Raw genomic sequence first — 144,179 nt, forward strand, 5'->3', positions numbered from 1 at the left:
AATTATCTTGCCCAACGTTCCAATCCTCACTTAGTCCTTTGTACTCCCTTCCTTATAAGGCCCTAATTTTTAAACCATCCGTCCTTCTCAATTTCGGCATAAATAAAGGTACAATTGAGGCAAACATTGTTTTTAATGAGATATTGAATTCAAAATGGGAGGGTTGGTTACCAATGTTTTGCGATGCCTCTAAATTATCAGATGACGCGTGCGTGGGTTCGGCTGTTTGGATTCCTAATTCACGCATCATACTTTCTTTTAAATCTCCTCCCTGTACCTCTGTATTTACAGGAGAATCTATAGCAATACTTGAAGCTGTTCGATTTGCCCAATCGCATAAATTAGATAAATCTATAATTTTTCCGACTCTTTAAGTAGTCTTCAGGCCATAATGTCCAATCCATTCCGCTCCAAATCTAAATTCCTATTACCTTGAAAATAAGACAGACATTGTTTGAGTGTGCTCTACATAACCTTAAAATAGTACTGGCCTGGATTCCGGGTCATGAAGGGATTCATGGCAATGAAACTGTGGACTCCTGTGCAAAATTTGCGACTCAGAGTGGTTCCTTGGAATACTACAATTACTTCAGCCAAGACTTATGTCTTTTGTCCCTTACTCGACTAACTCGCACATGGAATGAGCAGTGGCGGGTATCTAAATCGGTGAAGGGAAAATACTATGGAGACATTGTTCCAGATATCCCAGTCAAACCATGGTTTTTCAAGTTCCGTCAATTGGACAAAACTGCTATTTCCACTATCTGTCGTCTTCGTTTCGGCCATGCATGCACCCCGATTCATCTGGCAAAATTAAGGGTTAGAGACCATTCACTTTGTGAATGTGGCTTGGAGGAAGGAAGCGCCGATCATTTATTCTTTAATTGTCCCAAATTACGATATCCCTATATAATATTCTTCCTGATAACGTCTCCCGCCCCACTAGTTTCAAGTGTATCCTCTCCTTAGTAGACTCTCCCTTTGTTAGACAGCTATGTAAATTTATAGAAATTAACAAAATAAAGTTATAACATAGGTAACTGTCTAAGTCTAAAGTCCTTTCTAACTTTTTAGTCATAAGTGCCAAATGTTTCTGTACGTTTAGTTATATCTAATGCATGTGGTGTTATTTATTTATTGGTTTGAAATCATATTTATATGCGTGATGTCTACTTATCATATACATGTTGTTGTAGATCACTAACATTTGGGAAAACATCAATTCAATACGCTACGAGGGAAAAAAAAGAGAGTCAACTGTCACTCAAAAACTGTCTTAACGTAGTGGTTATATTCTCTATGGAACTGTCAAATCCCCTTCGTTTATCTTCTCCCATTAACAAAAGTCTTCATCATAAAGACATTCAACTTTAATACCCAGATTAATACCTCAGTAATCTGCAGTCTGAAACAACGTGACATTGGCGGAATAGCTTCATAATCAAGCTCGTCGCCAGTAATCAAAGAAGAAGAAGAAGAAGAACATCCCCCTCCCCCTCCCCCCTCCCCCACCTACCCATTTCCGCGCGGGCGATCCCGCAGTTGTGTAGTTTATCTATTGTAATTAGTTAAATTATAACATTATAATTTGATATGTGATAAGTGTACAAATAAATATTAATTTATTTTATAGACACAAATAATAATTATTACAGTCTGAAGCAATAAAATTATTTAATGATATTTTAATAAAATTTATTTAACTAGATAATGCATTACAATAAAACTTTCTCTCAATGTATTAAGTACCTTCTTTTCTATTATTTGCGTCCTTTTCCCAACAAGCATACCATAACGTGAAGAATACAATTTTTAGAAACATTTTTATCTTGTTACGTACACACACACGTTTTTTTTAATGATTGCGATAATTTTTTACCTCATGGTTCGATTTGAATTATCCTTTTTGCGTTGAATTTCGTATAGCTTCGGAATGGTCTTATTTTAATTTCATAGGTATAGGACCTTGAATTTCGAACATGCACAGCACTACTACAAATCAAATATAATTTTGATGATTCTTTTTGTATTGGGCTTAAAATACCCCATAGCTAGTACCAAATTAAAAAAAAATGTTTGACATTGAACATCATAGATGCAGTGATTCATGGAGTTGCTTAATTTATTGTTTTTTTTTTAATTGTTCTTATGAGAATTAATTAAACATAGATAAAAGATAAATGTGCTTAGTGGTTTAGAAAAAAATCACTGAATACAATTATGACATATCTATTCACAATTAAAACACCTGTAATAGCGAAATATTATTAACTAATAAGTACTTACATAGAGCACACAGAAAAAAAGGTACCTAACCTAGAAATTATTACAAAAAAGCTCACCTTTGGCTAGTTGTGCTTTAGCTGAACGTAAAGTTTGAAACAAAGTTGTGCCACTGATGATGCATTCACTGGTTTGGAAAAGAATATGGACATCATCAGACAAAGTTCCATAAGTTCCAGTGTGGCAGGATATTTTCATCACAGGCTTTTCATCAAATTTCTCCAGCAACAATAAATGACCAGTATTTGTATAAAATCCGACATTTCCATTTTGAAATCCAACTATTATACAAAACCAGTCTGGGCCATTCTGTAACATAATATTTTATCTTTAATCTCTTTATTCTAGCAAAACAAAACAATGATATAGGTGGACCCCCTCATGTCTAGCATGCAGGCCTTATTTGAACCAAAAGAACAATGAGTTATGGTGTGAATAGTAAATATTTTTTTTACTTATTCTAACACCCAAAACATCCCTTTTTGTGTCTATCTAAGAGGTGGTGTAAAAACAAAAGTAACAATTTACAGCAAACCCCTTTTTTATATACTTGTGTACATACCTGAGATGATTGCTGCGAAGGACAAATAGGTAAAGCCAAGACAACAGTGACATCATAAGGCAAAGTACCACTCCATGATATCAAAAATGTGTTGCTTTCATTAGAACTTATCCACTGTGAAGACAATAAACAAAGACGATCCCTGTAGGCCACTGCCAGCAAGTTTCCACATGAAGAAAGTGACACACAACATTGTGATAGCCAATTTTTATCTGAAAAGTTGATCTCAAATAAGAATACACGAGTTTTAATACATACATACCAACCCTGTTTAGTATAATACTACACCGTTATAATTATGATGCAGATCCAAAATTTTTACAATGGCATAGAATTATTTAGGGTTTCTCAGACAGATGCTAAATTATAATTATATTTTCATTTTTAATTTTATATGTACATTTAGTTAAGCACCTTTACTTGCATTATTAGACACATAATAAAAATTCACTGTAATGACATTGTTTCCAAATAAAAAAAAATGTTGAATAATATCTTAAATCAAATAGACTGAATTGGGGGTGGCCATGGGGCAAGGGAGATTTAGTCCCCCCACCAGAAGTAGGAAGTTTTTTTTTATTAAACAGGATGGGAAGATGAGTAGTGTTTTTTCCGAGTGATAATAAAAAAAAACCTTCATCTACTGGCTTCCAACACAGTTCTGCCTCCGAGAATTTCTTGTTGGTAAAAAAAAATTACCTTTAACAACTACTACTCAATACAAATTGAAATAGCAATCTTTAATTACGAAAAGTACCAAATTAAATTTCATATCACAAAGATATGATAACTTTCTTATGAATTTGCAAATATTTAAAAAAAGAATGTATTTTGCTAGTGCCCCAGGAGCCATAATCTAATTGGGAAGCTTGAGGCTATCCCTCTTGGTTGTCTGGCAGTTGTAGATTTCTTAAAATTTGTGTTTAATATAAGTACCAACCATAAATATATAGAGATTTTGAATAAATTAAACCACATACTTGTTTTAATGTCTGTTAATATTGTGCTAAAAAACATCTGTGCACAACAAATATTTCCACCAAAAACCCCATTTTTACATTTCTGATCATTTTGTATTTTAGTATGAATATAGCGTGAGTGTAGTGTGTATTTCTGTCTGAAAGTATGATGTAGACACTGCAACAAATTCTTATACAGGGTGTCCCAGAAAGCAGTGTCAAGCAGAGGCCCAGAAATAGAGCACCCTTTGGGATATCCAAATCACCCCAATGTATGTTCCGCGATTTTTCATAGTTTTCGAGTTATGAATATTGTTCTGAATTTTAGAGAATTTTCGATTTGAACGTTTAAATGTTTTCTTTTTAAAAAAGTAGAAGACTTTTCAAGATTTTTTAATGCAACAAAATTTTCATTAGTTGTACTTTATTGCTAAAAACAATCAGCTTCATAACTTTAGTAAAAACTATGAAAATGTTGGTGTAAAGTGAAAAATTTACATTCTATGAATTATAACTTAAATTTTCTTCTTTAAATTAAAAAACTAAACAGGTGACTTTGTGGTTCTAAGGTAGGTCAAAAACTTCTCCAGACTCTCGACTTACATATTCATTAAAAAAAACATAGTCCTTCATGGGGACTATTTTAGCTAAAATCAGCCTTAAAAGACAGCAAGGTGGAAAATTCTTTAAATTTGATAGCAATAATTCGGTATCTTATCCCTTCGGCCCATTGTAATCGTAAGTAAAAGAGTTACACCTACATTTACAAACTTTAAACCACCAGAACGAATTATGCAAAATTAATTGAACTTAAACACAAGAATATGCCAAATGTTAAACTTATAGCATTCTTGCAGTTATTTTCGGTTAGTTTACAAACTAATTAGGATTGATGAAAAGTCAAAAAAAATAATTGTAATCTAATGGCAAATTTTATGAATTTTCCACCTTGCTGTCTTTTAAGGCTGATTTTAGCCAAAATAGCCCCCATGAAGGACTATGTTTTTTTAATGAATATGTAAGTCGAAAGTCTGGAGAAGTTTTTGACCTACCTTAGAACCACGAAGGCACCTATTTAGTTTTTTAATTTAAAGAAGAAAATTTAAGTTATAATTCATAGAACGTAAGTTTTTCACTTTACACAACCATTTTCATAATTTTTATCAAAGTTACGAAGCTGATTGTTTTTAGCAATAAAGTACAACTAATGAAAATTTAGTTGCATTAAAAAAATCTCAAATAAATCTTCTACTTTTTTAAAAAGAAAACATTTAATCGAAAATTCTCAAAATTTTAGAAAAATATTCATAACTCGAAAACTATGAAAAATCACGGTACACATATATGGGGGTGATTCGGATACCCCAAAGGGTGCTCTATCTCTGGGCCTTGGCTTGACACTACTTTCTGGGACACCCTGTATAGTAGTAGTAGTGGCATTAGGATATCATTATCATCAGCCGTAGGATGTCCACTGCTGAACTTGGAGCTTTCCCAAAGATTTCCAGATTGACCTATTGGAAGCGGGCTGGCATCCAGCGACCTCCTGCAACTTTTATGAGGTCATCTGTCCACCTTGTAGGTGAATGTCCAACGCTGCGCTTGCCAGCTTGCATTAGGGTGTGTAATTTTTTTTTTTATATTTATTTTGTTTGATTCTTACTCTTTTTGAATTTTACATCCCTAGGTTGAATAACTTATTGTAAAGTATTATTTTAAAAAAAATGAGTAAGTATGTGGTTTCATTTCGTAACGCAATATCAAAACGACCCTGTATAGGTACAAGCTTAGGGCGATACTATGAAATTGCATCCATTAGAAACTCGCCGTGGCGCGCCAAGGGAAGTTACCGTATCATCTATAAATACTGATACAAAATAAATATAATTTTGACGCTGGACATTAGATTACTTACCTAATTTAGTCCTTACCTTCTTTGTCTGGAATGAATAGCGACCTTCCTAGACTTGATATGTCTCCACAGTCTGCAATCTGTTCAACTTGGCACGACATTTTGAATCAGTTTTTTCATTTATAACCACAAATACTATGCAAAAAATAAACCACAAATAGTTTTTTAACACTTCTGTGGCTCAGTCTTTAAATGGACCACTATCCTAAATTTATTAAACATACATAACAAATAAGTACCTACAAATCAAAGAGAATTATAAAATATATGGGGACCAATCATTTGTAGATTATAGATCAATTTTTTTTTCAGTTTTCACCAATAAATAATAATAATAATAATAATAATAATAAATCTTTATTTCACCAAAAATATTAATTGAACAAACACAACTAAAGCAATACAATACAGATTACAGATCATGAAATACTTTCTTTTATCTAAGTTTCTAACTTTCCACATATTATAATTCTCTAGTTTTCACATTGAAAACAACAGAGATAAAAAAGCTATTGAGCTATTGAGCCTATTGACAAAGAAGCTGTTGACAAATCACTGACGTCTATTATACCATTGACTTTTTTTTTTTAATTTGTTTTTCCCTTTTTTTTTTTGGTATAATTTACTCCTTAAGGAGAAGGCAAAGGCTCTCAGCCATACAGCCTAGTCTGTCTTCTTTTATACTCCTTCTTTATTACAATTTAAAGGCCGGTGCCATATCTGTAATATTCTTGAATTATAAGACGAAAGTCATGTTTGCAACGTTCCCAATTATAAGGCTGAAGCCATGTCTGAAATATTCTCAATTATAGGGCCGAAGCCATATCTGATATAGTCACAATTCTAAGGCCGAGGCCATGTCTGAAATAGTCTCAATTATAAGGCCGAAGCCATGTCTGTATCCTCAAGTATATGATCTGTCTATATCTATTTATCATGTAGAAATCTCCATATTATATGTACATCATGTCAAAATAAGAGTTCACAAAATTCTTCACTTAATTAATTTGTACAAAAATCAAATTTCTCCAATAGTGGACCAAATAAAGTTGCATAAAGAGAGATAACATTGCCGATTCTTCAAAATCGTTTGCAAAGAGCGCGGGATACTCTCGGCATTTCCATAAATACGTAAAAATTCTTCAATCAACAAAAGTCGTTGATCAGCAAAGTCGCTGCATTCAAAAAATATATGATCCAAAGACTGAATTAGGCCACAATTACAATATGTACAATATGGTGATGGTAAAATGTTCATTCTATGAAGATGCTCATTAAATCGTCCATGACCGATTCGCAGACGACATATTGTTGTATAAAAACGCCTATTAACAAAGTTACCTTTATAAAATCGGGGAGTCATAATATTTGGATTGATAGACCTATACCACTGCCCCTTTCGTTGAAGACTGTCTTCCCAATGATGCTTCCATAAGTCTTGAATTTCCTTCTTAATTAATACTAAACAGTCTGATATTGGAATTTTTATGTTTCTGTATGGTACCACGTACGAAGTGTTTGTGATAAGCCTGGCCAAATAATCAACTCTATCATTGCCAATAACGCCAACATGAGATGGTGTCCAGAAAAGGACAATGTCTATTTTACCTTGCATAGTTAGTTTATAATACTTTTTGCGAATATCGTAAATGATAAAATGAGTACCAGATGAGTACATAGGATTTGTTAAAGCCAGTAACACACTCATACAATCAGTAATTATAATCCATTTTTCAATTCTAAATTTGATTGTACTTTGTTTTCTATATAATCCAAAGCAGCAACAATAGCATATGCCTCCGCAGTATATATACTCGTGACGTCAGGAAGTCTCAATCCATATCCAATTCTGTTTGGCAAATCGTAGATAGCCATAGAGACTTTATCTTGAGTCTTCGCTCCATCTGTATATACTTGTATGTGTTCTTGCCACTCAGAAATTCTGTTGTATACATCATGCTTATTGCCCAATTCATTATCAATGACAATTTTAATATTATTGAACTTTTCACAATATTTTTTATTGAAATTAAAATAATAATAATAAAAAGTTTACAATAATAATGTAATAAATAATAATAATTTCAGGTAATGAACCTTCAAATGGGACCATATCGGAACTGTGATACTTTCCTATTACGGTATTATTAAGATCAGCTAATACAAAGGTCGTCGGACTAACTAACTTCGAGACAACATAAGGCCCATCTCGTTTAGGGAGAAACTTTGAAGAAGTGCCTTTGTCCTTTATACCCAATCGATGAGTTGCGATCAAAACCAAATCACCTACACTATACTTTGGAGCGGGACGACGATCAGCATCCGCAACTACTTTTCGCTGATCTTGTCGACGCTCAACTCGCTCTCGAATCTCACACAAACTGCCAATGAAAGAACGTAAAGAAGGGGTTGCCTGTGGAACAAAATTTTCTTTATCCATGATAGTGCGGAGGTCATGCCGCACATCAAACGGTGTACGCATCTCCCTAGCAAAAGTTAAATAAGCGGGAGTCTTGCCGGTGGTGCAGCAAACGGCACTATTTAGTGCAAAACGGACTTGGGCTAAGTGTTTAGGCCAATTATGGTGCTCCGTCTTGACCAACATGGCTAATTGAACTTTTAAATCCCTGTTCTTCCTTTCGACAGGATTTGCTTCAGGATGGTACACAGGAATCAACTCTTGCTTGATACCAAGCACAAACATACATTTCTGCATTACAGCTGAGATGAATTGAGGCCCGTTGTCGGATATAACCCGTCGCGGTAATCCGTAACGAAGGAAATATTCCTCGATAAGGACCTGTGAACAATTTTCGGCTGTAGCATCTTTAAGAGCAAACAACTCGACCCACCTAGTCGCAACATCCTCTACTAGGAGAATCAAACGTTCTCCTAAATATCCTGATGGTAAGGGACCAAACAGATCTACTGCAAGAACTTCCGACCGTTGCTATAGCACTGGAGTCTGCAAAAGCCCTGAAGGTTTCTGGTTTGTTGCTTTATAACGTTGACAGTCTATAAAATTTTTCAAATAACCAGCAACAAACCGGCGCATACCTGGGAAAAAATAACGTTCACGTAAACGGTTAAGTGTTCTTGTGACTCGTTGATGCCCAGCAGTAGGGGAATCATGGAATTCTTTAAGGATTTCTTCTCTCTTGGATACTGGCACCACCAGTTGAATCTCTTCAGAGTCACCATCAGGATCGTAACGGTACAAAATACCTTGTGACATCATATAACCACGTTCCAACCAACGATTAGAAGCGAGCTCGTCATCAGCTTCCAAATCACGAATGATCTTCAAGACGTCAGGGTCTTCTAATTGTGCAGTCCGAAGATCCGCAGCTGAAACATGAGGAAGGTCTAATGTGATAGAGCACATACTGGTAGAGACATCATCACAAACAGGTCTGCTTAAGGTCTCGGCTAAGACATTTACTTTACCCGGAGCGTATTCAATACGAAGGTCGTAGGATTGAAGTTTGAGGGCTCATCTAATTAGGCGACCACTTGGTGTTTTAAGTGTGAGCAGCCATCGTAGAGGCTGATGATCGCTTTTAACTATGCAGGTGTGTCCATCAATATAACCTCTAAACTTATCCACTGCCCACACAACAGCAAGAGCTTCACGCTCAGTGATGGTATAGTTTCTTTCGGCTGACGTTAGAAGGCGACTAGCATATTCTATGGGCCTCTCATCATTACCATCTCCTTGGAGTAAAGATGCTCCAATTGCATAGTTGCTAGCATCTGTTCGCAAAAGAAATGGTTGGGTATAATCAGCCTGAATTAATATGGGTGCTTCGCATAATTTACATTTGAGAGCATCAAAGGCGAGCTGTTGAGCTTCATCCCATCTCCACGGCTCATTCTTGCGGGTAAGTTTGGTCAGTGGCTCAGCTACCATGGCAAAATCATGAATAAATTTTCTAAACCATGAACAGGTTTGCAAAAATGATTTCAACTGCTTAATGTTGTTTGGGGGTGACCTCTGCTGGATGGCGTCAATTTTCGAAAGGTCGGGGCGAATACCTTGAGGCGTAATAATGTGACCGAGGTAACTCACCTTTTGGCGAGCAAAGAAACATTTTTCTCGGTTTGCGCATAGGCCGAAATGACGCAATCTATCGAATACCTTCTGAAGGTCACGAAGATGTTGTTCAAAGCTACCTTGAGTAATGATCATCAAATCATCCAGATATGCCAGAAGTGTAACATTCTGTAAAGATGCTCCGGAACGAAAACGGTCGATTAACCAGTGGAACGTTGATGGAGCATTTTTTAACCCGAAAGGCATACGCTTAAAACGGTATGTCCCGAACGGTGTGACAAACGCAGTCTTATCTTGATCTTCAGGGGCAACTCACTTGCCAATAACCAGCCTTAAGGTCGATGGTCGACATAAAGCAATCGCGTTTGGTCATCAGAAGAAGTTCGTCAATGAGAGGAATTGGGTAACAGTCCGTCTTGGTGATCGCGTTAAGACGCCGATAGTCAATGCAAAACCTGACTCCTCCGTTCTTCTTTGGTACGAGGCACGAGCACAGCAGGTGAGGTCCAAGCAGACTCGCATTCTTCAATAATGCCATCGTTGAGCATCTTATCCAACTCTGTCTTCATCAACTCTTTCTTAGCGGGGGTGAGTCGATACGGCGGCACCGATATCGGCGGATGATCGCCAATATCAATGTGATGCTCGGCGTATGGTGTAGGGGCTCCCCCTGCTTGAAAGATATCTTGGTTCTGCAGCAGTAGGTCGCTGAGCTGTAATCGTTGTTCAGGACTAAGCATTATACCCTCATCTGCGCGCAGAATATCGGCAGTGGAAACCGTTGTGCATGACTTAGAAGCTTCGTACTCTAATGGATAAGAAAGTACATCACCTGAAAATTTCCAAGTCGACGTAGCAAAATCTATCACAAGACCTGCGGCATTAATAAAATCTATGCCAAGAAGCGTTTCACTGCATAAAGTGTTAGGGAATATTATAAATTCCGTTAAAATTGGCTGATTTTGTTTAATTTTAACTTCAAGGTTCGTTACAAGTACCTGGCGCATTTGTGCAGAACCATCAGCTAACCTAATTCGTCTATTGACTTCCTTACAAGGATAATTCCTTTTCTTAAGTAGACTGTAAAGTGAAGAACCGGCTACACAGCCTTTGGCACCCGTGTCTAATAAAGCTATACCTCTAGTATCCAGAATTTCTATACCTAGTATCGGCCTACGATGACTATGATTTTCACTGTTCTGAGGATAGTCACTTTTAAAAGAGTCAACAGCAGACAACGAATCTACCCGTGGGTGTGACATGGTCACCCTATCCAAACTCGGAGGCGACATAGATGGTAGCGCATGGACACTTGTAACTTGAACACATGTACTATCTGCCTCGGGCGTCCCACTAAAATTAGAAGTAAAAGATGTTCACATACCTGGAACTATGGCAGGAACGTCATTAACTCGAAATGGACGAGAAGTGATGGTAGGAAGCTCACCAACTCCTAACGGTGCAGACGAGATGACGGGAAGCTTGCCAGCACCAGCATGTGAAGCTATTGTAAAGCGTCCACTATCCGCCGAATTCATGGTCACCATACATGGTCTCTCGACTTCCACTGCCGGTGATCCTGGATCCTGGAAATAAGAACTTACACAACCATAAACGTCTGGAGATGTGGTCACCCTAGTTCTGCATTGTACACCTGAATCATTACTTGAAACCATTTGTTGGCAAAACAAACCATCTTCCATATTACCTACATGTTCGTCCGAAAACATGGTCACTTTAGCACTATTATCCAACACACAATAAGATGACAATGTACTTTTGGTCAAAACACACCGATCGGGCACAAAGTCACAGGGCATATCGTTATTGAAATCGCGCGGAATGACACAAGGAAACGATTTTTGTGAACATTGCGACTTAGGTAATTTAGACATCCTAGACCTAGGCGCGGACGCATTATATGCATACGGCGTATTGAAATACTCTTTAGGCATTACACATTTAAAATCACCGGGCATAAAGCTTTGTGTATTCTTATATTTTACGTAAAATAATTCCGGAATAACAGCTTTAAAATCGGTAGGTAAATATGTATCACTCATAACTGATTGTTTAGAAATGATTATGTTCCCTTTATAATAATTATTGGAAGGGGAAACTAAACATCCATTTGTAACGGCAAATTGAGTATTTTGTATATTAGCGGCTGGCGGCGACGGCGTGGGACCAGCAGTCCCATATGCTGCGTCTGCATGTTTATGAGAGCGTGGACTGGGCCGAGGGCGTTCCTCCTGAGGGATTTCGGCGACAGCTTCCTCTATCTCTCTTGCCCTTTTTAAAAGGGTATTAAATGAGCTGAACTCTTCTTGCCGAAGGCGTTTCCGTATCCTTATATGAAGCAAACCATAAACCATATCCAGCTCCACTTTTTCGTTAATATCGTCTTGTGGAAGTCGTGCTAACAGAGATCGAGCCTTCGCAATAAATATCTCGGTTTTCTCGTTGTCTTGTGGCCGGCTAAATAGCTCGCGATATATGCGATGAGGCGGCCGCGTATCTCCGAAGGCGCTGCGTAGGCCTTGTACCGCGGCAATCCACGTAGTAATTGACGACTTGACGCCTTGCCACCACGTAGCGGCGTCATTAGTCAGCAACATGGACAGGCCTCTGACGGCATTCACCTCACTAATGTCGGCGGCACATTCCTTAAAGGCCTCGACGGCATCGAGAAAAGTGTCGACCGACTCGCTGGGGGCGCCGCCGAATCGGACGGTACACGCTGAAAAGTTTCCCGGTGCCGGTATAATGACAGTTGGGGTCGATGCAAGTACCGAACTTGATGGTTCTCGTTGCTGAGTTCGCTTCATGTGGTCGAATAAGCGCTCGAGCGTTTCGGCTTGCGAGCGTTGAAGTGATGCAATCATAGCGGCGACATCGTCACAGGAAAAACTTCGTTGCGGTGATGGACTCGCGGCTGCGGCGGCTTCATCGGCGTCCACGAAATCCGATTGACGTCGCGATTGGCGTCGCGTTCGCGGCATTTTAATATGACGAATTTAACACGAATATTCACGGCCCAAAGTTGGGCAGCCAGTTTCACAATATTTTTTATTGAAATTAAAATAATAATTTCAATAATTATTGAAATTATTATTAATATAATCGGCGGGAATCTCCGTCGCGTATATCGTCGACGGAGATTCCCGCCGCTTCCGCCTTGTGCAGGCGCGGCGCTAGCGAGCTCGGGGCTCGCAGCAACGGCGTGTGGTTGGTTGGTTTGGGCGTTATTTTGACCGGATGTTATAAACTTACTTTCATAATCACCATCATAGCAAGGTAAAGTATCATTGTGATAAATATTATAAACGGTAGTAACATTTAGTATTTTATCTAAGTTATCGGTAAGATAAGTGCCGGAATTTTTTCTAAGTTTAGAGAGTAAAGTATTATTGGAAATAGTTACCATTTTAAAGATGAATTTGTACAACAACATTAGAATGCGAATTCTCATAGGAGGTAAATTGCATTCAATTTGCATAGAGTTAATAGGAGATGTATTCATGGCACCGAGAATTAAACGCATATTTTTATTTTGTATTTTCTCAATTTTATCGATCAGTCTCATAGAGGAAGCATAACAAAAGAATGCGTATTCAAAATGGCTTCTAACTAACGATTTATAAAGCATTAAAAGAGTCTTTGGATCTGCTCCCCATTTAGAGCCAACTAAGGATCTGAGAATATTTGTAGCTTTCATAGCCCTTACTATTAAGCAATCGACGTACTTTAACCAACTTAAATTTTGATGGAAAAGAACTCCTAAGAATTTCACATTTGTTTCAATAGGAATTTTAATGTTGTGATATAAAACAGAAAATACAGAAATTTTAAGGCTTTTTTTAGAAAATATTACTATTTTGCTTTTATATGGATTGATTTCTAAGCCCAAAAAATTGAAATAACGGTGAAGATTTTGAAGAACCAGGTTTAATTTAGTTTTAGTTTGTACCAAGTCATCATCGCTGCAGTATATGGCTAAATCGTCAGCAAATTGCAGATTTACAACGCTCGATCCCAAAACTATATTTAATCGATGTATATATAATATATACAACAGGGGGCTTAAAATACCTCCCTGACACACACCTTTAAATGAAAGTCTAGGTCCATAAAATTTATTATTATATTTAACAAAAACTTCTCTACCCGAGAGGAAATTGTAAATCCAATGAACCATTTTATCTGGAATACCCAAATTTAATAGAGATGTAGACAACAAACTTATATTGACATTATTAAAAGCACCCACAACATCTAGAAAAATGCATGCCAGATGTTTGTTTTCATTAAAAGCAGAGTTGACGTCAGTATAAAAGTGAGCAAGGCTTTCCCGGGCAGACATCCCGCGACGAAAACCAAATTGATTGTTGGGTAAAAGGCGGTTATGTTCGATATAAAATTCAAGACGAAGTTTTAGAAGCTGTTCGAAAATTTTCCCAACACATGAGGTTAATGCTATTGGTCGATATGAATCCGGACTATTGGGAGATTTATCAGGCTTGAGTATTGGAACCAAACAATCCATTTTCCACTCTTTCGGAATAAGAGAGGCGCACCATAAAGAATTTAAGATTTTTAGAAAAATTAATTTATTACGTGACGAGAGATTTTTGATCATTTTATATGAAATATTGTCTAATCCGCACGCTGTATCTCTCCGAGATTTTATGGCTGTATTTAATTCTTCTAAAGTAAATGGATCAACGAGATAGGAGTTATTGATATTTAAACGAGCAGTCCCAGAATGAAAATCATGATGGGGTTCAACGAAGTCTGGAGAATATTTCCTTAAAAATCGTTAATCCATAAGCTATCTGATGTAGTCGACATGGAAGATGATGAGAAAGTTTTATTAAATTTACGCATAGTTTGCCAAATTTTAGAAATAGGAGTTACTCGAGATAAATTTAAACAAAATTCTTGCCAACTATTATTCCTCTCTCGTTTTATTACAAATTTTTTTCGAGCTTGTAATTTTTTGAATTCCATAAAATTTTCAAGTGTAGGATTGTATTTGAACCTTATATAAGCATCTTTACTATTTTTGACGGCCAACGCACAACTCTCATTCCACCAAGGTACTGTCTGATGCCGAATGTTCTTAATAGAATTAGTTTGATATAATTTATTGCTACTCTGTGGAATTTATTGCTCAATAGCTGTCATAATAATGTTATAGAATTTATTATATAACTCAAGTGGTTCAGATGATAAAAAATCAGAATTGTCTAGCATTTTATTAACTAAAACAGAGAAAGTTTCCCAGTTGATCATACGAAGATTATATTTCCGAAAGTATTTCATGTTTGCAGATTCACTAAAGGCAGGAGGAAAACTATTGTTCAACAGAAGTTTAGTCATTGTTGGCAAATGATAGCTGCCTAAAGGATCATCATGAACCCACCATTCAGAATTAAGTGCCAATGAAGGACTAATAAATGAAAGATCCAGTGCATTAGGTCGCCAAGTGTTAGTGCCAATCGTAGTAACATGTCCATCATTTAATAACACTAAATCACAATCATCGAGGGAATCGAGAATGTCTCTGCCTCGTGCATCAGTTGAAGAACAACCCCACAAGACATGATGTGCATTAAAATCCCCTGATATAAAGGCCGGTTTCGGAATACTGTTAATTAAGTTGATAAATTTAGATTTCGTAAATGTAGGGGTGCAATTAGTAGGACAATAAAAGCTAGCGATTGAAAGCGGCTTATTATTTATTGTTATTTTTATTACAACGTTTTGTAGCGAATCATCACAATAAGTCTCTATATTCTCATAATAAATACTGTTGTGAATCACTATAGCAACACCATTATGATGATTGCCACAGTCATTTCGCACAATAGAATAGCCTTTTATATTGCAACGATGATGAGGTTTGAGCCAAGTCTCAGATATAATGGCTATATGAATTGAATGATCAAAAAGAAATTGGGTAAAAATATGCCGATTACACAAAAGACTTTGAGCATTCCACTGTACTATATTTAACTGATTGTGGGTGAATTTGAAGAAGAAATATTTTTAGCTTTGAATGTTTCATTAACTATATCAAGCACACTTTTAGAGCAAATGGGTGTATCTTTAGTTTTACTTAAGGTCACAATTTTAACTATTGACTCAACTAAAATGTTTAATGCTTTATTGTCTGAGTTAATAATGGTGAGAAAGTCAATATCGCGTTTTTTTTGTTTGAGAGGAGGAAAATTTTTTTCATCAAAAATGTCTGCAAAGGATTTGGGCATGTATTTATTTTTGTTCTCTTCTATTTTCTTTTTCTTTATAGGGCATACACCAGAAATGCTGATGTGGTTGCCCTGGCAATGTACACATAAAGCTTCTTGCATTGTTTTGTTACATGTTTTATAATTGTGGCTTTCACTGCATATGGAGCAACGTTCAGAATTTTTGCAAAATTTAGATAAATGGCCATACCTCAAGCACCGGTAGCATTGTTTGACTGGAGGCACATACTTTGTGATGTCATGTCTTCACCCTGCTAAATCGACATGGTCCGGAAGAACAGAAGCTGCAAATGTGATTGCTACAGTTTGGGTTGGCTGTTGAATAAAACCATTGTCAGTGTTAGTTTTGCGCAAAATTCTTCGGACACAGATGATTTTTTTATAGGTAGACAACATTGTAAAAATTTTCTTATTTGTTAATTTTATTGGTACATTTCTTATAATGCCTTTAACTTCTGTTGAATAGGCAGGAATACTGGCTTTAAAATATATATAATATATATAATATAATATTCTTTTAGGAAAGTTTGGTTATTTAAAAATGCATTGGCAAGACCAGGCTTTTCAAAATAAACACCAATTTTAAATTTATTTAAACTTCTCAGATATTTAACTCCTTTGTTAAATCTTTTTAAGCAAGTAGATAATGAAAGCAGATCCCTGGATCCAATGGAACGTTGATTATCTGCAGATTCTCACGAATACTACAAACTCTGCAGCTGCAGCATCTTCAGGATATCTCCTTGTATAGTCTGTGACATAATATGGTGCATATTTTACAACCTCTAATTGCTCCTCTTCACACTCTGAGGATGAAGAATCACCTGAGGTTTCCTCAGGCTTATCTTCAACAGTATCCCCTAAGCTATCTTTTTCCGCTTCTTCGTTCGACCCTTCCCCATTGCAAGAAAAGAATTAAATATTTATTTAGCTAATATCTTATCAGTAGTTTTATTTACTTTTACTAAATTATTAGGATTTCGTTATATTTTAATATAAAAATTTTAAAATATATTTTAAGCCCGCCTAATCACTTGAAGGTTCCCGCGCTTTTTTTCTTGTTTTTCCCTTTATTTTTGGGAAGGCAAAGGGTTCTAGCCCATACAGCCTCGTCATTAATAGTGCTTTCTATGAGATCCAGTACGATAAGGCCTAAGCCAAGTCTTCATATTATTTCCTTGTTTAAATTAACAACAAAAATATTACACAACCTATAGCCACTTTTGAAAAGCACGCGCTGAAGTATAACGTAACTAAATTGTGTGGGTGCGTTTGTGACATTGTTTTGTGGTTAGCAAGTTGGAACATTTGACATTTTATTTGCTTTTTTAATTCGGCATCATAAAGAGGACCAAAGGTAACCGTTTGATTATTTAAAAGTGTACGCAAGCCGACCTTAACAACATAATATTTGTCTCGTTCTTTTCAACGGTTTTGGCCTATTTGAAAAAGTGGGATAAGTATATGAGGGTAATTTAGATTCCTTCTATGCTTGTTCTTGTTCTGAGCTTCTATGCTTGTCATTGTTCTGAGGGTAACCATTTGATAATTTTAAAGTGTACGCAAGCCGACCTTAGCAACATAATTTTTGTCTCGTTCTTTTCAACGGATTTGGCCTATTTGAAAAAATAGGATAGGTATATGAGGGTAATTTAGATTCGTTCTATGCTCGTTCTTGTTCTAAGGTTTAAACATAACTTTTTGTTTAATTTTACCTGAAAAAAATACCAGAATCATTTATCAAATTTTTAAACGTATCAAACCATATAGTGAAGTAGTAAGTAGTAACTCACTGACAAAAGATTCTAATAAAATAGTTCTATGTGTAGGGGAGCGATGGCGTCTATTCCTCAGAACAAGAACAAGCATTCAAATAAAATATATTTGTTCCGTCGCTACTAGGGCATGGCAACACTGGTTCTAATACAAAAGACAAGAGCCGTAATTTATAAATAAAAAAAAAAAAAAATACAAAAGACAAAAGTGCAGAGCAAAGAGAATTATAATATATATGGAAATAGAGAGCCTACTCGTTGGGTTTTTGTGCCAATCGACATTACGGCTGCTTCATACTTGTGAGGTAGAGGGCGTTCGCGATTTTCGTTGCGTTTCACGATTCAGGTTTATTGTGTTTTATTATTTTGCAAACGGTTTTAAAAGTGCAGAAGACGGCAATCCAAGTATTAAAATACTTAGAAGCAGATCTGTATTTACTATGCCGTCGTAGTATAATATTTCTGACATCTTATTTACAGTGTACTTCTATCATTATCAATACATAATAATTCGATAGTAATAAGATCTAAGAATAAGATCGTTAATCAGACAAACATCATATTGAAAATATTATTTTTATTTTATTTTTTTGCTATAACATTTTGTGTACAAAATGCTTATAGTAAGTACTAATGATATTCACATTCCATATTAGATTTACAAAGTATTACACCTCTATTAAGCTATGTAAGCGCTGATAATTTGATCTTAGTTATTAATTATATTCAATGGAAAAGTAAACGATACTACTTTAAAATAAACTGTAATACACTGTAAAATTCCGAAATACTAAATAATAAAATATACTTAAAATTATTTTATGTCTAAAAATACATACTGTGACGAATAATAATTAACATTGATATTTATAATATGCTAAAACATTCTCAATTGTCAAACTATATTTTTATAACAATTGATTTAACTTTTATAAAAAATATATGAATTCTTTTGTATTTCGATAATCATTTTAATGTATCATCAAATAAATATCAAGTATCAATGTTCAAATAAAAGAGAATTTATAATTTTTTATAAAAATTGCCTAATAATATACGATTCAATATAGAAATACATAAAAATTTACAAATCTAGAACAGCAATTAACTCTGAAACATACTAGCTAGCCATATTATTTATCTTTGTCTTCATCAAAAAGGAAATTCGGATTCTAGCATTATCTTTCTACACAAACAAGTGAAACTAATATTAACAAGAACAAACTTATTCTAAGCCAAACAAAATAATTTCACAAATAAGTCACGCTACTTTTAAAAATTGAAAATGTAAAATCATGGATATTTCGGCCTTTAAAATTTAATATGACGAAATTTTAAAGGCCGAAATATCCATGATTATTAATTATTTTTACATTTTTCTTTCAACTGCGAGAACTAATCACTAACTAGACGTGAATTTAAATTCTTTACTTGCCAATACTTGTTTAGTTACCCAGATTAAAGCCGAAACAAAATGTATGAAAATGGACCTTGAGCTACCACCTTAATATTTTACCATTTAATAACAATCATCAGATATTGTGGCAACTCGTTTGAAATTGTGTCAGACGACTTGCCACAATCTCTGTCATTGTGTCAGTCAATTTTTTATCGTATTTCGTTCGGAATTTTCAGTAATGCATATTTTTTTTAATTAATTAAAATAGCCTCTGACATTTGTTTTTATGTTTTTACTTATCTAATTTAATTACGTACATAATTATTTTATAAATAGGGATAAAAGGCATGATTAGTGTTTTGAAAACTTATTCTCCAGTGTCATCTAACTGAAAGTATCTTACAACAAAATTAATTTGAGGTTAGACCAAAAACAAATAGAGTGACTGTTTGAGAGTGACATACCCAGTGTTGCCAGAAGGTTACATTTCTTACATTTTTCGTTACTTTTGACCCCCTCGCGTAACATGTAAGTAATTTTTATATTTAAGGCAATTTTCGTAACTTTTGAGAACAACGAGATTTGTAATATAAATTATTTATTGTAAACAGTTTACGAACGCATTTCTATTCAACGCATCCAAATTGAACGCACCTAAAACTGGCGGGTCTAAGAAGTATTTCACTCCATATCACACTTAGGATGGCTCGCCATGACAAAATGAAACGTATCTTGCATTCACTAAAACTTGATTTTGCTTGAGTGTGCGCGCGCACATTTTCTACTTCGCGAGTCCCCGCAGTTTCGTAGCTACAGAAATGCTTGCCAAAAACGCGTAAATAACAAAAAAAACAATAATGTAACTTTTGCAGCAAAAATGTAACATTTCAAGAAACGAAACGTAACTTACGACTCAAGGGCCCTGGCAACACTGGACATACCCCTGGTGCAGAGCTTTGGTGCAGAGCGACTCGAGTCAGGTGTTCAAAGTTTATACGAGAAAAAATATCTGTGTTAATCACAGAATTTCATTCATATTTCAGTATTGTGATTAATTTTACGATGGCACCCAAAGCTGGTGGTGATTCGGCAAAAGCTATTTCTGGAGTTTACAAAGATAAAAGTAAACCAACGGATATTCGTCTCAGTAATATAAATGCCGCAAAAGGTAAAAACATCTGAAATTTGTTATTAAAATTTTGGTGATATTTTAATTTTAAATAATTTGATATCTAGTTCAGTCGAAGAAGTACATGAGGAAAAATCGACGTATGTACTTTTTTATTGCAATAACGTAATATTTTACATAAAAAGTACATTTCGGCAACCATACTACACAATAATACATAGATACTGTAATAAATTTTACATTATATGAAACTTGGTGACTAATATGAGTAAAGCTAATTTGTTCAGATGCAAAAGAATATTTTTTGGGATAATTCAAGGGTGACTATTAGACGTTTTGAATTATAACAAGAATTTTTAAGTACTTAATAAAATCCTGGCTTTGCTCCTCAAAATATAATCAAAGTTGAGGTCACTGCTTAACTTAATTTATTCTGAATTTACAACCAGAAATTGATGACACTGTTTGAACTTAGAATTTAGTTTTCTTTAATCTAGAAATGCTATTTCCTACCCTAAAGTAGTAAAAAGTAACGATATATGTTTGCGTTCTTTTATATGCAAAATGTACATACACTGTAATTAATTACAATAAAAAAAAATATTACCAACACATTTATACTCATGAATAACTATAAAAATAAATATACTGATTAGTTGCTATTTTTAATGACTATTATTATTACTTTTTCAGCTGTATCAGATGCTATTCGTACTAGCTTAGGACCACGGGGAATGGATAAAATGGTAATATACTATTAAGGATAATCATTGACTAGTTAAATTTCAAATATGGCCATCTCCATACCTGTTTGATATTGGGATTTAATGTTAATAAATAACTTGAAGTCCAGTCAAATGCAAAAGAAATGAACTAATGAAAAAATTCAAATCACCTTTAAATACTTGTGTCTGTATCAACAATTGTTGTTTCTTCACTAAATAAATTTCATAGGGTTTACTTTATTTTATATAAGTATAAAGCATATTTTGAGTGAAATTAATGTGTAGAAGCCTTTTAAAGTTTTGAAAATTGTTGAGCTACTTTTGTAGCTGACTGTACATAAAGTTAATCTGAAAATTCAAACATATCTATATCTATATCTTTGCTTTAATAGTACAAAAGTCCACTGCTAGTTTTTAATTTAGAACAAACTTGACTTGTAAATAAATTTATTATTATTAGTTTCTCATTTATTTTTAGATTCAAGCAGCAAATGGAGAAGTAACAATAACAAATGATGGTGCTACTATTTTAAAACAAATGAGTGTTATTCATCCAGCTGCTAAAATGGTAAGCAAGTTATGACCTAAATGATTACAAACTGGTTCAAAGCCTAACAAATGCAAAATTACTACAGTGGGCCCATGGTAATGCGGCTCTGTCTAATATATTGTGACAAACTAAGACAGATATCTTTGTCAATACGCAATCATGTAGTACACAAACATATATTTTATTTCTTGGATTACAAGATCTTGTTTCATTTCAATTGTGATTTAATTATTTATTATTTCTAAAGAGTTTTAGACCTAATAAACAGTAGCCCTAGAATATCTTGGCTATGCAGTATTAGTCTATAGACAAACTTACCATAACAGTTGCATTATAAGTTACTTTATCAAATTGTTATGATTTGTCCTATTTCATACATTTCTCTTTTGGCATATTCTAAACCAGAAATTAAATGTCTATAAGTGCATGCATGTTTGTTATGGTCCTTAGTTCCTATGTTTTTTTATATTCTTGCTGGAAAAAAAAGTTATATAACACAATGATTTAATATTAGTTCTTACACCTGTACCATAATGTATAAGAAAGAAACAAGCAAATGTATTAATAATTGTGGTAGATATTTTTGGATTAATTCCTTGCTTGTTCCAACATGTCACCTAGATCATAAATAGTAGTTCAATTCAAAACTCTTGTAGGCTTTAAACATAGTCTGTTTCGATTTGTAGAAAGAAAATATTAGGAAGTTCGTGTATAAGCCTGGTTTTCTTTGTATTAATATGTTATTGTTAAAATGCTCTTTAAAATGGTGGTCCATGGGATAATTTCTATGGCATTTATTTGAAGTGGGTATAATTTACTTTCAACAAATAGAGATATGACACCTAAAACCATAACAAGCCAAAACATGATGTATGGAAATTACAAGCAGTGTAATGGAGTTTCTTATTCATATTTTATAGCACAAATGAAAATATTCTGATAATTTTTTAAAAGTTAATAACAATTTGGTGAATTGACACAGACTTAGGCGATAAGGAAGTTTATCAATTTTGGATTTTTAGCGGCACATTTGCTGCAGCCAAAGTTTTATCTAGACAAGTAAATGATTTAAGTTGAAGGCATTGTAAATTGGATGTATACATCTAGTATAGAACTTTAATCATAATTATTTGTAAATAAATGCCATAGCGTTATAAATAATAATTTATTTTAATATACCTATTAATTTAATTTCTTAATTTTTAGTTAGTGGAACTGTCTAGAGCTCAAGATATTGAAGCTGGAGATGGTACCACCTCAGTTGTAGTCATTGCTGGTGCACTACTTGATGCTGCTGAAAAGCTCTTGCAAAAGGGTATACACCCTACTGTGATTTCAGATGGCTTCCAAAAAGCATTGCAAATGGCTCTACAGGTTAGTTAAAACTACTTAGTTTTATCCTCAGAAGATATTTTATGATGATGAGGGAGCTGAGGGACCTATTTAGTGTTTGATTTTGGTCCGCATAAAGTCTTTTTGCATATTGTATGTATTAATTTGTAATAAAATCTGGCTATATTATTTGTATCTGGATGGTGTTGATGGCATTAAAATGATACATATCAAAAAAGGAAATGAATTAGTAAAATGTCCTTTACTAATGTCAAAATAAGTGAATCTAGTAAAAAAATTCGATACATTTTAAAAAAATTCTATAAAATTGAATCAATTCAGTGCATACCAAGAAAAAAAAAATACATTTTGGACCTAATGCAGTGTCAGTAAGAGTAGCACAAAGTTGGTATTGGCATTTTCAATTGGGGAGTTTTGAAGTTACATATAAATATCAATAAAACTGTTTTTTAGAGATTTTTATCATTTTTTTGCATATACTTTTATGAATGACATGCAAGCATGAACTCTGGTTTGTTTAAAAATGTCTCAATTAAAAATCTATATATAAAAATATGAATCCCCATTTCCCTTTGTCACGCCATCACGCGTGAACAGCTGGACCGATTTCACAATTATTTTTTTGTTGTTGTATTTGTTATTGTCAGGAGAAGGTTCTTATGAAAGAAAAAAAAATCAAAAAATTGCGCGGAAAATTAGAAAATTTAAGAAAACTTATTAATTTAACATAACTGTCAGTGGTTTGAAATAATTGTCAGCGATGGACAGAATGCGCGCGTGCATACATACTTAAGACAGAACAACGTCTGTGGGCCCAGCTAGTATATAATAATATTGTATATGATTAAAAGATGACTAACTCTAGTGTGAATGTCTTGAATTTTCAGGTTGTAGAAAATATGTCAACTCCAGTAGATTTAACTAATGAAGATACACTGTTAAAAGCAGCAGCAACTTCATTGAATTCAAAAGTTGTCTCACAGCACTCTACCATTTTAGCCCCAATTGCTGTTCAAGCTATCCGTGCTGGTGAGTACTTGTTCATTTATTGTACACTAGCTTTTGCCCGCGGCTCCGCCCGCGTTATAAAGTTTATCAGGCTAAAGTTTTCCGTTATGAAAGTAGTAGTTTCCTGGGACCCTATGTTCTTCCCTGGGTCTCAAACTGTCTCCATACCAAATTTCATCTTAATACGTTGGATAGTTTTTGAGTTCAACACGTTCGGGCAGACAGATGTAGCGGGGGACTTTGTTTTATAATATATTTTTTAGAACTTTTTAAGAGGAACAATCCCGTCATACATCATTGTTGCATAACTTTAACCGTTTACGCAGCGCACGCAACGGAAGCTCTCAAAACTAAAAAATTGTCCCCGTTTTTGCAACATGTTTCATTACTGCTCCGCTCCTTTTGGTCATAGCGTGATAATATATAACTTAGAGCACTCCACAAACGAAGGGCTATTCAACACAAAAAAAAATTTCAGTTCGAATCGGTAGTTCCTGAGATTAGCCATTACTGCTCCGCTCCTATTGGGTATAGCCTGATGATATATAGCCTATAGCACTCCACGAATAAAGGGCTATCCAACGCAAAAATAATTTTTCCGTTTGGACCGGTAGTTCCTGAGATTAGCCATTACTGCTCCGCTCCTATTGGTCATAGCGTGATGATATATAGCCTATAGCACTTCACGAACAAAGGGCTATCCAACGCAAAAATATTTTTTCAGTTTGGACCGGTAGTTCCCGAGATTAGCCATTACTGCTCCGCTCCTATTGGGTATAGCGTGATGATATATAACCTATAGCACTCCACGAACAAAGGGCTATCCAACGCAAAAAGATTTTTTCAGTTTGGACCGGTAGTTCCTGAGATTAGCCATTACTGCTCCGCTCCTATTGGGTATAGCGTGATGATATATAGCCTATAGCACTCCACGAACAAAAGGCTATCCAACGCAAAAAGAATTTTTCAGTTTGGACCGGTAGTTCCTGAGATTAGCACGTTCAAACAAACTCTTCAGCTTTATATAATAGTATTCACACATGGGACTCAGTGAAGCCACAGTGCGACAAAAAACAACCATTTGACTTCTGGTACAATATGAGAGGGCAACAAGCCTTTGCATAATCTTTAAAATGATATTTGTAATCACTGCCTCTGGAGTCTGGGCCATGAGATGAATGCCTGGTAGTATCTAATCATTATGTTTGAATTGTTGTTTTCAGTAATGGAGCCCATTGTTGGAGGAGTTGGCGCGCGAGTCGATCTTCGTGACGTAAAGGTGATAGAAAGGATTGGTGGCACAGTAGAGGACACTGAGCTTGTGCAGGGCCTGGTTATCCCACACCGCGCTGCCAACGTCAATGGCCCCCACCGAGTTGAAAAGGCGAAGGTTGGCCTTATCCAGTTCTGCATTTCACCTCCTAAAACTGATGTAAGTAAACTATATAAACCTTATGGTTTAATCACACACTACTCTATATAGCATCATTTGAACATTTTTTGTTACATAACATGTCGAAGAAAGAATTTTGTTGGTATTTATGTTGTGTTTGATAAGTAGGCTTTTGTTGTATTCAAGTTATTTTTATTTATACAGCTTTATTAAATTACTCATTCATTCAGTAATATCATTAATAATCTCTTTAAGCGCGATATTTTTTATAAAACTACCATGAACATGTTTTAATTGTGTAGTTGTAAGGAATATGACCAATAATTATAATTGCAGATGGATCACAATGTTATTGTATCTGACTATGCTGCTATGGATCGTGTATTGAAAGAAGAACGACAATACATTCTTAATATTGTCAAACAAATTAAGAAAGCTGGATGTAATGTACTATTAGTTCAGAAGTCCATTCTAAGGTAAAAGTACTCCTGTGTCTCAATTAAGAAATTCATATGAAATAATTAAATAGTGATCGACTTTTCGTAATCTTACACATGCCTTTAATAATTATCATTCTTCAATAGGAGGTTTTGTCACTGGTGGTAGGTCTCTCATATGTGTGAGTCTGCTTGGGTAGTTACCACCTCAATGTCTACTTCTGCCGCCAAGCAGCAGTGTGTAGTCACTTTTGTGTTCCAGTTTGAAGGACATTGTAACCAGTGTAACTACTAGAAATAATGAGACTTAACATCTTACGTCTCAGGATTGCGAGCGCAGTGGAATACCAAACAATACTTTGTAATTCAAGGTGTTGGATGGTGTTTCTACTGTTTATGGGCGGTCGTATCGCTTACCATCAGGCGAACGGCAAGCTCGTTTCGTCATTCAAAGCAATGAAAAAAATATGTCGCAACACGGTTCTTTGACCATCTTGCACAATACCGGTTTTTCTGGCACCTGCCTAAAGTAATATCAATATCCCCTGAGGTTTTTAAGGATCCAGTCTGGGCAAACTGTTAAAAAAAAAATATATTATGTTATTAATGTAAATGCCAGTTTATGATTTTTTTTTATATGAGTGACGTAAACAAAGCAACCAGTGTTTGTATTTGGATCATTTTAGCACCAAGCTGGATTGTGTCCTGATTAACATAAATGTTTATCCAGTAATATGCTCCCTTGAGAAATTATGGAATTTTTAAATCAAACTCTTTAAATAGATGGCGCTGGTGTCGCACATAATTCCAGATTCAAAAAATCACAGACTGCCGTTTATCCCTAAAGTTCACAGTGACACTTTTACGTTTTCTTTTACAGAGATGCCCTTAGTGATTTGGCTGTTCACTTCCTTGATAAAATCAAGTGTATGGTTATTAAAGATATTGAACGTGAGGATATAGAATTTGTGTGCAAAACGCTGGGATGCCGGCCAATAGCTTCTTTGGATCATTTCACTGCTGAGAATTTAGTCAATGTCGACCTCGTCGAAGAAGTCAACGAATCTGGCGGAAAATATGTTAAGGTTTGTTTTTTCCGTTACACTTCCTGTACATCTATATGCCTGATGGAATGTTTACCTGTATGCTGAAATGCCGTAATAAGCCTACTATGCGTCTGGTGCAAGTTTTTATAACTGCCCATATGCATAGTACAAAAGTCTGCACCGCTGGCACTGTGTGTGTACAGTTGACAGGGATCCCCGGGGGCGGGCGCACGGTGTCGGTGGTGGTGCGCGGGTCGAGCGGCGCGGTGGTGGCGGAGGCGGCGCGCTCGCTGCACGACGCGCTGTGCGCGGTGCGGTGCGTGGCGCGCCGGCCGGCGCTGGTGGCGGGCGGCGGCGCACCCGAGGCGGCGGCCGCTGCGGCGCTCGCGCGCGCCTCCATTGCAGCGCCTGGCGCCGACCACTACTGCCTGAGGGCCTATGCAGACGCACTAGAAGTGGTGCCCTCCACGTTGGCTGAAAACGCAGGTATATTGGGTTTTACTTGGTATGCCGGTGTGGGGTATACAGGGGTTAGGGACACGATCCAATGCTCGCTCGGATGATGCTATACTCCCGAGTGTCAAAAGTGGGCTGTAAAACCGGGGAAACCAACATAACCGTTCTACTCGCCCCGCAAGTGATGATAGCGATAACGCGTTTTAGCCCGCGAAAATAGAGGAAATATGTTGCCGCGCATTTCAAGGTATATTTATTACAAGAATGTACAATATACATATGAAATTGGCGTTTTGTATGCGCGGAATACAAAGTCGATATTTTTTTGTAAAATATAATTAATTAGTCCAAGTATGCACCATTGTTATCTATGCACTTTTGCCATCTCATAGGGAGTTGATCGCTTTACCAAAAAAAACATGGAGGCGAGAATCAATAAACTCTTTGAAGGCAGTATGGCCTGCTACACCTGAGTTGAAGTTTTTTCCTTGTAGAAAGTTATCCAAATTTAAAAAAAAGTGGTAATCTGTTGGAGAAAGGTCCAGAGAGTAAAGTGGATGTCGCAGACATTAAAATTGCAGCTCCTCTTGTTTAGCGGCCGTCTGTTGTGCAGTGTGTGCTCTACCACACTAGCGTTGTCCTGAAGCAGTAGTGGCCTAGAGCGATTGTCCAGGCTCGATTTTTAGCAGCTAGTTCTTCCATCATGGTTTGCAGTTGCTGACAATAGATATCTGCGGTAATCGTTTGGCCAGATTTTAAAACAGTTTTATCACTCACCCCGAAGCTTGCAGCTAACTCTGAAGTGGTTTACGATGGATCCGCTTCCACGATAGACTATAATTCCTCATTATCCACATTTGTCTCCGGCAGTCCACAGGACTTGTTCTGAAGGTCGAAACTTCCGGAAAGAAGTCGTTGGAACCAAAAACATTCCGTGTTTTCTTTTGCGACACAAGCTCCATACACGTTAATCCTTCGGGCTGTTTCTGCAGCACAGGTGCCACGTGTAACTCTTTCTCGTAAATATAGCGAAATTTCATTTTTATCCATTGTGTGATATGAAAGACGCCAAAGAAAAAACTAATCAGGAAAAAACTAATAAATGACTGTTCGAAACTCAAATGTACAATCTGCAACAGAAGTCGTTGAGCATAATTTGTTTCCAGTATTTTCTAATCATTATCATTTACCATAAGTAACTGATTATATAAAATACAAAACAACTTGTCATAATTAAACTACAAAAGAAGGTGAACGCAGTCAAATCATTAATTGCTAAACATTATTAGCGACAATTTTTTATGATCTGTAATAAATACAAATGTGGCTGAAATTAGCAATTTTTTTATTTTATATACAAGCTTTTTTTCCTATTCATTAAATTGAACCCATTAAGCTTCAAGACACCGATCTCGCGAAGCAGAGCGCACCGCGTTTTCTCTATCAAAACATTGCCGAATAAATACAACATTCCATATTATCAATTAAATTGTTATTTTATAACATACTAGCATTGGCTCGTTGCTCCGCCGACGTGAAAAAGTTTTTCAGGGACAAAAGTCCTGCTTTATATTTTCCCGAGATAGAAAGTAGCCTATCGCGCTAGAGAGTAATGTAGCTTCCTATAAGTGAAATATTTTCAAAATCCGTTTAGTATTTCCTGAGTTTAGCGTATTCAAACAAACAAACTCTTCAGGTTTAAATATTAGTATATATTTCAGTTAATAACCAGAATTATATATTTTTTACGTATGGACAAAACATCAAAATATTTAAGAATAATGTTTGAAAGTAATATTATAACAATAAAAGTAATAAGATAGTCACATTTTAAACATCCACTTTTAGTGAGAGCACTGGCCGGTTTAAGAAACAAATGTGTAAATTCAAAATTATTCTGGCAGGAGATTCTCCTTAAGGGATTCAACGTAAACGTCAGTTTCTTATTCATACTTTTTTAAGCCCATCCTATACTTTGATATCCATATGCTAGGAAGTAAAAAAAAACTAGTCCGCCATCCTGGGCCGTCCGTCATATTGGATTTAGAAGGACGTCACTTAGTTAACCATGCATTGTCATTCAAACTAAATGTATATGCAATATTTTATCCCAATCGGTTGAGAAAAAATAGCCTACAAAATCATTTGCAAGATTTGACCCAAACATATTATGTATACATGCATACGCACATACATGCATACATACGCAGATGCATAAATACATACAAACTTTGCGACGTAAATAAAAGCTTGAAATAAATAAAATGATGTACAGTGTAGACTTTTATGTTGTATTCCATAATGAGATTCATCAACATCAAATGCACTGTCAAGTTATAAAACTAATAAGTAAAATGTTTAGCGACTTGTGTTTTGTAACATTGAAATGATAACCTTAATTTGTACTCATCCTTGGTAAGTGATCTATGGTTCGTTTCAATGTTCAGGTGTTTTGTAAATTAGTATCTGTTCATCGACTTTTGTTGTTGACCGTACCTACCAGTTAAGTGCATTTATAAATTTGAATTTGTAATTCTTAACCAAAGAGAAGATATTTCAGACCAAAGTGGCTAGTACGATAAAACGACAATTTCATTTATGTAAGGACCTAACATTATTTTATTTGGATCTAAATTGCATTCGTGAATTTTAAATTTCAAGACACTGTAATGCATTCGCACCATTTGTCATTTTACTATAATTTTGATTTTAGTAAAACTCCAAATCCTAGTGTCTATTCATAATATACGCATATATACTAACCCCCTTATTCATAGACGTTTTTTATCTAATGAGTAAAGCTGTGATAACAAGTCTGTTTCTCAGTGCTGACGGCATGGCAGTCTTCTCAGTGCGTAGACATAGGGCCGTTGTGATTGGCTAATATTGAGATACAACAATAATATCCAATCACAACGGCCCTATGTCTGTTTCTCAGTGACGTTGGGCACTGAGAAACAAGCTTGTTATCACAGCTTTACTTCGTCCTTAGATAAAAAACGTTTATGAATAAGGGGGTAAGCCTCTTCTTCATAGACGTTATTTATCTAAGGAGCATTGCTGTGATAACAAGTCTGTTTCTCAGCTTTGTTTATGTGACAGCCAACTAGTTCAAGTTGTATCCCAATATTAGCCAATCACAATGGCCCTATGTCTGTCTACGCACTGCGAAGGTTGCCATGCCGTCAACACTGAGAAACAGACTTGTTATGACAGCAATGCTCCGTCTTTAGATAAATAACGTCTATCTAAGGGGTTAAGATTTTATGCCCCCCTTATTATTGTTTCGCCACGTCTAAGGTTTGTATTGCTATCGGTTAGGTCTGAACCCGATTGAGACGGTGACGGAGTTACGCGCGGCGCACGCGCGCGGTGCCGAGTCCGACGAAGGCTCGAGCGCGGGCGTCAACGTGCGTCGCGGCCGCGTTACCGACATGCGCGCTGAGCACGTGCTACAGCCGCTGCACGTCACCGCCTCCGCTCTGGCGCTCTCCACCGAGACTGTGCGGGCTATACTTAAGATTGATGACATTGTAAGTACATAATGATTTTTTATATTTATGCGAACGACTTCCCGTGACTATGAAAGTTGTAAAGTATTCACAACGTCGGGAATAAAAGATTTTAAATAAAAGTTAGTAATATCAATATTATGACTACATTTTAATTTTTAACTGCATGGCAAAGTGACCCCACCTCACTTGATTGTAAGTAGAGTATGGTCTAGACAGACTGTCGACAGATGAAAAATGATTACTCCTCACTAATCAACACAAGTATGCCGGCTGTTTGCAACCTGATATATACAGCCTGCTCCCAGAATGCAACATACATGGTTGACTATGGTGGGTTTTCCACCTTGTGGTCAGTGACCATTATCTGAATGTATACCAATAACCACATATTCTGATGTTTCAAACTAAATTGATACACAGGTTCCATATTGATATTAACTGCCCTTGGCAATATAATAATATGCACTTAAAATATGTCTCTGAATTAAGATTCCATTTATCAACATGTCTGTGTGAGTACACCTTAATAATGTAATACAAGGTGTGCATAGAATTTTAGCAAATAACTTTATGCATGGAAATTATGGGCTGTATTAATAGATACAACTCAGTTTTGCTCTAAAGTGCGATATCAGATGGAATGATGTAAGTCGACATCTTAAGAGTCCCTATTTAATAAACCCATATTACCTTCAGCTCCATTAACATTTTACGTAAGAATATGTCACGGATTTTAACAGCAAAATTTTGTTTATGTAACATCGCCGATTTGATTGAGGACTAGCTCTTAAATGAGAGTCTGGTTTATTGAATAGTTCAATACATTAATGTCTACTTGAGATTTTACTCAAAGATAAGATTGATTTATTAATATAGACCTATATTTTCATTAATTTTCTGGGTTGAGTATTAGTCTAGTTACTGTATTGAGTTTATTAAACCACTTTATGCTAACACTAATAAATAATACATGAAAAAAGTATAGTATGTATTCATGAATTTTTCTTTTCACAGGTAAACACAATGAATTAGAGATGAAATTCAACCAAGCATTGAACTAATACATTGATATGCTTTACTAATTTTATTGATATCTCAAGAAAGAGATGTGGAATGTGGACACATCTTAGCTTCAATTGAAATTTAATATGTATTACAATACCAAAAAATAATCTTTGTTGGATTTTAAATACCAGTGAATTTCAGTTCTAATATTATGCGGTATTTAAATGTAGACAATAGGATGTTTTACTTTGTTAGTATTATTTCAGCATTATTGTTTACCAAATAATAAACTTCTGACAACCGAAAATATTTTTAGTCGCAATAATGTAAACTGTTCACTGTATTTAACTGCTTTAAGGCCTGATTCACAGCTACTGAACTGCTATTTGTCACATATAAGCCGATCAAATAAAGTCGGTCTCTATTCTATGCCTTTAATTAATGATAATAAAATGAATACCTATGTACTGTTTTAATTACTTACTTGTTTTTGTTGTTTAACCCAAATAGGATCGGGGCTGTCAAAAATTGCTAAAGTATAATAGATTTTATTTCATTTTCATTAAGTCGCTCTCACTTATCAGTTGAGTGATTGATAGGATACTTGTCAAATAAAATATACTTGAAACTTGTGAAACAGGTCCTTAGTATCTTATGCAACTGAGTAATGTCAATACCTACACTTAGCTTATTATGATACTAAATTGTATGTTGCCTGTACTTTTATATTTTGTAGTATATACAAAATTATTGGTCTAGGTATTTAAAATTTAATTAAATGAACTAATACATTTTACCTTGGCGACAGTAGTTTTTTTTTTTTGCGCCCATAGTGGCGACCACTCTACGGACGCCAAGACTGCGTGGATGCTTGCGGTAAGTATAGAATCTGTGGACACTAAATGCGCATTAGCAAAATAAGCTTTTCCAAAAAGTGTTGTCAGATGGAGGTTGATTCAAGTCGCCGACATTTTAAAGTTGCCTAAAGTCGCTAAATCATGCGAGCAGGTGAGGAATACAAAAAAGGCACAATATTTCATTTATCGATTTTTTAAACAAGTTATTTCCTATAAAGTGTAATACCCTAAAAGTTATAAACTACTACCTTTAAGGTGGTAGCTCAATTTAATATGACGAAATTTTAAAGGCAGAAATATCCATGATTATTAATTATTTTTACATTTTTCTTTCAACTGCGAGAACTAATCACTAACTAGACGTGAATTTAAATTCTTTACTTGCCAATACTTCTTTAGTTACCCAGATTAAAGCCGAAACAAAATGTATGAAAATGGACCTTGAGCTACCACCTTAATCTCTTTACAAAAGGGATTATAACGCGAAACTTTCGAGATAGCCTAAATAACAATATTATTTCGAACTATACGTATTTTGTGCGTATATTGATTAATCGAACTATAATATGTATGGAAGTTGTTTTATTAACGCGCTTCTAAGATTTCTTCTGAATGGGATTATACGATCGAATTGTGCATCGTTGCACGTCACCGCGTCGTCTTCTTATCCGCAATATGGATCGCCTCAACCTGCCATTTAATGGTAGGCCACCATTCGGCCCCACAGGTGCACAACCCGTGCGATCACTTACATAACACCCACGTCGGAAGCCCCTCGCGCACCGAAGAATGCTCTGTGTCAATGGCAGCATGAGAGCTACCTTCCACGCTGCCGTCCATCCCAGGAATCACCACACACTAACGGCGGACGGCTCATGCCGCCCGCGACCCCCCTCCCCCCCCCTTTACGACAGGCCGGGGATATCATGGAAAATTTCTCCATACGCCCCCCATCTATAGCGCGGGCGTTAAGTCGTGGCTATACCTACATACGCTTTGTTACCGCGATTATATAGGTAATATTTATTAATGCCATTTGACCTAAATTTAATCTTAGTGCGGCCCCGTCGTTTTATATTGCACCAAAATTATTAATCTATACTATTATATAAAGCTGAAGAGTTTGTTTGTTTGTTTGAACGCGCTAATCTCAGGAACTACCGGTCCAAACTGAAAAATTCTTTTTGCGTTGGATAGCCCTATGTTCGTGGAGTGCTATAGGCTATATATCATCACGCTATACCCAATAGGAGCGGAGCAGTAATGCCTAATCTCAGGAACTACCGGTCCGAACTGAAAAATTCTTTTGCGTTGGATAGCCCTTTGTTCGTGGAGTGCTATAGGCTATATATCATCACGCTATACCCAATAGGAGCGGAGCAGTAATGGCTAATCTCAGGAACTACCGGTCCAAGCTGAAAAATTCTTTTTGCGTTGGATAGCCTTTTGTTCGTGGAGTGCTATAGGCTATATATCATCACTCTATACCCAATAGGAGCAGAGCAGTAATGGCTAATCTCAGGAACTACCGGTTCGAACTAAAAAATTCATTTTGTATTGGATAGCCCTTTGTTCGTGAAGTGCTATAGGCTATATATCATCACGCTATGACTAATAGGAGCAGAGCAGTAATGGCTAATCTCAGAAACTAGGAGTTTCAACTGAATAATTCTTTTGTGTTGGACAGCCCTTTGTTCCTGGAATGCTATAGGCTATATATATCGTCACGCTATGACCAATAGGAGCGGAGCAGTAATGAAACATGATGCAAAAACGGGGACAATTTATTAGTTTTGAGAGCTTCTGTTGCGTGCGCTGCGTAAACGGTTAAAGTTATGCAACAATAATGTATGACGGGATTGTTCCTCTTAAAAAGTTCTACAAAAATATATCATAAAACAAAGTCCCCCACTGCATCGGTCTTCCCGAACGTGTTCAACTCAAAAACTACCCAACGTATTAGGATAAAATTTGGTATGGAGACAGTTTGAGACCCTGGGAGGAACATAGGCTCCCGGGAAAATATATAGCGTGACTTTTATAACGGAAAACTTTAGCCCGAAAAACTATAACGCGGGCGGAGCCGCGGGCAAAAGCTAGTAAATCAATAAAAAGTTAATTAAAATCAGCGTGTTTTATTTGTCATCTCTAGGTTAAATTTACTCGTTATTATAAGTTTTAAAATATTTATTAGTTACGTGGGAAGTTATTACTAAAATATTTCATTAAAGTATTTAAGTAACAATCACACTCGCAGTGATTGGATCAGTACTCCGTACCCGTGTAAACTGTTTTTTTGTTGGGCCCCACAGCCAGCACCGGAAAATTAACCTGCGAATGGGATATTGCATTCCCCGGCTTAGCGCCTGCAGGAATCTGGAGGAAAGTTGAGAGGGGATATTTGGGACAGGAAGTGGGAGAAAGGTGAAGAAACCCTCTTAGGAAGGGAGGAGGAGAGAGTGGCAGGAAATAAGAGCCCACATAGGCCTCAATGTGAATTGGCAATCATGAAGTATACTCACTTACCTGTGTGCTTAGGACCGCGACAAATGTCCCTCCGTTCATGTGCGTGCATCCGGTATGGAGACCGAGAGCACAAGAATTGTCACGGGGTGGGGGGGGGGGTCTGTTAGGCAGTAGGCACTTGGGAATTCCGAAATTCCGCATCCGTGCTGTGAAGCTCCAAAAAAAAAAATTGTATCCGTAATTTTTTGTATAAAATTCTCCATATATGTAGGTATGTTAAGATGAAATAGTGTTCAATGAATTTTTATTACTTTAAATATATTCCACAAAAATTAAAACTGTCTAAAAAAATCAGTTATCATAGTGAGTTTGTTATATTCTAGGAAAAGTGGGTAGATTCGTACGCGGGTCACAATTAAGCAGTGGTTGTCTGTTCGCTTAGATCTTTTAAAATATTCAACGTATTTTAATGCAGTTTTTAATTTAAATTGCGACGTTTTTGTCACTTGCGCGGTATAACACTATCCCCGATGATAGACAAATCACGAGAGCGTAACGATACGATTGAAAAAATGCTCTACTTCAATTCTATTATTTACTTATTCGAAATTTTCGGTTTCCGTATTATATTTTATTATTAGTACAAGATTATATTACCGTATTCATCATAGACAATATAAACAGAAATAAAATACTTAAAAAAAGTCCAACAACTAATTGCAATAAGCATATAAGAATATGAGTAAGCCTATATCTTTATATTGGGCATAGGTAAGTGTATGTAGCTATAGGGGCCGTCTCCACGAACGAGAGAATCGCGGCGAAGGTAATAACCTGACTGACTTATAAACTGACTAGAGAAAGACAAAATCTGTATAAATACAGATAAATCTGTGTACTTGGTAGCACTATGAGAGTTTGAGTGATGAGTACCACCCCCGCCCCTCGGCGCGTTAGTAAAGGCTAAAGCGCGGTATTGATTTCGCGGTCAAACTATAGTTGATTTTTTGAAAATCATACTACATAATATTCAGTATCCATGCATATTTTAATATCAGGGTTAAAATGAAAAAAAAAAAATGACTACTTCATCATATAATCATATAATAATTAAATATTTTCAAGCCATAACAACAACAAAAAAAATAAAAAAGAATATCAAGACCCCAAACACTTTAAACATAAGAGCTCTGTTCCCAGTCACATTCTGGAAATATTTCATTATTTCTCTGTGACCTGCCTCAACATTCATTTCAGCTTCTTGTATATTAGCATCAATCCTGCCAATAGCTTCATCTTGTTCTTTTACCATGTGTGCCAGCTGTTGGAATATACCTCCTAACTCCACAATGGTACTCTCAATGTTGTGCATTGTTTCTGCTCTCTGCTGCACATACAAATCACTATCATCTCTTAGTGCTACTTGTTGGGCTTGCAAGCTAGATGTTTCACCCATATCTATGCTCACTTCATCTTGTAACAAACTAGGCATCTCCTTAATTACAGGAGTCACTCTAGAGAATTGTTCACGTCTGTTATTTTGATGTTTCAAATTTTCGGATCTTACTTCCAGTACCTAAATAAATACAGTACAATACAAAAAGTTATACATTTCTTATAATTGTTATACTAGAAACATCAAATGGAATTATATACATGAACTAGGTTCCGCTAACAGTTTCAACCGCGTCTAACAGGGGTCCCAGAATGAAAGTCTAATTGTTGGAGTCATGCGTATTATTAGAACAATATAATGGTTTTAATGAGCAATTTCCGATTAGCAGCATATGTGTTTACTTTTTTAGAAATAGGCATGCTAACTTCGAGTTTGGTCAAAAATCAGCCATAACAGTTGATTTTTAATTATACTGGAAATCTGACTTAAACTCAGCCAAGCAAATACACAAATGCTGCTATGTAGCAATTGCTCATTCATAGCATACTTTTGTGCTGTTATGTGTATGTGAATCTGTACCTAATCAGTCAGTTAGTCACTGTAAGCCAGCCTATACGACCATAATATAAACATAGACAACTAATTCAAAGGACATTTCTTATGTTTTAATGACCTACTAACCCATATAATATATGAAGGTAAGTATATTTTAGGTTGCATTTTTAATAATATTTTAATTGTTTAAAAGATATGCTTATATGTGCCAACTAACTGTTGTGTGAGGGAATAATATGGTATAAATACAATAAATAAATTGTGTATAACATGTGTTACATCAATCTTGAATTAGAATTTTAGACAATCTTTATCTTAGATTACTAAACACGCTATCTGTGTTTTTTCCCATTCCCTGTAAGGAAAACTCTTGAACAAAAAAATTATTGATTTCTCGAAGTTTGTTATTAAAGTTTACACTATATTTATGATATCCTTACATATTATAAAACCCAGTCCCCCACCGCATCTGTCTGTCTGAACACAATGAAGAAAAAAAATCAAACCAATTTCAATGAAATGTGGTATGTAGATACTATTTCACCCGGCTGAAGTCGGGAGTGTAAGGTGTAGTATATAATAATTATAGGTATATACATTTTGTTAGAAAAAATAGCATTTGAAAATATATTTAGAAATTACTTTTGAAATATTGATATAATAATAATTTATTAGGAAAATACCAATAATGAACAATGTAATATTTCATCACTTGTGCCCAGAAACAGATTTGATTGCGACAAAGAAAACATTACCTTACATGGAAAGAGTTAAAACAAGCATATATGCTTATCCAGGACATGATCCCTGTGGATTTTATCTAAATTTGTTAAGCAATATCTGCATTTACTTCTTATAAAGATAACCAGCAACTTTCATATTCATAATATTAGTAATATATAATTACCTGTTTGAATTGATTGCTCATAGAGGCAAGTCTTGACTGTAAAGCAAGCACCACACTAGAGGAATGACTGTGCATACTTCGGCGCCCTCTAGGCATCTCACCCAACCTGGCAATTTGTTGGTTTAGAGAATTGAGATCACCTTTAATTATATATGTCAATTCTTGTATTTCTGTAGGTCGGTCATCAAATAAAGATTTCTTTTTTGCCACTGAAAAATAAAGAAAATTGTACACAAGTGGTAGAGCTAAAAAGATTACAGCTATATAATTCATTTTGATACTTGAAAATGCATTTACAAAACCAAAAAGACATGCCACATACCATTAATACCAATCATTAATACTAACATTGTGGTTTATTATATTTTTTCCAAGGAAATATTTGGCCCACTAGTTTATTGCATATTTTATACATCAACCAGTGGGCCTGGAAGACCTTTATGACAGACCACATTTTATGTGGACTACCATTCATCATTTTGGTTTGAATTGGTTTGGTGTAGTAAGAGATTAGCCTGTTAAGATTTTCATACAACAATATGTATTACTCTCCTTTATAATATATTCAACACATTCAATAAAAAAAATATAAAGCTATCACTAAACTTGTATTATCCAATAATTTATAACATACTTACACAAGGCTAACTTTTCTAATTTTGCATATGTGCTGGTGATATTTTTGCTGATAACTTTTGCACTACTCATGAACTGAGAATATGTTTCAAGTATCACTGCTTTTCGTTCATCTCTGACAGTGGGTCTAGCAAGCGTTCGACCTTGAAGACTTCGCACAGTCGATATAAACTCATTAGTCCTGTCTCTTGCAGCCATGACGGGTTCAAATACAAAATCCTCAAGAATTTTAAATACGATGTCGTCTTCTTGACCTTCTAATTGAAAGTACTGAGTAGTAGTTGTCGATGTTGGTGCAATTTGGTAAAATTTTGGTTCCGTATGCGAAAGCCCTTTTTTGTCTAGCTTACTGTAAGAGTTCAATTCACTTTCTAAAGGCCTTTCAGTCACACCTCCAATAATTCGCCTCCGAGGTAGCATCGCATTATAATCTAATTTTTTAAAATTATGAAATTAAAACTTCCAGCTCACAACACGACACTCATAAACAGTGTTGCCAGATGATTGTTGCCAAAGAGCATTAGCCACCACAGACTAAGACAAAGGTAATATACTACGTAAGAAGAGGCGGCACTTAGTACATTGATTTTGAACTCACGCACGCATACATGAGCTCAGTTTAGGTAAGATTTTCTACCAACGTTATGCATAAAAAATGACACAAGGCTGCCAACTTACTATCTATTGGCTTCTCTCTAGGGATGTTACTTATTCGATCGATAATTTTATATCGATAAAAATTTATGACGATATATCTTCACAGGTATGTATAAATTATAATTTAATTTCGAATTTTAAAAGTAAAAAGTCTACAATTTTAAATAATTCTCTTAAATTAATAACAAATTATTAGTACAAAATACACACTAGTTTTACAATAGGTAGGTATGCAACGTCCCGAACAACCCTTATTTATCCAACGTCCTGAAGCGTCCGGTCTGGAGTCTGGACTAAGACGCTAACTTTGTATTGTCGGTCTCCATTCACAGAATAAGCCACAAGGTGTACTTATGTAGTATGTACACATTTTCTAATGTGTAACAATTAAAGTTATCTATATTTCAATTAATTATGACAGCAGATATCGAGACTATTTATTCAATACCATTTAATAATATGACTATAGTAATTATTAATTAATAAAAATAAATACTTAACCAATGATTTTATACATAATATGTTAGTGCGGTTTATTTCAATAAACTATTTCGATCAGTAGCATAGTTAGTGCTGAAGATAACCGGAAATATATCTAAGTAATCAATAAAATCTATGGCTCACAAAAATATTAAAGAATACCCACTAATTGTCAGCCGTGAGATAAGCGAAAATAACGTAACGTATAGCCTACAAACTAGTCTAATGTAGTTTTAATGTCACAATGTTGTGCACGCTGTCTTTAGTTGGGTTACTATTACTTTTTTTATAATTACCTTATAGTCCAGTCATTTGGTGAAAAAAAGAGGGTTACCTGGAAATTTTACCGGGAGTTTTGAAAATTGGTCAATTTATAGATTTCGGTATGCTCTTTTTTCGAATTTCAACTTTGCCACCTCGCACCCCCGCCGCTCGCGCCGCCATATTGAAAAAATGGCGCCTAAAAACGGTTTTTTGGGAATATCTCCTTTCCGACGCATTTTACGAAAAAAAATATTTATGTACAAAATAAAACTAGAAAAAATTTCCTACAATTTATGTATGTATAATTTTTTTCATAAAATTAATAGTTTTTGGCGTACGAGCGACACAAAGTACATTTCAATACACTGACGAAATATTGACAACGTCAATTATATTATTTATGTGTGTAACATATACGTAAAATTAGGCAGTATGGTCGAAAGACTATAGCCTATCCTCTGGATGAATAAAAAAAATTATACATGTCACAAGTGACATTTTGAATAACATTTTTTGAAAAAGCGCGGGAAACCTTTGAATTTGGCGGGTGTCTTTTTCATCTTAAATTGAAAATAATTATTTTTATTCAGAAATTTAGTCAGTTAAGTTGTAAATTGTATATAATTTTTCATTATTTATTTAATTGTAGTGTAGTGTATATAGAAAACAACTATTGGTAAGTGTATATTTTATTAATATTTAGTTGGGTGTTGGGATGGACGAGCCCCCAGATCCTGGGGGTGATGTTCCCCAACCATCACATTTTGTAAGAATAGAAACTGCTTCAAGCATAGACACAGATTGTTCAATTTCCAATACAAATAAAAGAAAGCGCATACGATTAAATTAGGTGTGCAAAACATGTAATAAAAAAAAACGCAAAAATGCAATGGCTGTAGATTCAGGTAGAAGTGGATGTCGTTGTGAAGACAGTGACGAAAAAGTCACTGAAAATCCATCACCCCTTATAGCACCGCATACACAAGTTCTTCCATCTCAGGCCTCCCAGTTACCTCCCAATATATCTGATAGTATTAGAAAAGAATATACTGCATTGGATGCTTCACCATTTATTATTCATGTTGCTAGGTCTATTACAGGAGAGGTAACACAGGATCTTAATTTGCATCCAATATGCTTTGGCAGATTTTTGTATAAAAACCAGGTGCCAAACATAGTACGAGGCAGTTTGAAGCGTATCGGTCGGAACAAAATTTCAATGGCATTCACAAGTCACTCAGCTGCAAATTCTTTCTTAAAACATCATGCCTTATTGGAAAAAGGTTATGAAGCTTTTATTCCATCTTTTAATGTTACCAGGATGGGGCTCGTAAGAGGTGTACCGGTGTACATGTCTGTAGAAGAAATAAAAGAAAATATTAGGGTTCCATTAGGTTGTGGTGACATAATAAAAGTAAGACGCTTAAATTTTAAAACAATAGTGGATGGCTCTGCTACTTGGAAACCATCCCAGACTATAGTGCTTACTTTTGATGGTCAGGTCCTTCCCACAAGAGTATTTATGTGTTTTAATTCCCTCAAAGTAGAACTATACATTTATCCGTCAATTCAATGCTACAATTGTTGCCGGTATGGACACACTAAAGATACATGCAGATCTAAACCAAGGTGCTATAAATGTGGACAAGGGCATACTGGTACATCTTGTGATTGCGACCAAGATAATAGTTATTGTTGTCTTTGTGGCGGCCCCCATATTGCAATTAGCAAGGTTTGTCCAGAAGCCAGTAGGCAGACAAATATAAAAAAGTATATGGCCCAAAATTGCGTTTCATACTCAGAAGCATCAAAGATACATCCTCCGGTGACAAAATCATATGCTGACACATTAAAGTTTACACCCCCATCTTCTTTTGTAGCCAACAGCCAAGATATCAAAACTCCAGCCACTCAACCATTGCACAGTAACTCTTATAAAAACTGTTTTTCTGAAGCCCCGTTCTCCGCCTAAATCGATACAAGGTTATGATCGTGCAGCCCACCAAGCTCTTGTGGGTGATTTCAACTCTCCCACTTATGCTGATGGGTGTGCACTTCCTAAAACTGGTACCCTGCCAGAACCACAATCGGTGGCTGATATTATTATAGCTTTAGTTTCATCACTGTCACAAACAATTTTACCGTCCAACGTTGCCCCTTTATTGAAAATAATAACTGACATATTTAACAATGGCTCACTTAGGCAAAGTACTACAATGGAACCGCAGAAGCGTAGTGAAGAACAAATCTGATTTAATTTATCTTATTAACAAATTTAACCCTTGTGTTATAGCTCTATGTGAGACGTGGTTAAAACCGGAATTTTGTTTTAAAATTCCTGGTTATTCCTGTCTCAGGGAAGATAGAGCCGATGGGTATGGCGGTGTTGTCATACTCATCAAAAAGTCCCTTAATTTTTCCCATTTTGACTTACCATCTCACCATAATGATTTTTCCATAATAGCATCCATTGTTAATAATATTTGTTTTGTATCTATTTATATCCCGCGTCCGTGTCCTTCTATATTTAGAGAAATAAACAACATTATTTCTATTTTACCTAAACCATTTTCAATGTTAGGAGATTTTAATTCTCATCATGAGTCATGGGGTTGTTCTACAACTAAAACTTGTGGAAGAGACCTTGTTGATATTATCGATTCTCATAATCTTTGTATTATAAACTCAGGTTCTCCTACCCGCCGTACCAACCCTGATGAAGGTCAAAGTGCCGTAGATTTAGCCATTAGTTCACCGAGCCTAGCTTCTTCTCTTACTTGGGAAACTCTCTCTTATTCTTATGGGAGCGATCACCTACCAATTCTGATTAGCTTTCCTCATAGCAAAAGCCTTCTGTTTCGCGGTCACCACGTTTAAAATATATATTAAAAGATGTAGATTGGAATGAATATAAAAACGACTTGATAAAAAAAATTCAAATCTTCCTGACATAGAAAATAATAACGAAACAGTGTGTTCTGTGGCTCTCGCTAAAGTAATGACGGAGGTTGCGGATGACATATTTCCCATTAAAAGCACCAAGAACAGTAGAATTCCTTCTCCACCATGGTGGGACCGAGAGTGTACAGAAGCTGCAAAGAAAAGGAAAGAAGCCGAAAGGGCTTACTGCCAAAATATGACTTCCGATAATTTTGATTACTACATACTGATTTCTAAACAGACGAAAAATTTATTTCAAAAGAAAAAATCTGAAGGTTGGAAATCATTTTGTCATTCTATTTCCCCAGATACTCGTCCATCTATGGTTTGGCGAAATATTCGAAGATTTTGATCAGCCTTTAGTGATAATTCCGTCTGTTCACTCTCGCCTTCCCTAACAGAAGATATTTTAGATCATTTGGCTCCTCCTACTGTTCCACAACAACTTTGTCCATCCGCAGTCCTGAAAATAGATGATGACTTAAACTCCCCATTTTAACTATCAGAGCTCAAAGGTGTTTTAACTAGCGTCAAAGATTCTTCCCCAGGTGAAGATGGTATTCCCTACTTTTTTTTTTGTAATCTTAGTGAAACAGCATTACTTTATTTTTTAAACATTGTTAATTCTATTATGATAACTGGTAACATACCTGCCTCATGGCGATCACAAATTGTATTACCTATTCTGAAACCTGGTAAAATTGCGTGCCAGGCCTCATCTTATTGTCCAATAGTTTTATCCTCCGTACTGTTAAAACTCGCTGAACATATGGTTAAAAACGATTGGAATGGTATATCGAGGGTAACCGCCTTCTGTCAGATAGCCAATATGGATTCCGAAAAGGCAAAAGCACGATAGATAGTATTAGTATTTTTGTGTCCGATATCCGCCTAGCTTTTTCTGAGAGCAAATCAGTGGTTGCCACATTTTTAGATATTAATTCAGCATACGACAATGTCGTTCCCTCCATTCTAAGCAAAAATGCATGATCTTAACATCCCCGGTATGCTATCTAATTTTATTACAAATTTAATAAGAGAACGATGTATTCATATTTGTCCAGATGATGCTACCAAATTATCTAGAACCGTATGTAGGGGTCTACCCTAGGGGTCAGTGCTAAGTTCCTTACTATACAATATTTACACATATGACCTGGAATCAGCTTTAAATAGTTCCGTTAAAATCCTACAATATGCAGATGACCTCCTTCTTTATACATCAGAAAAAATTACTTTTTTTTTTTTTTTTTTTTTTTTTTCTATTTTAATGGCTACAAGCACTGGGTTGCTGTGCTACGCCAATGACAACAAAGTTAAGGAAACGATTTTTTATACATATACAAACGTTACAAAGAGTATAAAGAATTTAGAATACAAGTCAGTTAAGCTGAAAAAATAAAATAAATTATTGTAAAGACTCTTTGATTGTAAAGTATATAATAAATGTGAAAGTAACTACTTGATACTTGAAATGAAATTATAGTTTTATGTCATTTTCTACAATGAAAGAAGATATAGCTTTGTAAATATCAATATTAAATACGAGTAAATTAGAAATACAAGTGGGAAGAGGAATATTATGGGATATGAGACGATTTATGAATGAAGAACGATCATAACGTGGACAAGAGAAGAAAATGTGATTAAGGTCTCCGACCTCCTCACCACATTCACAAGCACTACTGCCAATAATATGAAGCCTGGCAAGGTGAGCTGGCGAGCATACATGTCCCAAGCGCATTCTTATAATACAACTAGTAGATCGCTTACCAAGCTTCAATTTGCAAAACCACGGCTTATTAGGTATGCTTAGTTGAACATTTGCATAAAATTTTCCTTTCAACTGTCTGGTTTCTTCCCAATACTTGTCCCAAGATTCTCTCAGAGAAGTTGAGGGAAGCGTAGCCAGATCGCTACAGTAATTTATGTATGGATATACATCCCCATCCATAGTCGCTTCGTTAGCTAAACGGTCAGCTTTTATATTCCCACTTATACCTGAGTGACCAGGTATCCAAGCTAAAACTACAATTAAACCTTTAGAAAGGCATTCATATAGCATTTCTCTTATAGAAATAATTATACTAGATGAAGGCTTAGTTTTGAATGGGAATTTTTCAATGGCCTGAAGGGCGCTGTACGCATCCGAAAAATTACTGTTTTCCTAAGTTTCAGGAGAAGAATGTATTCTAATGCCTTATAAATTCCATAGCATTCTCCAGTAAATACAGAGCTTTCTGGTGGAAGTTTTATTTTCTGAATAACATTGTAACGAGGATGGTAAACCCCTACACCACAAAAATCTGAGGAAGAATGTTTGGATGCATCGGTGAATATTAGATGGAAATTAGGCCATTTTGTATCTACTATTTCGTTAAATTGAGCATTTGGATTAGGATAGTCTTTTCAATACCCAATGAGTAACAGATTTCGGGTTTAAGTAAAAGGGATTGAAAGCCATACATATAAAGAGGAAGAGATATAGAACGATATGTTGGAGCTTGAAGGTTAGAGAATTTACGAAAACTAACAACCAAAGGAGGAGTTGACTTATTACGCCAAAAAGGAGAAGTTATAATATATTCAGAAAGAGTTTGGAGTTTTTGAAAGAGAGCATGACCAGAAAATTGAAAAGCTCTAAACAAAAATTTGTCACTTAAAAACTGTCGTCTCAACTTAAGAGGAGGCTCTACACACTCGACTTGAAGGGCATTTATTGGACTCGATTTCATTGAACCCGAAATTATTCTTAGAGCCTTATTTTGAATCGAGTCAAGTCTTTTGAAAGCTGATAAATTACCCGGCTCTAAGATAAATGTCCCATAATCCAACTGGCTTCTAATCAGTGCATTATAAATAAGTTTTAATGAATATGGGTGAGCACCCCACCATACACCCGAAAGACATCTAAGGATATTAAGATTTCGTTCACATTTAATAACTACATAATCACAATGCGAAGAACCTGTGAGTTTGGAATCCAATATGAGACCAAGAAATTTCAGTTCTTTTTAGAGGAATGGAACAGTTATTGTATTTTATATCAACGTTAGATGTTATATTTTTCCGACTAAATAACACTGTAGAGCTTTTAGAAGGTGAAAGCTCCAGTCCATTTGAAGTCATCCAAGACTCTAAGGAGGTCATTGCCAATGACATGGTAGAGCACAAGTCAGTATGGAATTTACCAGATGTATAAAGGAGAAGATCATCAGCATATTGTAGAATTTTAACTGATCCATTTAATGATGATTCCAGATCATATGTATAAATATTGTATAATAAGGGACTTAAAACAGATCCCTGGGGTAGGCCTTTTGATACTGTTCTTAAAAATTTGGTAGCATCATCAGAATCAACAGAAATATATCTTATTGTTATTAAATTAGAAATAAAGTTAGACAGCATGTCAGGAATTTTAAGATCACACATTTTTTTCGTTAGAACCGATGGAACCACGTTATCATATGCTGACTTAATATCTAAAAATACTGCAATTAATGAGTCATTTTGAGAAAATGCCAAACGGATATCAGACACAAAAATACTGATACTGTCTAAAGTACTTTTCCCTTTACGGAATCCGTATTGGCTATCAGATAGCAAACGGTTGCTTTCGATATACCACTCCAATCGGTTTTTACAAGATGTTCAGCAAGCTTCAACAATACTGTTGATAGAGCTATAGGGCGATATGATGAGCTTTGGGAGGAATCATGCCCTGGCTTTAAAATAGGTAACACAATTTGGGATCTCCAAGAGTCAGGTATGTTACCAGTAATCATTACAGAATTAACTATATTTAAATAATAAAGAAGGACATTATCATTAAGGTTGCAAAAAAATGAATAGGGAATTCCGTCTTCACCTGGAGACGAATCTTTTACGCTGCTTAGGATTCCTTTAAGCTCTGATAGCGAAAACATGGAGTTTAAGTTATGTTTGTCATGTATTCTTGGGGTACTGTAAAGTGGAAAATTTTCTGGAACAGAAGGGGAGCCAGTTTATCCAAAAAGATTTCCGTTAAAGAAGAAGAAAGGGTAGAAAATGATCTTTCCTTAAAAGCTGATCTAAACTTTCTAATATTACTCCAAACAATTGATGGACAGGTATCAGGGAAATAGATGTACAAAATAATTTCCAGCTTTCGATTTTCTTCTTTTGAAATAAATTTTTGTCTGTTTAGAAACTAGGACATAGTTATCAAAATTTTCAGTTGTCATATTTTTACAATAAGCCCTTTCACTTTCTTTTCTATTTTTGGCAGCTTTTGAACACTCTCGGTCCCACCATGGAGGAGAGGGGATTTTTGGAAGACCTGTTTTTTAATGGGAAAAACTATATCCGCAACTTCAATCATAGCTTTAGCAAGAGCCTCAGAACATATGGCTTCGTCATTACACTCAATATCCGGAAGCTGAGAAATTTTGTCATCTAATAATCGTTTATATACCACCCAGTCTGCATCCTTCAGCATGTATTTTAAGCGAGGCGATCGAGTTATATTAGGTTTATTATTTTGAGGAAACCGAATAACAATAGGAAAGTGGTCACTACCATACGAATGAGAAAGGATTTCCCAAGTAAGTGAAGTTGCTAAATTTGGTGTACTAATTGATAAATCAATGGCGCTAAGACCTTCGTTAGGATTAGTTCGACGAGTAGGAGCGCCTGAGTTTAAAACACATAAGTTATAACAATCTATAATATCCATTAGGCCTCTTCCACAATTTTTTGTAGTTGAACAGCCCCAAAACTGATGATGTGAATTAAAATCCCCCAAAATTAAAAAAGGTTTTGGTAATATAGAAATAATATTATCTACTTCTCGAAATATAGAAGGGCATGGGCGAGGAATGTAAATCGAAACGAAGCAAATATTATTAACAGAAGCAGCAACAATAGAAAAATCATTATGGTGAGAAGGTAAATTTAAGGGAGAAAAATGTTGGGAGTTTTTTATGAGTATAGCAACTCCACCATACCCATCTGATCTATCTTCTCGAATGCATGAATAACCAGGAATTCGAAAACAAAATCCCGGTCTAAGCCATGTCTCACTTAAAACTACTAAACTAGGGCTATATTTGTTTAATAAATAAATTAAATCTGATTTATTTTGAATTGCACTTCGGCAATTCCATTGTAGGATGTTGTTCAAGTGAGCCATTGTTACTGATTAATTGTGTTATCTTTTTAAATAATGGGGCAACGTAGGACGGTAAAGTGGTTTGTGACAATGATTCAATTAGAAAAATAACTAAATCAATCAAAGGCTGAGACTCTAACGAAGAAGAGTTGAGATCGTCTGCTTTGGAAGGAGAGCACATCCATTGGAATAAGAATGCGAGTTGTAGTCACTCACTAGAGCTTGATGAGCTGCGCGGTCATACCCTTTTCCTGGCTTCAGAGGAGGACGGGGCTTCTGGAAAACAGTTTTCTTATAAGATTTGTTATGTGGTGATTGAGTAAATGGATATTTAAAATCTTCAGTTCCCGCATTAAGAGAAGGTGGTTCAGACAATTTTAAAGTGTCAGCATATGATTTTACTACTGGTGGATGAATTTTAGACGCTTCAGAATATGACACACAATTTTGCGCCATGTATATTTTTATATTAGATTGTCTAGTTGCTTCAGGACAAGACTTGCTAATAGCAAAGTGCTGGCCACCACAAAGACAACAATAACTGTCATCCACCTCACAGCTACAAGATGAGCCATTATGCTCATGACCACATTTATAACACCTAGGCTTTGATCTACAACTAGTTTTAGTATGTCCATATCGACAACAATTAAAACATTGAATAGTTGGGTATATATATAAATCTACTTTAAGTGCATTATAACACATAAATATGCGCGTGGGAAGAACCTGGCCGTCAAAAGTTAACACCACTGTTTGTGAGGGTTTCCATGTCACAGTCCCATCAACAGTACTCTTATAATTAAGGCGTCGAACTTTAATAATTTCTCCACAACCTAAGGGAACTCTTATATTTTCTTTTACCTCACTTAGGGACATATCACATGGGATACCTCTTACAAGTCCCATTCTTGTGATATGAAATGTTGGGATATATGCCTCATAGCCCTTTTCGGTTAATGCAGTATGACTTAAAAATGTGTTAGCCGATGTACAATTGGAAAATGCCATGGATATTTTATTGCGTCCAATACGCTTTACACTGCCTAGGACAATATTGTCTATTTGATATTTGTGTAAAAGCGACCAAAGCATATTGGATGAAAACTAACATCTTTATTTGTGTCTTCAGAAGATTTTACAATATGAACTACAAAGGGTGATGCATCTGAATTGGAATATTGCTTTCTTTTAACCTCACCTAAAGAGTCAGAAACGATTGGAAGCGAAGAAGGAACAACTGGGGTTGACTGCACTTGTGAATATGGAGATGGATCACCAGAGTTCTTCTCATCACTGTCCACACAACAACAACCATGTTTGCCAGATTCAATTGCCATTGGGTTATTTCGTTTTTTGTTACAGATTTTACAAATTCTATGCAGACGTGCCCGTTTTCTTTTATTTACATTGGATGTTGAACAATCAGTATCCATACTAGAGGCAGTATCTACAGTTATGAACTGTGAAGGTTCAGGAACAACACCCCCAGGGTCTGGGGGCTCCTTCATCCTGCTCATAATATATTAAATTTTATTAAAAAAAAAAAACTTACCAATAGTAGTGTTTCTATTTATACACAGTAAAAATGAAAAGAAATAAGTAAATATATATATACAATATACAACTTAACTGACTAATTTTATATACAAATATTTTTTTTTCCTTTAAGCCAAAATAAAACACCCGCCAAGTTCGAACGTTTCCCGCGCTTTTTTCAAAAAAAAAAAAAAATTACTTCTAGTTCTTGTTCCTCTATGTCATCAGCTATGAGATATTTAGAGTCCTGGATGACTCTAAATGGATTAGATCTTTCAACCTCTAAAAGCTGTTTAGTTTTGTTTACCAGAAAACGCCAATGTCCTTTAATAGAAGTAAAATATAAACATGTTATGATTCCGGTAAAGACCGAAGTGAAATTTCTTGGTGTTTTATTAGACTCAAAACTTACAGGTTCTCAACATAGTGATTATTTAGTTACTAAATGTGAACGGAACTTGAATATTTTACGTTGTCTTACAGGTGTTTGGTGGGGGGCGCATCCGTTTTCTTTACGACTTATATATAATGCATTAATTAGAAGTCTTTTAGACTATGGTACATTTATCTTGGAACCGGCTAATTCAGCAGCGTTCAAAAAACTTGAGTTAATTCAGAACAAGGCTCTTAGAATAATTGCTGGTGCGATGAAATCCAGTCCAATTAACGCCCTAGAAGTTGAGTGTGTAGAACCTCCTCTTAAATTGCGAAGACAGTACTTGTCAGACAGATTTTTGTTTAAAGCCTTGCAATTTTCTAATCACGCTCTTTTCCAATTCTTCAATCTCTTTCTCAATATATTGCAACGTCTTCATCGTGGAAAGAAAAATCACTTCCTTGTTTAGTTACAAGTTTTCGTAAATTTATAAGTTTTCAAGCGCCCACTTATAGACCAGTTTCTCTCCCAATTTTTATGGTTGGGTTTAAATCACTTTTGCTTTCGCCGGTGATATGTTATTCCTTGGGCGTTGATAGAGACCACCCTAACACTAATACTCAGTTTAATGAATTAGTAAGCATTAAATGGCCTGATTTTCACCACATATTCACTGACACATCAAAACACTCTTTGTCAGATTATACGGGCGTGGGCGTTTACCATACTCAGTATAACATTATACAAAAAATAAAGCTTCCTCCAGAAACTTCAGTCTTTACAGGGGAATGTTATGGAATATATAAAGCGTTAGAATTTATTCTTATTGCTAGACTTAGTAAAACTGTTATTTTTTCAGATTCATATAGTGCCTTTCAGGCCGTTGAAAAATTTCCTTTCAAATCAAAGTCCCACTCAATTGTGATAATGAATATAAGAGAAAAGCTCATAGAATGCCTTTCCAAAAACGTAATTGTAGTTTTATGTTGGGTCCCTGGTCATGCTAATATAAAAGGAAATGTAAAAGCCGACCGTTTGGCTAATGAGGCGATAACAAGTGGTGATGTATATCCGTACATAAATTATTGCAACGATCTGGCTGCACTTCCGAGTACTTTTCTCAGGAAATCCTGGGAAAAATGCTGGGAAGAAAGCAGTCAGATAAAAGGCAAATTGTATTCGAAAGTCCAATTGGGTATACCGGAGAAGCCATGGTTTTGCAAATTAAATCTTGGTAAGCGATCTACTAGTATATTAATGAGAATGCGCTTGGGTCATGTGTGTTCGCCAGCTCACCTTGCTAGACTTGGTATTATTGGTAGTAGAACTTGTGAATGCGGTGAAGAGGAGGGTGACCTCAATCATATCTTCTTCGCTTGTCCGCTTTTTGATAATGCTCATTTTATAAGTCAACTCATATCCTTTGGTGTTCCTTTTCCTTGTTGTATTTCTTCCCTCCTCTTATTTAATGTAAATATTTATAAAGCTATTTCCTCATTTATTGTACATAATAACATAAAAATATAGTTTGTATATACTTATTAATATATTGTATTGACGAATATTATTATTATTAATATATTATATCTTGACAACTTTCCTGACTTAATCCTAATTCCGAAACCAATTTCCTTCCTGTAATATGTTTCCCTAGCTTTCTTGACATTGGCGTAGCACACAGCAACACAGTGCTTGTAGGCAAAAAAAAAAAAAAAAAAAAAAAATTAATTTTACTCTATTTGTCTCTGATTATAACCCGATTAGTATTATTATTAACTACGTTAGTCTTAGCAGCCTAGCGCAACAAGGAACAAAAAATCTTTTGTATGGAATTGACATGGCATTTAATGGCGGATAGCAGTATCTGCCATTAAATGCCATATCTCTCTCTCTCAGTACAGTTTCTCTTTCTATTCCTCACCGCTATTATTATTGTTTGTTTACTTCCTGACGTTTTGGAATACATTTGTGTTTTATTGATTTATGTTTGTATTATTTGTTATTCAAACAAGTAAAAATATACCAAAAAGTGTTTTTGTTGGTGTAAGTGAATACGTTTTAATGACATGCCACCAAAAAAATGTTTCATTTCGTGTGAAATTTGTGGAGATCGTGCCAGTCGCATAAATCACAAAAGCAGAATGTTCATGGCGAAATTTCCACTGGATGAGGTCAGGTAAGCATTAATTAGACGTTTTCAGTCATCGCGCAAATAAAGTAGCTTAAAAATAATGAAAATTCTCATTTTCTAATTACCATTATGTTACTAATGATGTATGTTATTATTATCGATATCGATACCTGCTTAAATTTATTAATCAATTTGCCCTGGCCCTTTGCGATTTCACCCATTTAGGTCCAGGTTTTATGGGAACATAGTGATAAAAGTAGTCATTCCAACTATCTACATACCAAGTTTAATCGCAATTCTATATTTTTTGCGGGTAGGAATAATAAACATTTAATTGCACGCACACGCGCTCCATACATTCACAAAGTTTCACCTTTATAATATTAGTAAGATCAGTCATCAGGACCAAAAAATACTAAAGTCAATGTGTCGGTGTGAGTGTGTGTGTGTGTGTGTGTGTACTTAAAAGTGCGTTGAGCAATAAATGTGCCTGGTCAATTTTTAAGATTTAAGACTTAAATATAATTTAATAAGCTATTTATTTACAGTTAAAAAATATTTCCAGATGCCGACAGTGGGTTCAGGTTATGGGAAAAGAAGATTTGATATATGTTCCCATAGAAAAGCTGCATACTTTGAAATATGTATGTGGTTCTCACTTAAATAACAAAGATTTTAATAAAAAGAACAATCGCCTTAGAAAGTCAGCCATACCATCGAAAAATTTAAAAGCTGATCCACTTCCTGATGAAATGTTGCTTGAATTTCCGTGCCATGTTTTTATAAGCAATCATTGCGCAATTGATAATATCTTTCAAGAGAAGTGCGACAAAGAAGTGTCACCATCTCATGTTGAAGCAATTGCGGTACCTGGTAATTCAAGTATGATTTACTTACTTTTATGTAATAACCAAACATAGTCGTTTTCAGTCTTAAAATCACATACAATAATTTTATTCATATTTACAGACTTATCTATTACTACAGCACAGCCGCAGTTAGTTGATCATGATTATTGTATCAAAAACAAGGAAGCTCTTTTACCTAAAATAATGAAGATGTCGGGACTAAGTAAATATACGTCCCATTCTTTATCTTTATTATGATTATATATATTTTTTTATTTCTTCTTTCCTGCCAGCCCGAGCTGGCTTCTTTGTTTACTTTATAGTCTTTCATTTATTTTATGCTTAATTTAAAATGCCTTTAGTTATATTTTTTATTTTATTTTGAGTCCTCATTTTAGTTCCGCCTTGTAATTATAGTGCTAAAATGTTCACTATATAGCGTGAGTTGGATTAATAATGTGGATTCGAAAATACATTATATGAATTTTATCAAAGTAGCATTAGCGTCGATTCCCACCCAGTAGAATTTATCGATATCGATAAAAAGTGCTTACTACTATGTATTTTGTTCAGTTGGTAGTATTGTTACTTGACGTTTCTAACGTATTCTTCCCTAATGTTGGTATTGATACGCCATGTAAATTCGATTTTATTGCTTTGTATTGAGTCCTGTCTCTTAAAACGTAGTGATTATATTCTCTTTGGTCTTAGTTCGTAGTCAAAGAGAATTATAATATATATGGAAATTCTTAGTAGTCTCAAGTCTATTTTATTGGTCTCTGGTTTCAAGAGTCTGGTGTTGAACTATTTAACTTTTACCCCTTCAGCTTTTATCAATATTGCTTTTCTAAGTAATCTGCAAAGAGAATATAATCACTACGTTTTAAGAGACAGGACTTAATACAAAGTAATAAAATCGAATTTACATGGCGTATCAATACCAATATCACGGAAGAATACGTCAGGAACGTCAATAACAATACTACCAACTGAACAAAATACATAGTAGTGAGCACTTTTTATCGATATCGATAAATTCTACTGGGTGGGAATCGACGCTAAAGCCACTTTGATAAAATTCATATAATGTATTTTCGAGTCCACATTATCAATCAAACTCACAACATACAGTGAACATTTTAGCACTATAATTACAAGGCTGGACTAAAATGAGGACTCGAAATAAAATGAAAAGCTTTCACATGTTGAATAATAATTGTATTTTAAAATAAAATCCTTCATTCACCATGTAGGCGAATATAGTTGCACTTATGATAGGTCAAGGTACAATGAGAATATTTAATTATAAAGTCAAAGGATGGTGACACTTCTTTGTCGCACTTCTCTTGAAAGATATTATCATTTGTGCAATAATTGTTTATAAAAACATGGCACAGAAATTCAAACAACATTTCATCAGGAAGTGGATCTGCTTTCAAATTTTTCGATGGTATGTCTGACTTTCTAAGGCGATTGTTCTTTTTGTTAAAATCTTTGTTATTAAAGTGAGAATCACACACATTTTTCAAAGTATGCAGCTTTTCTATGGGAACATATATCAAATCTTCTCTTCCCACAACCTGAACTCACTTTCGGCATCTGGAAATATTTTTTTATTGTAAATAAATTGCTTATTATATTATATTTAAGCCTAAAATCATAAACAGTGCCCAGGCACATTGATTGCTCAACGCATTTTTAAGTACACACACACACACACACATACACGACTTTAGTATTTTTTGTCCTGATGATCAGTCATCATCTTACTAATATTATAAAGCGTGTGCATGCAATTGTATGTTTATTATTCGTACCCGCAAAAAATCTAAAATGATTGCGATTAAACTTGGTATGTAGTTAGAATTACTACTTTTTATCACTATGTTCCCACAGAATCTGGACCTAAATAGGTGAAACCACGGAGGGCAAATTGATTAATAAATTTAAACAGGTATCGATATCGATAATAATAACAACATCACTAGTAACATAATGGTAATTAGAAAATGAGAATTTTTATTATTTCTAAGCTACTTTATTTGCGCGATGACTAAAAACATCTAATTAATGCTTACCTGACCTCATCCAATGGAAATTTCGCCATAAACATTCTGCTTTTGTGATTTATTCGACTGGCTCGATCTCCACAAATTTCACACGTAATGAAACGTTTTTTTGGTGGCATGTCATTAAAACGTATTCACTTACACCAACAAAAACACTTTTTGGTATATTTTTACTTGTTTCAATAACAAATAATACAAACATAAATCAATAAAACACAAATGTATTCCAAAACGTCAGGAAGTAAACAAACAATAATAATGGCGGTGAGGAATAGAAAGAGAAACTGTACTGAGAGAGAGAGAGATAGCAGTATCCGCCATTAAATGCCATGTCAATTCCATACAAAAGATTTTTTGTTCCTTGTTGCGCTAGGCTGGTAATCTGTGTCTGGTGTCAACACTCAACATTCAATAAATTATTTCCATTGCTCAACATAGACATCCCAATTGCATTCAATCAAAATGAATATGCAACAACGTGAAGAAAAACAACTAGAGGCAACAATATTAGCAATTTTGAGTCGTGTAAATGATTTAAAAACTGCTATCCAAGCTCTAATAACAAAACTGGAAACTGAATATGAAACTATTAATTGGCCATCATTTCTGGATAATTATGCTATTCTATCTGGACATGTAAGTTATGCTTTGTGGGTCCAATTTGTTTTTTTGCCGTTAAATAAGTTATTCTTTAAATACTACACAATTAACTGGAATTATAACCATATCTCTTTCTTACCTTCTTACATATAATTATTATAAATCACAAAATAAAAAAAGTATATTGCTTGTGTGAAATAATAAAATTTATTTATCTGACTTGGCGTTATGTACTATCAGTACAGTGATTAAGGGACTCATAGCAGGATTGGCTTTTAATGCAGATGACGACACAAGCAACACTTGTACAAAAAAACAATAAACTTACCCTATTAATTGTCTAATATCTGAATAAAATAGTATCACTTTACTACTCCACCTAAGTATTAAATATTTCCTGCACATTAACTTTGATCTAATGACTGAGAAGTAAGACATATTTTGATAAACAGGTCACATAATTATTATTAAACTAGCTTTTGCCTGCGGCTCTGCCCGCATTATAAAGTTGTCATTCCCGGGAGCCTATGTTCTTCCCAGGGTCTCAAACTGTCTCCATACCACATTTGATCTTAATATGTTGGGTAGTTTTTGAGTTTAACACGTTCAGGCAGACAGATGTAGCGGAGGACTTTGTTTTATAATATATTTTTGTAGAACTTTTTAAGAGGAACAATCCCATTGTACAACATTGTTGCATAACTTTAACTGTTTAAGCAGCGCCCGAAACGGAAGCTCTCAAAACTAATAAATTTTCCCAATTTTTGCAACATGTTTCATTACTGCTTCGCTTCTATTGGTCATAGCGTGATGATATATAGCCTATAGCACTCCACAAACAAAAGGCTATTCAACACAAAAAGATTTTTTCAGTTCAAACCGGTAGTTCAAGAGATTAACCATTACTGCTCCGCTCCTATTGGGTAGAGCGTAATGATATATAGCCTATAGCACTCCACGAATGAAGGGCTATCCAACACAAAAAGATTTTTTCAGCTTAAACCGGTAGTTCCTGAGATTAGCGCGTTCAAATAAACTCTTCAGCTTTATATAACAGTATACACAATAATCACCTTATGACCACTATCAAAACTTAGTATTGAAATATAATAATATTCATTGTACTTATAATCACGTACAGGTTTTCTTTTTGGGTATCGTGCCTTGCAGTTTACACCGGGAGAAACCTATGTTAGAGTTTCATACAATGCTACTGTACTATTTTGGAAAATATTGGTTAAGGTTGATGAAGTACCTATATAATGTGTTTTGCAGTTAACTGGACTTAGTAAAATACTTCAAGCTGAATTGGCAGCGTCATTACGGTCAAGAATAGTTTTACCCTTACAATTGAGTTGTGAGAGGGATGAAGCATTGGCACGTCTGACAGAGGGACGAGTACCGGCATGCACCCACGACCTAGTGCCTGATTTGTTGCGAACTAAACCAGAACCACAGGCAGAACAACGTCTACAACAATTTAATCATAAGGCCAGCACTCTTAGCTATGATACAGCCCAGGTAACCTACACAATATGATTTATGTTTTTCAAAACTTATTGTAACATGGCTGAAGTTGCATGCAGAAGCTAGTATATTATTGCGTGAATTAAATTCGTATTACTGAGTGAGCCAACCTAGATTTCCAGATGTAAGTAAAAGTTCCATATTGATTATGAGTGTTATATTTAATGTACTTATGGATAATATACCGAAATATATATTTTTTATGTTAATCATTCCTTAGCATTATAACTGAGTAGACAATATGTAAGAATAAACATAATTTTATTACTTTCAGAAACAAGTGGCTCAATTTACAAAAGTAGTAAGCCATGTGTGGGAAATTGTATCAAAAGGACGTGAAGACTGGGAAGGAGAATCGATGCGATCTGCTGGTGAGACTTACAAGAAATATTAATACGTTGTTAGGATAAAGATATGTGACAATGTTTTGAACACTGAGCAATTGACAGATCGAGGCAGGTTGTTGTTGACAGTTGTACCGATCAGTTGATTGGTGAAATATTTGTGAAAGCATTTCTATAGCCCATGATAGCTATTTTGATTTCAATAAAATTGCTTCAGTTTCTAACATATTAATAATATAGCCTTTTACAATTTTCAATGTTACAGTTGTTGTCGTCATTTTACTCATTATTTTGTTGCAGGAATGCAACCAACTCATAATATTGCTGATACACATGCCTTAGTAACAGCAGTCGGAACAGGGAAGGGTTTAAGGCCTGGTATGCCCCCAATTGTGCCCCAAGGTGTAGGTGCACCAGGCATGGGACCCTCAAGAGGACCTACTCCACAACTGGGACCTGCAGCACCATCTTTGCCTAAACCTCCTTCAGCTATTAAAACTAACATCAAAGCAGCTAATCAGATACATCCATATCAGCGATAAATACGGCTTGAAAATTTTGTGGGTTACACAGATTGTATCCAAGTATATAAGGACAATATTTAAACATATTAAACACAAATTAGATTGGTAATTGTTTAACTGTTTAATCTTTTTTGTTATAAGGGAGGTAATAAATGTACAGGGGGGTTTTGGAGACAGGCAGTAAGGATAGCTGTCTTAAAAGTTGTAACTACACGAAAACTTTCTTCAGAGACTTCATCATTGTTAAAGATATTAAATAGGGTATTTTAGTGTATGTGACAAAATATCCAAAATTACATAAATAAGATAGTTTAATCAAAAAAGCAATCGGAAAATAGTAGTTTCAGTTCATAAAATTATAAATTAAATTTTTACATTCAATTCAAAGTTTTGACGTTTTTTATCTGTTTTACAAATATGCGAAATGAGTGCCGCCATGACATGACGTCATCAAGGCAGGAAACTGCTTGAAATGGCAATAAGCGTTCACTATATCTAAATTATCGAAATATACTAATTTTCGGACAGTAAATTTGGATCTCTTCTCGCAAGTTGTAACCAAGTTTTCCTCATAGTTATATCAGTTGGCACTAGAATCCACAATTTGTTCGGCGTTTTTACACTTGTATTCTTAGATTCAGGAACAACACACTAATGATAAGGATAATAGCTCATTTTAATTGTAATATTTTCCTCTTTCCCTAAACGCTGTGCATAGGCACAGCGTTGTTACTTGATGTTTACTGTCGGGATGACGGCAGCAACGTGGCCTCTAGCCTTTTCGTTTAATTACGCGGGAAAAATTTTAATGTAATATTTAAATTTATTTTATTGGCACTTATTCATCGAATATTTTTTTATAAAATTTCTAGTGGTATTTTATCACCTTAAGATTAATTTGAGACAATTTTCAAAAAAGAGTGTAATAAATACCCTATGCTGCATTTACGGATTTCGAAAAAGTGTAAGACTTTGCTTAAAGGATCTAAACGCTTGACTTATAAAAATATCAAATCTTTGTTTTCAAGGTTCTTTCGGTCTCTTATGGTTAAATACTTAAAATCATGTTTTAATGCTAATCGGCCCCTAAATCGATATAATATACTAGCCCCAATGACGTTTTACAAATAGACGCGTCATAGACTAACAAAATTGCACATAAAAACAGCGCAGTATTTACTATAGTCAAGCCCTAGCAGCTCGCATTGATACGGCCCGAGTGTGCTCGAGCGTCAACCGCCCCGTCGCCATGACAGTCGAATGAAATGCATTTATTCGTTTAAAAATAAGTTAAATAGTGTATACTTATTACTAACGTATGAAATGAAAGGTTTTTTTCATTCACAGTTGGAGCATAATCTGTACATCGCCTAAAAACACAGGAAGGCATTTTATTTATAAAAATACAAAAAGTTAGTAAGCCGACTAGCCGCGACAGTGGTTGAAGATTGACTCGGTGAATGTCGGGCAATTACCTTGCTTTCGTCTTGTCAGTATTGAGCTCGGACAACGTATCTATGTAATAATAACATCTTAGGCTAGCCCACTTATATCACTTTAGCGATTCAAAGCACCATCTGTACGACGCCAGCGCTATTTCTTTAAAAAATCAGATCAAAAAATTCTAATAAGGTGCGTTCGGCTAATTTCAGACGGTTTTTCGGTGTGTTGCCAGGAGTCTCGAATATATTTTATTTTTCGTAAAATATTTAAGCAGGGGCATGATTCTCTACGACAATGTCGAACTTGTAACACGGCGTGTTTCGTTAACTTCGCGTTATGACTGTGTAAGAGTATTCTGGATGCTAATTTGACATTTCATGAACACGATGAGGTGTGACACATCCGCCTAACGGGCATGTTACGAATTGTCAAAATAACGTGCGGCAATCCAGCGCGTCTATGCGCGTTTAGACAAATTAATTATTTAGATACAACGACTGTATAATTTCTATTGACGATAGTATCCTCTTTACATCGTGAAAACTCAAATATAATATTCTACTTTATCAGAAACAAAAACAAACATAAATCCTAAATGATCGAATTCATATTCAAACCTATGTTTTTGTATCTTGATAGTCAAATTTGTGTTATGGGCTCAGCGGTGAAAAATAGGCTACTTTACTACTGGCAACCCGACTTTTGACAACAATTGAGGTCAATCAAGTTTATTTTTATTACTTCGATGTAATATTTCTATTAGTAAATAGATAGGCAAACAAATATAAAACACTAATGAAGGTATCTTTTTAAACAATGTTTTCTTAATTATGTACATTACAATTAATACTATGTAGTTTCTTTGTGGTGAAAGTTTTGTACCTATAAAGTTTGATAACAATAAAGATTATTGAAGAAATTTTTACTAGTTATACATTATTGTTGTTATAAGTAATTGGTAGACGTCTTAATCAAGGGCTTAGCCAGCTTTAAATTAAATATCAAAATCTTCAAAATGTGAATATCGATCCAGGGAAACAAAGCAAAAATTTCATGTAGGTAATCCCAATCATTTTAAACAATTACATACAAAAGTATGGAATCATGTTGAATCTAAAATTGTTTGTACAAACACTTCCTTTTTTATTTTAGGAGACCAAAGGCATCTTACATTGAATACTAATGTTAACAAAACTGATAATATCAAATGTAATAATAAAATTATTTACTTTTACAGGATAGTGAATGTAATGCAAGATATTCCAAATAAATAATAGTAAAATATACTCAGTTTTAACAACACATTATCTTTGTTTTATTTTTTATTTGTTGTTCAGTCTTAGATAACAAGTAAAATTTCTATACATGAGTTTGAATGTTTGTTAATTAATCAGTTTCACCTTAATAACTAAATGAATGTGTATGAAATATGGTACTCAGACAGTGAGCTGTGGATTGAATAGAGTACTTTTTATTCCAAAAAGATTTATAGATTATAGAGCTATAATTTTTTAAAAATAACGTTTAATAGGCAATATACACTTGTTTTAATTATTGGTGGTAAGTCTGTTATATGTGAATGTCTGTCTTGATAGTTATAAGGTGTCTACGGCAATGTCTGTTTCTACAGCCAAGTTAAACTGTGTCCATGTACTGATATGTACCAGTTTAGAGGAAATTGTAACTAGCGTAATTACTTTATAAGACCTAAAATCTTTCTCATTCTGAAAACCTACTGTGGAACGTCACATAGTGCTTTGCAATTCAAAGTTCCGGATGACATAGTAACTGTTTATGGGCGGTCGTATCGCTTATCATCAGATAAACGGCATCCTCGTCACATTATTTAACTAAATAAAAAAAAATTGAGTTAATGCCCTAACGATTTTGCAACAAATTTTATGATGGAAGGTCCGTAGAATTCCTCTTAATATACGTTGTTAGCGCCAATTTAGCACAAACTGCATTAGCACAACAGCATTTACTATTACTCATATAACAGAATTCGTGTAAAATCTTCAGTAGCATTAAATATATCAATTCAATAATTTTTTTAAAATGTGGCTTTTGTAAACAAATCAAGTAAATAATTTTTTTTTTTTTTTTTTTATAATTCGTCCTTATAGGACAGGCTATAGTCTTACGACCATACTGCCTAGTCTTACGTATTTCTTTTCTTCAAATTTAAATTCTTAATATATTGTCTTTCGTAAGTATTCCAATTAGTAGTTTTCGTAAGTATAGTCAATTCCAGGTAAAGTATAATCCATTTTTCCAATTGTCAAATCCAGAGTAAATATCAATTCAGTACGATTTTCCTCGTCAGTGAATATGTTTCATACTATCCGTAAAATATGTTTTTACTATCCTCTTCTTAATTTAAAGCTTCATTGAGATATAGAATTTGCAATTCCACTATTTGCTCTTTGCTCCATGTATTGAGCGTGCTTCAAAATTTCAAAAACTTAGAGTAAGTACTTCCTCTAAGTTCAAATATAATCAATGGCAGATATTATCTGTCAGACTCAGCTGTTAAAGAACTGATTATAATACATTTTATAATATATGTCTGAAACCAATATCCTGTAAAATAGTTAACAAGTAAGACTTAATAACAATATTTACAATATTACTACGTAATAGAAATTTCAACGAAACAAACAAAAAACAACTAAATATCATTTACAGTGTCTTTTATAAATTTATACAAGTAAACATAAGTTGAGGCATTCTTAAGCAACTCTTTTAAACATTGCGGGACCCGGTTAGGCTTCTTATAGATTTTTAAAAGCTCATCCGCCAACACAAGGCGCTGAATGTTGAAAGATGAACATTCGAAGAAAATGTGATGTAGTGATTGAATTTTTTGTGATTGACAATATTCGCAATAGGGAGAATTAGCCATTTTAATACGATGAAGATGACAATTTAATCTATAATGACCAAAACGCATACGACAAATAATTGAATAAAATTTTCTATTGATAAAATTATTTTTCTTGCAAAACCAAGGAGTGGAGTTTATTTGGACATCCATACTAGCAAACCAGTTTCCTTTATTTTCATGAGTGTGTGTATTGATATGAATGTCTCCCCATGCTTGACACATACGCTGTTTTAAGAAACTAACAGCGTCTGTGTGTGGTATGGATACAGTCATATCAATATTGGAATTAGGAATTAATTCTTGTAACTCAACAATTTTTTTTGGCCAGGTAATCTGCCCTTTCATTTCCTATGACGCCAATATGTGAAGGAACCCAAACAAAACGAACTACTATATCTAATTTGGACAGTTCGACCCATAGTTCTTTTATTAAATAAATGACATAATTAGTGTTAGCATGAAATTGATTATTTGCAAGGTTTTCTAATACACTCCTGCTATCACTAACTATTATCCATTTAGTATGGTCAGAATTACAATTTTTATGTGTTTTAAAGCACTGAAAATGGCGACAGCTTCAGCTGTGAAGATACTAGCAGCTTTATCAATTTTTTTACCGATGCCTATATTTGATGAGGGCTCATATATGGCAAAAGACACAGCCCTATCATTTTTGGAGCCATCAGTATATATAAATTTATGGTCTGAAAATTTTAAAAGCATATTGATTACTTCTTCTTTCGAGGGCAGGTCCTTTTTTGATTTAAAATTATATCAATAGATGGAAACTTACTAATGTAAGATCCTTCATAGCAAGGCAAAATGTGTTTTGATTGATAAATGTTCATGTTTTTAATAAAGCTCATGAACTCTTGAAGGGGAGAATTGAGTAACAGAATGCAACAAGTTGGCCAAAAGATGATTATTAGTTACACTAAAAAGTTTTAATATGAATATTTCTTTCAAGTAATTAAATCGAATACTTAATGGTGGGACATTACATTCTATTTGCATTGCATTTATGGGAGTGCTTCTGAATGCCCAGGTAATAATATCGCCAAACACTTGTTTTGCAAAACATCTAAACTATTTACAATTCTAGCATCTGCAGCAAAGCAATAAAACCATATTCAAAATGACTATGAACTAACGATTTGTACAATAACAACAAAATTTTGGGGTCAGAACCCCAATATGAACCAGACAAGGACTTTAAAATGTTACATGCTTTATTTGCCTTATTAATTATATGTTTTAAATAATTGTTCCAGGATAAATTATATGAAATATGGACACCCAAAAATTTCACTTCAGATGTAGTGGGTAACAAACAATTATTATATTGCACAGCAGGTGTACTGTGACAATGTTTACCAAATACAATAACTTTAGACTTGGATGGATTCACACTGAGATCAAGGTAAGAAAAATAGTTGTACAATTTTGCTAATGCATCATTAATTGTTGAAACCACTTGTGATACATTAGTTCCAGATGTATAAACAACCAAATCATCTGCGAATTGTAAATTTTAACATAAGGGCCCAATATTAGATTTAGTCTACGGATATACAATATGAATATTAAAGGCGACAATATACCCCTTGACAAACTCCTTTTGACGAAAGTCTAGGACCATAAAGGTGTCTATTAAATTTAGTAAATACTTCTCTGTTCATTAAGAAATTTTTAATCCACTTTATAATTTTTTCAGGAATCCCTATTTGTAATAACTCAAGGCATAGAATATCTATGTTTACACTATTAAAAGCACCTGCGATGTCAAAGAATACACCGACCAAGTTTTCATTTGCGGATATAGAGTTTTGTATATCCAGCTGTAACTGGCAAACGCTTTCTCTAGCAGAACAATTTCTACGAAAACCAAATTGATTGGAAGGTAATATATTTTTCTACATAGAACTCTAAACGATGTTTAAGCAATTGTTCAAATAATTTACCAACACAAGAAGTAAGTGCTATAGGGCGATAAGAATCGGGGTGTAACTTTGGCTTATCAGGTTTTAAAATTGGTACAAGGCAATCCATTTTCCAGTCTTGTGGTATTATGTTATTACCCCAAAGAAGATTCAAGATTTGTAAAAATATCTCTAAACTTGTAACACTGAGCTTTTTGAATAAAATATATGACATTCCGTCGAGACCATAAGCAGAATCTCTATGAGATGAGATGGCTGATATGAGTTCTTTTATCGTAAAAGGATTGAGGAGAAAGCTATTGTTGGTATTTACATTATTGGTAAAAAGTAATTCTGAGTTATATTGTACAGAGTCCGGAGTATATTTCTTTAAAAATCAGATACCCATAAGTCATCTTCATGATTATTAAAATTATAGGTTTTATTAAATTTTCGCATAAATTTCCATATGATAGACAATGGTGTGCATCTATTAAAGGTTTCACAAAGAGAGAACCAACTTTTTCGCCTTTCTATTTTTAAAGTTAGTTTTTTAACTGCTCTAAGCCTTTTGAACTGTAAATATCAAGTAAATAAGTCTATGACATTGACATTTGACAATCATTTTGAAGTTATATTTTTTCGTTTGAAAACAATCACAGTCTACAGAAATTTCTTTAAATTATTTTTATATTCCTTTCATGTTTCTTACATTTAAGTATATACAAAATGGGATTAAATAAAGTTTGGCAGTGATTTATTCGAGTTACGTCATTTAATATCACGAATACAAACAAAAAAAAAGCCTTTTCAAAAAAAACCGATACTTGCCGATTCGAGGGGAGGAAAGATTTCTGAACGCATTAACACATCGTAATATAAAAAATATTAAGCATAGACAACCTATCGTGCGGCCATGGAGTTAATATGTACCTGGAGAGCTTACTACGTTTGACATTAATACTGAAAAGATATTTTATGCTTATAATGTAAAGTTCATTTTGCATTAGCAATAGATGTAAGGCAAAAACGGTCTCGAAAGAGAATCACTTTTTGGTAGCCGTGTCCCTCTCGCACATGTTGCCAACGTTCATTACCTTCTAAATTAATAATATTAATGGCAGTATTAGTACATAAATAAAAAATCTCTATTAGACTACAGTAATAAAAAATAAAATAAAATAATATTGTCTGCTTAAATCCTTAGATCCTATACTTTATTATGTTACAAATTTAATAAATGGAATTATTATAGCAGTCGTATAGTAGAAGTTATTGTAGTTTACGTTTCGGCAACACCGTGAACTGAAAAAATGAATGAATTCTATTGAACAAAATGGCGTTTGTTTACATTTGTGGTTTGATGATAAAGAAGGATTGAATAACTTTTAAGCTAGCTTTTTTTTATATCGTAGAAGTTACTGCGTAATTATGGTGAATACTTGTGTTGTAAGAGGTTGTAAGCAAGAATCCTATCCAGGTTGTGAAATATCCTTTCATAGGTAAGTTTTATTGATAAATTGTGAATAGTGTAACCATATTTTTTATATAGTGGGATAAGATTATCCTATTATCTTTGTTTATATAATGTTTGATATGAGACGTAAAGGGTAAAAAAATTAAAATTTTGCAATGTCTTTATAAGAATCGTCACGTGATGAATTTATTACACTAAAATATGTACAAGTTAATGTATATTAATGTAAATGCAGTAAACACCATATTTATTCATAAATTAACATTTGCTATCTGAATTAATTTCTCACAAAGTGTAAAAAACCATGCATCATTACTAGTTATTATATTATAGTCTAAATTGCGCGTTCTTTTTTCAGGATTCCAGTTAATAAAGAGTGGAGGGCCTTGTGGGTTGATGCCATGAACCTTGACACTAATGTGACAAAAACTGCATGTGTTTGTAGCTTACATTTTACTGATGATGCGTATTTAACAGTAGCTAAGAATAAGTCAAAGCCACAAGCAGTTCCTTCAGTATTGCCTAAGGTAGTATTTTGTGTTAACATACATATATTGTAAACCAAAACTTTGATATATTATAAATCTAATATGTTGCGAATGCATAAGTTACTGTCCTGTACATCATACAATTTAGCTCAAGGGATGTCTCATGTTTCTATGCATTTTATATTATGAATCTTACGTTAATCTTAGTCAAATTCATATAACCGAATGCTTATAATTTTGTTATATCCATTTGTCAAACCTTATAATATCATAATTTGTACAACCTTCTCAAGAAAATAGTACGTAATATTTTTCCATATCTAAAGTTTGTTATGTTACAGATAGTTCCAGAAAGCAAAAAATTTACAGTTCTGCGTATTCAAAAGTTGAAAGGAGGATCTTTTGTACATACTTCATATTCTAGTCATATCACAGTAGTAGGAACTTCTTATGAACGAAGAGGACCTTCTAGTAAACGGGATGATGTAGAAATGTCTGGTGAACCGCCCAATAAAAAAAACAAAATGGAAGAATCAAGCAATAAATATTATATATTGGTTACCCATTGTGTTTTATTTCCTACAATGTTGGTTACAGATTTAGAAATCTTTAAATCTCAAATTTTATCGCATTTATAATTAAAACGGTAAGTGTAATCTATACAACAATAAATAATTTTGTCCTATATTTTAATGTCTCATTGTCACCATATTAGACAAGGACACAGCTACCAAAAAGTATTCTCTTTCGAGACCGTTTTTCCGGCATCAGTCAGCTCTCCAGGTGTACGTAGTACATATTAACTCCATGTGTACGGCATACACAATACCTATTTTTCAATTACACATCGTGGCGCGTGTATGAAACGCGTTTGTGTTTAGAGCTTGTTTTGACAACACGCGTTTACGGTGTGTTATCGCGAGTAGCATAGGGAATCAACCTACAGTACCAGCTTAAATATTTTATACATGAAATTGGTTATTATTAATGCTACTTTATGTGATAATTTAAACATCTTCCAATTCTCTCTGTGTAAGCTTAAAAATAGGTGATAATATCTGTATAAAAATTTAAGAGCGTTTACGTGCCGCGCGTGAAGTCAACTATAGGTAATTCTTCGCAAAAAATGTGCGTAGAGTTAGCGCGTCGGCTATCTTTATAGTCAGACCAACCAATTTTGATCTTTTCGCTTTAATTATCTAATTGGAATGTAACTTATGATTTATGAATTTATGATAAATGAAGAATTCTATTATTAAATATATAAGAATTCATCATGAAATAGTTTATATGTATCATTTTGGAATTATAAAAAAAAATAAACATTTATATCAAACTTTAAAGGCAATTTTACAAATTGTTATTTTCACTTTTTAAATGCAAATGCTTAAAAAATTTAAGCATTTGCATTTAGAAAGTACCCTTTAGTAAAGTAGAGCTCATCATGAAGTCGAAAAATAGGCACCAGAGCTCAGTAACCAGACAATAAATCAGGAAAATTACCATGTGCTTAGGAAAGGAAGAGGAAAATTACCATGTGCTTAGGAAAGGAAGAGGAAAATTACTGTGCTACGATGTTTATAATGGACCACATAATTACTCCATAGATCTGCAGTTCCTAATATTTAGCGTATTGAAAGTTTAAATTAAGTCATTAGAAATTACATATTGGAATTTATATTTTGAGTCAGAAGGTGTATGTAATGGGATGTAACTTTTAGGTGTATAACTAAAAAGTGAGAAATAAAAGACTTCTTTTTTCGGAAGTTGGTTATATTTTTTTGGATAATTTTTTTTTAATAGGTATTGCTTCTCAGTGACATCGATCATCAATCGATCGATTGTACATCCATGTATAACAATTTACCAGTTTTGCATAATATTTGCGACACTCGACGAAGCAAAATAGTTGGTTCTGTCCTTTTTTTCGACCAAGAGCAGTCAGCTATGACTGTAAGTATGGGAATACCGTCTTTTACATCGCCACAGGCAACATCTTTATCAGTTTCTTCCCTAGCGGCCTTTTGCATCCTGTCCTCTGTAGCTAATTTCAATCATTTAGCTAACTCGTCGTAACATTTCATGTAAACATTTTGCGTTAATATTGGTAAATCTATGGAAGCTAACTTTTCGTTTATATTTGATCTACCAACTCCAGTCATCATAGCTCCATTCACAGCTCCACGATATACGTCCATACTATCAGTATATCTCTTAGCGCATAAATAGCTTAATTTCCATATTGCACATATTACACTTCATTAAAAATATTGACTGCAAGCAAACTTTATTCTCTTTCAATAGTTGTAAATGTTCGATACTACAACCTGTTGCTCTGTTGTGGTTATTGAGTGTTTTAATTTGAAATATTGAAAATCTATAATTTTGCGGCTTTTAATAACTTTATTTATTTTGAGTGTAATATCAGGCTCGATTACCTAAAAATTAAAAAAAAAATATATATAGAATATACTATTATTGTTATCGAAGTTTACGCTAACACTACAGGCACTGTAGGCAAAACAATTTGCTACAAATTATGACTTTACAAAATTTATGTAAGACGCATAGTTTCCGAGATATCGCGAAAAAAGTGTTTTCACCCCTTTTTCTATGATGGCGGCCAGGGGACAAGGGTGGCGACCCCACAAACATGAGGTTAAGCTTCTATTGACCCCCCACACACGTTCTAAAAATAAAATTGGGTCCTCTAAAAAATACAAAGCTCATGTATATATTTCAATGGGCTAATTGATTTTTGACATATATTTGCATGCTTTTGGAATTGCGGGCCCGCAATCGCGGCGGGCGCGGGTAAATACCGCTTTGTGAGTTTTTAGCTTAAGGTTCCATTTTTTTCCTTTGAGTAACTGTTGCTCAAGTGTTTCATAAGTAAAAAAAGCAACAACCATAACTAGAGACGCATGTTATAATATTAGTACACCAATCTTTTAGCTCTTGCTTTAGCTGAAGTTTCAGCGTTGTTACGTTTCCTTTTCTTGCCTAGAAATAGCTTTACTTCCCATTGTGTCTGAAACATAATAATATAATAATAATTTATAGTAACTACTAAATTTATTGTCACTCATTAAAGAAAAAAATATTTTACTTACTAAAGTACTAAGATGTGGCAATCACTGTATACACGTGACTATTTTTTCTACGCACAGCAAAGGCCAACTGAAGTCTGGCCGGAGCGACGAGCGATACGTCCTCCCACTAGAAAGCCTCAAGGCGGACTAATTTGAAACGATTTGCGCGTTGCGTTTTATAGTGGTATTTAAAATATTTATAGAAAAATAATAGAACTAATTTTGTTGAATTTTTAAATTGTATGTTTTTAAGGAGATGTTCTTCTATTATAGTAATCCAATATTATATTCAATTAAGTAAGATATAGTGATAAAAAAAAAATCATTTAAATGACCAACATTTCTGAAATTTTCGAATTCTTTGAATTTTTATTTCTCATGAATTAAACATAAAAAAGATATTTTTTTCTCTACTAACTTTTTTCTTCAGGATCTTTTTAATTAGATAAAAATAACATATTGTTATGTTCCTTAGTGGTTTAAGATATTTTGAGCTTCGAAATAGACGTTCGAAGCGCAAATTTGAAAAAAAATGTTCAGTAATCATTAAACAATTTACAAATACTCAATAAATCTAAAAATTTTCTCTATTAACTTTTTAGACAACAAAATTTTCTATAATAATTACTAATTCATATGTTTTTAAAATAATGTTTTGATGGATATTATCTCCTTCGAAAAGTGCTGTTTTTGAGACATACGGCGCGCGGATGCGTAAACGCTCTTAAAACGCTTAGAAAAGATCGGACGTTCGCGGAGTAAGTTCGGACTTCGTTCTAATAACGCTTCTAAAGCTAGTATGATAAGGTCCACAAAATCAAGCAGTCCTGATCAGTCTTAATAAGAGCAAATCCACCTTTTTGGTTTGACTTCACATAACACACCTGTTCTTAGTCGTAACATCAGCTGCGTTGTATACGGCTGGCAGAAGCGGCTTTTCCTATCGTGCAGGGTGTGCGCTGCAAACGGGCGCGGTGTGTTAGGGGGCGCCGAGTGCCGGTCGTGACACGTTCAAAGAAACCTGCGTCGCTCGCGAAACTGAAGCTGTCAGGCGTGGGCCAAACAGATAAGACGTGGGGCGAAGACGGAGCACAGACAGATAGCGGAAGGGGCGCCGTCGCCATTTTTTTAAATGTATAGAAGGAACGCCGAGAGAGATGACGGTTTTCAGCTGTCTGATTTTGACATGATAACATGTTTTCTTCCGAAGATGAAGATGTGTTAATAGCGCTGGTGTATCTCGCTTATATACAGAGGGTTATTGCAATACTCTAGTCCCGCATTTTCACTTAATATACAATGATCTTCCTTCACGTCGCAACTAATCAAGAACACAGGTAGTTTTGTGTGGCAGCGACGCGCGAGTGCCGGCACTCGCGTCCCAACCCGCCCGCACCCCCGTTCATCAGTGCTCGCGTCCGTGCCGCGTCGTTTTTGTATATTTTACAATAGGGCGGAAGCGAGAAAGCGTTGTGTCCGTGCCCTGGCTTTTCTGTATATTTTGCGTCGCGTTACCTTATATACATATGTCCCTTTTATACATATGGTATGTATGGAACATATGTCCGCGCCCCGTCTGCGTCTTACGTCTTTTCTGTCAGTCCAGCGCATCAAACAACCTGCGCCCGTTCTGATGTCTAAGGGAAAAATTAAATTGACAGATGGGTCCGTTAGCCCATTGAAATGTTACATGAGCTTTGCATTTTTTAGAAGACGCAATTTTATTTTTGGGGCATGTGTGTGGGTTAATAGAAGCTTAACCTCAAGTTTGTGGGGTTGCCACCCTTGTTCCCCGGCCACCATTTTGGAAAAAGAGGTGAAAATACTTTTCTTGCGATATCTCGGAAACTATGCGTCTTACAAAAAAAATGTATAGTCATAATTTGTAGCAAATCGTCCGTCCTCGTCCGCGTCCTCTAACAAATGCAATATTCGGTCCTTAATTACAACATAAATTTCAATGGACTAGGTTGCTCTGTCGCCGTGTACGGTCAGCAACAAAAGTTGATGAACAGATACTAATTAACAAAACACCTGAACATTGAAACGGACCATAAATCACTTACCAAAGAAGAGTACAGATTAAAGTTATCATTTCAACGCTACATAAGTCGCTAAACATTTAACTTGTGAGTTTTATAACTGGATAGTGCATAAGTTGATGTATCACATTATTTAATACAAGATAGAAATCTACACCATCACTTGCTTAACATCGTTTTAATTTATTACAAGCTTTTATTTACGATGCAAAGTTTGTATGTATTTATGCATCTGCGTATGTATGCATGTAATAGCATAGATTATTTATAAAAAAGCTATATTACTATTCATAATGTGATTATTTGTGTAAGTTATTGTAAACAAACGCATTAAGGTAACTAAAATAGAAATTGTAAACATTTGTCTGAAATGGCGGTAGTGCTTAAATGTTTTGACGTTCGAAATGATATAAATACCGGCCTCTTGGTTGATACGGGGCATTTCATCGTGAGCCGTCGAGCAGAGCAATACTAAGAGACTGGCAAGTTAAGTAAATATACTTTATTTTCTTTTAGTTTCTTTCACAATTAAATATTATTTATTAATATGATATGATATGATATGATTAATATGATGATATAATAATATGATTATACATTTAATAATTTGTGAGTCGTACCTATGTTAGGGAGTATACCCTAACATAGGTATATATTGTATAATATATAAAAGATATAATAGATATATAACTGGTGCTATAGTAATGTCTAATGCCTAATGTTAATGAAACATTATATCACTGGCCATGTTTATTGATGTATATCAATATAATATATATAATATATGTAATACATATATTGTATAACAAATACAGTGGTCCTTGTTTCCTTGAAAACGCATCCGCCCTTCCCTACTTGATTACTGACGTAACGTATTTATCACTGATGTCCTGATGGTATAAAATGATTGATACGTATGTTCGTTTGCTTATATAAGTGATCTGTGTATAAAAATACACAATTATTTTAAAATGTCTCTACTTAAAATCTAACACATGCATGTATGTGCGTATGTATGTATGTACTTATGTATGTTTGGGCCAAAGCTTGCAAATGATTTTTTAAGCGATTTTTCGCTCAACCGATTGGAATAAAATATTGGATATACATTTAGTTTGGATCACAATGCATAGTTAACTAAGTGACGTCCTTCTAAATCCAATATGACGGACGGCCCAGGATGGCGGACTAGTTATTTTTTACTTCCTATAATATGGATACCAAAGTAAAGGCTTGGCTGAAAAAAAGTATGAAAAAGAAACTGACGTTTATGTTGAATCCTTCGAGGAGAATCTACTGCCAGAATAATTTTTAATTTACACATTTGTTTCTTAAACCGGCCAGTGCTCTATAAAACAGAAAGTTTAAAATGTAAATAACCTATTATTATTATTGTTATAATATTACTTACTAATATATTATAATATTTTGCCCATACTTAAAAAATATATAATTCTGGTTATTAACTTCAATATATACCATTATATTAACCTAAAAAATTTGTTTGTTTGAATGCGCTAAACTCAGGAACTACTTAACCTATTTTGAAAATATTTCACTAATAGGAAGCTACATTACTCCTGAGTGCTATAGGTTACTTTCTATCCCGGGAAAATATAAAGCAGGAATTTTGTCCTTGAAAAACTTTTTCACGCGGGCGGAGCAGCGAGCCAAAGCTATGTTATAAAATAACAATTTAATTGATATTCTGGACTGTTGTATTTATTCGGCAATGTTTTGATAGTAAAAACGCGGTGCGCTGCGCTTTGCGAGATGGGTGTCTTGAAGCTTGATGGGTTCGATTTAACGAATAGGAAAAAAAGCTTGTATATAAAACAAAGAATTTGCTAATTTCAGCCACATTTGTATTTATTACAAATCATAAAAAAACTTCGCTTGTAATGTTTAGCAGTTAATGGTTTGACTGCGTTCAGCTACTTTTGTAGTTCAATTATGACAAGTTGTTTTGAATTTAATTTAATCAGTAACTTATAATAATAATAATAATATCAGCCCTGTATTATATACTTGCCCACTGCTGAGCACGGGCCTCCTCTACTACAGAGAGGGATTAGGCCTTAGTCCACCACGCTGGCCTAGTGCGGATTGGTAGACTTCACACACCTTCGAAATTCCTATAGAGAACTTCTCAGATGTGCAGGTTTCCTCACGATGTTTTCCTTCACCGTTAAAGCGAACGATAAATTCACAGAGAATACACACATGATTTTAGAAAAGTCAGAGGTGTGTGCCCTTGGGTTTTGAACCTGCGGACATTCGTCTTCGCAGTCCGTTCCACACCCAACTAGGCTATCGCCGCTTTTTAAGTGCTCGTAGTTACTGAGCACTTAAAAAGCGGCGTGGCGTGGTAAATGATAATGATAAGGAAATATTGGAAACAATGTTCAACGACTTCTGTTGCTGACTGTACATATTGACTCCCAATATGATTAAAAATGAAACTATTTGCATCCGGATTCTTGTCTAGTGGTGAAACTATAAGTTACTAGCTTTTGCTCGCGGCTTTGCCCGCGTGAAGGAGGTTTCCGGGATAAAAGTCCCGCTAAAAAAAGTATCCGATTTAATTATATTTATAGCTCATTATTTTTGCTCATAGCGGCTTCCACATAAAAGGTAGATATATGCTGTAGCGGACTTTTATTAAGAACTATTTAGACAAACAATCGTACTGTACCTTTCATCATCATCATCATCTTTGTCGAACTCCAACGGTTTGGCAGCGTACGCCTAGATAGTAATTATTTTTCGACTTACTTGATATGTATTGTTATATTATGACCAAATTACACAAAAACAATAAATTGTAGCCTGTGTTATTCTGATGTATAACCAATTATACCGTAAAGTACAAACATATATACATCCATCCTCACAAACTTTCGCATTTATAATAAACTATCAATAAATGATAGAATTGTACCTATGCATATATGTTTATATTATGTTATTACCCCCACGAACAAAAAAAAATTTATCATATTTAAGTATTAAGAATATTCCTCCATATAATTGTCAGATTATCATTTGGGACGACTAGACATCAAGTCAAACCGTCTGTATAAAAATCTAACGTGCGCTAGTATTTCATTAATAGGATAGTCTATAATTGTAAGTACCTATTCCATTTTGACCGCGCGTCTCCTAGAGGGCGCTAAGGAATTGATTACAGACGGGCGGCACATGGGCTAGAGCCGCCTCTGACGGCTGGGCAGGAAGAAACAGCGTTGCTGCCGATATAGCTTAAACTAAAAAAATAGCCATAGCTTTGTGGTATTTTTGCGTTATACTTTGCACTTTATTTAATTAAGAAGTTAATATAAAAAAAAAACAATCTTTAAACATGTCAGACTTCAAAGTAAGATTTAATTATTAAAAAACTTTTTAAGTTCCAGTAAGGATTATTTAGGAACATAAACATTTATTAGATATTCACTTAAAATACATCTAGGATTTTAACTTATTCTATAACTTCTTAAAACAGGGTAAATTACATCTACCGCCTCTTTAATTTCTGACCTGGATTTACCACCTGTGAAAATAATATTATTAAATATTTTACACACTTCATGAGAATACGCAGTGGCAATTCTGTATTCTATAAATGTATACGATACCTGTGATTACTAATTTTCCATTTACAAAAATCAATAGAACCACTCTAGGTCGGACCATTCTGTAAACCAGTCCAGGAAACAATTCAGGTTCATAATTAGTAAACTGGCCATGTGCTTGTTGAAGAGCTTCTAATCTAATTGGAAATCTTAAATCTGCAGTTGCTATAAAATTTTGAATTTTGAAGTCCAGAAATCTTACCTAAAAAGAAGATCACATTTTAATGTGCAAGTAATGAGAATATTTATTTTAATAGATTGTTATGAAAAATATCTAAAAAAAAACATACAGGAAATCCAAGTTTCTGAATTATTCTAGCAAATTTTCTGGCAGCTAGGTAAGAGTCGTGTTCATTCCTGGTACCAGTGCAAACAACTTTTCCAGATCTATAAAGATACACGACAAATGATATATTAAATGAATATACTAATTTTTATTATTAATAAATAATTAAACCCTTACTGGGAGTTAATTAGGGTAAAACTGAGCTATTAACCAATATATGATGAAAAATAAATTACGAAATTTCTTTTTTTATTACATGAAAAATTAGGGCTCCTGTTAATCACTATTATTATACTCATAGGGCTGAAAGCAAAAGCTAATTCTAGAAGTGCATAACTGCAAAACAGTATAGTGTGCATTCAATACAGAATTTGCCTTGTCTGCAATATCAAATTTACATTGATTAGGTAAAATACATAGCTATTGAAAAATGGCCTAAATAATGGTCAATCAGAAGAAAAAACTGTATCTATTATAATTTAAAAACAATTCGTTTTACTACTAACAAAGAAAGAAGGTTTTTATGGTTAGAACAAACAATAGTAAGGTTATACAGGGTGTCCCAGAAAGTAGTGTCAAGCGGAGGTCCAGAGGTAGAGCACCCCTTGGGGTATCCGAATGTAAGAAAACATTTAATCGGTAAAGTCGAAAATTTTCGATAATTCAGAAAAATATTCATAACTCGAAAACTATGAAAAATCGCGGAACATACATGGGGGTGATTCGGAGACCTCAAGGGTGCTCTATCTCTGGACCTGCACTTGACATTACTTTATGGGACACCTGTATATTTAAGTTACAAAAATGGCTCATAGATGTATTGAAATCAATTGTTACGATTAAATCTGTATAACATCGCATTAGTATTAACTGTTATGGTTATACGTATAAATAAATAAATAAATATTGTGCCACCAATGGGAACCCTCATTCAGCTCCATACTGCAGTACAGCAAAACCAATACTGCAGCACTGATTTCCGAAAAGGGAGTCAGGTTATGTACGATCACCAAGAGGATAGGATACCAACCACATATTACATAATATGTTTCACTTATATATGTGAATAGTATAATTACATTAAGGGTATCAAAAAATAATAATAATTAATTAATTAATATATAAAATTCAAATAACTTTAAAATATATTAATGTTTAAAAATAAAAAATTATAATGATAAAGTAACGCACCTAAAGACCAATGCTGTGGCACGAGGATCAAGAATTTTCATCACTACACCGTTAAATCTTGCAGGGTTATATTCTGAATATCTTGTTCTACAATAAATATCCAGCAATTTCAATTCACAACCTAAATTTACTGTGGAAACACAATTTCTGCAACAAAAAACTTTATTAATAATACAATAGGTACTTACAGATATTTATTATTTCTTTTTCAGAATATTATAATCAGAGTCTGCAAATTGAGATACACAATATGTAGTACAGAGTGAGTTTTTTACTTTAGTTATTTTTATTCTTTTTTATTCTATAATGGAAGGGATGGAAATTACAAGTTTGTTATTATTAAACTTGAACTAAATACAATATTAACTAGTGAGTCTCTCCATAACAAAACTTAAAGGTCCAAGAAACTTTTTAAGTTGTAAAGATTACAATGTTGAGTGAGGAAAAAAAGGGTATAATAAGTAAGTCTTTCAAATAAAGAAACAAGGCAAAATGGTGGCGCTAATTGCCTCCTCTCGTTTGCACAATATCGCTTTTGTCATTGCTGGACTGCAAATGAAGAGCAATAAACAGATCTGGAAAGTGTTAAAAATTTAATACCTGAATAAGATAAAAGGCATTCATAGATACAGATTTTTATATTTAATAAATTTACTTAGATAGTTTATGTATTGATAGAAGACAGAACTTAATAAAACATTAACAGTTACACGTATTGTATGACTGATGTGCGCATGCGCATGTTTGAGGTATTTTATTTATTTATTTTTATGTTACTCACATTAATAGTAACCTTTTAAGATTTTCTTGATTAAGTAATTAATGATAATGACACCAAGGTGACTGTTTACCACATCAAGTATCTTAAGATTATACCACAAATTAAACTGTGAATCAAATATTGCACATGAACATAATTATTTCTTCATAATAGAGAATCAATGTTGAGCTATTGTGTGTGTTGACAATATATGGGATTTAATGCCTGTATTATCTGGCCGTAAAAAATATTTAACAAAAACATTTTATTTGAAGCCCACTAAGTTCACTCTCAAAGGGCAGCCGCTTGGTGGTTGATGGAAGATAAATGGAATAATGTGAAAAAAAAATCTATGTAGGAAGAAGTGTTAAGTTATAAGGTAGAAGTTATGGAATAAACTGTTTTGTGGTTATTTCGAAATTGTAACAGATTATTTTGAAACATAACACTTATTCTTCATAACAAATTATCATACTTACTGTAACTTTATACTGTTTTTGGCTTGGTTTGTGCCACTAGTGACTGGGGTAACGGCTACCATAGATGTATGAGGATTGACTGGTTGTGGTGTGAATGAGCTGTGTGTCGGTGTCAGTGCTACTTCACCAGTAATTTGGGAGTTTATCGGCACATTTTGGGCAGATTGTTGGTCAGTACCATTTTTCTGATTACTATAATTATAATTGTTGATATCACTAGTGTTTGGTGTTGAAGATAATTTATGAGATATATCTATAATTTCTTTCTCATCAATCTCCATCCTAATAATATTGTTCTTGCACACTTTAAGTAATATAGATAGTATTTGGTTACGTTTTAGTCTATTAAATTAATTATAAACTACTTTTTAGCAGTCTTCACCCTGAAAATAGAATGTAAATATTATGTTGTACATTGTAGATTCAGAATATCCAGTAAGGACTTTATTAGGTACTCTGCCGAGACGGCATACCAGGTTACGCATGATGAATGAAATTAAAACTTGCGTCTCATATGGTGTTACATCCAAGTTGGTTAATGCTTTTTTACTTTAAACATTTAAAACTGACTTCTTTTATATTAGGTCTTTCACTGTTAACCTATCGTTGATTTCACATATATATATACAAAACAATAAAAATATTAAGTTTTCGCCAGGGCCATGTCAAATATTTGTCCAAAGAGAATATAATCGCTACGTTTTAAGAGACAGGACTTAATACAAAGAAATAAAATCGAATTTACATGGCGTAGCAATACCAATATCACGGAAGAATACGTCAGGAACGTCAATTAACAATACTACCAACTGAACAAAATACATAGTAGTGAGCACTTTTTATCGATATCGATAAATTCTACTGGGTGGGAATCGACGCTAATGCTACTTTGATAAAATTCATATAATGTATTTTCGAGTCCACATTATCAATCCAACTCAAAATATACAGTGTCCATTTTAGCACTATAATTACAAGGCTGAACTAAAATGAGGACTAAATAAAATGAAAAGCTTTCACATGTTGAATAATAATTGTATTTTAAAATAAAATCCTTTATTCACCATGTAGGCGAATATAGTTGCACTTATGATAGGTCAAGGTACAATGAGAATATTTAATTATAAAGTCAAAGGATGGTGACACTTCTTTGTCGCACTTCTCTTGAAAGATATTATCATTTCTGCAATAATTGTTTATAAAAACATGGCACGGAAATTTAAACAACATTTCATCAGGAAGTGGATCAGCTTTCAAGTTTTTCGATGGTATGGCTGACTTTCTAAGGCGATTGTTCTTTTTATTAAAATCTTTGTTATTAAAGTGAGAACCACACACATATTTCAAAGTATGCAGCTTTTCTATGGGAACATATATCAAATCTTCTTTTCCCACAATCTGAACTCACTTTCGGCATCTGAAAATATTTTTTAATTGTAAATAAATTGCTTATCAAATTATATTTAAGCCTAAAATCATAAACAGTGACCAGGCACATTGATTGCTCAACGCATTTTTAAGTACACACACACACACACACACAGACACACACACACGCACGCACGCACGCACGCACGCACACACACGCACACACACCGACACATACACGACTTTAGTATTTTTTGTCCTGAGGATCAGTCATCATCTTACTAATATTATAAAGCGTGTGCATGCAATTGTATGTTTATTATTCGTACCCGCAAAAAATCTAAAATGATTGCGATTAAACTTGGTATGTAGATAGTTAGAATTACTACTTTTTATCACTATGTTCCCACAGAATCTGGACCTAAATAATAATAATAATAATAATAAATTTATTTGTATTAAAAACAGACAAATGTTACAAAATTCAATTGGTGTACAAATGTTACAGAGTAGTTAATTGCATTACATTTGTCACAATAAGAAAATGATCTGCTGATACCTATGCTAGGAGAACCTGTGTTACAGGTATCAGTGAAACCTCAAGCAAAAAAAAAAAAAAATACAAAACATAATGATATAACCATGCTAACTGTAACATATAATACAAAAATCGAGAAAATATTAAACTTAAATTATACTAAATTGGACGTATGTATGTATGTATGCTGTCGTGGGTGTATAAGGGTATGAATCTAAATAAAATTTTTGTTTGTATGGATGTGAAATTGTGAGTAAGAGTGTGTGTGTATGTGAGTGTGTGTGTATGTGTGAGGGCATTCAATCCTTTCCATTAACTAACCGACATTAGTACTACCTAGAAGAGCCTCAGTTTGGCAGTAAGACAGGGATAAAAGCCATTTATTAATAGTCAATTTACAAGTTCTTTTAGTCATATGAAAAATTTTTAGAATGGAATTTACTTTATTATATATTCTGGCTCCTAAAATTAAATAATGCCTGTCAGTAAATTTGGTTCGGGTTCCTACCACAGTGAATATGTTAAATTTACGCCTACCCTCTGGTTCTTCGTGTGGTCTTCCTGTATGTTTGCGGAGAATAGTTTGCTGTACAAAGAGTTGTCGCACAGAGAGAACTTGACATTCTGCGTAAAGTTTGGCGGAAGGATATCTAAAGGGTTTATTAGTCATAACCTTTAGGACAGCTTTTTGAGCGATTTCTAATTGCATCAGAGGGGACTTCGCAGATCCACCCCAGACAGGAATGCAGTAACCAAGTAAAGATTGGCACAGTGCAAAGTAAATCATTTTGATTGTGTAAGAATCTGCAGAGTGACGAAGTTTTTAAATAAAAATATGAGCCTTCTAACCTTTGCGGTGAGTGTAAATATATGTTCATGCCAGCGTAAACACTGATCAAGTTGTAGGCCCAGATATTTGACACAGGATACTCTGACTAAGTCTGGACAGCTGCAATTGCTGGTACAACATAGATCACAGGAATGAGCTGTTATATTAAAACTAGTAGGTGGGAGAAAGTTCGACTTAATAGAGAAAGGGATGAATTGAGTCTTTGCAACATTTAATGTAAGATCATTTTTAGATAACCAATCCAATATTGATTGGAGAGCAGATTCGGCAAGTTCCTTTGCATGGGACCAGGTCTCTCCATCTATGATAAGTGCGGTGTCATCTGCATAAGTATATATTTTGCAATTAGGAAGTTGGATATCACAAAGATCATTGATAAAGATGAGGAATAGTGTAGGCCCTAAAACACTCCCCCTGGGGGACACCGCAGGTAATACTCTCCTCACAACTCAAGTAATTATCAATTTTCACTATTTGTGATCTGTTTTTTAGATAATCAGAGAAGATTTTGAATGGCGGTCCTCTAATTCCTATATTGTCCATTTTATGTATAAGTTTGGTAACAGAGACAGTGTCAAACGCCTTGGCAAGATCTAGGAAGAGTCCTAGACACTTACACTTTCTGTCAAGAGTTCTAACAACATGATCAGTAAGAGATAAAACTGCATCCTCCGTAGAGAGTCCTGGACGAAAACCATATTGGTTTTGTGATAAAATATTCTTTGATGATAAATATTTTTGTAGCCTAGAGTTTAGAACTTTTTCTAGTATTTTTAGAAAGAACAGGGAGGACTGATATAGGCCTGTAGTTATTGACACTGCCTCTGTCACCCGACTTGAATACAGGGTGGACTACTGCCTTTTTAAACATAGTGGGAATACACCTGTAGAAATTGCCAAATTGCAGATGTGTGTTATTAAAGGAGCAAGTGTGGGCCGAGCAAGTTTAATTACTTTGGCAGAAAGACCATCCCAACCAGTCGCGCAGTCGACTTTTAAATTTTTTATTAGGTTATCCACCTCAACCAGGTTAGTTTCCAATAGAACCATAGAGTCACGCTGTAGGCAAGAAGATGGGATAGAAGAGTTATAACTTCGAGTCGTTGGGCGACAAATTATTGCATTTTCAGATAATTTTCTACCAATGTTAGCAAAAAAGCAATTCACCCTGTCAACTGAGTCTAGAGGATTGACAGGATTAATAAGCTCCATAGGGGGAAGAGGTTTCGGTTTGATACAAGTTATGTTATTAATTAAGTTCCAGATTGCTTTTGGATCACGTTTAGATTTTTCGAACTCCGATTTTTCAAAGGCATTTTTAAGTTTACGAAGAAGGGAGTTACAATAATTACGATATCTCTTATATATATGTTGAAGCGTCAGGTTGTCTGGGTTCATTTTATGTTTTTTATGTAGTCGATCACGATGTCGGATACATCGAATCATACCTGAGGCCCTACTTCGAAAAACGAACATCGAAACGTCGTTCCGAAACGAAGAAACGAACTTCGGATTTAACCCTACTACCAAATTACTTCGGATCCGTCATCGTTACTTTCGGAACCATAAACAATCGTTCGAATGAAAATATTGTGTCGGATTAGAGATGTGTATCTTCAAAAACCGTAATTTTTTACCTATCATGGCATTCTTGTAAAAAAAACATATAAATTGGATGTCTAATTAGGTTTTCTGCAATCTATCTATTATTTCATAACTCTAAATGTTTATTAATGACAAAATAATAAATATTTTTACTGATTATGCAATCTACGGTCTTATTGCATTATGTTTTAATCTGTGGAATATTAGAATTTTTGACAATTGATGGACATTGACAAGTTGATTGGCGAAAATCACAACAAATTGGAATTGTAATTTACAAGTAAAATTATTTATTGTATTGGTAAGTTTATTATTAAAATGTTATTTACTCGCTTTAAACAAATTATCTTTTTCATTGTAAAGGCAGTTATTGTGTAATAACAAGTAAATTCCTTGGTTTGATCTATTAAAGAAATCATTAGTTTTGCCCATCGATATACACAATGGTTTTTATGGTAAAATTTATTCAATCTTTCTATGAATTTTATTATTTTTCATCCCAGTAGGAATAAGAACCCATATATTTATGTACCCTGTGTTAGGATGTTTACAATAAATAATTAACATTTTTCTTATAATTCCACCTAACAGTTTCAAGGAGAGTACGACGACGAGTGCACCTTAGCGACACAGGCGGACCTCTAATCGGGTCCTTCGCATTGACTGAACTGAAAAAAAAAAAGAAGTACTGGAGAGAGTTAAAAGAAATGAATAAAAAAAATAAAAAACAAATATAAAAATGATTGTAATAATGCTTTATTTTCCGATAACATATATTTGGTAGTTAATCTTCCATGCGTGATGCAGTGTTGGTTATGGCAGCTCTAGCGAGTTAGTAGTTGTTTAATTATTTGATTCTGAAACAAGAAAACATATTATGTTTAAAGTCTAATAAATTCAAAGTCATAGGCACTTTGTACAAAGGATGGCATAAAATTCATAAGTTTTCTAATGGTTATATGGGTGCAGTCAATGCACCCACATACATTTGCCTGGAATTACATATTTATGAAAAATGAGAAATTATTAATGGCTTGTTTAACCTAAGTAAATAAAGTGTTTAAATTTATTTTAAATTAAAGGCTAATGCTATGTGGATGATACTTAGGAACTTTCTAAGAATGATTAATATTTATTAACTCACTGTTCTTTAATAAGAGTCCTTTCTTGTCGCTTTTGTGGAAATTTTATAAATTTAGTCAATATATGAGGCTGAGTCAGACACTTGCCTGAGGCACTCAGAGACTGTTTGCTGGGCCATGGACCCATCTACACTTAGTTCCACAGCTCCCTAACAACTCCTGGAATAAAAATGTAGCGCAGTCAAAATATGAAATTAGAAAAATATTATATACATTTTAGTACAATGTATCAAAAAACAAAAACAAGATCATTTAGACGTTAAGAATACTACAATACTAATACCAGCTAGGTTCTTGAGAAAGGTAGAAAGTAATATTTCTTCTGTAGCTTACCTTAGTGGTAGTATCAATTCCCCGTATATGTTCTTTGGAGGAATTAGTGTATACTATACACAACTATATCCTCGCAGATGGTTTCAAAAAGGGGTGGCAAAGTCCTAAAAATGCTCTTAAAAATTCCATGTTACGAAGGTTTTACGCAGTTAGAGACGCTTCCAACTTCGCCCAGCACTTTCCTATTGCAACAATTCTTCACACAGGAGTTATTGAGCAATTTTCAAACCTCTGGAGTACCAAACGAAAATCAAACGAAAGGCTTAGAGCTTTCGTAAAATTGACGCTAAGATCCGAACGAAGAAACGATGTATTTTATGTCAAATGGGTTTTCATAGTGCGGTCGACGAAAGTAAAAATGTCATAAGTGTCAAAATCCGATTACGGATCCGTCGTCGAATCCGTCATCGAATCCGAAACACTTCGTAGTAACAAAATGTACGATCCGTCATCAGAAACTACGGATTTCGTTTTTCGAAGTAGACTCTCTGGCGTAATCCAGGGTTTCAGATTTCGTGTCTTATTTGATATGTTACATTTACAAGTGTTAACCTTAATAATTGATGACAAGGAGGAAACTAGTAAATTTACTGCTAGGTTGGCATCCGAGGCAGCCATCACGTCAGTCCAATCCTTGTTAGTTATGTCAATTGCGATCTGATCGTAGTTAATCTTAGTGAACGTGTGAGGTGGTTTTAGTTTTGGTCTATTTTTATCTACAAATAAAAGAAGTGGCTCATGATCAGTTATGTGGGTTTCCAAAATTAAAGTAGTAGTAGAGAAATTTGTTTTCAGTAATATATGATCCAGACAGTTGGTAAGACGTGTTGGGAGCGTATGTGTTGGAAAGAGACCATGCATTGCAGCAATGGTAAGATATTCCCCAGAGTGAGAGTCATTGTTGCCTGGTTTTATATCAATGTTAAAATCTCCTACATCAATAGTTGTTCGAGAACAAGAGACAGTAGAAAGGATAAGGTTAAAACTATTGAAGAAATTGTCGAGACTTTTGTAAGAAGGGGAACGATATATGGCAACAATAGAAGTAGTATCGCCAATCTTACAGATTAGGCAATTTCCATCGCTAAATGGAGGTTCAGTAACTGAACAAGCAATGTTAGATTTAATGTATAAGACGACACCGTCATTTTGATTTTTATGATTTTTAGTAAAGTATGAGGTATATCCATTCAACACAGGTAGTCCAACCACTTTACTTAACCAGCACTCGGATAAAACTAGGATATCACATTGAAAACGAATTTCTGATAGAAGAACAACCATTTCATCGAAATGCCTATTTATACTGCGAATATTCATATGGAAAACTTTTAGACCTGTATAATTGTTTTTAATGAATATATCACATTTGTTTGGTAAACACTTGTTGGCGTTGGATATTTCAACGGAATCTAACTGATTCGATATGTAATTTGATTCAATCATTTTTATATAGGCAGGTCAATTTTAGTAAAAGGCAAATGTGAGATGTTGCAAAATCTGTCACGAACGACCAAATCCAAACTAATAAAATAATATAACATACGTGTATATGGAAGTTAATGGTAATGTGTATGTAAATAAGAATTGATGTGTACTCGTGTGTGAAGTGTGGTAGATAAATGATCTTACTAAACATTTTTAAACTAGTATGTATGATGAAAAAATAACAGTAGAAGTATATAAAAATAATGATTAAATAATAGCATTGGTGTGAAACAAATTTACCTAGTCATGGTAGGGCTTTAAGACCCAACAATTGTTGCATGGAATTGACTAATATTTGTTTTGAAGTAGTGTCCTTCCGTATAAACACCTTACTATTTGATGTCCAGCAGTACATGTAATTATTGTTTTTAGCAAAATTACGAGTTAAGTGAAAAAGTTTTCTAATCGTCGGAGTGAGGTACTCAGCAATATAAACGGGTTGGCGCTTTCCGGGTAAACCAAGAGTTTCAGAGTTCAACTTATCTTCGGCCTTCCGGTTCTTGTTGTAGGATCGAAGAGACGAAACAAGATCGTTTTTGGTCTGAACTGATGAAAATTCAGCAAATATTGTTCTATTTGCATCTGGTTTCCCAGGAAGGCGGCGTATGTCACGAATCATTGATGAAGTCAAGGTGAGCTGAGCCACCGATCCAATTTTGGCGACGATATTCGTTAAGTCTGCAACTGTTTCCTTGTCTTTCATAGGAACGTTTCTTATTTCAATGCTTGAGGAGCGTGAAGAGAGTTTAACGTCCGCCAATTGATTTTCCCGGTCCACTATCCGTTCCTGTAAAAATTTGCGTTGGTCTTCCATGTCGTGTATTTGATTTCTCATGTCTTCAAAGCTTGTGTTTACAAACTCCAATGACTTTTCAATTTCAGCGTTAGACTTTTGAATTAATGTATTTTGGCGCTTAAGGTCAGTGACATCAGAAACAAGTTTGTTGAGAATTTGGTCCTGTTCCCGTTTCCATGTTATTAGAATAGATTTTATTTGTTGAAATTGATCCGAGTCATCACATGCATTATCTGGGCGTAGCCGCTTACGAGTTGTTATATTGAATAGATCTGCCTCAGCCACCGAGAGTGAGGTTAAATCAGGCTCCGAATGAACTTCGGAAATAGTTTTGGTACCGGCAGATGGTGGTGTTCTTACCGTACGTGGCATTGGAATTATTTGTAGGATAAAACAATGAAATGGTGAGTATTGTTATAGTCAACGTATATGTAGAAAAATTTTGCAATGCGCTTCACGCTTCCTGCTAGCTCAGATGCACAAGGCCCGCCCGCAACGCGGCAGACCGACGGTTCAAATCCACATAAAAAAATAACAATTATATATATTTTCCAATCTCTTACGTGCAATTAGATGTCGAAACGATTCTAGGAACAGGCCAGCTAAATCAGCTATCCCTTTCAGGCACCTCCCAGTAGGCGGAGACCAGCCGCACAAACTCCACAAGAGCAAGCAGGAATCAAAAATCAACGCGTACACCAATCAGCAGCAAGTTCACTAATTAAACAAGGCAGATCAAGGCACCAAAAACAATACACACGTCCGTTCCAGTCGAAGGCAAACAGATGCTAAATGGGTGAAACCACGGAGGGCAAATTGATTAATAAATTTAAACAGGTATCGATATCGATAATCATAACAACATCACTAGTAACATAATGGTAATTAGAAAATGAGAATTTTTATTATTTCTAAGCTACTTTATTTGCGCGATGACTAAAAACATCTAATTAATGCTTACCTGACCTCATCCAATGGAAATTGCGCCATAAACATTCTGCTTTTGTGATTTATTCGACTGGCTCGATCTCCACAAATTTCACACGTAATGAAACGTTTTTTTGGTGGCATGTCATTAAAACGTATTCACTTACACCAACAAAAACACTTTTTGGTATATTTTTACTTGTTTGAATAACAAATAATACAAACATAAATCAAAAAACACAAATGTATTCCAAAACGTCAGGAAATAAACAAACAATAATAATGGCGGTGAGGAATAGAAAGAGAAACTGTACTGAGAGAGAGAGATAGCAGTATTCGCCATTTAAATGCCATGTCAATTTCATACAAAAGATTTTTTGTTCCTTGTTGCGCTAGGCTGTATTTGTCTCTGCCACCAGAGACAAATAAACTCGGGTTCACCAACTCCTAAAAATAAATAGCCCTAAAGTCATGATAAAATATCCCCAAATAGCCCTAAATGCAAACGCAAAACCCCAAGAAAAGCTCTGTACTCTCAATGTTATTTTGTATGGTGTAGTGTATACCCAATGTGTATACCTATCTATACTATTATATAAAGCTGAAGAGTTTGTTTGTTTGTTTGTTTGTTTGTTTGAACGCGCTAATCTCAGGAACTACCGGTCCAAACTGAAAAATTCTTTTTGCGTTGGATAGCCCTTTGTTCGTGGAGTGCTATAGGCTATATATCATCACGCTATACCCAATAGGAGCGGGGCAGTAATGGCTAATCTCAGGAACTACCGGTCCAAACTGAAAAATTCTTTTTGCGTTGGATAGCCCTTTATTCGTGGAGTGCTATAGGCTATATATCATCACGCTATACCCAATAGGAGCGGGGCAGTAATGGCTAATCTCAGGAACTACCGGTCCAAACTGAAAAATTCTTTTGCGTTGGATAGCCCTTTGTTCGTGGAGAGCTATAGGCTATATATCATCACGCTATATTCAATAAGAGCGGAGCAGTAATGGCTAATCTCAGGAACTACCGATTCGAACTGAAAAAAATATTTTTGTGTTGAATAGTCCTTTGTTTGTGGAGTGCTCAAAGTTATATATCATCACGCTATGACCAATAGGAGCGGAGCAGTAATGGCTAATCTCAGGAACTACCGGTTTCAACTGAAAAATTCGTTTTGTGTTGGATAGCCCTTTGTTCCTGGAGTGCTATAGGCTATATATCATCATGCTATAACCAATAGGAGCGGAGCAGTAATAAAACATGTTGCAAAAACGGGGAAAATTATGAGTTTTGAGAGCTTCCGTTGCCTGCGCTGCGTAAACGATTAAAGTTATGCAACAATGATGTATGACGGGATTGTTTCACTTAAAAAGTTCTAAATAATATAACTAAGTCCCCCGCTGCATCTGTCTGCCTTAACGTGTTAAACTCAAAAACTACCTAACGTATTAAGATGAAATTTAGTATGGAGACAGTTTGAGACCCTGGGAAGAACATAGGCTCCCGGGAAACTACTATTTTTATAACGGAAAACTTTAGCCTGAAAAACTTTATAACGCGGGCGGAGCCGCGAGCAAAAGCTAGTCTAAGAATATAACTGAAATAAGTTTTCTGTTTTATTAAAATTTAAAGGCCGAAGCCATGCCTGTAGTTGTGAGGATCAAAGAGAATTATAATACAGCATCTCAGAACAATGCTTGCCATTGCTCTGAGACGTAAAGCATGGATAGTGTGGGAGGTGTATTTGGAATTATTGCATTATGCTTTGTAGAAAAACTTGAACGTTTTGCGTTTTTAATCGTTTTTTGTTCAGTCAAAATGTAATACATAAAACATTTTTATGGCTCTAAAAATAGCCCTAAATTTTTTGGGCTCTGAAAAAAGCCCCTTTCACTTATTTTAGCCCTAAGTTGGCAAGCCTGCTTAGTGGCGATATTAGTAGCAGCTAAAAGGGGATGGACACTTAGAACGTTTTGTACAAAGATATTCGGGTCAGGGTTTTCAAACAATAGTTATATTGTATCTTAATACCGTTCCATAGAGTTTAATTTTGGCTGACAAACCTTTAGGTTATATCTGGTACCAAAATAATAGACCTTAAAAATCTAGATAAAATTTTGGCTATCATGATAGCTGGCAATTGGCCGCCATTTTTGACGCTAGATTTGTTATTGTTGGACTTTATTTGCTAATTCTTTATAATTGCGATTTTGTACAATTATAACTTTAGTTGTCCGCCGAATAGACAGCATCAGTGATTCTTATTATTCCGAGATATTGACTGCAATTGTTTACATTTGTGTATTATATTTATTTTGTGTGCTACAATGGGGAAAAGAACTAATCAAAAAAGGCACTTGTGGAATTTATACATTTGTCCTTGCAATGATTGTAATCATAGTAATTGTTGATTGGACGGAAAAAGATCATATCAGTAAGGTATCATACTGTTCAATTTCTACATAAAATAGGAAATAAATAACGGAAAATTAGACTGTAATGAATTCTTGAGTAAGACACCTAGTAAAACTTTTATTCGGGTGAATTAAAATAAAAGAACGTGTTACCGATGCAAAGGGTACATTTTTATTAACTATAAAAATCTTAAATAACTTTTTTGTGGATTCCAAATAAAAAAATCTAATATTTTTTTATTTCATGACGTGTCACACTGATAGCAGGTAAAACGTATGGAATCTTCCCAACATTCTTTATGTACCTTAGTACTAATAGCCTCTTTTTTATAGGCCTGAATAAATATTTAATCACAGAATAAGATTTATCGGGTATTTGGAAGGAAAAAGATTAGTAATGATTATACGTAAAGTAAATTACAGCGGCGATAGCCTAGTTGGCTGTGGAACGGACTGCCGAGACAAATGTCCGCAGGTTCAAATCCCAAGGGCACACACCTCTTGATTTTTCTAAAAAAAATTATGTGTGTATTCTTTGTGAATTATCGCTTGCTTTAACGGAGAAAGAAAACATCATGAGGAAATGTGCATACCTGAGAAGTTCTCTATAGGAATTTCGAGGGTGTGTGAAGTCTACCAATCTGCACTAGGCCAGCGTGGTGGATTAAGGCCTAATCCCTCTCAGTAGAGGAGGCCCGTGCCCAACAGAGGGGCAGTATATAATACGGGGCTGATATTATATTATTTATAAATTAAATACATAAATAATTATTTTTTTACATTATCATGTATAATTAATATTACATAAAGTTTTATATGTATCATAGTTACAAGTACTTAAAAAGAACAGGGACGGGTGTAGGAAGAGAGACTTTCCCCCCCTCACACCCACCACTACAACTTCTGTAAGCCAGGATCAGCAGTGATACGCATTTTATGACACCGATCTGTGAAGCTCGGCGAGTCTCAGGGAAAACTAATGTCATTATCCCGCAACGAAATTAATCAAATAGAAAGATAGGGAAGAGTTGGAAATATTAATTGTCCACTTCCCTCCATAGCAATGCGGGTGACAAAATCTAAGGGGGCGTTTTAACCTCAAGTATAGGGACGTTTACAACTAGATAAGCTAGTTATAAATATGTAGGAAGAGGGATGTCAAGCAAAATAAGGCGGTGATATAAGGAAGATGTATGATACATTTAGCACATGACAGAAATATATGGTTCAAATGCCCGACGTCTTCACTACACTCACATAACTCTGAGCAATGCCGAGCCTAGAAAGTTGTTGAGGGGGACAAACGTGACCCAAACGCATACGAATAAGTGTAGTTGTAGTTCTTTTACAGAAATTCACCTAGGAAAAAATAATTTTAACAAAAAATTCAACCGCCTTCAAAAACCACTCAAAACCAAAAAAATAATTTCACATAACAGGTATATTTTGGATACCAATTTTGGAGTCGGTGCCTAATTAAAATTGCTAGTTAAGCTATATTTGTTGCATAGTCCATCTATGAGCTAAATTTCTTTCAAATCAATTAAAAGGAGTAGGTTTGCGTTTACTACTAACAAACATAAATAGTGAAAGGTGTAATACCAAGCACATGCATGGTGTTTCATCTTTTTCTTTCCTCTTTGTTCGGGGCAGTGAGTGTAATACACCCACATTTGACCAGCTATATGTAACTGGGGAATAATTTGGGTAGTGTACAGTTCATAAATTTAAATATATCCTTAATAGCTTCCATTTGCTGTGCTGCGGCGGCGTGGTCATCTCCGGTAACGATTTGACTTGCTAACTTTGTACGCTGGTAGCACATTGTTTTCGTATATTCGTTAATGTAATTATCTAGCTTAACTAGCAATTTTAATTAGGCAACGACTCCAAAATTGGTATCCAAAATATACCTGTTACTTATGTGAAATTATTTGTTTGGTTTTGAGTGGTTTTTGAAGGCGGTAAAATTTTTTGTTAAAATTATTTTTATTTTTTGCTTTTTTGTGTTAGTAAAAAATAGACCGTCTCGATGGCGTAGTTGTGTTTCGCTCACGATACGACTATCGCGCTGAGGAGTTACACCTCTGAATACCACTGAAAAGGGGAAAAGGTGTGATGCTATATATATATGTATGTAAGAAGTGGATTCAAGCAAACCTAACGCCTAAACACTACCGACATATTTGGCTCACAGTACAACTATCGCGCTGTTGTGTAACACCTCTGCCTACCCCTGAAAAGGGGAAAAGGTTTGATACTATATATATGTATGTATGTAAGAAGGAGAGTCAACTAAACCCAACGCAACAACACAACTAATGTGTTTCACTCGCAGTACGACTATCGCGCTGAAATGTTACTCCTTTGCCAACCCCTGAAAAGGGGAAAAGGTGTGATGCTATATATATATGTATGTAAGTAATGCAATTTACTTTTAATCTCATTATTGGAAAAGCAGAGTATTCCAAGACTCCAAAAGATAGATTTTAGACAATGATGATAGATCATGTTAGAAATTTTTATATGGATAGATATCACCATAAAGTAATATACTATGTAAGAAAAGGCGGCACTTAGTAATTTGATTTTCAGCTCACGCATAGATACTCATGTATCTATGCGAGCTCAGTTAAGGAAAATAAAATTGTAAAAATTAACTTACTAATAATCCGTTCCTCTCTAGGGATGTTCCTTATTGGATCGATATCATATTATCATAAGATATCGATAATAATTGCTGACCATAAATCTTACACAGGTATAAATTAGGATTTTATTTGTAATCTATACTATTATATAAAGCTGAAGAGTTTGTTTGTTTGTTTGAACGCGCTAATCTCAGGGACTACCGCACAGTGGATCGAAAAGGCAATTTTAGTGACTTAGGAAATAATTTTGTGTTTTTCAATTTTTTTTTCCGCTAATCGCTAGATATTATTAGCGCTTATAATATTCATTCTTAGTCATTTTTTGAGAAACCTTATAGTTTCGGCCAAAAAAAATATTTCATGTTTTTGATGTATGGAACGCACTATAAAAACCTAGATTTCTGCGAAATCTTGAAAGGTCTTGCTTTGAAACTATTTTTTACTTAATCCTAATCTGTTCTATTATACTTTTGCACTTCGAACGTCTGCATCGACCTGCCACTTCTCCAGTTATACGAGTTGAAAAAATTGTGAAAATATGTAAATTTGACACAAGATGGTAAGAAAAAATGCTATGGAACTATAAATTATAGTTTTAAAACCTAATGGAATATTATTATAAAAAGTAAATAAGTAATTATTAAGTACATTGTCATAATTGTCTGCTGTGCCCAGAGCATGTGGTTCCATAGTAAACTTATAAATCATAAATGCAATAAACAAGCAAGTGGATCACCAGATAGCAAAGGATTACCGTTGGTCATCAACACCAATGACATCTGGAGATTACACGTCCATTTAGTTGAATGTATTATAACAATTGTTTGTTTATAGCCATTCATTAGCTGAAAAATAAAGCCATAAATCTCGTGATGCAGATTGCAAACATGTGTTGTCATTTTACTTAGTATTGTCATTTATTGTTTTATGAGTGCATTTAGGGCAATAAAATTTGTTTATTACAAATGGTATGAATTGACCTATATTTTGAAATAATTATTAGTGTACATTCATCCGTACTACTATCCACACCGTTTAATTTGGAAACGTTCTTTTCGACGTTATGGAGAGTCTAGTTACTAATCTAGATTTGTTTGTTGTTTTAAGAGACCAGGTTGGATCTCTATCGGACAACAAAAATCTTTTTGATTTTCTGCAACAGAAAATAAAAGTGACAGAAGAAAACAGTGAAATACTTAAAAAGTTTTGTGTGAAATTTTGTTCTAATATAAGTATTAGATGGCAGAAATCCAATCGCACATTAGCTCAGTTTATGAGAACAAATGGAGACTGGCTAGAAAGTGTAATAATTTGGCCTGAAGGAATAAAATTAAACGAAGGGCATGAAGAACCTGAGTTTATTAATCTTGAAAATCTGCCTCCATCTACATCAAAAGCTTTTACTTCTATTATTTGTCCTAGAAAACCATTTGAGGATTTAGGCTGCAGACAAAAACGAAGACGAGTAGATCAAATTCAAAAGTCTTTATCTCCGGAGGAGTTAATTGCAGCTACAGCTAATACTTTAAAATGTTCTGGACAAGAAGACATCGCAAATATTATAAACCATTTACTGAAAAATCCAGAGGATTTAACTAAAGTAAATAATTGTTTGAATGCAAAAAAAGATGTTGCGTATACTCCTGAAAAAGCGTTGGCACTACTAGTTTCCCTAAAATTATCGAAATTTCAATATATAAACCTAAGGGAATCAGCAAGAGAAAATGGTTTGAAATTATATCCTTCGTATTATAAATTAAGCCAAGCCAAATTGAATTGTTACCCAAACAAGGAAGACATGACTTTCACTGATAGTACAGCATCTGTGAAATTGCAAGCGCTGCTCAACTTGACAATATGTAGGCTTTTAGATACAATTGAGTTTGACTTGGATTCTGCAGATGACTTAAAGCTTATCAGCAAATGGGGTTTTGATGGATCCTCGGGACAAAGTGCAAAGGCTATAAGCAGAGCTCTGAAGTGGACGTTGATGATTCCAGTGTGTTTATGGCAAGTTTAGTTCCAATAAGACTACAACGGAATGATGGAACAGTTCTATGGGAAAACGATCGACCTTCATCTACATTTTATTGTCGTCCTATTATGTTTAAATTTACAAAAGAAACTCAAACTACTGTAGCAGCTATAAAGGCCGGTATATCGGGAGAAATCGAAACACTACAGCCAACTACATTAAAAAAAGTAAAAATAGTCCATGAACTAATGATGACAATGATTGACGGCAAAATAACTTCATATTTGTCTGAGACTTCAGCAGTTTGTGATATTTGCAAAGCCAAACCGACGCAAATGAACAATTTAGAATCACACAATCTGTGAGATAATGATGAAGAAATGTACCAGTATGGATTATCATCGTTGCACGCTTGGATAAAATGCATGGAGTGCCTACTTCATATAGCTTATCGTTTGGAAGTTAAGAAGTGGAGCTGCAGGGGTGACGATAAAGATAAAATCAAGAACAGAAAGTCTGCAATACAACGAGCATTTAAAGAAGAATGCGGTTTATTAATTGATGTAGTAAAGCAAGGAGTAGGCAGTACTAAAGACGGTAATACTGCCCGAAGATTTTTTAAAAATAAAGCCACAACAGCGCGTATCACTGGCATTAATGAGCAACTCATAGAAAATTTTTATGTGATTCTTCAAGCCATTGCATCTGGAGAGCGTGTTGATCATACTAAATTTTCTATTTTCTGCAATGAAACCGCAGAACTATATGTTAAATTATATCCTTGGTATTATATGCCGTCCAGTGTACACAAATTATTAATGCATGGGGCTGATATAATTAAACATTTTGGGGCCATACCCATTGGGAAGCTGTCAGAAGAAGCCGCAGAAGCACGTAATAAAGACTTCCGACATTATAGAGAAAACCATTCCCGGAAAATAAATAGGATAGCGACAAATGAGGACATCTTCCATAATCTTCTTTTGTCGTCTGATCCAAAGATAACTAACCTTAGACCCCGCATGACAAAACAAAATGTATTGATACTCTCTCCAAAAGCCAAAGAACTTCTGCATTTGCCAACAGAACCAGAAGAGCTGGAATTTATTAATGTAGAGAGTAATTTAGAAAATTTACAAAATAGTAGTGATAGTGAGTAGATCCCAAGGGCACACACCTCTGATTTTTCTAAAAAAATATGTGTGTATTCATTGTGAGTAATCGCTTGCTTCAACGGTGAAGGAAAACATCGTGAGGAAACCTGCATACCTGAAAATTTCTCTATAGGAATTTTGAGGGTGTGTGAAGTCTACCAACCCGCACTAGGCCAGCGTGGTGGACTAAGGCCTAATCCCTCTCAGTAGTAGAGGAGGCCCGTGCCCAGCAGTGCGACAGTATATATATACAGGGCTGATGTTATGTGTTGTGATGAGTGAGTAGATAGGGATAATCCTTTTTTTCATTAAATTATTTGTAGTAATTTTTTCCCAAATATTATTATTAGCTGTAATAATGATCAATTTATTACATAATTTTATTTAGTAAGTGTTTAATTTGCTCAAGATAATCATAAAAAACGTTTTGAAAAATATAAAATATTATCACGCTTATCATTTTTTCAACTCGTATAACTGGAGAAGTGGCAGGTCGATGCAGACGTTCGAAGTGCAAAAGTATAGTAGAACAGATTAGGATTAAGTAAAAAATAGTTTCAAAGCAAGACCTTTCAAGATTTCGCAGAAATGTAGGTTTTTATAGTGCGTTCCATACATCAAAAACATGAAATATTTTTTTTAGCCGAAACTATAAGGTTTATCAAAAAATGACAAAGAATGAATATTATAAGCGCTAATAATATCTAGCGATTAACGTAAAAAAAAATTGAAAAACACAAAATTATTTCCTAAGTCACTAAAATTGCCTTTTCGATCCACTGTGTACCGGTTCAAACTGAAAAATTATTTTTGTGTTGGATATCCCTTTGTTCGTGGAGTGCTATAGGCTATAGGTATATCATCACGCTATGACCAATAGGAGCGGAGCAGTAATGGCTAATCTCAAGAACTACCGGTTCAAACTGAAAAAATCTTTTTGTGTTGGATAGCCCTTTGTTTGTGGAGTGCTATAGGCTATATATCATCACGCTATGACCAATAGGAGCGGAGCAGTAATGGCTAATCTCAGGAATTACCGGTTCGAACTGAAAAAATATTTTTGTGTTGGATAGCCCTTGTTCCTGGAGTGCTATAGGCTATATAGCATCACGCTATGACCAATAGGAGCGGAGCAGTAATGAAACATGTTGCAAAAACGGGGAAAAACTATTAGTTTTGAGAGCTTCCGTTGCGTGCGCTGCGTAAACGGTTAAAGTTATGCAACAACGATGTATGACGGGATTGTTCCTCTTAAAAAGTTCTACAAAAATATATTATAAAACAAAGTCCCCCGCTGTATCTGTCTGCCTGAACGTGTTAAACTCAAAAACTACGTATTAAGATGAAATTTGGTATGGACACAGTTTGAGACCCTAGGAAGAACATAGGCTCCCGGGAAAATATATAGCGTGACTTTTATAACGGAAAACTTTAGCCCGAAAAACTTTATAAAGCGGGCGGAGCCGCGGGCAAAAGCTAGTATTAAAATAAAATACTTTATTTAACACGTAGGCGAACAAAGTTGCACTTATGATACGTCAAAACAAAGCATAAGAATAATTATTATTATTTCTAAAGAACTATTAAAATTTCTTTATACACCTATGGACATTTTAAATTAGGGATAAAATTTATAATGAAAACAAGGTACAAACCGAAGTAACCAGCTCGGACTGGCAGGTAGGGGGAAAAAAGTAAAACGTCGACAATTTTAAATAATTCTCTTTATTTAATAACAAATTATTATTACAAAATACACAATAGTGGTACGCGACTTCCTATGTATAAATTGTGTACAGTGTTAAGTCTATTACTCAAAAATTAATTTCCGTCCAATTTTCCAATTTTATATAGAAATTGAACTGTATACCTTAGTGATATGATATTTTTCTGTCCAATTAACAATTAATATGATTACAATCATTGCAAAAGTAAATTCATAGATTTCGCAAGTGCCTTATTTGATTAGTTCTTTTCTCTATTGCAGCAACCAAAATAAAATAAATTTGATAAAATGCCATAGAAATTTTATTTTTTACCAATTCGTTTGATATTGCTATATATATGCAATTTTTTAAATCATGGTTTGGCCAAAGCGAGTACGATCAATATTTTCATATAATTTTCTTCCAATAGAGGTAGGGGTATGTTGGGGAATTAAAGTGTCGTTACTCTGATCTAATTTAGTCTTAAGTATCTGGGTAATAAGAATTTATTTGAGTTCTAGGTAGATCAGTTTCGGCAGAATTATACAATGACAATCTATGGATTTGTTATCGTCCTAACCATGTGTCCTTCTACGCTTATTACATCGTTTACAGATTTTGTTCAAACGACTTCGCTTAAGTTGGCGTTGAGAAAGTGACTTCACTTTCTCAACGCCAACTTAATGAATTCGGAATGCGCATAGACACTTGTCTATGCGCATTCCGAATGTAGATTCATTAATAGTAACATATAGGCCACCGGAGGAACCGTCCCCCTCGGGATCGGGGGTTCGGCAATCCGCCGGCAAGTAACATAAAAGAGCTTACCAGATGGCCAATAAATTGAATACTTAAACTTAATATACGGAGTTTATATACCACTGATCACTATGAATAAGTTAGTAAAATACTTTCTTAAAGTATGTAGGTACTGTAAGAGATCAAAAAGGCGCGCCTTGCGAAGTCGAAAGTTTCCCGCCCTTTTTTTCTAATTTCCCCTTAATGTCCGCAAATGACAATAACTGACAGCAGTCAAAGTAAAAATCGAAATTATAGGTATATACTTAGTTACTTGGTCAACCTTTTATGACGAATCAATGAACTTATTTTTTTGAGTGACGCTGCCATACATATTTATATTTTTCATATAAATGGCGGGTTCTAAAATCATTAAGTATTTGGTTCCAAGCTTCATAAATTTGCCAATTAAACATCTCATAAGTTTGGGGTTAGATGGATTTTGTTCTAAATAAAGAATCAGCACCCATACAAAAAGCGGACATGTCCTTTTATATAAAATACTTCTCATCCATTTAACAAACGACTGGGAGTCTATCTTTTTCGGATCTTAGACTATAATAGGCATGAAATGAAGTATGTTTTTGACAAGTCATTCGACTGACCAAAAGTTAATTTTCGAACATCCCCGAGCGCTTTGCGTCGTCGCGCGATATGTCGTATGTTACTTCTTTCGGTCAACTCGCCTCGAACCGACCGGAAAAAAACTTGTTACCAATATAGTAAGTATAGATTATTGACTATTAAGTAAGTAATGTTTGTTTATTTAGTTACAAATTTCAGTAGGTGAATGAAAAAAAAATAGAGAAGAATATAAGTACTTACATGTAATTATTTAATTATTATATAATTGTTTATTTACACATAATATGTTTGGTAAGAAAATTAATAAAAAAAAAATACATTTTATTTACAAAAACTCATCACACCAATCTTTTAAACATTGGTAACAATCGCCAGACTGTTTTGAACTTGCACTGCATACGTCTTTCATCCATTCTTGAAAAAGCTCCCTGTCTTTTTTTAGTACCAGATATTGTCCAAGAACAATATAGGCCTGAAAAAAAGAAAAGATTTTTTAATAATATTTATTACTAATAAGTGATGTTTAATTTTAGGCTACCATTTGTAGGTCATCATCATCATCATCATCTCAGCCACAGGAAGTCCACTGCTGAACATAGGCCTCCCCCAAGGATCTCCACGTCGACCTGTAGGAAGCGGCCTGCATCCAGCGACTTCCTGCGACCTTAGCCAGGTCGTCCGTCCACCTTGTAGGCGGGCGTCCGACCTTTCGCTTGCTTGTCCGACCTTCCATTTGTAGGTAAGTACATTGAAATAAATAAAAAGAAATCTAAGTCATCTGATTTGCAATCGAAAATTCTACTATTTTGGTCCATTTAATCCAGATTGTACGTGCTTAAGATTTAATCTTAAGCGTAATCGTAATACGATTAAGATCATTCACTAATCCGTTCGAAAGAAAATAATTTCATTCGTACTTCGACGTTATACATCAACTGACTCAACGAACGAACGAAGTTGAAGGAGCAGATGATTTTACTGAAAATCATATGGACATGTTGGTTCCAATAGTCTCTCTTGAGACCGCGCATGATTCTCCATGGACTGAATTAGAGTAGATATTCTTTTTTAATCGCAGTAGTTACGATTTAAGTATTCTATTGTGAAATTTTGATTGTACTTATAACTCTCAGCAATATTGATTACTAGTCTTAAAGAGAAAAAAAAATTTTTTTTTTCTTTTTACAATAACACTCCAACGCGTTTACATAAGTAACCCATATTTTGAAAAATCTCACGTGAGTTTGGGGGATGGGAGACGGGGTTGAATAAAATCTCACGACATCTAACTAAAAAAAACACCTCACGTAATTTATGGACGCCCCCTTACAACGATCTACATTTCATACATTCGATAGCCGCTTCGTCCGCGTGTAACTTGGTTTGAATATTCAAAACGGTACCCTATATAGTAATGTCTCGTGGTTCAAGCTTGCTTCGTTTCATCAAAATTAGTTCAATGGTTTGGGTGTAAAAAAATTAAAGTTGTAATCATTTACAAATTTTAGAAGAATCTTCGACGCTTTGTATTTATCGGGCTCTTATCCTAGGGTCCCTAAATTGTGTTTGAAAGAATCCATTTTTTTCGATGCCACGGGCTATATCTTCCGTCTGGGGGGAAGAGGGGGGGGGGGCAGTAAAGCCTTTAACAAATAATGTCTAATCGGAGTAGCTCGCTTCAATGATACACTGTACAAAATAACACAATCAAACATGTAAAATATTGTTACGTCCAGTGGCACTCGCCGATAATAGTGCCTACCCGATTGTGGAAGGTTCGGTGATGGAACGTTCTCGATGGATCTCGATGTTTCCGGAATGTCGTGGAAACACGATAACGGACCCCAATTATACTAGACAGTTCTCTGCCATTGGGCGTAACAATATACTCAATCTTGCGAGCTCTCGTAAATCACGAGATCTCGCGAGACTGGATTCATGGTCTCGCGAGATCGGGGTTAGGTCTAAAGCGACGTTGCATTCCCTAGTTGAGGCCCAAGCCAAATACTTTATTTAACAATATATTATCCGAATTTTGTGACTTCAATATTACAGAAACATGGCTAACACCGAATTTCGAAGATAATGAAATTACTTATTCACGCTACAAGCTGTATCTCTGTGAAAGAAATGGTGAGGCCAGTGACAAATCGGATAGCGGTGGTGTCCTGATTTCATCAAGTAACAATAATTACAATATACCTCCTAATATAGATTCTGTTTTTCTGAAATTCTACAACCATAAACGCTATCATATTGTATGCGGTGTGTATATTCCTCTTAGTCTATCCCCCTTATTCATAGACTTTTTTTTATTTTGGCTAATATTGAGATACAAATTGAACTAGTTGGTTGTCAGATAAACAAAGCTGAACAAACAGCAAGCCGTCAGATAATCGAAGCTGAGAAACAGACTTGTTATAACAGCAATACTCCATCCTTTGATAAATGACGTCTATGCATAAGGGGGAAAGTTCTCAAATATACAAAGTCTTCTTTATCACACTACAAAATAAATTATTGTTACCTGACATAGTTAATATTTTTATCTATAGTGACTTTAATATGCCATAAATTATAAACTGGGAAGGTACCTTATAATTCTGCCTTCACCCCTGGTGTGTCCAATGTCTCAAATCGTTCAGTTTTGCTATAAGACCTGTTTTTTACTTTTTAACCGCATTTTAAACTAAGGTGGTACCTATACCCCATTGCTGGAAATCAGCAAATTTATTATTTGACATAACCAACACAGTTGCTACTTGCTCATGGTAGAAGGCGCTGCTGTCGTACACATAGCCAATATATGAAATATGCAAGCCAAACAGAACACTGGTGAGATAGTCTTTCAATTTAATTTTACCTTTGTAAAGCGAAACTTGAAGCATCACGGCTTGTGAAGAATAAGGCATTGAGCTCTGTTTTGCTTTTAAGGGTTCTGTATGAATGTTATTTTTTATTAATCTTACTAGAATTATAAATGAATAATTATCAGAATTTGTTAATATTCAGTCTTACTTATAAAAATTTCGCAAGTTAGCTTAGTTAACACAAAAATTTGCTCGATCAGCTGTACGTCAAAACCCGCCATCTTGCCTCTTAATAAAGTTTGAACTAGGAAACCGGTTGATGTTTTTGACAGCTTTTTAAACAACTCTTAACCACCTCCTAATGCTACAACCAGTTTATAAGTAAGACTGATTCTGCCTTATTACAAAAAGATAGGTTAGTACTGGGTTTAAACCAAGACTAAAAAGTCTAGGTTTGTTACGGTATTAAAGTTAGTACTCGGACTAAAATTCATTCTTATTACAAATCCAAGACCAACCGAGGATTATCTAGTACCGAAGATAGTCCCTGATTTAATTCGTATCCACAGAGTATAAGCAAAAATTACCGTAATTCATTGATTCATTCACTCCGCGTTTGACGCACCGTTCCTTTTAACACAAATATGTATAAAACGAAGGGCAAAATGTTTAATAAAATGTGATTTGGATAATGATGATGATGCTAAATATATACTATTTTGCTATTTAAATATATTTTAAAGCTGAATAATTTAAAATGGCTTGGTTTTGTTTTAATTCACTGTTGACTTGTTAAGCTAGCGTACAATGGAATGAAGTGTGCGGCGCGCATATTTGAACATTATCAAAATGTTTACATTTCGGTTTATTTATGATTTAGATTAATAACAATTCAAGTAACATAAAGGAACGTTGTTCTTTTAAAACAATTTAGGCACGGCAACAGCATCACAAGTGTAATTGTTTTTGTTGTGGAATCACTTACGTTACGTATATTTTAGTTATACCAATTAAAAATGGAGCAATAAATCAAAACAAACGAGGCGAATATTGGACTTTTGAAGAAAAGGTTAGTTAAAAGCAATCATCTTGGTTATGAGCAGTGTAATAAATTAAAATGTTATTCAATTAGTACGAATTTCCTTCTTAATCCAAGAAATACTACGTTAACTTATTTCCAAGTCGGTTTACATATTAGATAATAAATCAACCAAGACGACTACCAATATGTTAAGATGTAAAGAATGAAAAAAAAAAATAAGAGTAAATTTTGCTGTTTTTATAATGAATATTTAGTTACCATGACTTATGTAAAATGTAACTATATTTGTAAGACTAAACGACTTATTAACTAACGAAAACTACGGGGTCTATTGAACCGCAGATTTGTTCCTAACATTTTTAAATCTTCTAAATCCATTAAATCAATCAAATTTATTTCCATTTTTTCTATTTTAGTTTATATTTGGTTCTCTAAACACAATTATCAACTTTGAAATTTGATGTTTCGAGGTTAGTACTGGAGTTAAACTAGGGGTCACGGCGGTTTAACTTTAGTACCACAGATAGTCCTCGGACTAGCGATAAACTCGGTTTTGTAATACCATTTTTCTTAGTCCATAGTTTAAACCCGGTACTAAACCCGGTACTATAGTTAGTCTTCGTTTTGTAATAAGGCGGATTATGTTTGTAAGGAGTTAACAAAGTAACAGCTGGATGGGATCAGATAAAATTTGCATCTAAATAGACTATTTTATTTGTTGGATTAAGGAACACATAAAAATATATGTTATTACAAGATTTTATTTAACTTGCAATGTTTTTATGTATGTTTAAGTCAACGATTGCAAATCCATTTTAAAGCAATTATCCTTAAACGATTAAATACACAATAATATGCACACACATTTAATTTGAATGAAAATACATGGTTAACTAAGTGATGTCATTCTAAATTGAATATGGCGGATGGTCCATGGATATTTTTTAGGCCAGACTGGTTATTTTTTATGCATGTGTGTAGATAATACAGTAATTATGTAACTTGATCATGACAAAAGTAAATCTCGCGACAAGCTTTTATCTCTACTAACATAGTATAAAACAAGGATTGATCCAAGTTAGAAGTGATTTTTTTAGAACAATTAAAAGCTTGTTTTAAAAAAATATATATTATGTTGATTTCTTTTATCAATAAAGTGCCATTGAAACTTATGTTACAGGAAAGACTGACATTCTGTACATGGGCTGCTGTTTTGAAAAAACCTTTACCATCTTTGCATAACAAAATGCAACATTTTAACATATGAATGATAGAAAGAAAATGCTTAATTTGGCCATTATTTAGAAACAGATAGCACTAAGTTCATACAGTCCAAGGAACTTTAAAAAGGTTAAATAATTATAGACAAATATGGATACATACTTCCTACATTACATGAAAGAAACATTCATGAATAAAACATTAGTTATAAATAAACAAGTCCCCCAGCATACTTTGAGACCCCAGCAATCTCTGCCTGAGATATCACTAGAAAGCTCATGGGCTCAACTTGGAAGTTGAGCCTATGGTCTGGTGGTGGCCAGGTGGACCTGACCACTGAATTTACAGAAGAACACAGAACTGTCAGGTAGGTGCCAGCAAAAAAACAAAAACAATATTTAATGAAACAGACCAAAACAATATAACTTTAAGTACCTACTAGATATCTGGGTTAATATTTTTTTAGATTTGGTGTATAATTATTAGATGCCGTTAAGAAATGTGCATTTGAAGATAATTTTGGTTTAAGTAAATTTAGATATGCTTTGCAATTATGTACTTAAGTTTCATTAAATAACATAATAAATTTGAAATTGTACACAATGCAGCCAGTATTAAAAAAAATGTGAAAATGATGATTGGCATTGATAAATATGATCAAGTTATAATGTACTAAATTGTAGGTGATATGAAGTTTACCGGTCAATATAGGCCCATATAATTATTATTAGAGTCTAACCTCCCAAAATGAAGAGGCATGGGACTAGACTTATACTTGAATATTTAATTTTGTACCTAATACAAGATCAGCAAATTATAAGTTGATATTGTCAACAGTTCTTGTTAAAGAACATTTAATTAACTAAGGTTTTTAAAATGAATCATGATTTCCTGTTGGCATAATGCTATAATGAACTGACCTTGTCAAATCCTGCGGTTTCCAGTCTTTTCCCTAAAACTGGTCCAATGCCCGCTAATTCAGTAACAGGCTTTTCGCCCATTGGTTCAGCTACAAAGTTTCTATGCTTCTGTGATGTACTCGACATTTTCTCTTGTTGTATTTCTAACTGGATAACAACAAAATGCAAACAGGTTTAAATTTTAAGTAAATTATAACGAGCGGTAGCCCTTATTCCTTAACAATAGTATATAAATAAAGTAGTGTTGCATATCGATAGTCTGCTATCGATAGATAATCGATTATCTATCGATAGTAAAGGTAAAAGCAATATGATCGATTGTCTATCGATTATATTTTCACGTGTCAATACTGTCGATACTATCGATAGAATCGATAGCTCTCTTTATGCAATACGATTGATAACAGTGATAGTATGGATACTATTGATAGTAATGCATTAAATAGTATCGATGGTATCGATAGTATTGTGAAATCCATTAGTTTTAACCAAAACATATCGATATTATCAATAGTATCGATTGTTTTGTAGTATCGATAGCCAGTAATTTTTCGATAGTATTGCTATATCGATAGTTTTTGGTAAAAACCAATAGTTTTTGCAATACTATCGATTCTATCGACACTATTGTATGTATTATAATCGATAATAGCGATATCATCGCTATTATCAATAATATTGCACATGGAGAGCTATCGATACTATCGATAGTATCGATTGTATTGACATAGGCAATACAATCGATAGTTCAATCGATATCCTGAATAGTTTTCGAGGTCAACCATCGATAATCAAACTATCGATGGTTCTGCAACACTAAAATAAAGTATGTAATTAAATTTATAAATGCTGGGCTGGCGGGCTATAGAGCTGCCCGTGCACGTCACGAATGATAATCGATTCCTATAAATATCGATTTCAACCTATTTAAAGCAATAGGGGACCGGACAAATTTTCAGAAGGTGTTTTAAATTGATCATTGTGGATATAAATAGCCAAGAAAAATAGTATTTTGCACAAATAAAGCTTAAAAAGTACATAAAACCATGCCTAAATGTTAAATAGCTATAATTCCCGCGCAAACGCTACATTATGTCATTTCGTCTCGTGTGACGTCATACGTGGATAAAGCAACTTGACAAGTCTTGTCATTTGAACAGTGATTCAATAATGCCAGATTAGGAATATTTACCCTAGATTTAGGGTAAAACTGAATCAGCAGGGTATTTTTTATGGTTATTTTTGGGGTAATTCTACGAGTTAAGGTATTAAAGCTATTGTTTCACGGTATTGTAATAAATATTGAGCTTAGAGAAAGATGTTTCCTACAAAAATTGTAGGCCATGAAACAATTAAGTATAATTTTTATCCAATACAATTTTCGTGTACAGCTAGTTGTTCCTAATAAAATGAGATAATTAAATTAATAATTATTGAAGTGGAAGTGAAGAAAGAAGTGGCGTCTGCATAGATAACGATATAGAAAAAAAAGTACCGAATTATTTATGATTGGTTTAAGGGTAAAATTTTAAATTCCAAATAATCCTGGGGTAAAGAGAAATTATGATTTGGCAACACTGCATAGACCGTGTTAATCTCAGGTTACTGTGTAACAACCAGAATTCTATATAAATAAATATTCTATTCCATATCATGTGGCAGCTAAAACATAAATAAATACATCTCATAACCATAACCTCCCCTGGGTGTACAAATGATTTAATTAATTGAAATATTCATCGATTTATTTTAAACCGAAACACTATTTTTTATTTACTTACATCAAAGTGATCCTCACAGAACTAAATCGGTGAGTCTGCAGACATTCCGTCGTAGGTTCGTCTTGCTAACTGCAACCACTTTATTAGTATATCTGTTTTCGTGGTACATCAATAAATAATTTGTTTGGTAAAGATATAGAAGTATTATTACATTCAGGTACGACGCACCAACAATATTTTTTGCGGTCCATTATGATTAACGATTAAACAATCTGTAAACGTTAAGCTGGAAGATAGTAACAACGTCCCGTATAAATTAATATTAATTATTAGAGCAGTTCTGTGACAAAAAACACATTTAAAGCATTAAAATAACACAACGCGGTATGACATCCAGATGACGTCTGTTTGTTTACATTTTACCCACGTGTGACGTCATGCGCCGTGATTGGTGTTTCATTTGCCGTAAAGAATAGACTAAAAATACTATAATTATTGTATTTTATTTATTGATTTAAAAATACAAATCACAACTCTTTTACAAAAACAAATATGAGATAATATTTTTAATATTACAAACTTTACTTTAAACTGAATTTCAGATTTTTTGGTAATACCTGTCCGGTCCCCTATTTTCATAAGAATCAGTATCGATTTTTTTTAAATAAAATGGCGTTGGGGTCCTACAGGTTGTGCTATAAATCGCTACTGTGTTTTATGAACTCTTAGCGGGAAAGGTTTTCACGCGGGCGAAGCCGCGAGCAACTAATGTAATATAAACTTCGAATGAAAAGCTTATAGTTAAAGGGTGCACAGTGGGCGTTACACATGAAAGGACTCACATGTGATAGATGGATAAAGCGCCCGCGCTCGTAAGCGTGAGTGTTTTATCGCGATGTATGTTATCATAGTACCGCGTGCATGATGTGAACGGAACAGTACGGAAACAATTGTATTGTGTAGGCTCCGTCCATAACCACAAGCTGTCCAAAACGACACCATACTAAAATCATTTTGAATGGCTTGCAGTTTAATTCAGTTGAACACAATAAATGTTCGAAACGCCAAATTTAGTACGTAGTACATATATATCGATGATTTTAAATCTGTGTATAGTAAAGTGAGATCAATGCTGGACACAGACGAGGTAGAGTTTGAATCGGGTGCATTCGCAGGTGCAGTTCGGGTGCACGTTGGCCAGCTGACCGCACGCTAAGTGCGCACTGCTCTAAGCCGCATCAAGATTAACATTTTGTTGGCTCTGACGGTGTGCCGCCATATTTTGTTAAAGACTGTAATTAGATCTTTGAGGAACCTCTGTTGCATATCTTTGCTTTATCTTCAACGGAAAGTAGGTATCCGGATTATTGGAAAATCACTAGAATGATTTCGAGTGATCCTCCCGATTCCGAAAGGAGGCTTAAAATCAGATGTCAGTCAACACTCCACAGGATCGCAGTTCCATCTTCGACGCATTCCTCGTCCTCCCAACCCTTCTAATAGTTGTTAGTACGCTCATCTCATATTCGTTGATGTTTCATCCTCACCCAATGGCCGTCCTGAGCGGAGCTTCGAAATTCGTTAGTGGGTTGTTCCCAGGATGGTCACTTATTCTAAAAGGTTTTTTTTTGATATTTTGATTTGATTTGATCCTGCAGTCAACACCGAGGGAATCCTGCGAATGGGATATTGGATTCCTCCGGCTTAGCCACTGCGGGGCCCTGGAGGAACAGAGGAAGAGGAGAAATAGGGGAGGAAAGAAGGGAAAGTAATAGGATGGGTGGAGTGATTAGGAGAGAAAATGTTCACGAGTCCCTCATAGACCCCTATGTGTAATTGCAACCATGGGGTATACACACATTCGCTGTGTGCCTAGGGCTCCGTCAAATGGCCTCTTCGTGCATGGGCGTGCATTCGGTGTGGAGACCGAGCGCACACGAATTGACTCGGGGGGGATTTTAAAAGGGTTGCGAGCGCCTAAAGTACTCACCCAAAAGTCTAGTGTGTTTGTAAAAGCCGTCCCCTGTCAGGCTAACCAAGATATAGTCAGGCCAAAAAAAAAGGCAGCGTAGTTCAAGCCGGCGACATTAGGAAAGAAAAAGAAAACTACGAAGAAAAGGAAACCCTAAAGAAATCCTGAAGTAAGGAGTGCAGCCAGTGCGAGAAAGAGTGAGGTCCATGCTGTACCACTCACACCCGCTATGGAGTAAACTATGTCTTGATAATATGATAATATATTTGAATATGAATGGTGAAATTTCAATCTATTTAAATCGATGTTCATAAAAGTCGATTCGTTTCATGCGGGACTTGCACGGTTAGCCCTAGCATTCCTTAATATACCTACCTACTCGATTGATGTCATGTTAACTTGTTGACGGCTGACGTACTGACGCTCGTTACAACTTAAATACAAATTTAAAACATAGTTTTGGATTTTCTTGTTTTCTTTTAGAAACTCATCAAGAAAAGATGTCGAGTACATCACAGAAGCATAGAAACTTTGTAGCTGAACCAATGGGCGAAAAGCCTGTTACTGAATTAGCGGGCATTGGACCAGTTTTAGGGAAAAGACTGGAAACCGCAGGATTTGACAAGGTCAGTTCATTATAGCATTATGCCAACAGGAAATCATGATTCATTTTAAAAAACTTAGTTAATTAAATGTTCTTTAACAAGAACTGTTGATAATTTCAATTTATAATTTGCTGATCTTGTATTAGATACAAAATTAAATATTCAAGTATAAGTCTAGTCCCATGCCTCTTCATTTTGGGAGGTTAGACTCTAATAATAATTATATGGGCCTATATTGACCGGTAAACTTCATATCACCTACAATTTAGTACATTATAACTTGATCATATTTATCAATGCCAATCATCATTTTCACATTTTTTTTAATACTGGCTGCATTGTGTACAATTTAAAATTTATTATGTTATTTAATGAAACTTAAGTACATAATTGCAAAGCATATCTAAATTTACTTTAACCAAAATTATCTTCAAGTGCACATTTCTTAACGGCATCTAATAATTATACACCAAATCTAAAAAAATATTAACCCATATAATATCTAGTACTTAAAGTTATATTCTTTTGGTATGTTTCATTAAATATTATTTTTGTTTTCTTGCTGGCATCTATCTTTCCTGTGCTCTTTCATGAAAATTAGAATCAGGTGGTGGTTCACTGGTGGTAGTTGTCTCATATGTGGGAGTCTGTTTGGGTAGATACCACCGCAATGTGAATTTTTGTCGTCAAGCAGCAATGTGTGGTCACTGTAGTGTTCCAGTTTGAAGGACATTGTAGCTAGTGTAACTACTGGACATAATAAAACTTAACATCTTATGTCTTAGGTTTGTTAGTGCAGTGGAATTCCAAACAGTACTTTGTAGTTTAAGGTGTTGGATGGTGTTTCTACTGTTTATGGGCAGTCTAATCGCTTACCATCAAGCAAAGGGCAACCTCATCTCGTCATTCATAGCAATAAAAAAATAAAATAAAAGTGGAAGTTGAGCCTATAGCCTTTCTGGTCATACTTCAGGCACAGATGGGCAGGGCATAAAAATAGGCTGGGGAACTTTCTTTGTATAAATATTCTTTAATTTGTCTTTAATGTATCGTTAAAAGTATATATCCATATTTATTCATTATTATACTTTTTTAATGTTCCTTGAGCTCTATGAACTTACTGCTAACTGGTTATGAATTATGGCTAAATAAGCTTTTTATTTTTGTTATAAATGTATATTCCTTATAATTGCCGGAGTCAAATATATTGTTTTAATGATTCCAAGGTCCACATTTTTGCCACTCTATTATCCTATAAGTTTGAGGTTGGTTGGAATTTGTTTGAAAAAAAAAAACCAGCACCCTTACAAAAAGTGGACATGATCCTTCAGATGAAATCCATTAAATCTGAAATATGTTTTAGCTGTTTTTATTTTTATGATGTAAAAATTTTACTGATTTCTTTCATATCATATTTTTTTAAAATATAGTCAACAATTGCAAAACTGATGATTTTGATTCCCAAAGGATTTTTAATGAAGTCCCTACATTTTTTTGCAATGTACTTCAGATGGTAGCTTAAACTTAAACTACATTCATTAGTGATAAATTTCTTTATTTCAGGCTTATATTGTTCTAGGACAATATCTGGTACTTAAAAAAGACAGGGAGCTTTTCCAAGAATTGATGAAAGATGTATGCAGTGCAAGTTCAAAACAGTCTGGCGATTGTTACCAATGTTTAAAAGATTGGTGTGATGAGTTTTTGTAAATAAAATGTAGTTACATTTTATTATTTTGATACCAAACATATTATGATGTGTAAATAAATAATTATATAATAATCATATTTAGGTAATTACATATAAGTATATTATATATTATGTTTTTATCATTTACTAAAGTTTGTAACTGAATAAACAAATTTTATCTAATAATTATTTTAAATAATATTATCAATAATTCCCACAGCCGGAAGCGGCGATAAGCGAATGTTCAAAACCCAAGGGCACGCACCTCAGACTTTACTAAACTTATTACTACTTACTACTAGAGTATTTTTTGTGAATTATCGCTTGCTTTAACGGGGAAGGAATAAGATTACGAAATCTAAATACCTAGGGTGTTCCCCATAATAATTTTAAAGGTATGTGAAATCTCAAACATAATCCTTCCACATATCCCGAAGTTGTGGTAGTGATAACGCAGTCTGCCAACCGGCCCCGCACTAGCCTTTATATATACGGCGATCAAGCCCGGTGGCTCATGTCGAGCGCGAAACAAAGCAATATTCGACAAAATTCACGTCAAATTAAATACCTACGTTTTATTTCTCACTGGGATCCAATAACGACAATATAAATTGCAATACTCAATATTGGAAGATCTGACACTAAATCCGTGTTAAGGTGCTAATGTGTAAAAAATATTACTGATTTAAATAGAAATATTGATAGTGAAAGAGTTTTGCGGGTTCAAAGTCCCGCTATGTAAGTATTTCCCCGGGATAGAAAGTAGCCTGTGTCCCTCCTCGTGGTCTTGAAACTATCTCCTTACCAAGTTTTATCGATAACCGTTACGTGGTTACCACTGTTGTGGTATTGTTGATCAAATATAAGTACATAATGTAATTATTTTCTTTTGTTGAACCTTAGAAACAATGTCTTCTAATATTTGTATCTTACTAGCAGTAGTGCATGCTTGTACTTAGCCGTTCAGGACGTATGAATATAATGTAGTGTTTGATGTGTAGTCCAAGACTAATCAACAGTCGGATTGACTTCATTTTCTCAACAGTAAGCACTTGTCGATAAAACTGCATCAAGCCGGATCTATCCGCAGTTTTGGTTTGTAACTCCACGATGTCGGACGAAATGTCTCATTTGTGCAGCTTGATATTCGGAGATGCTTTACTCGATGATCATAAACGGCCACGAAGATGGTGAAGTCGTGAAATATATCGAAAAAAAAGTGAACTTCTTATTTAAAAAAAAACAAGAAATGAGTGGTCATTACAAAATTTTACGAGAATAACTGCAACTGATTTTGAATATTTAATTAATTTAATCGGGCCAAAGATAGAACGAAGAAACACTGCATTTCGAGAAGTTGTGTCGAGTCTTTTACGAGTCTGCAACACCTGTTTCGTATTTCCAAATAAGTCATAAGCTCAATTTTACCGGAAGTGTGTCAGGGGCATTAAAAGAACAAATGAAAGTAATTATTTAATTAAATTAAATGAATTATGCATAGTCTTCGAAATTCATATCTGACGAATGGTCGCTGCTGTTGCTGTATGGAGATTACGGCGGGTTAGACGGGGGAGATCGTTGGTTTTGATCAGTTGCTAGAAACGGAAGAGTGCTGCGAAGTTGTAATATTAGCATATAGTATCACTAATATACTTTCATTATTTAAATCAATCTAGTTAAACAAAGTAATATATTAGGAGATAAATATGGTTTAAAAAAGAACTAAATTGAGCCACTGTGTACTGGGGGTCGGATACAGTGAGTAGGCTCACAGTTCACAGTGAATCAGGTAAGTTTACATTGAGTCATTAATAATGTAACGCAAATAATAATGCAGATTTATACTTTGAATCAGTCTTTATTTATTTATTATTTAACAAAGCAGTAAAGAATATAATTGATCGATTGATTCCTTCCTAACCGAATTTCGGCTACGGTGGCCAATCTCAACGGAGATCAGCCAAGTACGCAGGAGCTATTATAGTGAACAATAGTGTGCGCAATACACAAGCACGCTGTTCCTTCACTCTCATAGTCCGGTGAGACGGCAATCTAACATGACAGAGAAATCAGGCGCAAGACCAACGGATTGACGTGCTTTCCGAGTCACCGGAGCATCACACCGCCAACTTCTTTACTCCGAGCTGCGACTGAGTTATATTTTTAAGATGGAAAAACCCAGTCACAATTATTTTGACCCGACTCGGTATTCGAACTCAGGACCTCAGCGCGGTATTCGTACTCGTACCGTGTACAATTCCAACTACGCCACCGAAGCAGTCGTAAAGAATATAACGAATATAATAACTATTTCAGTCTTACAATTAATTATAATCTGGTAACATAAAAGACTACTTCAGTCTCAAGAAAAAATACAAACAATTTTACTATGTCAACTAACTTTCAACACTTAAAATAAATAATAATGTTTTTGGTAACAGTAACGCTTACGGTTACGTACCACATTACGGTTACAGAATGAGTACTTACTTTGTAATAGCCGGCTCGCTGCTAGCCACACGCGTATCGCTCGTAGCAGGTTATGTTTCTGGTAAATATACATGGCAACGGTTACGGTTAGGGCTCACTAGTGAATACCCGGCTTTTGTTTTTGGCAAGCGCGTGAATATTACAGTTCCTCTTTTTTGCGACCAGATGGCGCCAATAGTCGTGTTATAATTAACAAATAGATTCTAGACTTTGTAGCGCGCCGCCATAGTATACAGCGGCATCACGCGCCACCACCCTTCGCGCCACCCCTCGCACCCCGCTCAAAAGCCTACGGTTTGCGCCCGCGTTCATCGTTCCGCGCTCCCACAGTGCCCGAATAACTCTCTCCCGGGGTGGAAGCGCGCGCGGGCGCGACTCGTACGCTTGAGCCTACACTGTTGTTTTTTTTTTGTTTATGGTAGTACTTAATGTTATAGTGATATAAAAATCATTTTAGTTACTCAGTGTTTTTTTGGCATTATTTCCCTGCCCCGACGAGGCACTCAAATCACACACCCAAGCGACAATTTGGCTGCCCAACGTTCGGCTTACGAACATAAGTTGTGTTTAAAACTCAGTTATTAGTGTAGTGTGTGAGCTAGGAAACCCCTGTGTATTACTGTGATAGTGTTTGTGCTTATTAACGGCCTACAAGTGGCCTACGTGACCGCGAGTTGCAAAGCGATCGCGCGCGAGACGCGACATCAAAGGTGCCGCCGCCGCGCCACTTCGCGGCCACGAGTCCGCGCGGCGAGTTATACCTACTACGTCGGCTAAGGGACGATAAGTACACTATATTATACTCATTTTCTAAACAGTATTACGCAGTTGTGTACATTGAACTTGTTTGTGTTGCTGAACGATACAAATAGACATTTCGTCTGTGTTCAAGTGTGTTAAAGTAGCTCAGACTATTACGCTATTATCTGACGAACTTTTGAACTGTATTCAAATAATACTATTGGGTGTACGATGCCGCGCACGCGAAGTCATACGGACATTACCGAATCGAGCGTGGAATCGAATAATAATAATATGGCCGCCGCGAATGAATCGCCGTCGGCAAGCCGCGCGCCGTTTGTTGACGGCAGCGCGCCTTCATCGTCTAGTCCATCTATCGTGATGACGGAGCAGCAACTGCTGCGACTTGTTCAGTTGCTTCAAATGCAATCACCTGCACCTGCGGCTACTTGTGCTTCACCATCGCCTGCGCTTTCCCAGGGCAACTTTGCCAAGTGCACGGCGCGGTTCGACGGCGCTAAGGAGAGCGACGTTGTAGCGTTTATTGACGCTATCGAAGTTTATAAGGAGTGCGTCAGCATGGAGGACAGCATTGCCCTGCGTGGACTTCCGATGCTTTTCACCGGGTTGGCTGCGACCTGGTGGCAAGGTGTGAAAGCTTCGATCGAGAGTTGGTCGAACGCTATGGACCTACTGAAGCAAACTTATGGACCGCGTCTCCCGCCTCACAGAATTTATAGAGAGATTTTCTCCAAAGAACAAGGAGACGAGACTACAGATATGTTTGTATGCAGGGTGAGAGCCCTGATAGCCCAGCTGCCACCTGGTAGTTTAAAAGAAGACGTACAACTTGTTATGGTTTACGGGCTATTGAGTACCAGAATAAGGGAGAAAATTCCCCTAAGTGGTTTCAAATTATATGCTGAATTGTTATCCCAGGCTCGTCGCCTGGAAGACCTGTTTGAAGAGGGTCGTCCGAGACAGCGCAAGACGGATGCTGGGGATGGGCTGTCCCCAGCCATTCCCCAGAAATCGGCAAGTCCATCCATTTCTACGGTTAAGACAAAATCCCGGTTGTTATGTGGGTACTGCAAGAGGTACGGCCACGAAAAGGCCGACTGCTCCCGGTTGCGCGAACGGAACCAAACCAAGGCAACGGACGGCACGTCATCGCCGCCGTCGGTTTCATCACTCGTGTGCTTTGGTTGTGGCGCACCAGGCGTCATACGTGCGAACTGTACGACTTGTCGAGCATCGTCTACATCGAGCGCTATGCCCTTCCAAGCTGTAGCTGCAGTGTCGGCGACGTGTCAACCGCGAAGTCGTCCCGTAATGCGTGTCGGAATGTACGGAGAGTACGCACGGCTACTCGTCGATACCGGTGCTAAACAGTCGATTGCGAGTGATAGTTTAAGAAACTTTTATGTAAAATAATCATGTGTTTCACAAAGTTCATTATGATTTTAAATTCGCCAACGGTGTCACCAATAGCGATATTGTAGAAACGGCATTGGTTGACGTTACTGTGCAAGGGGTGGTGGTACCAACACAATTTGTGGTACTCCCAGGCGCGACGGAATCATTATTAGGTATTAATTTCGTTAGGGATGCTGGTATGGTACTAGATTTTCGTAGGGATATTTGGTCATTGCGGGATAAACCGGGGTCATTTCCATTAGAATATGAAAACGTAGGGACGCGTATTGTCTGTTCTATGGTGGACCTATTACGCGAGGACGAAGCGACGCGCTTAACTGTTGAAGAACGCGTCCAACTTTCGAATGACCTAGACAACAATAGGGACATTTTCGAGCCAGGGGGAGCCGCTACTTCTTTCGCGGTTCATCGTATAGACACAGGTGATCACCCCCCGATATCCGTTCCCCCCTATCGCGTTACGCCTGCGAAAAAGAATATTCTGAAGAAAGAAATTGACAAGATGCTACAAGAAGGAATCATAGAAGAGGCGGACTCTGAATGGACCTCTCCAGTAGTACTAGTACCAAAAAAGGACGGGACTGTCAGGTTCTGTGTCGACTACAGGAAACTCAACCACATCACCCGCGCGGATAAATATCCACTCCCCTTGATAGACGAGCTGATACAATCAACGAAATGCAACAGCGTGATGTCAACTATAGATCTTAAATCTGGTTACTGGCAGATTGAGGTTGCGCCGGAGGACAGGGATAAAACGGCCTTTGTCTCTCCTTTTGGAACGTTTCGTTTCCGACGGATGCCTTTCGGGTTGCGCCACGCCCCGTCGACGTTCCAGCGGTTAATTGACCGCTTCCGTAGTGGCCTTAAGGATATGACAGTAGTTTGTTACCTGGACCTGGATTTTGATCATATCAGATGACCTGCCGACACATCTTACGCCGCCCAACTAAGCGATGCAGAGGTATGCAAAATTATTAAGGATTTTGAAGAAGGAAATTCGGACGCATCCGCACATTGGACGGATCGTGGTTTTTATATGGACCAAGGTGTTGTGTGGCGAGCTAATAGCTCTGACAAAATCGACGATCCCAAACTAGTGGTTCCCGTGGCCATGCAGGATGAAATTTTACGCGAACTTCACGACGCATCTACTGCAGGTCACCTCGGCGTCGAAAGGACTTTGCACCACGTGAATAACCGATTTTATTTCCCGAACATGAAACGTGTTGTCAAGGAATACGTTAGACGATGTGAGGTGTGCCAGAAGTATAAGCCTCATAACCAAAAACCTCCTGGGTTACTGCAAGTTCCAGCTTTGCATCAAAGGTTCGAAGTCCTAGCCATGGATCTATTCGGTCCCCTACCTGAAGGTCCGCAAGGCGAGCGTTGGATCTTTTTAGTAGAAGATACAGCTACTAGGTGGGTGGAGCTATTTCCACTCAAGGATGCTAAATCAGAGACATGTGCAAAGATTCTGGTTGAAGAAATATTTCTTCGTTACGGGCTTCCGCGCCGAATCATTAGTGACAATGGTACGCAGTTTGTGTCAGCTGTAATGCAGAAAGCGTTATTAGTGCTCGGCGTAAAGCAGAGCTTAACACCTGCTTATCACCCCGAGGCCAACCCAGCTGAACGAAAGAATCGTGACATGAAACAAGCGTTGGCTATGATGGTAGGACCCGAACACTGCAACTGGGTCGGTGCATTGCCAGCGGTACGATTTGTATTGAACACCTCCTATAACCAGGGTACAGGCCAGACGGCCTCCTTTCTTAACTTCGCGCGAGAGCTGCGGTCTCCCATTGAAGTGAGTTGTGATTTGGGCCGAGTGATTGAGCAAGAAAAGTTCGTCCCACAAATCACTCCCTATTTAAAGAAGTTTGCTACACTTTTGCCAAGGCTTGCCGCAAGAGTACGGCAGCAGCAGGAACGTCGCAAGGCCACGGCTGACAAGAGTCGTCGTGAAGGTCCCGCCGCCATAGTATACAGCGGCATCACGCGCCACCACCCTTCGCGCCACCCCTCGCACCCCGCTCAAAAGCCTACGGTTTGCGCCCGCGTTCATCGCTCCGCGCTCCCCCAGTGCCCGAATAACTCTCTCCCGGGGTGGAAGCGCGCGCGGGCGCGACTCGTACGCTTGAGCCTACACTGTTGTTTTTTTTTTGTTTATGGTAGTACTTAATGTTATAGTGATATAAAAATCATATTAGTTACTCAGTGTTTTTTTTTGGCATTATTTCCCTGCCCCGACGAGGCACTCAAATCACACACCCAAGCGACAACTTATTAAATAAAATAATACAGTTATATTCTCCATAAATACAAATGCACCCATATATTACTGAGATAAAGATTCCAAATTGCATTAAACGGGATTTTAATTCGGGATTGTAATTCGGTGCTTGCTACATATTGTTACATCTAGTGACAGTCGCCGATAATAGCGCTTAACCGAGTGGAAGGTTCGGTGATAGAACGTTCTCGAAAGATCTCGATGTTTCCGGAATGTCATGGAAATATGATAACGGATCCCAATTTTATTAGAGAGTTGCCGACCATTTTGGATCTTTCGAAAATGTTCCACAGACATCGATAGTACATGCCGCCGGGTATATATCTAGCGCGCGCGGCCGCCGCGAGTCAGTCTTGTTTACGACGAGATTAAGAGCGAACTACGAGCGATATCGAAGTGAATACCGTAAATTGTGTGTAACTGCGTAGTGTTTGGTGTATTTGAGTGCTTTAGTGTTGCAGTGTCAATTTACGTGCTGCTGTGTTTGTGTAAGCGTTATTTTATTTCGTGTTTTGGTAATAAATAAAGTGTTGTGTTACTTATTTAAAGTACAATCGGTATCGTCATTATCTGTGTCAACACGCAACTCGTAACGTAACATTGGTTTTTCATTTTAATAATAAAAATAGGGAATTAACAGTATGATTTACAGGGAATCCCTCGATTGTATTGTACGTTTTTTATTTTGTTCTCGCAAATTGGCAACCCTTTTTATTTAGATTTTATGGGGAATACCTCGATTGTATTTTACGTCATTTTTTATCTTTTTTTTGTTGTCAATATTAGTAAGTATTTTTACGGCTGATTTTATTTTAAATTTGTTTCTAAGAATGCGATTTTATGTGGACTAAACATTTTTATTTCAGTTAAATTTCCATTTCTAAATGCATCGCCAAAGGTTAAAATACATGTACGGGTTACTGTAAAATATCAACAAGAAATTTTCGATATATTAGGACCGTCAATGGTAAACACTTAATACAATCTCGTGTCATCTACCGTGTAAAAGATGAAGCATTTTCTATTTTATTTGACATAGGTGTTTTGCTATTTCACGGTGGATTGAGTAACCATCGCATGAGCGCATTATTTTTGTGTGACAATTTTCTCAATGTCCGCTGTAAGTATATAATCTTAGAACTCAGGCCGCCACTATGATAAAAAAATCTATCGTAAATATTTGAAATTATATTATTTGATTGTATTTCATATTGGCATACATCACATATGTACCCACCTACTAAATTATATTTAGGTTATAATATGTTAACATTATGTGCAAAAATATTTAACAAATAATAATATGCTACTATAAAAACTGTAAAAAAAGTAATAACGATAGAAATATCACGTTTCAATTAAGTATACTTATTCCATCCCACGTCTATATTTCCAATGTTACATAATGCGATAATATATTGGCAGAACTACTCGTAATGCCCCTGTAAGTACCCCCGCTACTTCTAACCTCACGTAGTTCCTCGGTTTCCACGCCAAATGCACACCCATATACGGGAGAGGGGGTACATTTACGCGGCCCTAGACACAAAGTTTAGCGTGTAAGTATACGTATTGGTTGTCAATACAAATGGAGGTCTATGAGGGCCCGCGGACATTTCCTGCCCTTCTTCCCTCCGCCCATCTTAGCGGGTTCCTTTTCTTTCACCTACACTCCTCCAGATATTCCCTCCTAACTTTCCTCCAGGACTCTGCAGTAGCAGTCGGGGGGTTCCAGAGTATCCCATTCGAAGGTTTCCCCCGGTGTTGCCTGCGGGATCCGATACACAAAAAAAAACTCAGGTAGTTGACAGAATAAATTTGAAGAGTAATATTGGATATTAGGCAGATTTGTGGATATATTGTCTCTGTGATCCCCATTAAGAGAAGCGTTAGCAAAACGTGCTTTAAGACAACACATATTTTGTATTATTTTGATATTTAGTTCACATGCCAACCTGCGTTGCATTGCGTAACGTTACGGGTACTGAACTGAAGTATTAAATGAAAAAAAAAAAAAACAATTAGTACGAATATATTCATGTTAATACATAATATGATATATATCGCATATTTATTCCAACGTACAAGGCTTATAGCAATTCACTTGATTTTACTGTAAGGACAAGGTTGTTAATAAAAAAGTCACATCCAATATTACTCCAAAATAAAAAAATATATGCTTAACTCAGTCTTACTTTTATGATACCTATTATGCCTGGCGTTGACATGAGAACAATAAGTATGGAATCATACAGCATGTATTTTGTATATGCGGCGACACGGTACGGCGCGCTGCAGCGTGTTCTATAGACACAGTTTATAGTTAATGTCTAAAAGGCGAATTAATCAGACTCGATAGTGTTTGACTCAGCACGCCTAGTCGACGCTGTATTAAATTTACATTGTATTCCATAATATATAGGGAAATAAACTGATCAGATATGAAAGGCAGCTCACAATGTGCGCCGTACACATCCAGCTAACGTGCTAATTTGCTTTAGGTCCAGTAACTGTTTGTGTGGATTCCTTGTGCAATTTCTTTGCGAGTCACTCCCAAGCGGAAGGCGTGTTGTGCCGTTTAGAATTGCGCTAGTATATAATGATCCAAAAGCATCAAAAGCAAGTTAGCAAGAGAGTATTACATATTTTTGGTGCATGTTATAGATAATAATTTATTGGCTCTTTATCGTAAGACAATAATTCTTCACTACAAGAAGCATACTCACGAAATTAGAGACATTCTAGTGCGTTTTTATGATCACAGCTATTTATTAAAGAGACCCTGTTTTAAAGCTATACGATGTGTTTCTAATTCTAACGCACTCTGCACGTTTCAGTCTAAAAAATCTGCCCCTTTAGAATGACCTTTTCCTATTGATCGTGAGACCAATGTGTCAGTCACATGTTGATCTCTTAACCAATCCTAATAAAACAATATAGAGTCCTGTCGTGGGATTTTCATTCTAAGCCCACAGCTTGCTTAAAAAAACATTGTGTGCATAAGCTTTAGTACGCGAGCGACAAGCATGTAGCGGATTCGACAGATGTGTACACTCCTTATGATTAAATTGACATTTAACAAATACTATTGACATAAAAATTATGATATAAAAAGCATAAAATGATTTTGTCATCAAATTTATGATCCGCAACTTAAACATTCGTCTTTATTTTGTAAAGAACAAGTTATAGCAGCCATATTAGCTTCATCAGCTTCGGCCTTACTATTTGCTACCTTGCTTTTAACTTTAGATTTGTCTACAGTAAATTGTATAGCGTTTGCTGCAGGTTTAGTACGTAGATAATACATTCCTGTTTTCAAACCCATTTTCCAGGAATAAAAATGAATAGAAGTTAGCTTCCCATAATTAGGTTCTGCAACATGAATGTTGAATGATTGGCTTTGATCTATAAATGCTCCCCTGTCTGCTGCCATTTGAATAGTGGTCTTAACAGAAATTTCCCAAACAGTTTTGTACAAATCTCTAATTTCTTTAGGAATTACCTCAATGCTTTGTATGGAGCCATTGTTGTGGATGATAAGGTTTTTCATGTCTTCATCCCACAATTCAGCTTCTGTGAGATCACGTAATAGATGGTGATTAACAACTTGAAATTCACCTGATAGAACGCGTCTCTGATATATATTGGAGGTTATGGGTTCAAATGACTCATTATTGCCAAGAATTTGAGCTGTAGATGCTGTGGGCATGGGAGCTACTAAAAGTGAGTTTCTAAGGCCATGTTTTGCAATTTTTTCTTTCAAGGCAGTCCAGTCCCACAAGTTAGTTGGAGTCTTATTCCACATATCGTATTGTAAAATTCCTTGGCTCGCCGGACTGCCTTCATAAGTTTCATAGACTCCATATTTTTCGGCTAATTGACAGCTTGCTTCAAGTGCTCCGTAATAAATTGTTTCAAATATTTGTTGATTTAGCTTTATGGCCGGTTCACTATCGTATGGAATACGCATAAGAATAAATGTGTCTGCTAATCCTTGCACTCCTATACCAATTGGTCTGTGTCTCATATTGGATGTTTTAGCTTCAGGAACTGGGTAATAATTAACTTCAATAATTTTATTAAGATTCTGTGTTATGATTTTTGTAACTTCTTTTAGTTTATCAAAATTGTATGTTTTATCTTCATTGACAAACATGTTAAGTGCAATAGAGGCCAAATTGCAAACAGCAACCTCATCAGCTGAAGTGTACTCCACTATTTCAGTACACAAATTGCTGCACTTAATAGTTCCTAGATTTTTTTGGTTACTTTTGCGGTTGCACGAGTCTTTATACAACATATATGGTGTTCCCGTTTCTACTTGTGCTTCTATAATAGCTTTCCACAGAGCCTGAGCTTTAACTTGCTTAACAAATCGATTTTCTTTTTCATATTTCTTGTATAGTGCCTCAAATTCTTCTCCCCAACAATCTGCTAAGCCTGGACAGTCATGAGGACACATAAGACTCCAATTTTCATTACTCTCTACTCTTTTCATAAATAAATCAGGTATCCATAAAGCATAAAAGAGTTCTCTAGCTCGTACTTCTTCTTTGCCAGTATTTTTTTTCAGATCTAAGAATTCGAAAATATCTGCATGCCATGGTTCCAAGTATACTGCAAAAGCTCCAGGACGTTTATTGCCCCCTTGATCTACATATCTGGCAGTATTGTTATACACTCGCAACATAGGGACAAGGCCATTGGAGACACCATTTGTTCCAGCAATATAAGTGCCTTTGGCTCTTATGCAGTGAACATGGACTCCAATACCTCCAGCAGATTTAGATATTAAAGCACATTGCTTTAATGTGTCATATATGCCTTCAATACTATCATCCTTCATTGCAACTAAGAAGCATGAAGATAGCTGTGGTCGTGGCGTTGCTGCTGAAAATAATGTCGGGCTGGCATGGGTAAAATATTTTTCCGACAGTAAATTATATGTATCAATTGCAGCATCAATATCTTCACCGTGTATTCCTATAGACACACGCATCAGCATGTGTTGTGGCCGTTCAGCAACCTGCAATAACATAAAAATCATGCTGAACTTGGATATAGAAGCACCTTCACTTATACAAAACCCTGCATAATTAAATACTTACCTTGTTGTTTATCTTCAACAAGTATGATCGCTCCAAAGTTTTAAAACCAAAGTAGTTATATTTAAAATCTCTGTCATACACAATAGCAGAATCCAACCGTTCTTTGTGTTTCATGATTATATCGTAGTGAAATTTTGATATCATGGGGCTTTGCTTTTTGGTATGTGGATTGATAATATTGTACAAATCTGTCATAACATCTGAAAACAAAAATGTAATATTATGTACTTATCGAAAAAATATCGTCGCATTTTAAATACGACCATAATTTTAATATTTATATTTAATTATAAGGATGTTTGCAGAATCTACTAATTGGCAAAAAGTCTTGATTTTATAAAAAAATATTGTGAGGCTCATCATGGTAAATCATCTGCTGCCCTATTTTGTAATATGTCACTATTAAGCTCACTTCTGAATTTGTTGTAACATCTACACTAGCGCAACAAGAGAATATCGGTGAAGGGAACTACTAAATCATATTAAGTAATTTGCCATGTTCCTTGTGGAAAATTCAATATTGTTAACAGAATCGTTAATTTTAACAAAAAAATAAAAAAATGCAATAACTTTGGAATCAGTAGGCGTAGGAATACCAAGGCCTAATTTAGTATTTGAGTTAGGTTAATTAACCTACCCTATCACTGATTTTCCTTTGGACCATTGCTTACAGGACTTTTCATTAAATATAATGTATTTTGCCATAGATTACTTAAATTTAAGTTTAAGTGTTGTGAAGTTAAAAGAATTACCTGAGAAATGTTTTTTTGTTTCTTTATGCAAGTTGGATATAGCCAATCTAGCCGCTAGCACAGCATAATCAGGATGGTCTGTAGTCATTGTAGCTGCAGTTTCAGCGGCCAAGTTATCAAGTTCAACTGTTGTTACTCCTGAGTATATGCCACTTATTACTTTCAGTGTGATGCATACCTAGGCAAAAGTAAGTGCAGATTCAATTAAGTTTCAAGGTATAATGATAAGAATAAAATGTATATAAGTAATAATGATTTCTTATGTTTACGCGAATGTTAGACATTGAAATTAAACTAATTTTCCGGATTCTATCGCGGTTTTTTGTTTTTTATTTTTCTCCCGACGTTTCGAAGACTTTGCAGCCTTCATGGTCACGGGGGGGACTTTGACTTTGCAGATGAAGAACACCTCAGTACCCCCGTGACTACGAAGGCTGCAACGTCAGGAGATAATTAAAATATAAAAATTGTGATAAAATCCGAAAAATAGTTTAATTTTAGTGTCTAACATTCGCGTAAATATAAGAAATCATTATACTGCAATCATCATTTTTTTTCTATTATAAAATCAAATGCACAACTTTTAAATAGGTAGAAATTGTTATTTATTAATAACACATTCCCGCAAAAATCATTTATTTTCATCTTCCCCCTGAGAAATCCGAGGTATTAACGTTTTTAACGCCCCAGGCAGTGCACTATAGGGACTATTTTATTTACATTGCTTGATAAAAAAAGCATCACTTTTTAAAATCTCTGATGTGTCAATATATACTTGGGAATGCATTTGTTGTATTTGGAAGCTTTTCAAACATTAAAAAAGCTCACATGTGAAATAGGCCTTAGTCCATTTTAACAATGGATCGAGTCTCTAGAATGGTTAATTGAAATAAACAAATGAATTTTACTTACAGGATCCACAAAATCCATGTTGAGTCCATAACATAATTTCTTTATCCTAGAGGTGATTTTGTCAATATGAACTTCTTCCATTCGTCCACCTTCAAAACGAAAACAATAACATAATACAATAAAATATAATAAAATCATACATTGACATATATTCTATATACATAAATGGCTATATAAACTATTTGTTCAAAATCAGAACTAAAATGGCAACCAAAACATCACTATTATAACTTAATTATTCACATGAATAACAAATAATTTAACTTATTTGACTAATATTTTTTATTCAAATCCAGGTTTACACTTAGACGCAAGTTCTTATATCATGAGCACCATTCTGTACACAACCACAAGCTGATCAAGCTTGGTTGTGTACATTGACTTCTTGATGTTGACGTTGTGGTTTATTGACTTTTCTACTTATTGACGACTTTTCTATTTTGAACTCATATTTTATAATATTAGACTATTAACATTCACATGGTGAAACAGGCCCTTAGTGACTATAATATGTAATCTTAATATTCTAAGATCCAGATGTAAAATTGTGTAATTTCATTGATATACAGGGTCATTTTGACATTGCATTGCTAAATAAAACCATACATTTCTCTTTCTGAAAATAACTTTATAATGAGTTACTCAAACCTTAGATGTAAAATAAAAAAAAGTTTAAGTTTCAAACAACATAAATATCAATATAAGTAATTTTAATTTTACACATCTTTATACCAGTACTACTACTAATATAAAAATTGTCACAGCATTTACATCACATGTTCAATCAGAAATACACGCAATCACATAATATATTCAACTTAATCTATAAAATGATAAAAAAAAACAGGAAGTAAAACCGGGATTTTTCATAATGATATTCATTATTCTTGGATAGTTCTTAGCACAATATTAGGAGAGGCAAGACAAATGTCACATTAATTAACACAATGTCAAAATTACCCTGTATATATTTTAATAAAATTATAAACATATATTTTATAAAATAGTCATCACTTTTGGATTATTGGTTCCTAAGTTATAAGTACTAAAGTAACATTTTGGTAGACAGGAGAATCAAAAGCTTAATTAAAAGAGATCTTTATGTAATAAATTGGACTAGACGTGTAAAATAGGCACAATATCTATCATGACCCAGTTAGATCACACACTAAAGTAACATGAAAAATTAATTTGGACTTTATTTCTCATACTTTTTAGTCTGGTCATCGAAAATTGAGCTTTTTGAGATTATCTTAACACCTAAATAAAAACAAAAAATCCCTTCATTGATTACAAAAGAAGGAAATACAAAAAGCGTTATCTTGGTTTGATAAATATTATAGCAGCTATAAATTTATGGAAGTAAAATTTATACGAAGAAAGTCATTCATCACTTTTGCCTGGATTTGACATACTAAAAACTATATTATCTACACACACCTTCAAAAGCAAGCGAAATATTCTAGACTAAGGTGGAAAGATTATCGAAAAGCAAATAGTGATCGACCTATAGAAAATTCTAATAAAATACAACAAAAAAATTACCTCTCTTATATACGTAGAGTTTATTGGTTTTTCCAACCATTTTGGAGATATAATTTTGATGAAAGTTAGACAATTAACAAGCTAGGGAATTAAAGACCAATATTATAATTATAAAACCAGTGTCCTGTGTTATCTTAAAGGAAACGTCGACCTGCTTGAACCGGTAAAATTACTCAACCCTGGAAATTGACGTTGAAAAAAGCGGGAACCAGTGCTGCCAGATAAAATATAAATGGCATTATACTTTGTCATAAAATAGCCTAATGTCACTCAGTCCACTACTCCGTACGCTGCTACTAGTCCATGGAAACAGGTTATTTTATGATAGGTACATAGTGTGTAAGGTAATCAAAAGTAGACTTTTTATGATATTTATTTAGAATATGAATATTGAATAGGACAGCTAAATTTATAAGACGGTATAAAACGTTGATCCAGGCCTATGAAAAATAGTATGTATAGCTTGCCAAAAAAGTGTAGGAACAGAACTAATCTTTTATTTCACCTGGCAACATTACCACATCTTTGACATTTGTGAATTTTGATTGTAAGTTGTAACCCTCAGAACATGCTTGTCATTGTTCTGAGTTGTAACCAATGATAAAACAGTATAGAGGATGAGTGATATGGTCACGTGACATGCGGCACATTTAATGCATAAAATGGTGCCGACTCCGCCCCTTACAATAGTGATATGCTAGTACCGAAAAGTAAAATTTAGATAAATGGCCATACCTCAAGCACCGGTAGCATTGTTTGACTGGAGGCACATACTTTGTGATGTCATGTCTCCACCCTGCTAAATCGACATGGTCCGGAAGAACAGAAGCTGCAAATGTGATTGCTACAGTTTGGGTTGGCTGTTGAATAAAACCATTGTCAGTGTTAGTTTTGCGCAAAATTCTTCGGACACAGATGATTTTTTTATAGGTAGACAACATTGTAAAAATTTTCTTATTTGTTAATTTTATTGGTACAGTTCTTATAATGCCTGTAACTTCTGTTGAATAGGCAGGAATACTGGCTTTAAAATGATATTCTTTTAGGAAAGTTTGGTTATTTAAAAATGCATTGGCAAGACCAGGCTTTTCAAAATAAACACCAATTTTAAATTTATTTAAACTTCTCAGATATTTAACCCCTTTGTTAAGTCTTTATAAGCAAGTAGATAATGAAAGCAGATCCCTGGATCCAATGGAACGTTGATTATCTGCAGATTCTACGAATACTACAAACTCCGCAGCTGCAGCATCTTCAGGATATCTCCTTGTATAGTCTGTGACATAATATGGTGCATATTTTACAACCTCTAATTGCTCCTCTTCACACTCTGAGGATGAAGAATCACCTGAGGTTTCCTCAGGCTTATCTTCAACAGTATCCCCTAAGCTATCTTTTTTCCGCTTCTTCGTTCGACCCTTCCCCATTGCAAGAAAAGAATTAAATATTTATTTAGCTAATATCTTATCAGTAGTTTTATTTACTTTTACTAAATTATTAGGATTTCGTTATATTTTAATATAAAAATTTTAAAATATATTTTAAGCCCGCCTAATCACTTGAAGGTTCCCGCGCTTTTTTCGAACCGCCCTGTTTGACTTCCCGCCAAAAAGTCCCACAAAGATCAAAGATGTGATAGTGCTGCCAGGTAAAATAAAGGATTAGTTCCATTTCTACGCTTTTTTGCCAAGCTATATATGAGGATAAATTAGGCTAATGTTTTAAAAGTATAAGGAAGTTGGTCTCAATAGACTAGTTTCCAGAATTTTTATAAAAAATACTTATCTCAGGTTTGCCAACTTAGGGCTTTTAGCCCTAAATTTAGGGCTAAAATAAGTGTAGTGAGCTTTTTTCAGGGCCCAAAAAAATTTAGGGCTATTTTTAGAGCCATAAAAATGTTTTCATGAATTACTGTTTGACTGAACAAAAAACGATTAAAAACGCAAAACGTTCAAGTTTTTCTACAAAGCGTAATACAATAATTCCAAATACACCTCACTCACTATCCACGCTTACTCAGAACAATGACAAGCCTTGTTCTGAGACGCTGTATTATAATTCTCTTTGATCCTCACAACTACAGGCATGGCTTCGGCCTTTAAATTTTAATAAAACAGGGAACTTATTTCAATTATATTCTTAGATACGTATACATATTGGGTATACGTATATATACACTAGTATACACTACACCATACAAAATAACATTGACAGTACAGTGCTTTTCTTGGAGTTTTTGCATTTGCTTTTAGGGCTATTGGGGGATATTTTATCGTGAGTTTAGTCCTTTTTTTTTAGGAGTTGTTAACCCTGACTTATCTACTTGCCACTAGAGTTGGGTAGGACATGACATAAAAAAGAGTTTGTAAGAGTAGCCTCTTTTAAGCATTGAGCCGGTACAACGTCCTACTTCAAATGAGGCGAGGCGTAGTGAGGCTCGGCGCTTCAATGCGTATCTTACAGTATTTTGAAATGTTAACCCTCAAAATATTTCACTCTCGCTCGCGACTCGAAACGCAGTAATGTAATGTCCATTGTAAAAATTAAAGTCCTATTGTAATTTGTAACATGCGGTTCTCTACCTCGCTGTCCTCGTCCTACAGTTTACCAGAGACGGAGAATAAGTAACGCGACTGCCGCGACATAAAATTTGAAGTAGTACAATTTATAATTTTGAGCCACTCTTACATTTTAACGTCATGTACCGGACAAATGTACCGCCTCTTGTATGTCCTACTCAACATTACTTGCCACTTGTAGTTGATATTTCTAGTTTGTCTCTGGTAGATATTATATTTTGACCTAACTTACTTTTTGATACAAACATACACCGCGCTTAACGAAGAAAATCGAAATTCGTTATTGTTTATTAATTGTCACCGAAGTGTTTTTGTAAAATAGTGTTATTTTGTAATATTGGTATACCTACATGCTTTCTGTATCTGTGAAAAGGTTGTGCTGTTGTCAATACTCCAGTAAATCACTAATCAGTTTACGTAAAACTGCCATAAGTTTTCTATAGTTAACTAATTGTTTATAAATACAGAGTATTATTTGCTTGTAATATAGTTAAAAAACATGGATCAAATGCTACCCAGTCCATACAATATACCTGGAATAGGTACACCATTACATCAACCAGAGGAGGACCAACAGATATTGCCAAATGCTATGCAACAGCAACAACAACAGCAGCAGCAGCAGCAACAGCAGCAACAACAATCGCAACAACAGCAGCAGCAGTCACAACAGTCCCAGCAGCAGTCCCAACAACAGTCTCAACAACATTCAATGGCGCCGCTGGGTTCCTCGCCACTAGTGGGATTCGGTACATTAATCCTCGGAACTCCGCAAAGGAATATGTATACTTATGCACCAACATCAAGCTATACTACACCTCAACAGATGATGCAGCCACAAACACCAGTAAGTACTTAACTTTTTTACATATTATTTTGTCATTAATTCATTATTTGTATAAATTCTTATGGCCAGATATTATAATACATATAACACATCTTGTTGAAATGTGTTTGTGATCCTTATCCCATCCAACTTATTTAGTTTGTTTCAATAATACTTTGATTTTGTAAATTTATATTCAATTACAACTCTAGACTGAATATAAATCATAAGTTATCTATGATTATTTAATGATTTGTTTTTAGGTCAGTTTATCCATTCCCTACATTCTAGCTCCATATCCCTGATTAACTTGTCAATATAAACCATAATTGTTTATTAGTCGGAATGTAATGAGTATTTATTATGAAGCCAAATAATACTGTATTTAATGTATTATGTAAAATAGCAATATTGTGTAAATTTTATACTACTTATGTAATTAATAACATAATAACAAATAATTACCATGGAAATTTCAACATTAGAGGAGAATCAAAAACATAACATTATTTTAATGTAGCAATATTTACAGTGAAAAATTCAATTAACAGGATATATTTTCTAGACAGATATGGTAAAATTCATGTGTTTTAAGTGAACCTTGACCTATATTACAAAAAATTACAACTTTCTCATATAGTTCAAAACCAATCTATTATCATGACACCCTCATTTTATGAGACAACAATAATATAGGGTTATTGCACCAATTAATAGCTACTTAGTTGAGTTGTTTACTGCAAATGAGTGAAAATATATGTATTTTATATGTAAAATAGATCTCAACCATATAAATTTGTCCTAAATATAGTCTAGTTGTAAAGCATAAAACAGTGTTATTTTAACATTGTTTTATTAAATGCAACCACATATTAGTCTTTACCTCTTCTAACATTCTTCCAAAAATTATCCATAAATAATAAATATTTTTGTCTTAAGTCCTAGTTTTAGTTTTCTAATTATTTGTTAATTTTGTAGGTTTGTGTGACAATGGCAGGTGTGTAAATATATTTCTGACTGCAAGTATGACATTTTATTATAATATTTATTTTGTCCAAAACTTGCATTTTTTTTATATTTACTGTTAGAATAAGCTATGGTAGAGTGTTGTTTTTGTGAAATGTATATAGTAAAAGGCTGCTATAGCCTTTTTGGAAGTAGAACTGACCGTCAAGATAAACGTCTGCAAGTTCATAATCCAGGGGCATGTACCTATGACTTTTCTAAAATTATATGATCGCAGAGACACAAAGAAATACAATGTTATAAATATATCCCTAAAAAGGGAATTATATAACCACTTGTATCAGGTCTAAAGGCCGCTGACAATTTTTTTTCTTGTCTAAGCTAAACCCGCGCAAGTTCACGTTCGCCATGCATATGGCCTCTTCTGTCTGATATGTAGATAAGGTACATGGATGAACTCTATCCCACATATACATATTAATATATATTTCAATAATTAAAATTGGTGTGGTGTTTGAGAGCACTGGTAAGCAATAAGTAGTTAAGGGTTAAATTGATTCATTGCATATGAAATTAGATAATTTCCTATTTTTCATTTTGAATATTATTTTATTGGTAACAGAAAATAATTAAAAAAAAAAAAATATTTTTGTGACAACAGCATACATTTTTTTTAACATATAATGCAGTTGTTACAATATTTTAAAATATTGATATGAGCAAGAGTGGATGCATTGTGGGGTAATTCTATAGAGTCATATAGAGAGAGAAGACTGAGTTGTTATGCTAACGACAATAATTTTGAATCAGCCTACTAACTTATTAAATTACCAATATTATCCAATCTGCATATACACAAGACATTTTATTTTTTAGTTTAGGACAATGACCCTTCCCCCCTCCTTGTGGTAAATGACTCTAGCTTTGCCCATGCGTAATCTTCCCATTTCTTTCTTACACCCACAGTGGAAGGCCGGTGACATCACTTACTACTACTTACTAAATGTAACTCTTCCCTGTAATGACTGATGCCCCTTCCACCAGATTTCAAAGCTTGTTAAATAAAATTTATTTTTGAGCATATTTGAAAGTCTTGCGGGAGTTTGGATAACATTCATTTTTATTAAATATATAGTATCCAATTGTATTCATATACTATTTTTATCTTATTATAGCAAAACATGATGTCACCATTGATAACTAGTGGAAGTCTTGCCAGCCAGCAACTGTTGAGCCAAGCCAGTCCAGCTCCAATGACCCCTATGACTCCTCATTCTGCAGATCCTGGGATACTTCCTCAATTACAGTAAGTTTTGCTTGAAAAATATTAGTTAATTTATCATAAAAAATATTGCTCATATCCATGAGCATACCTAGCTTTCGGTCCAGGGAGAGTTAATTATACTATGATATAAAGTTGAAGAGTTTGTTTGTTTAAACGCGCTAATCTCAGAAACTACTGGTTCGATTTGAAAAATTATTTTAGTGTTGGATAGCCCTTTGTTCGTAAATGGCTATAGGCTATATATCATCATGCTATGATCAATATGAGCGGAGCAGTAATGGAAAATGTTGCAAAAACGGGGAAAATTTATAACTTTTGAGAGCTTCCGTTGCGTGCGCTCAGATTTGGGTATCCTTATTGATAGAGAGTTGCGGTTTGATCAGCAAATTACGACCATTTGCAAAAAAGCAAATAAAACTATAATGGGATTTGTAACTCGAGCTGCCACTCAGTATAGAGATATAAATATACCAATACAATGCGTATGTAGATACGTAGTGTGTTTGAATTTGGTACTGTGGTTTGGGATCCGAAGGAGGAAAAATATACTCTTATGATAGAAAGAGTTCAGTGTATATTCGCCAATTATCTCTACAAGAGGACCTGCGTTATTACCCCTTTCTTTTCCCATCTTTATACGTCTCTGGCATGGTAGGGCTTTTTACGCTAGAGCTCAGACGCAAGATCTTACTGATTATACATTACATAATGTTAATGCGTAACTAAGTAGATAATCCATGTGTTCTGTCGCGACTAAACTATTATGTCCTGCATAGTCGAGTAGTTTATAGTCGAGTAGGTCAGCGTCGCCGGCACCAGTTGTAATCTTCGTCTGACGACTGGCGAAAACGTTACGTTATCAATGCGCCTACGGCTAGAGCTGTCAGAGTAATTAACTCCTTTCTAAATGAGGTTCAAACTGCCGATATACATTATGATCCCATCAGATGTTTATATATAAGCATGCCATATTTAATTTAAGTAAATTATAATAGTTAATTGTACTTATTATAGTGTAACATTGTGAGCGTTTTGGCTTAGTTGTAAGTTCACAACTGTATAATATATGTTTAAAATAAAATAAAAAATAAATTGATTGTAAAAACTTCTTGATAATCTGCAAACGCCTAAACAGATAATCATAAATTATAGCTAAGAACCATTTCGACTACATCAGCTTTCAAACAAAACAAAAAGAAAACCAACACCTCAGGTCCCCGTGACCACGAAGGTTGCAAAGTCTTCAAAACGTCGGGTGAAAATATTGATACAAAAACCGCGATAAAATCCAAAATTTTTTTTATTCGAAAACGTGTTTCGTTAACTATACTCCTATATCGTTTATACAGGGTTATTTTATTTCTGTGCAGCTCAATTGTTATTAACATGCAATATCGAAATCGTAAATTAATAATTTGGAATCTATACCTAAAATATAAAATATTATTACAATAAATAAATTGAAATTATATTCAAAACAGTTCCAACAACTTTTACAGTGCTTATCAAATGAATATAGGTTTGTGTTAAATCCATTTCATTTATTAATGTTATTAATGTTGTTTTAGTTTCAATATAAGCATCTTCGATAAGTTTAGAAGAATGTATCGTATGGGTGCGTCACTATTACCGGCATGCGTAGCGCATTGTGCGTCATTTAATATTTTCCCAATAAATAACGTAGAGTCCTTGATAGAAAAAATATGTAAAACGCCATTTAGCTTGGGGCAGCACTATTACATCGAATTTAAATAAATATTTTATACAGAAGGAAAAATATATGTAGTATTGAAATTAAACTAATTTTCGGATTCTATCGCGATGTTAGTATTTTATTTTCTCCCGACGTTTCGAAGACTTTTGCAGCCTTCATGGTCACGGGGGGAACTGAGGTGTTGTTCATCCGTAAAGTCAAAGTTACAATATCTACCTAAATTTTACAATTATACAACTTTTTAAATTTTTTTAAATTTTAGCTGTTGGTGGTCCGATCTACGCAGAATGAGCTCACAGTGTCTTGAAGTCTGGCAGCCGGTCTTTTGGGTTCCGATTTAATTAAATGTAGAACTGGATCCCAGGCTTGTGCAAGCTTCCAACCATCTTCCCTATTGAAATTAGGATGTTTTTAATTTCAATAGCCTCGCGAATCATCCTAGGCAGGAATCGGTGTTCTTTGGCGAGGATTTGTGGCTTGTCTAGTCGCAGATAATGATTGGCGCCTCCCTCAGAGTGTTCAGCGACTGCAGACTTCGTCGAGCGTCGGTGTGTGTCGGTGAAACATCCTAATTTCAATAGGGAAGATGGTTGGAAGCTTGCACAAGCCTGGGATCCAGTTCTACATTTAATTAAATCGGAACCCAAAAGACCGGCTGCCAGACTTCAAGACACTGTGAACTCATTCTGCGTAGATCGGACCACCAACAGCTAAAAAAATTTAAAAAGTTGTATAATTGTAAAATGTAGGTAGATATTGTAACTTTGACTTTACGGATGAACGACACCTCAGTCCCCCCGTGACCATGAAGGCTGCAAAGTCTTCGAAACGTCGGGAGAAAATAAAATACTAACACCGCGATAGAATCCGAAAATTAGTTTAATTTCAATGTCTAACATTCGCGTAAACATAAGAAATCATTATATGTAGTATTGATTAAGTTAAATTTAATGCAAATACTTTAGAGTGTTATACGTTTTATCGCGATTGCTGATTTTACCCAATCTTAAGGGATCATAGTATGTGTATATGTGAATGTGTGCTTGGAGACATTCCACTCTTTTCTTTGTTCCCTGTTCTGTGTATAGCATGATCTGTGGCACACTGCGGTGCGTGAATTTTGTTTTTATTTATTCATCTAGAGTCTAGACAAATAACTTACCTAAGAATTTATGTATTTGGTGCATAATGAATTTTTTCTTATGAATTTATCTCTTTTTAGGAATATTGTTTCTACAGTAAATTTAAACTGCAAATTAGACCTGAAAAAAATTGCACTACACGCCCGAAATGCGGAATATAACCCCAAACGTTTTGCTGCTGTTATTATGAGGATAAGAGAACCCAGAACTACAGCTTTGATATTTTCATCTGGAAAAATGGTGTGTACCGGAGCCAAAAGTGAGGAGGACTCCCGCCTAGCTGCAAGAAAATATGCTAGGATTATTCAGAAACTAGGCTTTACGGTGAGAGTTCATTGTATATTTTTATACGTATAATTATTTTGAAAAAATGCAAACTATAAAATTTGAAAATAGGTTTGCAAATAATGAAAAACAAATAAGTTTTATGACTGACTCTTAAACATTTTTTTTTATATTGTTTGCAAAATTACTTTTAGATTTTAGTAAATAGGTAGAACTGCGACGTAACATGATTTTTTTTACATAGTCAAAGCTGGTTCCCCATCGCACGCCAACGAATCAGGCAGTCTGACAACGAGCTATTTATCTACGCCACAAATGTGATTTAATATCACTGTAACCGATTTTAAAGAGAATTTGTAGTTTTCGGCGCTTACCTCTTCGACCATTAGAAACTAATTGTAATATGCTAGCTAGGGAATGTAATTTCGCGAGATTTTAGACCCAACCGAGATCTCGCGAGATTGAGCATATTTTACAGAAAACGTATGCAAAAGCTATTAAATCCATTTACTGATTATCAACATATAAGATAAAAATAAAACATGCATGTAATTTGGCATACTATCCGTTTTATTTTGGAATAAACAGTATAGCTATATAATTTACTATTACATTATAATTTTCTTTCTTAGAATCCAGTCAAATCATTTCAGTCTTGTTAAATAATAAACACGTTCTTTAGGTAACCTTGTTAAGTCAGCCTTTCGCAGCGATAATTAGTTTTAAGAATCAGTAATAATGGTTAGTATATAAGTAATAGAAACTAATAATATTACAATTGAACTTTTCATCTTCTTAAAAAATATGAAACATTTAAATTAAGTACATAATTAAATAATAAGAATTGTTTTGGTTCCTAATTAAATAAAAAGAAGGTTTAAATACCTTAGTCAGATGAAACTTTTCTCATGCTGTGTTTTAAATAGAAAAAGGTATTTTTGAAAATGGCTTCTCAAAAAACACAGCATATCAAGGGTTTTTTTTATTGCTTTGAATGACGAGACGAGCTTGTCGTTCGCCTGATGGTAAGCGATTCGACCGCCCATAAATAGCACAAACACGATCCAACATCTTGAATTACAGAGTATTGTTTGGTATTCCACTGTGCTGGCCATCCTGAGACATGAGATGTTAAGTCTCATTATGCCCAGTACTTACACTGGCTACAATGTCCTAATCGGAACACAGCAGTGACTACACACTGCTGCTTGGAGGCAGAAATAAACATTGCGGTGGTATTTACCCAGGGGAACTCTCACATATGAGAAACTACCACCAGTATTTCATCTGAAAGCCGACAATATCTTGCCCGCTCCATCTGGTAATCTCACGAGATCTCGTAAAAAAAATGTACGAGACTTAGTCTCGTAAAATATGGCCGAGATCTCGCGAGAATGAGATTGCATTCCCTAATGCTAGCCTTACTAAATTATTGTAACGTTCCATTCGACTTTCTGTACGACGCCAACGACATCTGTTTTAACAAAATGAATCCTATGGCAGAAATTCCAAGCATTTGCACAACCTTCGCATTTATAACAGTAGTAACCGCCATTTTCAATAAACAACTCTAATAGATTTTTTCGATTTATCTCAAAAATAAATCATCTGAACAAAGTTTGTTTTAAGTGCTTTCAAATGACCTATTTTGATTGGTTCATCCTCAAAATCGGATTAAAGATTGAGATTTGAATCGCTTATTGAAGACTCTAAAATGGTAACATGCAATTTTTTTTACAGGCAAAGTTTTTGGACTTCAAAATTCAAAATATGGTTGGGAGTTGCGATGTGAAATTCCCTATTCGTCTCGAAGGCTTAGTGCTTACACATGGACAATTTAGTTCTTATGAACCTGAACTTTTTCCGGGACTTATCTATCGAATGGTCAAACCAAGAATAGTGCTGTTAATTTTTGTGTCTGGAAAAGTTGTGCTGACTGGTGCCAAAGTGCGGGAAGAGATATATGAAGCATTTGACAATATTTATCCTATTTTAAAAAGCTTTAAAAAACAGTAACAATATTAATTTAATAATTAGTTTTACGTTTGTATATTAAGAATCTGATAGAAAGTGTCAAAGAATATAACTAAATATGCATTAACTTCAAAATGATCACTATTCTCTTAATTATAAATATTATACTGTCAAAATATTACATTCAGTGTTTCTAATGTGCTAACAAAATACAAATTCACCTTGAAGGTCACCAGCATCCACCACACATTCACACCACATTCATAATTATTATAGTGATCACTTTGAAAGTTTCTATCATTTAGTAGTCTTGACTGGTGTTTTCTGTGCAGGTATGTTGACTTTAAATTTTAATGTTTATTTTTGTAATTTAGAAAAAACTGACTTATATTATTGTATTTTTATTACACATAGTGTTATATACACCTCTGTGTCGCTCATCTTTACCTACGTCGATAAGTACTTCGTAGAGCACTTGGAGACCCGAGGGCCGTTAACAGGCGAGGCTAGGGCGCGCGCTAACTTGCATAATAAAACGGAAATTACAGCGTGAATTTTTTGCTTCATGGTGCGAACGCCACTTTATTTATAAAAATGGAGAATTGTCTCCAAATACACTAACTAAAAGATATACTCCCTTATTCATAGATCTTGTTTATCTATGGACGGAGCATTTTTGATAACAAGTCTGTTTCTCAGTGCTGACGGCATGGCAGCCTTCGCAGTGCTTAGACATAGGGCTGTTGTGATTGGCTAATATTGAGATACAACTTGAATCTAGTTGGCTGTCAGATAAACAAAGCTGAACGATCAGCAAGCTGTCAGATAAACAAAGCTGAGAAACAGACTTATCACAGCAATGATCTGTCCTTAGATAAATAAAGTCTATAAATAAGGGGGATAGACTTTTATACTTGTTCCATATATACAAATTCAGCTGTATTGAATTGATTTGTATGGTTTCTAATTTTCACTACATAGATAGAACAAAGTATACATTATTCTTTCATTATGATCGGCCAAAATCAAATATTGCAATACAATCTGTAATATAAAATATTTTTCATTAGATTCAACCTCTGATTACTAGGGACCAGATAATATAATATGCAATTTAAAAATCCCAAAATATTAATGATGATATCTATACTTATATACTATTATATAAAGCTGAAGAGTTTGTTTGTTTGAACGCACTAATCTCAGGAACTACCGGTTCAATGTGAAAAATTATTTTTGTGTTGGATAGCCCTTTGTTCGTGGAGTGCTATAGGCTATATATCATCACGCTATGACCAATAGGAGCGGAGCAGTAATGGCTTATCTTAGGAACTACCGGTTCGAACTGAAAAATTCTTTTAGTGTTGGATAGCCCTTTGTTCGTGGAGTGCTATAGGCTATACATATATCATCACGCTATAACCAATAGGAGCGGGGCAGTAATGGCTTATCTTAGGAACTACCGGTTCGAACTGAAAAATTCTTTTAGTGTTGGATAGCCCTTTGTTCGTGGAGTGCTATAGGCTATATATCATCACGCTATGTAGGAGCGGAGCAGTAATGGCTAATCTCAGGAACCATCAGTTCGAACTGAAAAAATATTTTTGTGTTGCATAGCTCTTTGTTCTTGGAGTGCTATAGGCTATATATCATCACGCTATGACCAATAGGAGCGAAGCAGTAATGAAACATTTTGCAAAAACGGGGAAAATTTATTAGTTTTGAGTTTCCGTTGCGTGCGCTGCATAAACGGTTAAAGTTATGCAACAATGCTGTATGACGGGATTGTTCCTCTTAAAAAGTTCTACAAAATATATTTTAAAACAAAGTTTTATTTAAAAAAAAAAAAAAAAAAGTCCCCCTCTGCATCCGTTTGCCTGAACGTGTTAAACTCAAAAACTACCCAACGTATTAAGATGAAATATGGTATGGAGACAGTTTGAGACCCTGGGTAGAACATAGACTCCCGGGAAAATATATAGCGTGACTTTTATAACGGAATACTTTATAACGCAGGCGGAGCCGCGGGCAAAAGCTAGTATAGTATATACAGGGTTATTTGTAAATCACGAACAACCTCACAGGACTAATAAACAACAATGTTTGTTCTATGAGTTTTGACATAACTGTAACTCTGCAGGCAGAGTTAATAGGTAACTAATAATAATTGGTTCTAAATTTTGATTTTGGAGTGTAGGTTATCGATTGTGTAATAATTATGAACGATGTTGTATTAAGCTGACTTTATAATACATATATTCATTAGGTACTATTGTAACGAGCTTCGGTATTCAGGATAGTACAAACAAAATCAAAAAATCGATGGCATTTAACTTTTATTTTTAATATTTAACATTTTATACATAATTTGAAACTATTTGTTTTCTTTGATATAAAAATCGCTAGGTAATAATAAAATAACTACACAAGCTTATACAAAATAAAAAAAAAACACATCACGTATTTATCCCCTAAGGGGTATACAGAGGTGCAAACATGGCACCCACTTTTCGCCGAGTGTGTTCCGTCCCATAATGTGATTAGGGGGCGAACTTATCGCCATATCGGGTACAAATTCCAGACTGGGGCTGATACTGAGCAGAAAAATCCAAATATCACTTTGCCTGAACTGGGATTCGAACCCAGGATCTTAAAGCGCTGCCGTTCCGCGCATGCAGTACAACTACGCCACCGAGGCAGTCATATACAAAATAAGTAAAAATTGGCAGCTCGTGCTTTTTCTGAATTCTGGTTGTGAATATATATCGACGATTGAAAGGCTAATTGACTTAGCGACATTTTATTTCGAAATTTTGAAGTAGGTTAATAAAACAGAACACAGTGATGATTCTAAATCTGTATACCAATGACGTTTTACAAATAGACGCATCATAGACTAACAAAATTACACATAAAAACAGCGCACTATTTACTGTAGTCACATACCTGTACAGCCCTAGTAACTCGCATTGATACGGCTCAAGTGTCGACCGCCGTCGCCATGACAGTCGAATAAAATGCATTTATTAAAACATAAGTTAAATAGTGTGTACTTATTACTAACCTATGAAATGAAACGTTTTTTTCATTCATAGTTGGAGTATAATTTTATATCGTCTAGGAATTTTATTTATAAAAATACAAAAAGTTAGTAACCCGACTAGCCGCGACAGTGGTTGGAGATTGACTAGGTGAATGTCGGGCAATTACCTTGCTTTCGTCTTACTAGTATTGAGCTCGGACAACGTATCTATGTAATAAAAACATCTTAGGCGTATGCAAGTTAATGTCGCTAAAAAATTTCGCTTAAGGCGATACCTCAAGGTCCATTTTCATACATTTTGTTTCACCTTTAATCTGGGTAACTAAACAAGTATTGGCAAGTAAAGAATTTAAATTCACGTCTAGTTAGTGATTAGTTCTCGCAGTTAAAAGAAAAACGTAAAAATAATTAATAATCATGGATATTTCTGCCTTTAAAATTTCGTCATATTAAAGGCAGAAATATCCATGATTATTAATTATTTTTACGTTTTTCTTTCAACTGCGAGAACTAATCACTAACTAGACGTGAATTTAAATTCTTTACTTGCCAATACTTGTTTAGTTACCCAGATTAAAGGTGAAACAAAATGTATGAAAATGAACCTTGAGGTATCGCCTTAAGTCGATTAGCCTTTCACCCGTTCATATGGATTTGAGTTGTGGACATTTTATTTTAGACCAATTCAACAAACTTATTTAGGCAGCTTCAATAAACAGGTTGAATGCCCAGTCACTCCTGAACACTATTATTCTAGCCGTGATGCACGTGGGTGTTACATATCTACCTAAAAAATATTCTTGCACTGGTAAGGCTATAATAAAGAAGTTTATATTCTTCTTCTAATGTCTTTAACTTCTTTGCAGTGAGTGCTAAAGCCTGCTGTAATTGGATAGATCCCTTACTTTTCTGCTCTTCAAGTATTTCTCTCTCGTGTTTAATATGCTTCCAAATGGAATCAAACCAATGCAGTGTTTCAAAATTTGTATCCTGAAACAGTTTGATTGCTTATTAAAATTAATTCACAACCTAATGGGCGAAATGACTAAGGCAGAAAATTGAAAGGGTAAATGTTATAACGAGTTTTCATCCGGGCAGCAGCAATGCGCAATTTCGGTAAATATTGTGACTAGAATTTGAAACGTTTTTAGTTTATGTAAGTACGGTTAACGGTTTGCCCCAAATTTATTCAAGTCTTACAGGGAAGGCGGTTGTATTTATTAATTTATAATACATACATTTGGTCTTTCTGGTCGCGTATACAATATTCATGAAGCTGATACGTAGGTAATCTTAAAAAAAATCATTATTCCGGAGCCCGCAAACCTACATAATTTTTAATAAATCAGAAATTTTCATAATAAACGTATTTAATGTAAAGTGCTAATGCCTACATAAAAACGAGTAATTTTCTGCAAACTAGGATATAGAGCTCCAGTAAGACCAATAGTAGACCAATTCCCCTTGTTGATAGATCGTACAAGCAAACTTTGTCAGCTGATCATCAAAAGACCCTTTTAATAATAAAAAGAAGGTACCTGATCTAATAATTTCAATATGTAAGCCACACCCATAGCAAAACCGTCGTCAGTGAAAGATGCACCTATTTTGTTCTTCTTCGACATCTTGTCCTTTGACAATATCATTTGTTCTACAAAGTTCAGCGTCAGAGGGGGCACAATAATAAAAAAGTTTCTGAGATGTACATTTTTTGGGTTACGAAATACAGGTGCAAACACATCAACAAGTAATTTGAAGTATTCTGTGCCTTGAATAAAATTGGAAATTAGGTTATTAATGTTATGATCCAAGTTCTCGGCGGACTGGACGGTTTGTAGACCAAGACAATCTTCTTCACAAAGTTCTTTAAATGATTCAACATCCTCAAGAGTAGGCAAAAATATAGTTGCGTCTGAACAACAATGGCGACCACCCGATCTAATCATTCTAACATATCCCATAGCATTACCAATTTGGCTAATGAGATCTCGAAATAGGTCAAGGTAGCTTTGTCCATCTTCATTTAAACCGAGGACTTTTATAGCTTTATTAAATTTCTCCGCATTTTTATAAGGATACATACTCCCATTGCTTTCAGCAATTTCTTTGAAATATCTCAAATCCTTTATTAACCTTGATTTAATGTGTTCATCATACATAAATTGAGAAAAGGTAAAAAATTTCTTCTTTAGAAATTGGTAAGTAAAATTTACCGTTGTATTCATTATACCCGTGCCGTGAGTTCTAATAGAATTAGCAATATGCCTAATGTTTATGGAATTCAAGTATTTGTTGTTGCTGCTTCTTTCGATAAATATTTGGTTGTTTAGATTGTATTGGTATTTAGATACAAAAATATGGATATTACGCATGATTTCTAATACATCTAACCCTTGTTCTAAAGTTTGCGTGGGAAGATTATCTTGAACAGTTTTAAGATTAAATTTAAATTTCGCCATTTGCCGCATTTCTCCGTAGGTTTTCCAATCAGATAACACGACAGTTGTTAAATTATAATACATTGTGGATAGATAATGTTCCACAGAAGGCACCACACACATATAAATGTGCTGAATTCTGAAATTATCGGCGACAAGCAATAACTTGTTCGTCATCTCGAAGGTAAATGGATTCACAACATCAAGTTGCAAATGAGAATGGATGTGCAAACGCAGATTAGTTTCTATATATTGACTAGCACTGTTAATAATGTTACTATTTATAATACTTTGTACAAAGTTTATGAACTCTTCAGACTTATTGATTGCATAGTATTCATCAGTTTTTTGTAAAAGTACGACACAGTCTTCTAGTACCATAAAGAAGTACTTTAATTTTAATGCGTTTAACTGTATATTGAAATTTTGTTGGAAATATATCGGTATTACATTTTTATGCCATAGCAACCATGAGCAGTCGTAAAAATTATCCATAGACTTTACGAAATTTGTTAACATTTGCACTTTATCAAGTAATGTTGCAAGCTTAGCATAACTGTCTTCTAAATATGTAGCATCCGGTATGAAACTAAGCGCGATATTTGCTGAAATGTTACGTTCAGTAGTTGGAGCGCCTTTAAGTGCACGTTCAGCGATTACTATACATGTTAGTTCATCTAGTCTCTTATTCGCAAAATTTTTGTCGGAAACTAAAGCTTTTTTCACATCTAATATTGATGATGTAGCTTGGAATAACAGGTGTTGAGTTACCATGTTTATGGACGAAATTATTTGATTTCGGTTACGAGAAATAATATTGTGTATAGTTTTTAACATGTCCATAACTTCAAATAGCGACATCAGCATACTTTTAGGTAGCGGAATGCCCAGCGACAGATGTAAATTAATTAATGTTAGAACCTCGTGGTTTGTTTTAGACGCAATAGCCAATCCCTCTAAAAGTGTTCTAGCATGGGAGCTCATTTCAGCGGCATTAAGCTTATGATGGTTAGCAGAAAATGTTGTTTCTACAGTCAAAACCCATTTTGTGCATATAGTTTGAACAGTAGCAACATCACGAAGTAAATTCGCTTTCTTAGTGGTGACATATGCCTGACGAGCCTTTAACATAACTTGTGATAGTTTTTCATGTCTAGCGCATAGTGCTGTTGCATGTCTTTGAAGAAACTGTTCAGGATACCAAATTGTAGTTCCAATAACATAAATGCTATGCGCCTGAAAGTAAAATTATTAATTGTTTAAGTATTAATTACCATTTAAAATAAACCATGCATTTACCTGTATAAAACCATCTATCTCATTTATTGGAAGCTAACCTTTGTATTCAATTCACTTAAAGATCTGAAAATTTTCTTGTCAATATTTCCAAATATATGCGATGACAACACAAATAACGCATTAATTTTGATACATTTGTACATATTATTGACGTTAGGCTGCTCCTGCACTAATTTGTCAAGTTGCGTTATTGCTTGCTTAAGGTATTGAAAAAAATCATTGGCTATTAGCGAGCAATTTTTATCTATTAAACTTTTTCTTAATGTGGATAAATTTTGCAGTGATTTGTGCACAATATCATCGTGCATTATCTTCGACGTTATGTTGTCGATAGCACTCATTAAAGAATTAAATTGCTTTTCAGATAAATCAATTTTCTTTAGATTGGGTCTCAATGATTTCAGTGATTTGCAGTATTTATTCCAATTTGTAGGTAATGAAGTGCTAGATATCAAGGTTTCCAGAAGGACGAGTAATGTGAATATCTCTCCAATATGGTTAATAATATTAATGTAACTGTATACCATCTGAAAAAAAGCATTAAATTAAGTAAAGGCGCTTTTAGTTGGAAGATCATGGCGACCAAAAAGATATTCCACATGGACAAAAACGTATGTAGGTATACGCTCCATCAGTACTTTGAAGAGCGGTGCCGGATTAATATCAAGCGGGTACCTACTGAACTAAATTCTATTGAGGGGCTTTTGATTTACTTGAAACGTAAGCAATTCACTTATTCGGGACATCGAGTAAATACAATATATACCGCCTTAAAAGTTCCACTTAAAAAAAATACGTCGGGGGAAGGAGCGTGTATGCTTCTGGATACGCGGGTTCCCCCTTTGCGCTGGCCCAAATTCCTACTCTTGCTACGTGATTAATCCGGCGATGGCGATGTGTTACATGTATTTTGCAATATCTCATATTACCAGAGTCAGTTATTATTATACAGGGTCATTTTGACATACGTTATTAAATGAAACCACATACTCGTCTTTGCCTTTGCTGTATTTGTGCCAAAAATCATCCATTTATAACGAATATTTTCACCAAAAATCCAGGTTTTAGTTATCCCATTTTTAAAAATTCTGTTGTTTAATGCGAATATGGTGTGTGCCTAAGTGTATTTCTGACTGAAAGTATAGTATTGCCTCTGCAACGAATTCTCTCAGAGTAGTAGTAGTGGCATTACGGCGCGTAAAATTAAAATTACTTTTTATTAATATTTATTTAAT

The 144,179-nt window shown here is 34.9% G+C and overlaps 11 protein-coding genes and 3 long non-coding RNA genes across 36 annotated transcripts in view; 7 read left to right on the plus strand and 7 right to left on the minus strand.

Annotated features, from left to right (window-relative positions):
- LOC115454273 (rab3 GTPase-activating protein non-catalytic subunit) overlaps positions 1-6,284 on the minus strand; it is a 20,010-nt gene extending 13,726 nt beyond the window's left edge. For 2 of the 6 annotated variants that reach the window (XM_037442219.1, XM_037442225.1), the window contains exons 1-3: positions 5,736-6,283; positions 2,846-3,057; positions 2,343-2,592 (exon numbers count right to left, since the gene is read on the minus strand). In XM_037442219.1, the coding sequence (XP_037298116.1) occupies positions 2,343-2,592; positions 2,846-3,057; positions 5,736-5,817 (544 nt within the window). In that variant the 5' untranslated portion in view covers positions 5,818-6,283. Of the gene's footprint in view, positions 1-1,712; positions 1,993-2,342; positions 2,593-2,845; positions 3,058-5,735 lie in introns of those variants that run through there. The other 4 variants (XM_037442220.1, XM_037442222.1, XM_037442223.1 and 1 more) reach the window with 4 other exon arrangements.
- Positions 6,285-14,740: 8,456 nt separating this feature from the next.
- On the plus strand, positions 14,741-15,514 carry LOC115454088. The gene is made up of 2 exons (XR_003939626.2): positions 14,741-14,869; positions 15,104-15,514. It is a non-coding gene; the product is annotated as an uncharacterized LOC115454088 (long non-coding RNA).
- A 4,613-nt stretch (positions 15,515-20,127) lies between these two features.
- Positions 20,128-32,638, plus strand: LOC115453916 (T-complex protein 1 subunit delta). 2 transcript variants are annotated; one of them, XM_037442553.1, is made up of 11 exons: positions 20,128-20,384; positions 21,039-21,091; positions 21,549-21,638; positions 22,827-22,994; positions 23,861-24,002; positions 25,205-25,413; positions 25,711-25,850; positions 26,692-26,896; positions 27,061-27,343; positions 30,635-30,846; positions 31,843-32,638. In XM_037442553.1, exons 1-11 carry the CDS (start codon positions 20,279-20,281, stop codon positions 31,858-31,860), a joined length of 1,626 nt encoding a protein of 541 aa, XP_037298450.1. In that variant the 5' UTR covers positions 20,128-20,278; the 3' UTR covers positions 31,861-32,638. The 2 variants fall into 2 exon arrangements, with proteins under 2 accessions (XP_037298450.1, XP_037298451.1); XM_037442554.1 differs by lacking the exon at positions 31,843-32,638 and having other exon boundaries at positions 30,635-30,858.
- Positions 32,639-36,236: 3,598 nt separating this feature from the next.
- LOC115453917 (syntaxin-5) lies at positions 36,237-39,168 on the minus strand. Its single transcript, XM_030182642.2, has 3 exons — positions 38,653-39,168; positions 38,015-38,223; positions 36,237-36,732 (listed from the first exon to the last, which is right to left on the minus strand). The coding sequence occupies exons 1-3, from the start codon at positions 39,068-39,070 to the stop codon at positions 36,277-36,279; spliced, it is 1,083 nt and encodes a 360-aa protein (XP_030038502.1). The 5' UTR covers positions 39,071-39,168; the 3' UTR covers positions 36,237-36,276.
- A 5,123-nt stretch (positions 39,169-44,291) lies between these two features.
- On the plus strand, positions 44,292-49,703 carry LOC119190511. The gene is made up of 2 exons (XR_005112960.1): positions 44,292-44,702; positions 49,509-49,703. It is a non-coding gene; the product is annotated as an uncharacterized LOC119190511 (long non-coding RNA).
- Positions 49,704-55,463: 5,760 nt separating this feature from the next.
- Positions 55,464-58,215, plus strand: LOC115454275 (mediator of RNA polymerase II transcription subunit 8). The gene is made up of 4 exons (XM_030183021.2): positions 55,464-55,742; positions 56,982-57,227; positions 57,508-57,604; positions 57,878-58,215. The coding sequence occupies exons 1-4, from the start codon at positions 55,569-55,571 to the stop codon at positions 58,117-58,119; spliced, it is 759 nt and encodes a 252-aa protein (XP_030038881.1). The 5' UTR covers positions 55,464-55,568; the 3' UTR covers positions 58,120-58,215.
- A 2,088-nt stretch (positions 58,216-60,303) lies between these two features.
- Positions 60,304-103,175, plus strand: LOC115449216. 13 transcript variants are annotated; one of them, XR_005112953.1, is made up of 7 exons: positions 62,022-62,145; positions 63,703-63,851; positions 64,146-64,331; positions 76,771-76,820; positions 86,542-86,754; positions 98,676-98,867; positions 103,161-103,175. It is a non-coding gene; the product is annotated as an uncharacterized LOC115449216 (long non-coding RNA). The 13 variants fall into 13 exon arrangements; XR_005112949.1 differs by lacking the exon at positions 103,161-103,175 and adding an exon at positions 100,184-100,341 and having other exon boundaries at positions 98,662-98,867; XR_005112950.1 differs by lacking the exon at positions 103,161-103,175 and adding an exon at positions 100,184-100,341.
- Positions 74,735-78,536, minus strand: LOC115454135 (TATA-box-binding protein). Of its 2 annotated transcripts, none has more exons than XM_037442545.1 (6): positions 78,305-78,536; positions 77,798-78,180; positions 76,559-76,705; positions 75,372-75,468; positions 75,085-75,283; positions 74,735-74,999 (listed from the first exon to the last, which is right to left on the minus strand). In XM_037442545.1, exons 2-6 carry the CDS (start codon positions 78,076-78,078, stop codon positions 74,923-74,925), a joined length of 801 nt encoding a protein of 266 aa, XP_037298442.1. In that variant the 5' UTR covers positions 78,079-78,180; positions 78,305-78,536; the 3' UTR covers positions 74,735-74,922. The 2 variants fall into 2 exon arrangements, with proteins under 2 accessions (XP_037298442.1, XP_030038731.1); XM_030182871.2 differs by having other exon boundaries at positions 78,271-78,536.
- On the minus strand, positions 79,604-86,190 carry LOC119190509. Of its 2 annotated transcripts, none has more exons than XM_037442543.1 (2): positions 84,125-86,190; positions 79,604-82,004 (listed from the first exon to the last, which is right to left on the minus strand). In XM_037442543.1, the coding sequence occupies exons 1-2, from the start codon at positions 85,077-85,079 to the stop codon at positions 81,406-81,408; spliced, it is 1,554 nt and encodes a 517-aa protein (XP_037298440.1). In that variant the 5' UTR covers positions 85,080-86,190; the 3' UTR covers positions 79,604-81,405. The 2 variants fall into 2 exon arrangements, with proteins under 2 accessions (XP_037298440.1, XP_037298441.1); XM_037442544.1 differs by lacking the exon at positions 79,604-82,004 and adding an exon at positions 82,918-83,015 and having other exon boundaries at positions 83,634-86,190.
- LOC115451947 (barrier-to-autointegration factor) lies at positions 96,748-104,389 on the minus strand. Its single transcript, XM_030180370.2, has 2 exons — positions 104,122-104,389; positions 96,748-98,600 (listed from the first exon to the last, which is right to left on the minus strand). Exons 1-2 carry the CDS (start codon positions 104,245-104,247, stop codon positions 98,454-98,456), a joined length of 273 nt encoding a protein of 90 aa, XP_030036230.1. The 5' UTR covers positions 104,248-104,389; the 3' UTR covers positions 96,748-98,453.
- Positions 104,390-108,183: 3,794 nt separating this feature from the next.
- Positions 108,184-110,292, plus strand: LOC115451949 (barrier-to-autointegration factor). Its single transcript, XM_030180371.2, has 2 exons — positions 108,184-108,440; positions 109,983-110,292. The coding sequence occupies exons 1-2, from the start codon at positions 108,315-108,317 to the stop codon at positions 110,127-110,129; spliced, it is 273 nt and encodes a 90-aa protein (XP_030036231.2). The 5' UTR covers positions 108,184-108,314; the 3' UTR covers positions 110,130-110,292.
- Positions 110,293-119,088: 8,796 nt separating this feature from the next.
- LOC115451950 (ribonucleoside-diphosphate reductase large subunit) lies at positions 119,089-125,433 on the minus strand. Its single transcript, XM_030180372.2, has 5 exons — positions 125,394-125,433; positions 123,849-123,937; positions 122,937-123,114; positions 122,185-122,384; positions 119,089-122,102 (listed from the first exon to the last, which is right to left on the minus strand). The coding sequence occupies exons 1-5, from the start codon at positions 125,431-125,433 to the stop codon at positions 120,213-120,215; spliced, it is 2,397 nt and encodes a 798-aa protein (XP_030036232.1). The 3' UTR covers positions 119,089-120,212.
- Positions 125,434-128,139: 2,706 nt separating this feature from the next.
- LOC115451953 (TATA-box-binding protein) lies at positions 128,140-136,554 on the plus strand. Its single transcript, XM_030180374.2, has 4 exons — positions 128,140-128,819; positions 130,940-131,070; positions 133,986-134,229; positions 135,931-136,554. The coding sequence occupies exons 1-4, from the start codon at positions 128,472-128,474 to the stop codon at positions 136,204-136,206; spliced, it is 999 nt and encodes a 332-aa protein (XP_030036234.1). The 5' UTR covers positions 128,140-128,471; the 3' UTR covers positions 136,207-136,554.
- Positions 136,555-138,841: 2,287 nt separating this feature from the next.
- LOC115451951 overlaps positions 138,842-144,179 on the minus strand; it is a 7,793-nt gene continuing 2,455 nt past the window's right edge. Inside the window, exons 1-5 of one of the 3 annotated variants that reach the window (XR_003939435.2) lie at positions 143,711-143,952; positions 142,983-143,471; positions 140,746-142,881; positions 139,826-140,197; positions 138,842-139,469 (exon numbers count right to left, since the gene is read on the minus strand). Coding sequence is in view for 1 of the 3 variants with exons in the window: in XM_030180373.2 (XP_030036233.2) it covers positions 143,452-143,471 (20 nt within the window). In the remaining 2 variants the exon portion in view is untranslated. Of the gene's footprint in view, positions 139,470-139,825; positions 140,198-140,745; positions 142,882-142,982; positions 143,472-143,710; positions 143,953-144,179 lie in introns of those variants that run through there. The other 2 variants (XR_003939434.2, XM_030180373.2) reach the window with 2 other exon arrangements.

This window comes from Manduca sexta, chromosome 24, assembly GCF_014839805.1.
Source record: "Manduca sexta isolate Smith_Timp_Sample1 chromosome 24, JHU_Msex_v1.0, whole genome shotgun sequence".
In the NCBI taxonomy this organism is placed as follows: domain Eukaryota; kingdom Metazoa; phylum Arthropoda; class Insecta; order Lepidoptera; family Sphingidae; genus Manduca; species Manduca sexta.

Bases quoted from the DNA above. Each gene is read 5' to 3' on its own strand.
- LOC115453916 (XM_037442553.1), top strand. From the start codon at position 20,279: ATGGCACCCAAAGCTGGTGGTGATTCGGCAAAAGCTATTTCTGGAGTT. The intron at 21,092-21,548 runs GTAATATACTAT...ATTTATTTTTAG, and splicing joins CACGGGGAATGGATAAAATG to ATTCAAGCAGCAAATGGAGA. The intron at 25,851-26,691 runs GTAAAAGTACTC...TTTCTTTTACAG, and splicing joins GTTCAGAAGTCCATTCTAAG to AGATGCCCTTAGTGATTTGG.
- LOC115453917 (XM_030182642.2), bottom strand. From the start codon at position 39,070: ATGCTACCTCGGAGGCGAATTATTGGAGGTGTGACTGAAAGGCCTTTA. The intron at 38,224-38,652 runs GTAAGTATGTTA...TTTATTTTTCAG, and splicing joins ATTAGAAAAGTTAGCCTTGT to TGGCAAAAAAGAAATCTTTA. The intron at 36,733-38,014 runs GTAATTATATAT...GTATTTATTTAG, and splicing joins TGAGCAATCAATTCAAACAG to GTACTGGAAGTAAGATCCGA.
- LOC115454275 (XM_030183021.2), top strand. From the start codon at position 55,569: ATGAATATGCAACAACGTGAAGAAAAACAACTAGAGGCAACAATATTA. The intron at 55,743-56,981 runs GTAAGTTATGCT...TGTGTTTTGCAG, and splicing joins ATGCTATTCTATCTGGACAT to TTAACTGGACTTAGTAAAAT. The intron at 57,228-57,507 runs GTAACCTACACA...TATTACTTTCAG, and splicing joins TTAGCTATGATACAGCCCAG to AAACAAGTGGCTCAATTTAC.
- LOC115454135 (XM_037442545.1), bottom strand. From the start codon at position 78,078: ATGGAGATTGATGAGAAAGAAATTATAGATATATCTCATAAATTATCT. The intron at 76,706-77,797 runs GTAAGTATGATA...TTTTTGTTGCAG, and splicing joins AAAAACAGTATAAAGTTACA to AAATTGTGTTTCCACAGTAA. The intron at 75,000-75,084 runs GTATCGTATACA...TTATTTTCACAG, and splicing joins TGGAAAATTAGTAATCACAG to GTGGTAAATCCAGGTCAGAA.
- LOC119190509 (XM_037442543.1), bottom strand. From the start codon at position 85,079: ATGATTGAATCAAATTACATATCGAATCAGTTAGATTCCGTTGAAATA. The intron at 82,005-84,124 runs CAGAGAGTCTAC...GAAGTAGGGCCT, and splicing joins TCTGAAACCCTGGATTACGC to CAGGTATGATTCGATGTATC.
- LOC115451947 (XM_030180370.2), bottom strand. From the start codon at position 104,247: ATGTCGAGTACATCACAGAAGCATAGAAACTTTGTAGCTGAACCAATG. The intron at 98,601-104,121 runs GTCAGTTCATTA...TCTTTTTTTCAG, and splicing joins AAACCGCAGGATTTGACAAG to GCCTATATTGTTCTTGGACA.
- LOC115451949 (XM_030180371.2), top strand. From the start codon at position 108,315: ATGTCGAGTACATCACAGAAGCATAGAAACTTTGTAGCTGAACCAATG. The intron at 108,441-109,982 runs GTCAGTTCATTA...TCTTTATTTCAG, and splicing joins AAACCGCAGGATTTGACAAG to GCTTATATTGTTCTAGGACA.
- LOC115451950 (XM_030180372.2), bottom strand. From the start codon at position 125,433: ATGGTTGGAAAAACCAATAAACTCTACGTATATAAGAGAG. The intron at 123,938-125,393 runs GTAATTTTTTTG...TTCGTTTTGAAG, and splicing joins ACTCTACGTATATAAGAGAG to GTGGACGAATGGAAGAAGTT. The intron at 122,385-122,936 runs GTAATTCTTTTA...TTTTGTTTTCAG, and splicing joins AACAAAAAAACATTTCTCAG to ATGTTATGACAGATTTGTAC.
- LOC115451953 (XM_030180374.2), top strand. From the start codon at position 128,472: ATGGATCAAATGCTACCCAGTCCATACAATATACCTGGAATAGGTACA. The intron at 128,820-130,939 runs GTAAGTACTTAA...ATCTTATTATAG, and splicing joins TGATGCAGCCACAAACACCA to CAAAACATGATGTCACCATT. The intron at 131,071-133,985 runs GTAAGTTTTGCT...ATCTCTTTTTAG, and splicing joins GGGATACTTCCTCAATTACA to GAATATTGTTTCTACAGTAA.